Raw genomic sequence first — 125,945 nt, forward strand, 5'->3', positions numbered from 1 at the left:
ACAAATAACACTTTAAAAATCCAATAAGCAACTGTACTTAAATATTTCAGCACAAATAAACCCAAATTTTGATTTATTACAATAACAAACCTAATGAAATGTATCTACCTGTGAGAATGCAAAGTTTGTAGGTTAATGACAGCTACACGGAAAACAAAAATATTCTTTAACATAAACTTTGAAAAAAAAATTAAATGAGTAACTCATCATCACATAGGTTAAAAAAATCCAAAAACAGCAGTTTACGAAAAAACCGCAATTGGATAAACAGACTTTCACTATAATTTCACTATAAAAGGGGCGAATACCAATAATCACCAGAGCTCAAAAAGGGGCGAATCACCCGAGCGCTCAAGCCCCGATAAAAAAGTTTGAAAAATAGGAACTGCCATCATATCGTTCACCCCAGAAATACTCATTTGATGAAGCCACCTACTTCATTTTGATTGGTAAAAATTTTTCAGCTCATTTATTCAAACGGCTTCTTTGTAATGGAAAACAACAAAAATGGTGTAACGAAAACAACCCGGACTATAGTCCCAGAAATTTTCAGGGCTGAATATCTACATTCTCATACTAACTGTAAACTCAGCTCTGAATCAGTCTATTTGCAGTCCCATTTTAGGTTTTTATGAGCATAACAAATTCGGAAAAACTTTTTAAATCATGATTTTGTACTTGACAGATTAAAACTTGGTTTTTATCATGATAGGACGAAATTCAAGTAAAATTGAAACTTTCGATTGTAACAAAAAACAAGAGCTTAATGGAATCGAATTAAAATGCATGAAAACTGGCGTCCGTCCCTGGAAAAATATAACGATACGTCACCAAATTGGGCTCGGGTTAGAGCTGGGGCTGGGGCTGGGGTTGGGGCTGGGCTTGGGCATAGGGCTTCAGAGTATTCATATGCTGAGTTTTTCTCTGAGATTTTATTCAGGCTCATATTTTTTTATGAGCAGTTATAACCAGAGTCTGATTTTGTCATGTAGTTCAGAACAATTTCATCGAAAATAGGTTGTCCTGAAATTTTGCTCTGATCATGGTAATTTTTGACACGATCATGGTACTTGGCAGTCCAAAATTCAGAATAAAAGTTATTATGATTCAGCGTTGAAAAGAATAATTAAGTGTAGTCCGGGAACAGAGAACCAAAAAAGAGGACAATTATCCAAAAACTTTTTGTAAATAATTTTAAAGATCTGCTAGTGAAAAAAGGAAGGCAGATTTATGTTTTTATAAAAGACAAAAAACCATAAACAAAATTGATCAACCAAAAACTCACCAGTTAATTCGTAGCCGAAAGTACAAACTAATTCTAGAAAAGGTCGGTCTCAATCAAATGGCAAGAAGAGGTTTATTGGACACAAGAGCACAGACAGAAACCAATCAAATACAAAAAAGGCCCCAAATCTAGAAAGCCAATCTACAGCTGCATTTAGAATAATGCATACTATCTATCACGGTAGAAGATATGCTATCAATCTAACTAGATTCATGTTCGTTTATATCTTAAATGGAAATTGAAGAAAATACAGTCAAGTCATTAATGCAGGAGACAACCCAAAAAGCAGACAGTTTTTCATGGAATCTCTGGCACCCACCATTTCGACACTTCAGAGAAGATTACGTAGTCATATCCAATTAATTACGCAATCAACCAACCAACCGACATAAATTTGGGGAAAATATCCGACCTTCAAACAACCCACAACACCTCCCCCTCCCCTCCCCGGCAAGGTTACTGCAGACTTGCTTTTTCGAACGCAAAGAAACTGTAGCTGTATATAAGTACAGACGGTCTACCGAAGTTTCAGTTCAATCAGTTTTTGCATTTTTACTATAAACAACTTATAAGTAAAATGACAAACTATACATGTTAACATTCGTGTATGATAGCAACGTATTAGCATTTGCACGATCAAGCCAACTAGTGAGATTTAGACGGCAACGCGTTTGCTCATTTGGCTGTTATCAGTCTATTTTTGATCAAAACCGGTCACACTTCTGTACAAAAACGTGCAAAAAAACGAGAAGTATTTGATAAAAACACGTCTTATTTAATAGGTTTATTGATTATGTTCAATAAAATTATGTTCATTGCAGTTTTTTGAACTTCATAAGTAAGTTGGCACGATTTCTGCGCGTATTTAAATACTCGATTCCCCCAATTGCTTAATATCTTCTCGGTCAATTGTTTTTAATTAGAAGCATCCTCCAGCCAAGAAGATGTTGGAAGATTGAGTAGCAATTTTACAAGCGGGTGGAGCAGCCTTTTGGTGCAAGTGCGCAATACGGCGAAGCGCAAGAGGTTGCCGGAGCCGCAAAAGAACTCAGTGATCCAAGTGGTAAGATAGTAAGGGATTGGTCTCTTCACCTATCCACACTTAGTCACCTGTCTTTCTGTCTTTAGGTGTTGCTCCACTCGACAGGCGTCTGCCACAAAAAAAACGTCCGTTCAGTGCCGGGATGTACATTTTGATTCAACGTGACCAAATAGAATTAACTTACAACTGATAGCAGGCGTAATGCTTACGGTGATTTACGCCAATGATGAAATGGATACTACCTGCTTGGTTACCGAGAAGAAAGTGATTAGATTTAAAGGTGGCCACGTCGGACGGTTTGGCACTTACGATCGTTAAATGACGTGAACTAACTGCATGTTCAACCAAAGGAAAACAGAAGCACAAGCTTGAAACTACGTACCAGCCTCTTCTTGATGCCACCTTGGTTTGTCTCCTTGGGTGGATTGAATTTCCAATTAATGCGTTTGTGGTCAAGTTCAGCTGCAATGTTTTCAAGTTTTCGTTCGTTCGATGTTCTGGTGGAGCTCTTTCTCCGCACCGACAAAACTTTCACCCCTATTTGACCAGATCATGGCAGCAGTATCACATCGGGAGACAAAACCCTTCATTCCCATTACAGATGATTTAACGTCTATTGACGGGACGATTTCCAAGTAAACAGCGAGTAGTCAAACAACTGAGGAGGAATGTCTACCTTTTCTCCTTAGTTCTACGAACGGTGACGCAATGTGGTCCAAATTAAACGACACCGGTAATGGTAAAGGGATGATATTGATTTGCAAGTCTTTCTACTGGGAGGTCAGATGTTACGGATTGACAAATGATAGCGCGGAAAAATTGTACAAAGAACACAATTTTAATTAATTGAACGTAGCGATGATCGTCGTTTGCTGATAGCCTTAACTTTTTCTATTTTTAACGCCTTGGTGACGATTTTTTACGTGGATATGCCAGACACACAGATATACAAAGACTAAGCTTGCATCTAGGATGATACAATTATTTAAAGCAAAATTAATTTCAACCAAGCGTTGGCCAGTTGATCGGTCAGACCATTTAGTCAATCAAAACATAACCCATGAATGAGTTCAAAAAATTTTTTCCATCAATTCAAACAGAAAATCAAGAAACAAAACACACGCAAATGGGCAACTGCCCCAAAAAAACAACCACAGATATAAAAAGCGACCAAAACAATTGAAATCGATGCCTCATGAAAAATAAAGAAAAAGATTTGATTCAGACAGCCTTATGTTATGTAAATTGAAGCCAGAAGTTCATTGAAAACGGTTTGGTCGCAAAATAGAAACCAAACTCACCAAAAGGAGCAATGCTGCTCATGAAAAAACGAAGGTCCGTGTGCATGAATATTATTTGTTGAGGACCGCGGCCGATAACAAAAGGCAGGCATGACTCTCAATCAACATTTGTCATCGATGTCGATGTCTGAGAAACCTACTAGGAAGAATAAAATCAGCTTTGTCTCACTTTACCATTTATTACCTGGTTTGGAATTCTTTCTACTGGGAGGTCAGATATCACGGATTGATAAATGGCAGCGCGGAAAATTTGTACAAAAAACACAATTTTAATTAACTGAACGTAGCGAAGATCGTCGTGTGCTAGTAGCATGATTTTTTTTCTATACCGTTTACGCCTTGGTGACGTTTCTTTACGTGGATATGCCAAAGACACAGATATACCAAGACTAAGCTTGCGTCTAGGATTATACGATAATTTAAATCAAAATTAATTTCAACCAAGCGTTGGCCAGTTGATCGGATCAGACCATTTATTCCGAGTAAGGGAAAAAACAGAGAAATACGGCTATTTTTTTAAAAGTTTTGTTTTCGAAAAGATTTTTGGCAACAGACGGAGTGAGTATGCTCTCACTCGTGGCTACTTTCGATAAGAGCTGAACATTTCGGAGAGATTTAGTTGCCGTATTGTTTCCTTAGTTGGCTTAATTACAGTGCGGTCAGTGATGTGTTAGTTTGGTCATTTTTTGTTGCTATACTTAGATTGATACTGTTAACTAATTCAGGATTTTATTCGAACGGGAACTGCTCGTTTTCTCAAGAATTCTGGGCCCCCTAAATTAGCTACTTGATTGCAAAATCTCAATATATTTACCACTAGAACCGACGTTTGCCGGGTTGTAACCTGAAGCAATGACCTCCATTCGCCAAAGCTTGTGTGTTTTGGAAAAATAGTGGGTGCTTGGTTGTAGAATTAGACCATTGCAAGACAAAAGTGCTCTCAGTTCATTGAAAACGCTGTAGACATTCGCTGTAAGAGCTCGACAGATATTTTGTTTCAATTTAGAAGCCAGTAGCGCTGCCTATATTTTCGGCTTTGGAACTGTGATCACATTCTTAGGAGCTGCGCGAGCTTTATCCAGAACAAAGGCAAGCTCCGTTTGGTCCGAAGTACTTACTCGAGCTCAGAGAAACGCAAAAGCACTGAAAGTTTCTTACAAACTATCACCGAAAACATTTATTTCCAGCTGCTTAAAAGTTCCCAAAAATTAGCTTGCAGTACAGTGATTTTGATAAGCTTAGTTAGTTCCACAATCCATTCGAAAAATCTTTCAACAAGGTCGTTCGGTATTTTTCGTCCCAGTAGTGACTGCTGACACGCCAGATGTCCTTTAGCAGCTATCGAGTAGCAACGGTGAATGGTGCCATCAGAAGAATGGGACCAAATAACTTAGACACTAAGCTCAGTGCCAATGGTGTTAATGACTTAGTGGTGGTACTTGAGGTAGCCCAACCCGCAACTAGAGTATTACTGTTGTGGTCCCACTTCAACTCAGGCACGTGCGAAGATTCTTCCTTAGATGACACAGTTCCTTTGGGTTCGGTAGATTGAGGTGACCCATCAACTTGTGACCCATCATTGTTTGCAAACTTAGTAAACAACAAAAATGGATAGGATCCACCAATTCCTTCGATCTTTTGAAAGCCATCTCAGGGGACCTCACCGAATCCAAGCAATCTTCCGTGTAAAAGTTTTCTGGGACGGTTTTGGTTACTGATTGAGATTTAATGCTCCCGCTTTAATGCTTAGCTAGCGCTTGTGGGCAAGTCTCTAGCCCCGAATATATGACGCGTGTATTGGTGCACTACAACTTTTATTGTGGGGTTCCTCTCGCCACAAAAAATGCAGTGATGATTGGTCACAGTCAGGGACACCAACCTGCAAGAAGATACCCTCGATTTCTGTGGACGCGGCAAATTGATGTTGCGCCGAATTGATGATCTACAGGCCGCAGTTTTTATTAACTTCGCGTCAATCAAAACATAACTCATGTATGAGTTCGAAAACTTTCACCATCAATTCAAACACAAAATCAGGAAACAACACACACGCAAATAGGCAAATGCCCCCAAAAAAACAACCACAGAAATAAAAAGAATCTGACCAAAACAATTGAAATTGATGCCGCATAAAAAATGAAGAAAAAAATTTGATTCAGGCAGCCTTATGTTAAGTAAATTGAACCCAGAAGTTCATTGGAAACAGTTTGGTCGCAAAATAGAAACCAAACTCACCATAAGGAGCAATGCTGCTCATGAAAAAAACGAAGGTCTGTGTGTATGAATATTATTTCTTGAGGGTCACGGCCGAAGAACAAAATGCAGGCATGACTCTCAATCAACATTTGTTATCGATGTCGATGTCTGAGAAACCTACTAGGAAGAATAAAATCAGCTTTGTCTCACTTCAACATTTGTTACCTGTTTCCACTCAACTTGTCCGGGTTGTAGATTTTGGGTGACAACCAATTTGGCACTGAAAGCGCCATTGCTTTCTGCCTGGATTGAAACATCGTAACTTTGTCCAGGGCTTAGACCTGTGAGAGATACGAGAGAAGTGGTCCCTGGATTTGGAAACTGACACCCTCCAGCACAGTTGCCATCCGGGGGATATGGCTTCACGTGTCCCATCTGACAACAAAAATGTTGTATTTGTACATAAATTAAACAACCACAGTATGCAAAAATTGGAGATCGGACAACCGAGTTCATTGTGTTGTTTTCGGAAGTTCGAGAAAAAATTATGACATAATGATAATCAAATTTGAAAATGAGCAAATTCTCTTTAAAATTATTGAACCTACAAGTACACTGCAATATGAAATATGAATGTTATATACATCAGAGTTGTCATTACATAAATTTTATTTAAAAAACTTTACAAATACTTCAACCGCATAAAATAGACTGATTATTTTTCAAAAGATTAAACATTTCTGAAATGGATCCTATATCGATGTGCTTCTCAACAACCCAGCGCAAAAAGGCAATGAGCCACATCAGAATTATCTAGACAATTATCAGTCACGGTCACTGTGTAGCTGTTTTGTCATTTGTGATAATGCCCGGGGCAAGGTGTCACCGCCATTCAACGCAAAACTTTATAAGATACGCGATGAATGCGGTGAAATTACATAAATCAACCGGAGAATGCGGTGAAAAAAACATTATCGCCTGGTAGCGTTGGAATTACATGATTTCACCGCTGAATTTAGCGTTGAACCCGGATCGAGGTTTGGTGGTGAATTTTTGTAAGAAATGCGGTGAAATACGGTGAATATTAATAATTTTTACCGCGTTTTTCTTACATCGTTTTGCGGTGAATCGCGGTGAAATATTTATTTTCACCGCGTTCTCAGTATTCTTACAAAAAGTAAGCTTCGTTACACTGTTTCGAACATCTTACGTTCTGCATGCCGTCAACTTCTTATTACACTGCGCCAACTCTGACAAAGTTATAAGGTATTTCTTGATGTTGACCAAATATAAGAAACTGATTGTCAACATTTCCTGCATTTTGTCGGTAGCATAAACTTTTTCAACTTACTATAAGCATACTCAGTGGAGGTTCTCCCGTGCAAACTGCCTCCATTGACAATCTATTTTATATCTAGTGCTTTAAAGCAGTAATTGAAGCTACATTGCATTATGCAGCAAGTTACGCAAAAAAATTAAATATATATTAAACTATAATTTTAAAATTTTTATAAAAACTTTAAAGACGGTCACTCTTTGTCAGAGAATGAGAGGTAGAAAGCGAGCAAGTCAATAACCCATAACTTAGCAGAGAAAAATAGTTCTCACTATTTCACAATTTTGCATTTTGTGCAACTTAATCCATCTTTGATATCTCTATGACCCCAGACATCTCTGACCTCTGATGCCGTGAAAATAAACAATATTGAGATCTTCCAAAAAATTAAAGATAGGGCATTTTTTGGTGATTATTATCTTTTGAAAGCACTAGCACAAATGAAGTTTTTGGCAACTATCATCTTTAAGTAGTATAAAAAGCTGACTAGAACCTCAACGGGGGGGACACTATGTATTAAGAAAGGGAATGCAGAAGTTGTATCCGTAGGGGACCACTTAGGGGGACATTTACTGCGAATTCGCAGAAAATTTCCCCCTAAGTGGTCCCCTAGGGGACAATTTCTGCACACTTATCTGAACACATAGTGTCCCCCCCCCCCCGTTGAGGTTCTGGTCAGCTCCTATATTTTTTCGAAAAAAAATTGTAATTCACATTTCGTTTGTTTTCAATTTGTTCAATTTATTGTTTTTTGTCCCTATTAGATGTGAACTATTATGAAACCTGTTCTGTGAGTAATAAAAGAGTCGGAAACAATTTTTTCAAGAATCGAAATTTTCTCTAGAGGGACATTAACTCAACTTTTGAAAAAAATATTCTAAAAATAAATTGTCGATTTTTTGTTTCTAATGGATGTAAGACTTTATGAAACATGATTTGTGAATGATATTGAGTATTTTCGAGGCATTTTTCAAAATTCGGAAAATTGTCCCCAGTGGGGGATATTAACTTGTAAAAAATTTTTAAAAATGGTGTCCAAAAGTTTTTGACAATTTTTTGCTTCTCTAATCGATGTAAAACGTCATGAAATATGTTTTGTGAATGATATTGAGTGTTCTTAATGCATTTTCAAATTCAACAGAGTAAGATTGTAGTATGAAAATGAACATATTAAAATATGTTCAGAATGCGTACAAAAAGTTAAAAATGAAAATGAAACCGACTAATCTGTTGATGGTTTCACCGAAAGTTAACTGATATTTTAAAAGAAAAACTAAGTAGGAAATAATGGGTTCGTGTTCAAACATGTTCAGTATCTCCTACATACATACATACCTACAAACATACAAACATACATACATACATACATACATACATACATACATACATAGATACATACATATATACATACATACATACATACATACATACATACATACATACATACATACATACATACATACATACATACATACATACATACATACATACATACATACATACATACATACATACATACATACATACATACATACATACATACATACATACATACATACATACATACATACATACATACATACATACATACATACATACATACATACATACATACCTACATACATACATACATACATACATACATACATACATACATACATACATACATACATACATACATACATACATACATACATACATACATACATACATACATACATACATACATACATACATACATACATACATACATACATACATACATACATACATACATACATACATACATACATACATACATACATACATACATACATACATACATACATACATACATACATACATACATACATACATACATACATACATACATACATACATACATACATACATACATACATACATACATAGATACATACATACATACATACATACCTACATACATACATACATACATACATACATACATACATACATACATACATACATACATACATACATACATATATACATACATACATTCATACATACATACATACATACATACATACATACATACATACATACATACATACATACATACATACATACATACATACATACATACATACATACATACATACATACATACATACATACATACATACATACATACATACATACATACATACATACATACATACATACATACATACATACATACATACATACATACATACATACATACATACATACATACATACATACATACATACATACATACATACATACATACATACATACATACATGCATACACACATTTATACATAAATACATACATAAATATTATCTAGACAATTATCAGTCACGGTCACTGTGTAGCTGTTTTGTCATTTGCGATAATGCCCGGGACGAGGTGTCACCGCCATTCAAAGCAAAACTTTATAAGACACGCGATGAATGCGGTGAAATTACATAAATCAACCGGAGAATGCGGTGAAAAAAAAACTTTATCGCCTGGTAGCGTTGGAATTACATGATTTCACCGCTGAATTTAGCGTTGAACCCGGTTCGAGGTTTTGCGGTGAATTTTTGTAAGAAATGCGTTGAAATACGGTGAACATTAATAATTCTTACCGCGTTTTTCTTACATTGTTTTGCGGTGAATCGCGGTGAAATATTTATTTTCTCCGCGTTCTCAGTATTCTTACAAAAAGTAAGCTTCGTTACACTGTTTCGAACATCTTACGTTCTGCATGCCGTCAACTTCTTATTACACTGCGCCAACTCTGACAAAGTTATAAGGTATTTCTTGATGTTGACCAAATATAAGAAACTGATTGTCAACATTTCCTGCATTTTGTTGGTAGCATAAACTTTTTCATTTTACTATAAGCATACTCAGTGGAGGTTCTCTCGTGCAAACTTCCTCCATTGGCAATCTATTTTATATCTAGTGCTTTAAAGCAGTAATTGAAGCTACATTGCATTATGCAGCAAGTTACGCAAAAAAAATTAAATATATATTAAAATATAATTTTAAAATTTTTATAAAAACTTTAAAGACGGTCACTCTTTGTCAGAGAATGAGAGGTAGAAAGCGAGCAAGTCAATAACCCATAACTTAGCAGAGAAAAATAGTTCTCACTATTTCACAATTTTGCATTTTGTGCAACTTAATCCATCATTGATATCTCTATGACCCCAGACATCTCTGACCTCTGATGCCGTAGAAAAAAACAATATTGAGAACTTCCAAAAAATTAAAGATTGGGCATTTTTTGGTGATTATTATCTTTTGAAAGAACTAGAACAAATGAAATTTTGGCAACTATCATCTTTAAATAGTATAAAAAGCTGACTAGAACCTCAACCGGGGGACACTATGTATTAAGATTAAGAATGCAGAAGTTGTCCCCATAGGGGACCATTTAGGGGGACGTTTACGGCAAATTCGCAGTAAATTTCCCCCTAAGTGGTCCCCTAGGGGGACAATTTCTGCATTCCCTATCTGAATACATAGTGTCCCCCCTCCCCCCGTTGCGGTTCTGGTCAGCTCCTATTTTTTTTTCGAAAAAAAAAATTGTAATTCACCTTTCGTTTGTTTTCAATTTGTTCAATTTATTGTTTTTTATCCCTATTAGATGTGAACTATTATGAAACCTGTTCTGTGAGTAACAAAAGAGTCGGAAACAATTTTTCAAAAATCGAAATTTTAGCACTCTAGAGGGACATTAACTCAACTTTTGAAAAAAATATTCTAAAAATAAATTGTCGATTTTTTGTTTCTAATGGATGTAAGACATTATGAAACATGATTTGTGAATGATATTGAGTGTTTTCGAGGCATTTTTCAAAATTCGGAAAATTGTTCCACAGTGGGGGACATTAACTTGTAAAAAAAAATTTTGAAAAATAAAGTCCAAATATTTTTGACAATTTTTTGCTTCTTATCGATGTAAAACGTCATGAAATATGTTTTGCGAATGATATTGAGTGTTTGTAATGCATTTTGCAAATTCAACAGAGTAAGATTGTAGTATGAAAATGAACATATTAAAATATGTTCATAATGCTTACATAAAATTACAAAATGAAAATGAAACCGACTAATCTGTTGATGGTTTCACCGAAAGTTAACTAATATGTTAAAAGAAAAACTAAGTAGGAAATAATAGGTTCGTGTTCAAACTTGTTCAGTATCTCCTACATACAAACATACCTACAAACATACATACATACATACAAGCATACCTTCATACATACACATATACATACATACTTGCATACATAAATACATACATATATACATACATACATACATAAATACATACAAACAAACAAACAAACATACATACATTCATAGATACTTACATACATACATACATACATACATACATACATACATACATACATACATACATACATACAAACATACATACAAACATACATAGATACATACATACATACATACATACATACATACATACATACATTCATACATACAAACATAAATACATACAAACATACATACATACATACATACATACATACATACATACATACATACATACATACATACATACATACATACATACATACATACATACATACATACATACATACATACATACATACATACATACAAAACACATGCATACTTGCATACCCATATACATACATATACACATACATACCCGTACTCGAGCCCCGGTTTGAAAAAGGAAACAAGTTCTTGTATAGGTTTGTACCCACATGTGTCCATACACAACCATGCTCACAAATGTGTATATATTATTGACAAAAACAAAGATAATTGCACTAACCTGTTTGTGGATGTTAACACTAATAAATGACCAACTCTAAGATTGAGAAAGTAGCGAAAGAAGATATCATGTTCAAACATCTTCTGTGTCAGAAAATTTCAGAAGTTTTTTTGACCAATCAGAACAGAGGATTTATTTCAAACGATATTCAATCATAATTGAAATAAAAACAAAACTTTAAAGCTACGAGGCCACGCGTTGAGTAAACAGTTAATAATGGAAACAATTGGAATAAAAGACATTATGCTCATAAACGAAAAAAGTCTATCACGGAGAGAAAATCTAAATTTCAGTCACATATCACATCGTCAGTTACATTTTGATGCAGCCTGTGCTTTACTAGATCCCGAAATTGACGGAGAAATAGCACTCAAATTCAGTCCATATTGTGGTTTATTAGGAGTTGATAATTCACGAATAGACCATTTACTGAAAAACAGTAAAGCTTTACGACTTCATGCAGCATTACACGACGCAGCTGGATCGTAAAAGATTGTAGGAACAAAGGTACTGGATATGTTTACCCTTTCCGTTACTCACCAATAAATAACTGTCTTTTTGGACATCTGACGGGAATAGTGTTCGTGCTATCAGTGAAAATTTTCCATTCCCAATTATTCCGTGAACTGGAATGCTAAAAAACTTTGGATACAAGTTAGCAAATACTGTTGTTCTCGATCTCGAAGGTTTCAAACTAAAGTCAATTGGATTCATTATCAAAGAACTCAGCTTGTGTTTTTGGTTACTACGATACAATATTTTTCAAACCTCCAATTAGATTTTAAAAATTATCGGTACACGATCAACAAACTGTTATTTGGCTGACACAAAACCTGCACGGCCTCGATTGGGACGACCGCAATACACCTTAAAATGAATTGAAAACAATTTTCTGAGGTTTCAGTGTCCGATTTACTCGGATTTTTTTCACAAAAGGCATCGAAAAGTGTGAGCCCCTCAGCAAGTTGTTATTGAAAACAGTTTACAATCTGGAAAATTTAAATTGTCCCCGATTTCAAAAATACTTCCAGAGGAAACAGTTGCTTCTTGCAGTCTACATTCTAACAATTTTACAGCAAACTGTCAAGTAATCAATCATTTTGCAGAACGTGAAGCCAGAATATTTTCACAGTGGACACAATGTGATGCACAGAGAAAAGACAGCAACACTGACTACCTATCTGTCAGACAATTTGAAGAAATTTACTTGCTTGACTCCTCTTGACGATCAGCCGATAGTAATATTCAACAGAGTTCAAGATCCCTGTGTACCAATACAGAACAATTATTCAGTTGACCAACAAAAGCAAGCAAAATTTTTCAACACCTGACCCGGCGTTGCACAAAAACCCCGATACAACCCGCTGTATAGCACAGCAGCAAAACGTTACTTCGCAACAATTACGCTATCTTCAAAAGAAGTAGACAGCTTCAGAGTTTTCCTCCCTGTGATTGATAACTTCTATCATTTCCATTTGTATGTGAAAAATAAACAGAGAGCTCGCGAACAGCAGAATTAATTCAATTATGGCTACGAACAAAACAACCGAGAAGCCACCGCGGTCACAAAAAAGCAACGAATACCTCCTTGGAAACAATGGGCGGACAAAAAAGTTCCTCCCTTTAGGTTCAAAAATTACTACCGGAACGTGAGCTAACTCTGAAAGAGATGCCAGATGATTTGCGAGTGTATGTCCTGGAGCACCCTGAATTTGAGAAAGTCTTCAGTCAACCATCGTATAAAGAAAATGACTCATATACTGTTTGTTATCAACTAGAAATAAAAAGTTACAAAAAAGGTTTCAATATATGAAACAGTTGCCAGTTGAAAACAGTGAATAAATTACATATCTAATGTTTTGTATTGTTCTTGTTGTAGTTCTTATTACATATATAATATTTTAGATATGTACATATCTTATTACATATCTAATAGTTCTTATTACATATCTGATTACATATCTAATATTTTGTTTTGTTTTTGTTCTTGTTGTAGTTCTTGTTGCTCTTTTGATGCAAAAAAAATTTTCAAATGCATCAAAGAGACGAGGCTGATGCGGGTGTCGGCATTTTAGTGTATGATGTAAACAACAAAGAGAGGCCTCCATGGGGTTGCTGTTCCAACTCATCGGTGCCACGGTCTGAAGTAATATTTTCAGTTCCAGTCAGTATCATAGTTCTAATGATCATCCTTTGCTTTATTATTCTCTTTTTTGGTCAGAAAGTTGCAAAGAAAAATCAATTTGGATTGCATTGTTGTCAATCTCAGTTGGTTATATTTTACCAAATCGAAAACTATGAACAAAGTGATTCTGACATATGACAGGATTTTCATGCCAACTGTTGGACCCAGCTGTTCCGGTAAAAATGAGCTGATGTTTCACATGCTGCAAGAGAACAGTTTTTTTACGCGTTTAGAGAAAATTTTTTTACTTTTACAAGGAGTTCCAACCACTGTTCAGAGAAAAGCATGCTAGTATAGCACGCATTGATTTCATAAAATACTCAGGATTAGAGATAACGAAGAATCTTCCAAACTGTCTTCTGATATTTGACAACTCGTGCGATGAAATTTTTAATGACAAAGCAATTGTAAAAATAACTACGTCTGGACGCCATTGTAAACTTCATGTTATATATGTGAAACATAATTTGTTTCATCAAAGCAAATGGTCGAGAACTATTGACTTGAATACAACACACATTATATTATTCAAGTCTCTGCGCGACATTCAACAAATTGAATACCTTGGGAAGCAATTGAACTGTCTCCAATTACTCAAAGACGCATACAAATTAGCAACAGCTGAGCCATATGGACGTTTGATTATTGATCTCGATCCCAAAACCAGTCAGGCTTTTCAATTTGCATCACAAATTATTGGACCTGATCATCCAATTTTTTACATTCCTTCACAAGAAGCAGTCATTACACCAATTACGAATGAAAAAGAAAAATTTGCTTATGCTCAAGCAGTGGGCAAAAGCACAAACAAGAACTCCATCATTGAATCCAAAGTAATTAGAGACAGCGACTTCATTTCGTTTCTGAGTGATTGTGTGATGAACGTACTGTCTGGGTTTGTACCTGTCAACAAGAAAGAATTGAAAAAATTTGAAAAAACTCTGCGTCAACTTTCGAGCAGAAAAGTCGGGAAAACTGAACGGTTAAAATTGATTCAATCTCCCTCACGTATCAGTCTCATTCAACTCATAGCAATACCATGCATTGATGATCTAGAACAAAAAGCATACTAAAGGGTTTGTGTTAATACCTAAGCAGACGTATGCAAGAGAAAAACCACGTGTCTTTCAATTACTCAGCAACAAAAGTAATAAGAACCCAGCCAAGCAGATATCGCTTTGACAAAAAAACAAGTTACCAACAGCTCCCCTTATCTCCCAAAAGGATACAGACCAACAAATTGGCGCTTCAATGGATGATAGAAGTACAATAAACGATTCTACAGAAAACCATTTATGACAGACAACACAATAACTATCAGACAAGAAAAGTTGAATGATATTAGAATCTTGAAGGGGATAAAGTTTGAAATAGCGAGAAAAATACTGGAGATATTAGAAAAATCAGATCCTTTGTCCTTGGACTTATCAAAAAATTTGCTTATTAATGGTACAAAAACAGAAACTCTTGCTGCTACAATTCTTTACAATCTAAAGAATTGTACAATCTAAAGCCCCGTACACAAAATACAGACAATTCAAGAAAACTTTTCCTCGACTGAAAGCTCTTGCAAATAGAATAAATGAAATCTGGTCTGTCGATGTTGCGTATATAGATAAAGTTGCCCAACACAAGAACGGTGTAAAATATTTGTTAGTGGCTGTGGATGTTTTATCACGTTACTTACGAGTTCAACCAATGGAAATTTTATATGCAAAAGCGTGCAAAAAAACGATCAAGAAGAAACAACCATGGAAAGTATGGACAGACATGGGATCAGAGTTCAAAGGAGATTTCAAAAAACTGTATGAAAATTTTATGTTTTATTTACATACAACAGAAAGCGAAACCAAGTCAGCATTTGCGGAGAGGAACATTCAATGGCTTAAAAACTTCATTTTCAAATCTTTGGATGAAAAGTGGACTTCGACGTATATTAAAGATTTACCCCAGTTTGTAAATACTATAAAAAGTTGTGTTAACCGCGTAACCCAATTAGCACCTAATAAAATTTTCAAAAAATATGAACCATTTATAATATCATTAGCAATCAACACAACAAAGTACAAACCAAAATACAAAAAAGGAGACCTTGTTCGGATTGCAAAGCACGACGAAAAATTCAGAAAAGTTTATACACGAAATTATACAGACGAAGTTTTTACGATATTCGAAATTGCTACCGTGAGTCCACCAACGTACAATCCTATAGATGCGTTATAATTGAAGGTAAGTTTTATGAACCGGAATTAGTCCAAGTAGCCGTGTTAGTTACTGCTGACGAATAAAATGAATCCCGCCAAAGAATTAACAACCGACTCAATATCCAACGCATCAATGGAAGTTTTTGGTGAAAACACAATGGCAAAAATCCTTAACCAGTTAGCTCAACCATTTATTTTGGATGGAGAATGGCAAGTAGCTTTATCTTCAATAGCCTTCCCATCAAACATCAACAACGTCAATTCAAACGTATTAGTTCTTAATAAAAACTCGGGAGCCGAACTCGACGCCTCAAATAATCGCAGTGAACACCTTAGAAAAATTCGCCAAGGCGTTTACAGTAGCTTGGATCAACCAATGGATGAACTAAGGCGACTTGCTCAGCTCAAAGAATTTGATTTTGCTTTTGATAAAATTACTCATAAACTGGTTTTACAATTCGGAGCGAATGAGTGTTTTTCATTTGAAAAGGAAAAATTTCCAAGTATTCTCGGTTTCAAGGGTATAAAAGACAACTCGCATGATGGATACATTCATGTTGGATACAAATCACATAAAACATTCAATAGACACCAAAGTGATTTTCCAGTTGACATAACTTGTGGCTCACAATTGATTTTTGTCTTCATAGACGTTATAGAACATCAGAATATTGGAGACGTGAGAGCTCCTGTAATTAAAGTCATTGAGTCCGAAAGACTTTTAAGAAACGGCAGCATAAACACTGTTACACCCCCCTTCATCACAAAACTTTTACAAATCTGGATTACAAACCAGTACTTTCTAACAATATTCAGAACATTCAAGTTGAGTTGAGGAACGAAGCCGGAAAACTGATTCTATTTAATGGTACAAGAAAAGTGATAGTGAGCTTAAAGATTCAGAAAATCAAGTGAAATGGAAGCTTACTACAGCAACCAAGCATCACAGCCAGTGCCACATTTCTCTGGACATTATCGTCAAAGAGGAAGTGGCTTTAGAGCCCTCGCTGCAGGTATTGGAAGAGTTGCTTTACCATTGGCAAGAAAAATTATATGTCCCGCTGCCAAAAGAATTGGTCGAGAGCTTTTAGTGCAGGGTGCAACAGAGTTGGCTGAAGTAGCAGCGAAACGAAAGTCGGCAAAGCACGCGTTGAAAAGCACGGTTGCTAAAACAGCCCACAAACAAATTGGTGGTTCTTTCCGTTCACACATAACACGAGGCCGGCAAGCTATTAAACGTCGAAAACAACACTATGCTAAACCTCGAACCCCCAAAAAACTTTCCACTATAAAATCATTTCTGGAAAGCTAGAGCCAAGAAGGAGTCGACTGGATTTTTTCTCTCGAGTCAGAAATGCGAATTAATATTGTAACACCTTCCGAAGCGACTCACAGCTCCTTGGAGTTATTTGAAAAACCACCTTTGCTAGTTACCTTTGATCAAGCATTCGAGCAAAAAAACTGGACCACTTCATTCTCCCTCTGGATCATCGCTCGAATTTGACGTTGTAGGTGATCGCAACAATTTCATTGATATGCAGTAAATTTATTTGGAAATCAAATGCCGAATACAAAATGTAGATGGAACTGATTTACGCATTGGGTGATGCTTGCTAAGCGCTACGCATACCCCATATTAAACTTTGCAGATCCGTTAGCGTTACCTCTGACTGCCTGCAAAGATATTTTTCCCGTTTACATCAATGTACTGATTTGCATATGAGGATGGATATTATGGAGAACAGGAGAGATATTCAATCACCCCTGCAATGAGCAGACTCACAACTGTGTGGTTTATTTTGCATCTATATTGCGCAGTATTTTATAGCAGTAAATTTCTTTTTTGTACCAGATGTAATTGAATTGCAATTGCTACCATTTTTAAAACTTATGAAGTAAAATTGAATTAAATTTTTCTACCAAAACACTTTTTTAGACACTAGAATTTTTACAGAATTGGAAGTTCATTAAATAGTCTAAAGTCTCTCGTACAAAACTCCATTGTCCGCTCAACAGAATGTCTTCATAATCTGATAGAGAGAAGATGAATGTTCAACGATCATAAGTTGACAAAATCGTCGTATAGTTACATCAGGAATTGAGGTAGGATAGTTGTTAGAAGTTGTATTAGTAATAGTTGAAAGCACTTTTTCACGAACAGGTGATGGGAGTTGTTTTTTTTATTTTTGTTCATTGAAAGTTGATTTGATTTTGACAAATACTCCACGGCGACTTTTAAGCGGGAAACAATAGCACCGAATGCAATAAAGTTTTTCTCAGTAGGCAAAATACGAAATTTGAAACAAGTCACGAGACAAGGTATCGCGGTAGGAGCATGCGGAGAAAAGCAAAATTTTTTTCTTGACTTGTCTCCTCAAAAATGCTAATGGCTGGAACCAAACGAACAACCATCAATAACAGTCAAAGACGAACGATAACCGTACGCATAATTTTTTATTCCAGATTCTTGTAGTTTTGTTTTTGTCTCGCAAATAGTGTATTTGAATCGTTTTTAAAATTTTTTGAAGTATTCAGGACTGTTTTCGTACATAGCCTCAACCATCGTAAGAGACAAAACTGAGTGAGAAAATAGTGAATTACCTCTATGAATTACTGGATTTGAGTTGAGAACACTGTGTAATCTAAATTTCAAGGTCGGTTTCAATTAAAAAAATTCATTCATTTTTGTTATTTTAACTGATTGTAAACAAATTCTGTCCAGACACTAAGTAAACAGATCAAGGCTGTCTGGTTGTTCCATAGCGCCACAAACAAATAAAGCTGTCGCATTTTCCCGTAGTTTTACAGGCTTTAAGCTGAGGTAAACTTTTGGCTGCTTTCATTGCTTGTGAACAATTCTGTATAGACATTAAGTAAACAAATCAGGGTTGTCGTAAATAGCCGAAGTTTGTACATGAATAATGGCTGTCGCAATTTCCCCAAGTTCTGCAAACTTTGCTGTGATTGGTTGACGACTCACAATAAAATCTATTTTTAGTAACAAAGAAAATTCAACTTCATTGTTCTCATGTAGTAATGAATACACTTTGAATTTCTGCAGAATTTGAGAGACATTTGTTTATTCTTATTTTTCGGCTCAGTTGACATTTTCTTTGGACAAAAATAAAAATCGCTTTGCTCATTCCATAGTTGAACTTACCCAGTTATAACAAAATGCCTGCAAAAGATCAAAACCTATCCGTCAACTCTGAAAAAAGTGGAAAATCTGTTGTAAGGGCCAATATAGCCCGTCACAGTAAGACATGTATGATAGGCACGCTTTACTTTAAGAAAAAGAATTGTAATTTTGCGACAAAAAAATGCTGCAGAATTGTCGAATTGTCATACCATATTGCAAAGGCTCACGGAGAAAAAATTCGTAATACACTGAACAAGTGTGTTGTCTGTCAGAAACAGTTCCCAATTTCTACTCACTTCAACTTCATTGCAAAAAGCACATGATGCTATCACAAAAATTGGGTCCTCCAGCACAAACCTGAGATTATGCAGAATGTTGATAACGATAATGTTTCATTGAAAGAAGAACTGGCTGCGTGTAAGCATTTACTTGGAGATATGCATGTTGAGCATGGCAGACATGATGTTTTCAACTTCAGTTTATTGCATTTCGACGCCAAAGAGATCAATGAAAAACTCGATGAAGTTCTCGCAAACCTCAACTGTGCTGCAAAAATAAACCCAGCGTTGTGGTTTCTGTTGCAAAATTTAGAAACAAACGATTACCGATATTATTATTGCATGAAAGTAACTTACTACTGGAACGAGCTTTTTTGCTAAGCAAAAGAAATGATTTAATAAACCTTCAGAACGAAATTGAGAAACTTGACTTGATTGAAACATGTACACAAGAACGCAAAAACTCAAAATGACGATTCACAGTAATTACAAATATTACCGTCTTTGCAGCGCTTCTTACAAATATACCTATGGTTTGCACTGATTCTCCTCTTCCAGAGCCATTGTTAAGGAATCTTTAAGTAAATTGTCTCGTTTCAAATGGACACGATGAATCGTATAACGATAATTTGTGTTTGTTCCGTGCAATTTCTATTCATTTGTTTGGATCAGTAGATAATGAACTACAAGCAACTAAAAAATGTCACAGTTTTGTTACTGCAAGCGGTTGCGACCCTGAAAACTTCACAGGTGTTTCCTTTGATCAAATTTTGATAATTGAAGAAGTAATCAAACAAAACATTTTCATCTATGATTTTGACTGTGAAGATGGTAAAAATATTCGTGAACTTGTTCGACGCAGCGTTGAACGATATGATGAAAACATTAAACTGCTTCGTTATAACAATCATATATGTTATGTCAATGATATCAACAATTTCTTCAAGAAGTTTCGTTGTCCCAGTTGTGACGTCTTTTTCAACCATTCAGGTCATTTCAACCGGCACTTGAAAACTTGTAAAGAACGAGTGAAAAATATCTATCCGAGAGGTGTTTATTCTTTGAGGGAAACACTATTTGAAAAGCTTGACAACTTCTCAATCCCTTATCCAGAAGATTATACCCTGTTCAGAATTTTTGCGTCTTCGGCTTCGAAGCAATATGTTTTCAACAGTGGAAGTCAATAACACAGCGACAACGTCATGGATTGGTACTCATGTACCTGTATCGGTATCAATTCCTTCAAATTTGTTGGACGAATTAGTTTTCTTATGCAAAAAAGATCCTAATCATCTTATCATATTTTTTGTAGCTCAACTGGAAACACTAGCAGCTAAAAATAAAGCGGACATGAGACCCAAGTTCTTGGCGGTGGAAGCAGAGATCAAATCTAGGAGTTATATTTTCTCTAGACTGCAAATTATTTTTGAAACCCAACCAAATATCAGCAGTGAAACAGAAGATAGTAATGTATCTAAAAACTTTTTACGAATCCAGCAAAAGCAGCTCCTTGATCTCCAGCGTCATTTCCACTATTATGTTGACACTCTACCAGTTTTTGGATTCAATAGTGGAAAATATTACTTAAATTTAATCAAAGCGTATCTCATTCCTCACCTCCTTAACGATAGAACTATTCAACCTACTGTAATCAAAAAGGCAAATCAGTTTATTTCTTTCTAATTCGGTGATATTCAGTTTCTCGATTTTTTGAACTTTCTTGGCGGAGCTGCATCTCGGGATTCTTTTCTGAAAGCATATCAATCTGAGGAGACAAAGGATATTTCCCATATGAATGGTTTGATTCGTCCACGAAACTTGACTCCAATCATCTTCCACCCTACGATTCCTGCTTCAGCAAACTGAAAAATCCGAATCCTTTGGAGAAGGACTTCTGTCAGTTCAAGAAGTTGACGGAGTTTGGGAAAGAGAAATTAGATGTTCTCCGGGAACTGGGTTTGTAAGAGAAGCCTTTATCTGGAAAAGAGAATTATGCTCTCCTGGAAAAATTGTGGAGGATGGAGAAAATGAACAATTTTTGCAATTTCCTTCGCTGGTATAACAACAAAGATGTTGTGCCAACTTTGCAAGCAATGAAGAAAATGATGAGATTCTGTCACGATCAAAAAATTGATATGTTAAAGCTTGGGTGTGCAGTACCCAATTTAGCCATTATCTTTCTTCATAAATCCACTGATAGGAAAATTTACCCTTTCATCGAAAATGAAAAAGACTTGCATGAGAAAATACGAACTGAAATGACTGGTGGTCCATCAATAGTGTTTACAAGGAAAACTGTTGTAGACAAAACATTCATTCGGAGGTCTAACAATATCTGTAAAACAATAGTTGGAATAGATGCTAGCCCACTGGACACTACACTAGATGGGAGTTTGATATCAATCTTCAAAATCTCAAAGCTCGTCAAAACAAAATCAGGAAATTTGAGAACATGGTAATATCATTCTATCAGGCAACCAGACCCGAATGTACTATTGAGAGTCTCTTTACAACTGGAAAACAGAGAAAAATTGATTCTTTTACTGTGGATGGCTTCTGTGGTCATTGCCAAACAATCTTTGAAGTTCTTGGATGCTACTACCATTTCTGTCCTTGTAGGGAAACTCGACCAAATCCTAATGAGGTTGAATTTGAGTTTGGTATCTGGAAACGTGAATCTGATAAGTTAAGAAAGTTTTTCCTGGAAAAGAAAGGATATAAAGTTATAGAGATGAGAGAGTGTGAATGGTGGGATTATGTTCAGGAGAACGCCATGCTGAAGAACCACGTTAGAAAAAATTTCCCCTACAAATTACCCTTGAGCAGTGAAAAACTGTTGACGCGGATACACGAAGAGAAATTATTCGGATATATACAATGCGATTTAGAAGTTCCTGAAGAGCTTCGTGAACGATTTGCAATCTTTCCTCTAATTTTCAAAAACTGTGATGTTGGAACAGAGAATATAGATAAATTCATGCTGGAATATGCTGAACAAAACGCGTTATTGTTAAAACCACAACGAATGTTGATTTCGAGTTACAGATTAAACAATGGAATAGTCATAACAGCATTATTTAAGTTTTATTTGAAGCTGGGTCTACTCTGTACCAAAATCTACAGATTCATTGAGTATGCCCCACAAAAATGTTTCAACGGTTTCGTACAATCAGTTGTTGATGCAAGACGAGAAGGTGATGAAAAGCCGGACTCCAAAGTTTTTGCTGAAACTAAGAAATTACTTGGAAACAGCTCGTATGATTATCAGATTATGGATCGAAGTCAGCACACAGAAACTCTATATCTTAACGATGAAAAGACGCGTAACGCTATTAATAACCGTCTTTTTAGAAGATTGAACAGCGTTTCCACAGATATACATGAGGTTGAGCTTGTAAAAACACTGTTGAGCATCGTGAACCAATAATTGTTGGATTCCTTATCTTCCAGTATGCAAAGCTGAGAATGCTGGAGCCCTACTACAACTTCTTTGACAAGTTCTGTGATGTTCAGAATTTCGAGGAGCTTGAAATGGACACTAATTCTTTGTATCTGGAACTGGATCATGAAAATCTCTATGAGTGCATTAAACCAGAAACGAGAAGTATTTGGAATGAGATGAGAAGTAATGACTGTACAGATGTTTTTCATGCTAATAGTGCAAGTAGTTTTCTGCCAAGATTTTGTTTCAATAAAAGTGTAAAACATGACAAGCGTGAGCCTATATTATTCAAGGAGGAGTTCCGATGTACTGAAATGCTATTTTTATGTAGCAAAGCGTATTGTTGCTATAATTCGGTAACGAACAAAACTAAGTTCAGCAGCAAAGGACTCAACAAGAGTGTTCTGGAAGAAAACAGTGATGGACTTTTACAGAAGTACAGACGAGTCCTCGATGATGCAGTGAATATGGCCTCAACTAACAGAGGAGTCAGAACTATAAACAACCAAATTCTAACCTATGAGCAATCTAAAAAAGGACTCTCATTTTTCTATCCATAACGAATTGTGGATGCAGATGGAATTCATACGAAACCTTTGATGATCTATACTTTCTTATTCTTTTTCAAACATTTTATCCCTTTAAATCAATTGTACGCTTGTGAACATGTGATGTGATTATAACAAAGTGTTGCCAAGATGACGAGTACATTGAAATAATCAGTCTTGATATAAGAAACAACTGTAGTGATATAAGTCTTGATATAAGAAATACCTGGAAAGTTTTGAAGTTCCTTTTGTTCTAGCACTTCTAATTGAGAAACTTTCATGTCATGGCTATCAATAAGAATTTCTTTTTTAGTGTAGACATCCATATAAGGAGACCAAAACGACGTTACTGGCTTCATTAGAGCTCTTTTTTGATTCATTTGTTATTCCAGTTAACTCAGAACTAAGTTGATTATTTAGTTTCGTTTTTATCGTTGTTTGGTATATTCCTTTCAACCTCTGAAAAGCGCAATTAGCAATAGTTTGCTGTGACGTCATTCATGATAAATACGTGATTTATCAATTATAAATTACAACAATTATATATTTGATCGAAAAACGTTTTATAGAAAAATCATTACTTAAAATTAGGTTGTTCTCAACACTGTTGTTATTCAGTATAATTAAAAGTTTATTAGCAGTGTAGAATTTTGTGTCTTGTATTTATTCTTATTTAGCAATGTTTGCTATCAAGTACCTTGAAATATTAGCATCCAAATGATGAATCATCGTGAAGGAAAAAATAACATAGCTGGCAGATTGCCGGAATAGCTGCAAAATAGACTTGCGTGCCGTAAAATAAAGATGGAAACAGATACAGAAGTGAGTTGATAAAAGTTATCGCCGCCGCCTAAAAAAGTTGCAAGTTTAATTCAAAGGAGGATGTCTGTGGGTGCAAAAAGGTTCCACTGCCAAGGTTCAAACCACTGATCTTCTGATTAACAACCCCTTGTTTTAACTACTAGGCTGTCCGGCCGTTTCAGTCTCTCTTCTTACAATCAGCTTTGATTTACCAACAGAGGACTTCTGATTACGCGCAATTTAGGTCAAGCAGAAAACGTGAAATCAAGCGTGAAAAAAACCATCTAAGCAGTGACGAGACAGAAAGTTCTAGAAGAAATGTAAAACGAAAATGGAGCCTCAGACGATGAAACAAAAAACAAAGATCACCGTAATATAGCTACGCTCAGCTTACAGCTTCGCAGCTATAATAACACAGCTTCATTTTCCAATTCGCTATCTGTTAGCTTTTTTCTTATATTGTGATGAAAAATTTTATGAGAAATTTTCTACATAAGACCAAATATCTACCTTAATGCGCTGCTGCTTTAATTCAAATCCTGAAACTTGTAAAATATATTACCTATCTTTATACATTACTGAGATTTTTTAGTGTATCAATGTAGATATCCATATAAGGAGACCAATACAATATTAATAGTTCATCAGGGGTCTAGTTTGATCCAACTTTACTCCAGTTAACCCTTAGTTAAGTTGATTATTTCGTTTCTTTTTTATCAGTTTTTTGAGATAATCCTTTTTACCTGTACAGTCTCTGAAAATCCAAATATTCTGCGGTGACGTCATTCATAAGACCTATTACCTATCTTAATGCGCTGCTGTCTTATTTCAAAACTTAATACGGGTAAAATCTAATACCTATCTTTATAAATTATTGTCAAAAATTAAAATCTTAATACATGTAAATTTTTTTACCCCTATCTTTATACGTTGCTGCAATAACTCAATGATGACCAAAATGATTTGAAATCGCTATAGCCTATCTTAAAACATGTGGGTCATCACCCCCCCCCCCCCGGGGCACCTCGGTCCCTCTATATACTACTCCTTTATCTATTTGCAAAATCTTTCTCAAAAATTGTATAAAGAAATTTGATTAAAACGGAAATTTTTTCGTTTTTTCTGTCTTTTTTATTTCGGTCCTTATCGACCAACTTATGTTTAGCAGGTTCATTCATTTTCAACTTCTTCATTTTCACATAGATAATGATTTAAGATTCCATTATTGAGTTCAATTTCATTTGTAAAGGTCAAGATTTGTGTGCATTGTACGAATTAACCGTTCACATAATGGTAGATTACCAAAGTACAGTTTTGATTGTTGGTTGAAGATAAGTGATGAATTATTAGATACTATACAGGATGGACAAGGGTTAGAAGATCTCATATCGATAAGCTCTAATGCAGATTTTAAATTCTGCATTAAAGCTTATCGATTTTGATTGTTAGCTTCTGTGTACAAATTTTAGGTTTTACAAATGAAATTGAACAAGAGAATAGAATCTTAAATCATTTTCGATGTATTCTATTATTTTGTTTGTTTTATTTGTTTGTATTATTCAAATTTTGTCCCTTGACTCCTAGAAAAAATATAAAAAAGCAAAATCACTAAGTTTTGCATTCAATTTTTTTTTTCAAAGTAGACTTCAATGTTTATTTGGATGAAGTTGAAAATGAGTAGACCTGCTAAACATAAGTTGGTTGATAAGTACCGAAATGAAAAAGACAGAAGTAATGGAAAAATTTCCGAAATCATCACTAATAAAAATTATATCTACGAAATATCTGCTAATGTAACCAAGTCTTTATAAGGTAATTACCTTATAAAGACTTGATTATGTTAGCAGACATTTTGTAGATAAATTATTTATTGGTGATGGTTTTGGTACTGGATTTTCGGTGATAGCTAACTTAGATTTTGAAAAATTTTCTGAAGGATGAACAACCAGTTTCCTTCAATTGTCAGGTACAGGAACGATTGGCAATTACGAGATGAGTAATAAGAAACGTGTCTATTCAGCATCAACTGAGATTTTCATATAAGATCAGAATGATAAATTTGAATACGGAGTACTTAGAGATTGTTATTGTTAATAGTACTTATTTTTATGATCGTAATTAACAATTCACTTCACAGAGCCATTAATCATAAAAAAAATTATTAAATTTAAGTCAACATTGAACATAAAGTTATGATGAGAGCTGAAGCCAGGACTGCCAGTCGGAGAAATTCAGCCAAATTTATCTAAGATCACCGGTAAATAGCGTTGACAAGGCAAAAAATTCACCGCAATTTTCTTACATAATTTTTTGTTGAATGAGCTGAATTTACGTCTTTAAATTCAACGCAAAATTATATAAGAACTATGCGGTAAATTTTTCGAGTTGTCAACGCTAGGTACCGCTTATCTTACATAATTCAATGTTGAATTTAGCGTAGTTCTTACATAATTATGTGTTGAATTTAGCGTTCATCTTACATAAAATCCTCTGGGTATGGGAATTGAACCACTGACCTCCTGCTTCATGATAATCATGATAATGATAAAGACAGTTTTAATTGCTCATATATATCGCAGCTGATTGAAATCGATGGACACCAGACACTTCGTAAGTATGTTTACGTAATCTACATTCAAAGATGTTATTGGATACAAAAGTTATGCTCTGTTTGCGTAATATTAAAACTTTTCAGAAGCTACAGTTCTAGAGTTAAGTAAAAAGGCACCTGCATGAATACTTCATTGAGGTATTTCAGTCCCTCAGTCATCGCTCAAAAAATCAACTGTCGCATTATATGGACACTGACCGTTTTATTCCGAGTCTCAGTTTAGGTGAAATTGATTATATGACGTTTTTTGGTTTAGGTAAGATCGATTTTCCTGATAAGACTAACAAAAAAGTACCAGGTGAGTTGAAACAAGTAAAGTTATATAAGGGTTAACTATTGAAAAATTAAAATAAAGCTTTAGTAACGGTGGTTACAAAGAGAAAAGAACTGACGATACTTGAAAAGTAGAGGTGTAAATAAGGGTCTAAACAAATATGGATGGTTTAATTGATGATATAATGAAATATCATATTGCGTTGATACCTGCTCACTTGATGGTAGACACACCAGTAAATTGTAAGTCATTTTTTATTGAATTGTGCTTAAGTTTTTTCTTTCTTTCTACGGTTCTTTAATGATATCATTATTATATTTCGGAAACTTTATCACACACATTGGTAAAAAGATGCATTTTTAAATGAAGTTATGTGTAAAAAAATGTTGCAAGAATGTCTTGTTGATATATCCTTTCATTGTATTTCAAAAAGAATTCTGTCCGCTGTTCAATAAACTTGCTCTGTCCACTATTTTCGATACCATTTACCGATTTCTCGATTCTACTCTGAGATATTATGACGCGCTCTTGAGTTGAGAAAACGATTATCTAAATGCAGAAAAATGCACCTACACTTGGAATTTATGGCATGTGACCAAACCTGTTTGCACCAAAAGTGTACACACTAAAAAAAGTTCAGGTAAAGTTACCTTAACGCAGTTAAGGTAAACCTCTGTTAAGGTAAAATTAAGGTAAAAGTTACCTTAACTTTACCTTAACTTGAGTTAAGGTAAAAAATTACCTGAACTGTGTTAAGGTAAAATTACCTTAACTTACCTTAACTTTTTTAATAACTTTCTGCAGTACATAATTTTGGGTTCGCTAATAAAAAAACACATTCAATTCCCATTATGTTATTAACAGCAAACAACAAAATGGGCAGTGTAGGTCAAAGTATAAACGAAATAAACAAAATATATTACGGTTTAAATTGAGACAGTGGTACTATGAAAACTTAAAACTTTTCCATGATGTCTTGCCGTACGACGCATTATTCGAGTTTTGCTGATATAAATGAAAGAAAAACATTGTTCAGATGCTTCTTTAGAGCTATTGGTCTTTCATCCATTTCAATTATATATTTAAAAAAACTCACGTTAAAAAATTTATTATGAAGGGTTGAGCCAGTATTCAGGATAGAGTTTTCTAGTGAAGATGAGTTTATTTTGTGACTGAAGCAGTATTTTTTGGTTCGCTGGCTGTAGCGTAGATTTGATGTTGGTAAGTGAAGTTTTTGAAAATCGGAAGCTGGTTACTGGCAAATTTCATAAAATAATTTAGTACTTTGTATATGTTTTAGTTTCAGATCAGAAGAACTGTCGTATTTTTGGCTATTGAAGCACGTCTTTACAGCCCAGCTTAATTATTTCTCCAAAGTAATAAAGCAATTCTTTTTTGAGCTGGCCAGTAAAAGGCCTGAGTAGTGTAAATGACTTATCACTAAGGCGTTCAAAAGTAGCAGTCCTGTCTGTTCAGGGAACGGGCGTGATATAGGTTTTAAGGTTTTATCCCTATAGCCATTTTGCGTAAAACGTGTTTTCATTCTTCATAAAAATTTAATGTGCAATCAAGATATATTCCGAGGTATTTTATGCAATTGACGTTTGGTATTTTGTTTTTACCAATTAACAGATTAATTCTTTTCGTTTCTTCTAGTGTTGATTTTTTGAGAATGTAATAAACTCAGTTTTTGAGTGATTGAGCATTAGACGGCGTTTTTTGTAATATTCACATATATTTCTTAAGGATTGTTCAAGATTATATGTTGATAATTTTAGGTCCGTGTTGTATGTAAGAATGATAGTATCATCGGCGTTTTGAATTAATTCTGTATTAGCAGGTATTTGTTTGTTCAAGTCATTAATGTACAGGTTAAAAAGAAGGGGACCTAATATTTTTCCCTGTGGGACACCTTGATATAACCCAATCAGATCGGATTCCACATGATTCACTATGGTTTTTTGTAGTCTGTCTGATAGATAACTTTCTATTAGGTTTAAGGCTTTTTTGGAAAATCCTAATTCATGCAGTTTATGAAGAAGGATCTTGTGATTTATCGAATCGAAAGCTTTAGACAGATCTAGTAGGGCTGGGGTGATAAAAATTCTTTTTATTCATGTGGTACCTTATGGCTTCAGTACAATAAACGAGGGCGTCAATCGTTGAGACTTTGATACGGAAACCAAATTGAGTATTGGAAAGCAGCTCAAAATTTTCAAGATATTCTAAAGTTTGCTCACAAAGCAAATTCTCAAAAACTTTTGCTAGTAAGCTTGTAATTGATATTGGTCTGTAGTTCTCAGGCAAAGAGTTCTCTTCTTTTTGACAAAAATTGGAGTAACAGTAGCATTTTTAAGATCTTCAGGAGATTTTTCTTCAGCTAAAAATTGGTTAAAAAGCAATTTAATTGCATCAGCTAAAAAGATAAACCCATCTTTAAGAACCCATGATGGGATATCTGAAGGACCTGATGGCTTGTTTGAGTTCAAATTTTTTAGAGTCAGTAAGACTTCTTTTGTGGTTACGAATCTAAAATCGAAACTGTTTTTAGATGTTCTATGGTTGGTGGGAAAAAAAGTTGCAAGCGCTTCCAATGTAATTACCTAATTTAGAAAATTTATGATTGAGCAGTTGCGCTATTTTGTATTTATCAGTAATAATATCGTCGACACAGTTTTGAGGGAGAAGATTTATTGGGAGAACATAGTAGAATTTCTTGAGTTGTTTATAATATTCCATTTTGTCTTTTCCGAATCTGCTATTTTAAAGATGCTCATTATGAAATCATTGCTCTCTAGTTCAATTTTGGATTTTTGAAGACCGTTTTCGAAGTCCGTATGAAGACCGTTTTTAGAGGGGCGTGATAGCGGATTACCTCAATCAAAATTTTCTTAAAGATACGATACATGTCTTCAGCGTCAGATTCCGTGTAAAGAACATCCCAATCAATTTGTTTCAGGTCTTGTAGGTATAAACTTTTACATTATTTAGATTTGTCGAAGATTATATTTCTTCTGGGAGGCTGCTTTTTATTCATAGTTACATTCGTTATCATTGCAATAGCTTTGTGATCCGATGTAAAGGGCGATTCAAAAGCAAAAACCTTAGAATGAGGCAGCTCATCATCTTTGATTACAAAATCTATTCCACTTGTATTGTTAAGCACTGATACACCATAAGGTACAAGAATTGTGTCCATTTTGTTTATTTCGTTGGGGTGAAGGTAATTGAAACTGAAATCGAAAAATAATAAAATTTTTTGACTTTTTGTTATTCCATAATCTGTTTGCAATGTTATTTCTTCGAGAAAGATGTCAGTTTTAGATTTTTCAGGATTAAATGAAAGATGCACAAGCAGTGAAAGAAATTATTTGTAGGGTAGAGTGAGCTCAACCCAAAGTGTTTCGAAATCTTTGCTCATTTTTGGAAAATCATTACGGTTTTTTGGATTGAAAATTTTTGGGATTAGCAGCATTACGCCACCCCCTTTGACTTTTCAGATATCCGGTCACATCTGAAGCAAGAATAGTAATTGCTGTCTATGCACCATAGATTAATATCATCTTCATTAGTCAACCACGTTTCAGTAAAAGCAAATAAAATACAGTATTGTTCGAGCATTCTTTTAACATCTTTTTCAGTTGTTCTCTTTTATTGACTAAACTCCGGCAATTTATTTGAAAGAAGCATAATGGATCCTTAACTTTTTAATTTTGGAGAGATAATTTTCCTAAGTTAGCTTATCTCAACACTATATAGGCATAAAATTTATCCACCCCGGTACATTTAGATATCTTCAAACATTAAAGATTTCCATACGGCAGTCCATAGGTTCTAATTTTGGAGATTAAACAGAACTGTGTATGTTCGTATGTGTGTCTGTGTGTATGTGTTGGGGTGATTGGATTAAGCAAAAAAGAGCCAATTATGAAGAGGTTAAAAAATATTTTTCGAAAATATTCTAAATATTACCCAATATATTTTGGTGACCTTTAATCAGCTTCAAAGTCTCTCAAAGGGATCAAAGATATAATGTATTCATGGAGATCTCATTATGCCATAACTTTATGGTCCGAATTCCCGTTTCTAAAACAACGGCGCAGGTGGAAGAAGATAAATTAGCAACAGAAACAAGTAAATATTATAACTCCAAAAATATGGTGGTCATGTAAGTTACTGTTTTAGATTCACTGGTTACCTCAAAAAACTGTCACATAAAGATTTCTACCCGAAATCAGAAAAATGCAACCGTTGTAAAGTTTTCAACTTTTTAAAAGACGCAATTTGATTCAATTTTTACATAATTAATACAAAAAAAAGACAAGCGGGCTCAGTAATGTGCGTTCGCACATAAATTTCTGACCCTGCTCGTCATCATTTTTCATTTAATTGTCTAACAAATGACGAAGAGATAAACATACTTAGCATATCGTTCAAGAAACTACTCAATGTACAAAACATTCTACCTTAGAGGGCCGATGAGGCCTGTCATTGAAAATACTACAAGAAATGACGGCGATAAAATCTGTTAAATTACATTATAAACAATATGCATCAACTAAAACCATTGAGAGATTCATTTATTCCTCCATAGAGAGTGAGTGAGACATTTCATCATCCAATATATGTCATATGACTACAAAAAGTACGACAAAATGAGCCAAAGAAAATTCAAAACTTGTACAAAAATGTGTCTGAGGAAATGAAACACTAAGCTGTTCACTAAAAACACTAACAACTGTTGATAGCGTTTACATCAAATGGCCAAACGACCCCCCATTTTTGTGTACTGTGAAAAGAAATTTTAAACCTACAAAACTGGGCAAATATGCAAAAGTCACTAAAATTTTATGAAAACTTGTTGTACCAAGAACAAAGAAAATTCGAGAACAGAATTAAGATTGGCACAGCTCAGAAATCCATTGTCTTTTTTAGAAACAAATAATTTCAAAATTCAGGGCCAACATAAGCCTTCGACTAAAAGAACAGACTTTTTTTGCAACCTCTTTCAATTTGCGACTCTTAACAGTGATACTGATTCATAGGACTATAAAATAACATTAAAAAAAGCTTGACTAAAAAACTTCACAAAAATTTTTACGAAACCACAGTGTTGAAGCCGTTAAATTTATAAAACATTAACCACGGGAAAAATAAATCTTCACTTGCGTCGTTTTTGAAAATCGTAGTATTTTTATAAATCTTTAAATGACAACAAAAAGAACCACAAAATTTGAAAAATTTCTAAAGAACAATTTTATTCTGAAACACATTGTCTAATCCCTAAAGACATTATTTAAAACGTTTAACCAACATGAAAACTATTGTTTGCTTCAACAAAAAAACTAACTAGATCTCTCACTAATGACGCTAAATTACGAAATTGATACAAAATTGTAAAATACTAAAACGAGAGAAAAATCAAAACAAAAAGCGATAAGTTGAATAACACCATTACTTAATTTGAAATTCAATAAAACCATTAGGTATGTGCTGATACCAGTTAAATAAAAAAATTTTAAAAGATTAAAAAATTTTCCCAATTCTGCAAGAGACCGGTGTTGCAGCTCTTAAAACCAAAATCTGGAAAAGCAATAAAAATGACAATTAACCAAGAAATGTGACAATTAACCAAGAAACAGAAAGAAGAGCAAAATATAGCAATTATGCAGAAAATCTCAACATTTGTTTAAGAACTCCAAAACCAATGATCTGCCAAAACCAATAAGCCGAATTTTTTTTAAAAAAAACACATAATTTAGGTTGTATCTTATTTGAAAGAAAATTTGACCGGTATTTACTGAGAACACGCTTATAGTTGACAGAAATAAATTATAAAATTATCAATTTCATTAAACTTTCTTAAAACAAATATATTCAATGTCATGAGAGACATTAGATAACAACCGAATGCATTGTCACCTGAACCTCTTGAAGAAGCCATTTAGATCTTTTATTGGTTCGATTTAGCAATCAGACTTCAAAAAAATAACAATTGCATTAAAAAAACAAAAGAGTTCAGTTAAAATTTACTAAAACTTTTCTTCAAAGCCAAAAAAACCATTATATTCTCTGAAAACATGCTATATCTACCTTTGGCCTCATTTTTTCGTAAACGGATGTTGTCATTAAAGAAGCCGTGAATTGAAAATTCTGTCAGTAATCAACCCTAAAAGAACAATAAAGGCAAAATATTTATGAAAAAAGCAGCACCAAAATAAAAATTGTGTCAGTTTCTAGGTCTCCAATTTTGGCAAACATATACAAAGTGGACCAAAAAACGTATTTTGTGCAGTTTTTGATGGAATATGTCTGAATTTTGAAAACGTTATAAAAATTTTTAGCCAAAAAAAACCTCCGATCATACAATTTATCAACGCTCTTCTATCTCTAACGAAAACAATAACACACTTCCGTTAAAAATTTTAATTTACTCTAAATGATACCAGCGAAATTGAGCCAAATTTTAGCAAAAACAACTTTAAACCTCGATAACTCCCTGTGAAAAGCGAAATTCGAAAAACTCTTTTTAGTTTCATATTCTAGGATGTACGTGCTTTTTGTTGATACCACTCAAAAATCTCCACAATGAATTTATCGATCGGCCAAATTTGGCTGAACAAAAAAAATAAATTGGCTGAACAAAAAAATGGCTGAACAAAAAAATTTGAGTATATATTTCCTCCCTCCCCACTAAAGGGGGTCGGAACAAAAATTGATGAGTAGCAATTTTTTGCAAATCAACTGCACGTCATGAGAATATTGTTTACCTGAACATCTCCGAAGTATCCGACTTCAATGTCGATTGTTGTCGAGTCAAATCTCCTGGCTGCTGCATTTTCTACTGGACTTTTTGGATACGTAGACGCTGACAGAAACAGAGATTCGCCCTCTTTTCCATAACTAATTGGAATGACCTCAAAGTCATACTTGGATCCCGCCTCCAAAGAAACCGAAGTGATCTCTTGTGACCATCCGTCTGTTTTCACATCGAATATCTCTTCTGATCCAAAGTTTATCAATTTGACCTTGAACTGGTGAACAATTGGTTGTTGTGCCCACACAATACTGACAGAATTGGACGACAGATCCGTCTGAAATCGAAAACAATTAGATTCCGTTCAATTTTCTTTTGCAACAAGTTCATTCGTTGATATCGTCATTTTGTACCTTTTTTAGCAATTTTTTTCCGAGGGGGCAGGATTCTAGACACTTGAACGGCAAATTACAGTGGAGTGGAAATATAACCAAAATTTGTTCAGCTAGCTTAAAGAGAAGGCCTTAACATAAAGAAGCTAAGCAAACGGAAGAAAAATTTACAATTAATTTCAAATTTTTCTTCCATTTGTCCAAAAACATTGCCCTGAGAGATAATATACCTTTACCTTATTACATCAGTTTTGCGACAGCACGTCTCAGAGTGTTTAAAAGTGGCACAGTTCAATGGTAGTATAAACCTTACTTAATACTGAAGTATTGAATCCTGAACAAGTTTTGTGTTTTTTTAAGGCGCAGTTTGTCAATTATGAGTCAATGAAGGTCATTGAGATTTCGATAATTATGAACTGCCTTGTCCTATTTTTGAAGCATATCCTGTAATTAACAGAGCAGTATACGAGAGAATAATATTTTAACAATTTCATTGATGTAAACAGCAAAAGCTATTTTACCTTTGGCTGCGGCTCATTGCTCAAAGTTCTACTGTCTTTTTTGGTGCTACTAGTTCATGATGTGTTATCCCTGGTGATGGAAAAAGGGAGCAAATAGTGAAAAGTCGTCAGAGGGAGATAAGTTTCTGCTAAAGGTGGCACAAACTTACGTATAATGCTTTAGTTTTACTAAAACTTAGCAAAATCAAATTCTGCTTTCCCAAATATTAAAGACAACCTTTTGTTATCCAAAAACCCAAACCAATGATATCCAAATCTATAATTTTATCCAGCAATGACAGATTAGCAAATTAGTTCATAGTTCAACGATGTTAACTGCTTTCAACAAAACTTTTGTACAATATTGAGTGTATGGTTCTGCCTTCTCCATCAATAATTTTCACTTCTCACTTGAGTGAGTGACAGTCACTCCACTGCTTGCAACCAAGTAAAACTGATATGATATCAACGGACTCAATGAGATACAAAAATTTTCTTTGAACATGTATCAATAATGAAATTAATTGAAGTTTGCTCCTAGAAAATATTTGAATATTGATATCCCTCAGCAAAAATTTATTACATGCAGTTTTGGAATTTGGCCATTTCTTTTGTGCTAAGCAAAGTAGCAGTTCAATATTGAGATTTTAAATATACGGCATCCAGCTAAAATTTTGATCGCTGTGAACATCACTTCATACTTCATAGAGAAGACAATTTATTGAAATACATTTAAATGAGCTTTTTCATGACTGCTCATACAAGTGATCCGCTTCCCAGTCGATTTGAAAATTTTTGAACTAGATAATCTGAAAAATTTGATTGATAATCTAAGCGATAATAAGCTCAACACTAAAAAAAGTAAGAAAAGAAAATATTGTATCTGTGAATATGAGTATTCAGAATGAGGGCATTCTCATTACTATTGTTCTTGTTCAGTTGAGTTGACTTGATGTTTAATTTTCTACAAAGAAAGCTTATTAGGAGGCTTATTGGCAGGCTATGAAAAATGTGAAATTATTCTTGTATTTGCTATTCCATAACCTTTACTAAGTTTGTCCAGTAAAAAATATTTCAATTTGTTTACTGGACATTGTCCCTTGCAGAGAGAGACAAAATATTGGTTCAATAAAAGCCTTTGCAAACAAAATTAGTAATTGAAAAAAATATTGTAATTTTTTCACTTAGTGAGAAAAAGATTGAAAAGTCATTTTTGACGACGTCAAGCACTTCTCTAAACTGTCAAGCAGACTCGATTTCCAGAGTAATTCTGAGTATGCTTCCTTTTTTGACTTTTTATGTATAATCTTTCTGCAGTTGTCGCCTAGGCTTGAGATGCAAATAAAAACTAGAACTCTTGATGGCCAAACAGATACAGTAAATAATAATTTTTTCGCAGCAGCTGGAAAACTAATATTGAAATCTCAAATGTCAATATGAAACCGTGATAATGCAATATGATTGAACGTGTCATTTTGATCAAAATTCTGTGGCTGAAAATAATTTCAAACCTTTTGTATACAGATCATGGAAACAGACACTCTTATAAGTGTTTTAATTGGTATTCGCCTAAACTTCACTAATCTTTAGATCAAGATTTTTGCCTAACGCTTAGAAAAACTTTCATTCGCCTAATCGAATTTTTGCCTAATAACCCATCCCTCCAAACTAGGTAGTAAGAAGATAAAAAAAAATCTTGAAATATTTTAAATTTTTTAAATTGATGTCAGAAACTTACTTAAGGTTGTTGGAAAAAATTCAAACAGCGAATTATTGGTTTGAATATATGAGTGATGTGAGAATGATGGGCCTTTCACTTCTGAAAACAATGCGAGCTATCAGAATTGCAGACCCGTCGAAAGCTTAATTTTTTTTCAGTTTTTCAATGAATAATGAAATAAAAGAAGGAACAGAATGCAGATGTCAACGGAATTCGAAAAGATACGTGGCAAACAACGGGTTGGAACATTATGAGGGAACGCACATAACCGGCCGCCCTTTCCTTCATTTTTGGGCACCTCAAAGATGCTTTTGAACGACTAAAGTCTAGGCGTAGCAGGTAAGTGCACAAAAAGGCTTGGATTACAGACTCACAAAAATCTGCACTACATGATTATCAGGAATGGCGCTGAGAAAAATTTTTATCCCCTCGGAAAAATGGGATATGCCATTTTATTGTTGCTTTTTGGTTTTTAATTGTTGCGTTTTGGTTATTAATTGTTGCGTTTTGCTTACTTATTGTAGCGTTTTGGTTATTAATTAATCCGATTTATTAATTTCATAAACACCTCTCAGTTAATACAAAACTATTTTTTGAAAAAAATATTTCCTGAAGAGCTGTAGCCGCCGATATCAAACGTGTGGAAGAGAGTAACGAGATCGATGGATTGGAATCAATAAGACTTACGCTAGGATTTGCACGCTGCAAAACGCGAAAACTAGCGACCTATATACCAAAACTTAAACGCATCTCACTTTTTCGCGCTCGCTTACTTTCCTGATCCTTGATACATCTGCGTAAAAACGGTGCCCCGCTCTTTGAGCCCTATTCATTTAACACCCTATCTTTTAACCCCGATTTATTCACCCCTGTATCATTTAACCCCTCTTATCATTTCTCCCCGATTTATTATCTTTATTATTAATCTTTCTAAACAATAAGAAATATTAAATTAGCAATTAGCGGCCCGTGGGACTTGATAAGAAACTATCTCAACCGAACTTGGGATTATTTTATCAATTTAATTATGACAAAACATGCTTTTAATGTCGACTACTAATTGGCGGGATGAAAAGATAGAGGGGTGAAATGATAGAGGGGTTAAAGGATGTGGTGTTAAAATATGCGGGGTTAAATGAATTGGGGTGAAAAGAAGTGGAACTGTATCATACATTCGTTAAACAGCTATTTTCTTATTTTATATATATATATATATATATATATATATATATATATATATATATATATATATACTCGAGCAAATGTGCTTTTTACTATGTAATGGTCAATCTGTTATTAAAATTTATATTTGACTTGATGAAGAAACTGCCCGGATAATTTGAATCAATCCAGAAGAATAGCAGTTCAAGCATTTTCACAACTTACGTGTGGCAATTGGCCAATGTCTAGTTGAAAAGTACCATAATCGAATTGAAGAGCTGCCGCCTGTATTAAAGTTAGGGGTTTAGCGGGGCGAGTGGATGAGTTGAATTGGCAATAGTTTCGCAAGAGTGGGTTCGCTCCCAGGCTGGTACCTGTCAAATTCCATTTATAAATTCCTCCGGGCAATAGGTCTTCGAATCTGATAACCATCTGTAACCTGCAAACAAATTCAGCTTGACTCGGAGGATGAAAGATGGACTGTTCTATGACAACGTTATTCAATCATGGTCCTTTATATCGACACTTTTATGAAGAGCGTAAAAAGAGTGAAAAAAAGTGATAGTAAGCATAATGGTGGAAAAAAGAGTTTAATTTCTTATCAATCCACTCTGAATTACACTCTTTGCAAAGAGTGTAAAATGATTGTAGAAAAGAGTGTAAGAACAGTGTAATTTCTTATTATTACACTCTTACACTCTTTTCCCCAATAAGTAGTAGTGGAAAGCGCATTACAACCTAATACCACGCTAATTAGGGGTGGATTATGGGTGAAACCTCGATCCTGGTCAAAATCTTCTTCAACAGGCCTTAAAACTACGGAAGACTTTGTACGTCTGTCAGCAGTACAATCAATGATGTTTTTCTGATATCGGTAACAAAATTCGAAAACATTTGAAACAAAGCAGCGAAATGTAGGAGGAAAAAAATTCCAAAGATATGAAGGAAATTCAAATAAAAATATTTGCAAATATTTAGATGAGAAAATGTAAATATTCAGTAAAAAATAATATATCTTGATAACTTTAAAAACTATAAAAACTATGAGATGCTTGTTATTGAACTAATTCATCCCGTTAATAGTTAGCCATAAACAGACCAATATAAATGATAATCAACCACTGTCAGACTACCGGGTTTTTCATTCATGCGCGTTTTTCTTCGGTTTTTATATAGCCATGATCAGATCCGCTCGGAAGATGACCATCCACAATATCCGCAAGTGATGAGATCTTAGATGGCTGATGTTAAAAATCAATTAAATGATCAGAATCAGGATTGTTCACGGCCAAAGTTTGGCTCACTAATGATCAGATTTAAGGTAAATTTTAACTAGAGAGCTCAAGATTCTAGACCTCAAGAAAACTCAACTAGATCGTCAATACTTTAACATAGAATAAGCAGAACTCGTTTTTTAATGATTATTCCCAAACAATGAATGCTTATTTCATGATTATTAGGTAAATTAATTGGAAAAAAACTTTTAGAGTTATGAGAAAAATAATGATTGGGAATAATGTACACAGCACTTATCAGAGGTATGTGGGGGAAAAACTAAAAACTGTCTCTCAAATTTGTTGAGGTTTAAATAGGTAGAAATCCACCTCTGTTTGAAACATTTGGGTCGCACACCGGGTAGAAAATGATCCAAATTACAGGGTTATGGCGGAAAAAACTATGGTGGCCAGAAAGACTGAACAATGGCCTAGCAAAGTTTGCATCCTAGAGCATCGTTTCAACATAGTTTGATCATAAACAAGACGAAAGTCTGATCACAGAGCAACAAAGGAACCCAGATGAACATTCTCGGTAACACTACAAAGAAAAAGAATGATTCCTTTTTAAACAAACAAAGTTTCGACTAAGATGTTGCAATGATTAGATATCGACAGTAAGAACCATATAAGATCTTTTATATTGAGGATTCGAAGAAATGAACTGACTTGGTTACCATGACAAGGTTTATAAAACAGCAGATCAACAATTTAATAAATCAATTTTCAACAGTTCATTTCCTTTTTCCAGATATGAAATGTATGTTTCTATTCTCCCCACTTTGCTCAGGTAAGAATAAAAACTCATAAATCTAATTAGTTTAATCAAGTCTTTCCACTCACATAACCAAACAATCCCATTTAGTGACAAAATAAATCCTTATTCCCCTCCGGTGGGTGAGAAGGATGCACTAAATGAGAAAACTCTGCGCTAATCAGGTAAAAGCATCTGTTGTCATTAGTTAGGCGGATCGGGTAATTTTCATATTTGCGTTCCCACGCATTAATTGGATTGAAATGAATTGAGTCAACCGGTTGCCCGCAACGCTGGAACCTTACGAGAAAGAATTTCTTCCGTCCCCAGACAAGCTATTCTCTTTATTGTCTTTCGCGAGGTTCCAGACCAAACACGAAGAACTTCAAATGACAGCAGCAAAAAAATTCACTCCAGCTTCTTGGTAGTCAGCGTCATGGGCAGCTAGTTTGCGGTCGTCAACATGTGTTAACGCCTGACCAGGTGTATCCGCCCCAATCGCAACGCTTGTTGATTGCAGGGATGACACCACTGTTACATCGAGCGCCGCTGGTTTTCCATGTGTCGAGGAAAGTAAAAATACATCTGCAGGTCCGGATTGGTTGTTGCTGTTAAAGTTCTTTTTTGTCAAGCGAAGGGCTCAAACTTGCACAGACACAAGAAGAGAAAACTATATCCCTCAGAGGCTCGTGACGATGAATATTATCTCCTCGTCCTCCACATTGAAAGAATGGCCCCTATAAATATCAATGACACCATTTTTACAGTACAAAAATTTTTGAGGAGCATTTTATGAAGGGATACCCAGCCTATATTTGACGCAACCTTGGAATTCTTCCGCTTCCAGATGCAGTCCCAGTGCGGATTTAGGAGGCGTGGTTAACCAAGCGCCTGCCTTGGGATCAAGAAGAGACTGCAACCGAGCTCCTCGAACATTGGTTGCCTGTGTCAAAAGAACATGAATTTTTTTCTGAATTCTTCGATCTACATCTTGCAATCTAACATGACAATTCGCGTTAACTTCATTGTCCAGATTAGTTTTCATACCAATAAAAGCTTCCACTGTAGACGAAACGGACTCCATTGAACTAGTAAAAGCTGCTAGATGTTGATCACTTGAGCATCTCAAACCCAATCCACCCAATTTGATGGGCAAGTTTGACGTTTCCACTTGCTGCACGTAACTTTTCCCTTGATTAATGTTTCTAAGCAATCCCTCTGTACCTTGTCAAAATTAAGTTAGGCTTTAGTAACTGAGAGGGCTTGGTGTAACTGTGCGTTGAGAGTACAACAATTTGGTAGTACCAAAACAAATATTAAGTATGCCATAAGCTGCATGAGGATCGTCAAGTTGATGTAAGCGATCTAAGAGAGGCTCAGTTCTCTCAACCCTATTGGATAAGGCTTTTGCATAATGAGTGTCCGTTCCAATTGGCGCCCCGAGTACTTCAAAACCTTCAGGATCATTACGCTAAACTGTTCATGGTTTGGGGTGACCACAACATACATTTTGAGGTCTCTTCGTTGAAGCCCAAGTCTTTGCCTTCATATTCCAGAACACCTATGCTACGCATTCATTTGGCTTCAGTTCCCGCCAAAATGCCGTCATTAAGGTACCAAGAGTTCTCTAGGAGCATGAGGACTTCCTGCTTAATCTTGTTAATGAGGGGCATGAGAGCCAAGGAAAACAAATGTGACCCATAGGATCACCATTGTGTACCCATTTTCACTCTTTATAGCTTGCCCGATGTAAAACAGTGAACTGTGTTTTGCGTAGCACGAGCTAACAACGGATATATACATTGTATTTGTTTCAGGCATTAAGATAAATTTTCCTGTCGTTTGATGGAATTGAAAGCGTTTTCGAAATCTATCCGGAGGACTACTAAGCCTTCTCTCTTTCCACACTCTTCATATATTAGTTTTGTTGAGTGGATAATTGATTCCGCGCCTCCCTATATGGTAACTCCTAGTTCGTTGGGACAGAATAATTATTTAGTTGATTGGTACAGAATTTTATTTAGTAAAAAAACCATAAATGATTTTTCGATAGTTGCCAAGAATCACAACGATTTTTTTTTCTATTTACATTGTTTTTCCCATATTTGTTGCATCACCAAATACAGAAAAAAAATTAATGTTTTTCAGTGCATCACCAATGGAACACTAAGTAGCACTCTCACGGAACAATCATCCTCAAGGACAAGAGATAACGAAAGTTGGTGTGTTTTCAAGTATATTGCTGAAAAATGTTTTCAATTTTAGTATTTGGTATTTGCATAAAGTAGAAAAATAAACTGTTCAGATGCTTTGATGTGCTTGAGATTGATCTAATGGGGAACAGAGAAAATGAGTTGTTCCTAATATGCTAATTTTCAAAAATCTTCGCTTTTTCCCAGAAAAACAAGTTTTCTGATCTTAATGACTACGTAATACAGACTATTGAGATATTTTGTGTTGGTAATTTTCCATGCATGACTTCTAAGAAAATAAAATGTTATCTCCTTTCTTTGATACCACAAAGGTGTTATGAGAACTTTTATGTCCCTGCGCTTTTTTTGTTTTTTGATTGGCTTAATATCCCGAAGAAACCAATGATCAATTACAAAGATTATTTTATGATGCTAACCAAGGGACTTCTGTCTTTTTTTTGTTCTCACTTTTATTTTTTCTCAAAACCATGTCTAACCTATTAGGGCATTAATTTTCTTCCCAATATTAACGAGATGTGCTATCATATTCAGGAGGTTGAATTACATAAATGCAAAATGAAAACTTTATTCGAAATTCATGTAAACCCAACACGTATTAAAGAACAGTACGAGAGAAAAATCTACAAGAAACATAATCAGAAGGATTATTGATCGCAATTAAGTTCCAAAAAGCGTTTGGCTAGCACAAAAGCTTAGTTTGCTTGAAAATCTGATCGGATGTTGATTTTATCTGGCATCAATTGATCCGAGTCAGCTACGATTGCACAAAGAATGTACTTTTACCCGGAGCACGAAGTTGTTTTCAGAGTTCGTTTCTGTCTTGGTCAGTATGACCAGAGGAAAAAGTTTTTAAATGGTATGATTAGAGCGCTTGAATACTGTACTTCGGACCTTGGTTCCTGTGAAGACTTCAAAAATCAAGTGTTGGTTTTTATTGAATTGTTCAACAGTATAGCTAATTCTTTTAGTGGCAATTTAGGGTTGATTATTCCTTCATTCCTTAGTCCAAAAGACCGAACAAAAACGACGCAAGAATTGTTCTGTATGTTCGGTTTCAAACATAAGAAATTGTCAGTAGATTCGTTCTGGAACGTAAGAAAGCTTCGGTATGTTCGGTTTAGACAGATTTGGTATGTTTGGTTTGGAACGTTTGGTATGTTCTGTTAATATTCACAATAACTTTCACAATAATTAAATTTTCAAGGATAATGCTCGTTGACTGCGTGCTATTCAGTGGACGATTCTTCAAGTGCGTGCAATTCCTTGACTTCACCCTGGTCGAGGTAGCACCGCCATTCAACGCAAAATTATGTAGGATAATAGTGAATGCGGGAGTTTTTGTAAGATAAGCGTTAAATGCGATGAAATTACATAAATCAGGCGTTAAATGCGGTGAAAAAAACTTTATCGCCTGGTAGTGGTGAAATTACATATTTTTACCACTGAACTTAGTGGTGAAGTTACATAAATTCCCCCGCTTCGAAAGAAGTTTTCAACTTATGTGAGATAAGCGATGAATGCGATGAAATTACATATATTCACCGCTTAATTTATTGGCGAACTTAACTTCTCCGCTTAGAAAAAAGTGTCAAAAAGATAAGATTAGGGGGTAAATTTAGGGGGCTAAAACGATGGACGATAGGGGGATAATGGGGAGTAAGTGAAGAATTGTTAGATTTAACCCGACCTAAAACTACCCATGAATCTAACATGTTTTTGACACTTTTTTCTAAGTGGTGAATTTATGTAATTTCATCACTAGAGTAAGCGGTGAACATACAAAAGATCACCACATTTCACCGTTGAAATATGTAATTTCACCGCTAAAAATCGGGAATCTTGCAAAAATTCAATGCGCGTTATAAATTCATTACAGAAAGTAGAATGAAGTTGGAAAACAGCTCACATTTGGGTCAAGCTCAAGTCCAGCGGTAACAATTTGGGTCGAGCTAAACTCGAGCCCAAAAAACTTAGGATTCGTCAAAATCGAGTGACCATAAAGATGGGCACGTCTTTTCATGCCGCCTTATTGTCGAGCTGGCCTTTAGTCAAATCGGTGCCTAGACTAAGGTTTGGCACCTCAACCTCCTTAAGCATGTAAACTCAAGTCGTTCAAGCTCACATAAAAGGAATGGTGGCTCTGCGAGATATACTCGGGTAATCAACACTCTCAAAATCAACGGCAACATATTTGCCAACACCAGATGCAATTTGAACGTGGAACTCAATTGCGTCATCACCAGTGACAGTGCTGTAGTTGATTACGTCATCAGTGTAGAAAGATCTCGTCACATTGAACATGACACTGTGTTTTCCATAGTCACTCGCCGAAAAGACGTGAAATTCGTACTCTCGTCCAGGCATCAAGTCGTCGAGGGTTGTTTCGTTGGGTCTAAACTTAAATTGGGTTAAAAAACACCTCTAGAGCTCATTTTTGCGTGATTAAAAATTGGCGAGACTTTAAAACAGTACATGTGAAATTTGAGATGAAGTTTTAATGGGCCGACAAAAAGCCAACTTTGAATAAACTTCAGGGCTATCGCAGTGTTCATTTTAATATAATTCAAGCACACTTAATAAATCAATCAAGCACACTTAGTCTTAAACTAAATCAAGGACACGTTTGTCAGTGGTGGAAAAATTGAGTTTGATTTGGCGAAAAAACACCACAACTATCCAGGAAACTGGCACAAAATATATTTTTACAATATATTATTTTAGTTCTGTTTTACAGCACCATTTCCACTCCTACCAAATTTGGTTTGTTTCCGCCTCACAAATCCACAAAACGTATCTTAACACATGTGAAAGAGGTCTTAATTAGTAGAAAATGGTGACAAAAAATTATTTGCCTGATTAAGGTCAGCGACCCATCACAGGTATCGGGCAGACCGAATTGGGTCTTGGACAGGGGGGAGGGAGGGGGAGGTCTCGTGCGACCCAGCTCAGTGGTCTGGAAAAAAATTTGATTGCACCTTCTATCTGGTCTATTCCGAAATTTCTGTCTGTTAGGTCTGGCCAATGTCAACATTTTGGTCTACTTGGTCCGACGAATACCCACATTTCTGTCCATTCGGTCTGACCAGTACCACATTTCGGTCTGTTCGACCTAACCAATAACAGTGCTTGGGTCTGTTTCGTCTGGCCAATACCCACATTTTGATTTGTTTGGTCTGGTTAACATCAAATTTTGGGTGTGTTTGGTCTGGCACGTACCCATATCCACAACCCAGAAGTCCGGCCAAAAGAAACAACAATCATCTTCAAAATGTACAAATGTGTCCTGCTATAAGGATTGTTTTTCAAAATAGCAGTCAATCATTGGTAGTCTAGACGATTAGAAACTTCTAATAATTTCTAAAATTCGCAATGGCCTTTTAATCAACGGTTTGTTTCACTGAATATATATATTATTAATTATTTTCACTTCTCGTTCAAGAAACTGAAATGAAAAAATTCATGTAATGCATGTTTAAGGGGTTCTAGACAGAGGTCTGGTTTAGGGTCTGTTCGGTGTCGTCAATAGTCTGCACAAGAGTCTATTCGGTCTGGTAAATGGCTTGGCTCATTGTTTGCACAAACTGGCCTAGGTGTGTTTGCTCTGGACAGCGATCTGGAGATCTGGAGAAGGGTCTGTTCAGTCTGAAACGTTGTGACTAAGGTCTGTTTGACCTGGCCCAGGGTGCCCAAAGTGTGGTCCGTTTTGCCATTACTTTTTTGGTCTGGTCTGGTCGGTCCGACCCTGACTCAATTACCTCTGGCAAATACCTGTCGTCGGTTGCGGACCTCATCCTGGGTTCTTCGACGCTCTGTAGAATCCGGACACAAGCTTTCAAGAACGCTTTCGAAACAACAGAGTGAGCCGACTTTGACAATGATGAACACCAAACAGTATTTATAACTTTTAAATTCCTTATAAATTAACTCTTTGATTTCTTTACTATTGCTCGTTGTTGTGAAAAATCAAAGTATGGAAACATTCTTTTAATGAAAGTCAGTTTCATAAAAAGCAGTTCTCAAGCAGTTTCATCCCATTTGAGCAGCTAGACGCCGTTTTCCGATGCTGGACTTCAACCATATTTATTATTTTTGCAGATATGTTGTCATAATTTTTTAAGTATTATTAGTTCTCTTTTCAGATAGCTGAGCGTTTCAAGCTGCTCTATTTTTACAAATCATAAAGAAGGTCATCTAAGGTCATCGCTCTTTAAATACTTTTGCACCTTACAAACTCATATAGCTCAAATTTTGAAAAAAAAAATTGTTATTTTTGCGTTGATGCCCTCCACTGTTTTTTTCATTTATTTGAATCTACAAAATAAAGTAAGCTGCAGAACTAAAAATTTATTAGCTGCTCAAGTTGCCGCTCCTATCATTTTTATCAAGTAGTCATTTTTGGAAAAAAAATTCGTTTGTGAAAAATTTGTTTTTGAAATTGGTGTTTGCGCACTGTTTTTGCTCAAACATTGCAACGTTAAGCTACTCCCTGAAGAACCCAATTTTGAAGACCACAAAGACCAAGGTATGAACCTGCTCATAAGTTTGGTCTCCAGCTGGATTTTATGATGAAGCATTTTTTAATGATCACCTGTGCTTTTCCTAGTGATCCAAGAAATTGAAACTTTGCAGGGGAAAAAACACCACATCCATTTTGCTTTTAAGATTTTTAAAGATTTGAATCTTCTTTCAAATATCTTGCAGTTTTGTCGAATTCAATTTGTAAATATCTTGCAAAATTCAAAACTCATCTTACAAATTTCTTGCAAGATTATAAATTTTTCGTAACTAGTTTATTGTTGAGCAGAAACAGCTTATCAATTGTAGGCAAATCCACTGAAGTTATATTAAAGGCTATTTTCTTACAGATTTTTTTCAATATGATTTTTGTTTGTTTTCCGTGCTTCTTTCCGGGCTTGCAATTGGCACTGTTGGAGCCCATATCCGTGAGAATTGAGGAGACATTCTGCAAAATTTCAAAAATGTTTTATTGTACAAACTAATTTTGGGTTTTATGCTAACAGTAAATGGTCACGTAATCACGCAAAATGATTTTTGTCAAGCATATTAACAAAAAAAATTTGGCTGACAATCAAATGAGACAAATGGTCTCGGTTATTGATGATCTTTATCACGAGTTCCATCATATTCTCAGAAATCTTTTTGAGAAAGTTTTAATCTGGAAGTTTTTTCGCAAGAGTTCATATTTGGGAGCTTTCTCCTAATTAACTTGATTGGAAAACTTAAGATTCTCAAAAGATAAGATGTTGTTTTGAGATGATTTTCAGTTGTATTTGGACTAAAATACTATACTTTTTTTCAAAAATCAAAATCTTTCAAGAATCCTGCAACATTTTGAATCTGCTAAAAAAAATAGTAAACACACAAAAATCTCCATGCAAACTTGAAATTTAATACGACTCGTAGACTACAAAATATCCGGGAAAACTTGGAATTTGATACGGGCATGTTATTTTTGTTTCGGATTTGCAAAATTTATTCCAGTATACTTTTTTTCTTAAAAATATCGAGAAGAGCGAGATTGGTGAAATAATTTCAATGTTTAATTTAACATAAAGTGAGATAGAGTAAGGGGAGGGATAAGTCCAGAAATCCGCATTTCAAATGTTGCAGAGGTTCGATCTGCACTGCAAAAATAGATCTTAAAAAGATTAACTAATTTAATGTAGAATTACTCTGTTTTATCAAAGACACATGGGCAGCTGTTATCCGCAATGGAAGTTGTAATGACCACTTTCTGAAACAGCAAAAAATTGGTTCAAAATCTGTATTTCACGAATACGGTGATTGCATATATACAATAGATATTGTTTGAGTCCAAAAGTTACGGCATAGATTTTCTGTGATACTGTTTTCTGATCGGCCGATTGCTCTGCAAATTTTGCATGTTTTAAAATAGGATAAGAGTGTTAAGTTAAACTTGATCCGAAATCGCGTTAATTCGAAAGAGAAAAACTATGCATTTTTTGGTGAAAACTGATCACACCCTGGGTCGAAGTTTTTGAGTAATTTTTTGTTAGAAATGCGGTGAATGCGGTGAATTTTTGTGGAAAATGCAGTGATTGTGGTGAATGCAGTGAAAGAAATATTTCACAGCATTTCTTACAAAATTTACCTCAAAATTCACCGAATTTCTTACAAAAATCAACGCATCAACATCTGTGGCAAATGAAGGTAAGAAATGCGCTGAAAGCAGTGAATGTGGTGAAAAAAAATTCACCGCATTTTACCGCACTTCTCACAAAAATTCACCGCAATTCTTACAAAATTTCACCGCATTTGCTTTCCAAAGTTCACTCAATTTGATTTAAGTTCACAAGAACTATCAAAGAACAGCGTGACTGTTGGCGTAGTGGAATAAGAAGTTGATGACATGCAGGATGTCAGATGTTCGAACCCGTCTAAGGAGTACTGAGAACACTGAGAACGCGGTGAATATTTTTTTCAGTATTTCTTGTAAGAATACTGAGAACCGCGATTCACCGCGATTCTCCGCATTCACCGCGAAAAGATGTAAAAAATAAGCGGATTTTTCACCGCATTTCACCGCGTTTCTTACAAAAATTCACCGCCAAATCTCGACTCGGGACATGTGGCCGTGATAGATTCATATCAAGTCCCACCGGCCGCTGAGGTATGGCCAGATGTGGTAAGATATATAATCTAGAATCAGGTTATGTCAAAATTAGGTTAATTGAACGCATAAAGCTACAGTGTTTGATATTTTTCAACCAATCAATTTCGTTGAAAATTATATTTTTTGGTACTTCTAATGGTTAAGACGCCGCCCTATATCTATATCCTAAGTCGTCATATATTATGCAATGATCTTACTATAATCAACATTTTTGATCAGCTATGTGTAATTCAAGACTTGCCAAGTCTTGGCCAAAACTTGTCTCAAGACGTGTCAAGTGATGACAGACTGGACTCGAGATTTTTCAAGTCTTGTCTTGTCCAGGAGTTGACTAAGACTTGGCAAGTCTAGGCAACTCTTTGGACTTGACACAAGACGTAATCAGCACTGATCAGTTAAGCCAATGCGTGCATTTCACTGCAGAAGTATATTGACGCAGTCAGCAGATATCTCACAACGACACACTCTATATCATTCACTTTTGATTCACTGTGAACTCTCATTTTAAATAAACAGAGCCGAATCAGCAAACTAACCTGGTAAAATCTCGGTGGAATCCAGGAGAAATAAAGGGTGTTATTCATTGTGACATTCCCGACTGAAGTAACCACAGGTGGAAGTGGGAAAGTGGAATCGAAGAAAGTGTAATTTCTGTAAACTGGATTCCTGCCTTGGCTCTCTACTGACATTTCAATTGTGTAGAGGTCACCCGGGTCAAGGTCACCAAACAAAAACTGATTGCGGAGCCTAGAAAAACTATATAAAGTTAGTTCAATTGAGCTAACCTATCTGTTGCATAGTTGGCAATGAAGCAATGACTTTTTGTTACCCGGGTCGAGGGTCACCGTCATTCAACGCCAAAAGTATGCAAGATAATCGGTGAATGCGGAAAACTATGCAAGATAAGCGGTGAATGTGGTGAAATAAAATAAATCAGGCGTTGAATGCGCTGCAAAGAAAATTTATCACCTGATAGCGTTGATATTACATAATTCCACTGCTGAATTTAGTGGTGAAATTACATAAATTCACCGCTTGGAAAGAAGTGTACAAAATATGTGAGATAAGCAGTGAATGCGGTGAAACTACATAAATTCTGCTACCTTTAGTATATGGCATTACTTGTATGCCTGACATGCAGGAGTTGAGAAATTCGAACCCGCGTAAGGCCGGTAATTTGTAGTAAGTGTTGAAACGTGGTGAGTTTCTGTAAGTTCACCGCTTAATCGAGCGCTGAAAATACATAATTTCACCGCATTTCAGTTCACCGCAAGATTATGCACGAAATTTGTGGTGAAAAAAACAACTTTTCACCGCTTATCTTACATATCTTTCTGATTATACCTCGACCCGGGAAAATTCAGTTTTCGTACCATGGATTTACATACAATTTTAACAAGTAAATCACGTCGAGGTAGCAGAAAAGAGAAACCAAACCTACTGTTTACACTACCTACCTACCTACAAACCTACCTACCAAATCTATACTGTTTACTAGCTAAAAACCTATTTCTTCTCCGGCAAGATATTATTTAACAATGAATGACATATTTTTGATTAAAAGTAAATTAGACACTCGATTTAGTGAACACTAAACTTAACATAACAATGTTCAGTTGTTCGTTCAAAAGCAGTGAAAGAAGTAACAGTTTTCGTTCAAAAACATTTTCAGAGCAGTAGAAGAAGGGAGAAAAAATTGACTGCAAATTATCATTAGGTATATGTGTTTTAAAGAGCTTTTCTTAGAGAACCTGGCCTCACGTGAAGACGGCGATTAGTTTGTCATTACCAGCCAGGCAGATGTATTGAATTCCGAATTTGCGTGACGAAATTCTGGTATTGTTAATTAACTTTAGTACACTGATTTTGCGGTGTACTCAAAATCGATTTGATTGCAAAATTTAAATCGATTTGATTGCAAAATTTAGCTTGAATAGGCGGAGCGAAATCAAGTGACTACAATTTACAGTAAATTGCGTATCAGTTTACTGACAATTGTTTATCTTGGATTGAGCTCACCTCGCTAATTTGAAGACAATTTGTGATTACCGATTTCTGAAATAAGAATGAACTGAATGAAATTGGATTGAATCAAAAGTAATGAATTCAAGTCAGTTCGCGATGAAGAATAACAAAAGTATCGACGAATTTTAGATTAGATAAAAACGGGACAAATAAAAGAATCTTCGATCATTTCTCGTAGTCGTCGTGTAGTGAGGTTGTAGATTTGTTGATGTGGAAAACATTTCGTCAGGATTCGACTGCCCTCAGTTCCTGTATTCAAACATAGGAGCGAAGCACATTTCTGACCACACATCGTCTGTGGTTGTTCAACAAAAAAAATCTTCTCTGGATCATTTTTCCGCATTTTATATCCCATTGCGATTTGAGTTGACTGATTTTATTTGACGGTCTCATTCAGATTGGTCTGTAGGGTTTTCGATTGGCTCATAATTGGGCTCTTTTGGTAGATTAACTGGTTTGGGTTTCTCTTTCAGAAAGGTGTCAATGCAATTGAGGTCGGCCGCTTCAAGAAAAGCTCAATAGAGAGGAGCGTTTTTCGAGACTCTCTGTGTACTTAATGCGTCATTTCATTACCAACAAGCCCGATGTACTGAATTCCCGTTCCACTCAGCGAAATTCTGGATTTGTTGTTTAACTTTAGTAGACTGATTTAGCGGTCAGAAATCACGTCCTACTTTGTTTCCCAATTTGATTGGGTTTTATTGCAAACTTTAGCTTGAACTGGCTGAGCGAAATCAAGTGACTACAATTACTGTAAATTGCCTAAAAATTTATTGACAATTGTTCAGCTTGGAGCTAAGTTTTTGGCTTCGCTGATACGAAGAGAATTTGAGAATACTGAATTTTGAATTAAAAGTAAACGGTATGAAATGGGATTAAATCAGAAGAAATGAAGTAAAGTCAGTTCATGTTGAAGATGAACGAAAGTGTAACCGAGTTTAGATGAATAAATTAAGGTGTGACTTCCGCAGTAGACAAAGACTCACCAAAACTAGCAAGTAGTTCAGTGTTATAAGAAAATCGGCGTTCTTTTTTTCAAAGTTTCAATAAAAGCTCTCAGATTCTGATGTGTTTTTTGCCCCTCGAGCACTCATTTTAGTTTTCTGATTATTGAGCGAGACATAATATGCAACCAGATAGGGCTGTGTGGGGGAGAACTTTCCCATGGTTAGTTCGATATCAGAAGTTGGTGCATTTTACGGTGCCGTTCTTTGTCTGCTTCCTAAAAAAACTCTTTCTTCTTCTGCTTTTGTTTAATGAATTGTCTCCAAATTTTTCGTGATATTCATTCTGATGACGATATAGATGGTGTTACAGTTGGGGGGTGGGGGCTTTTGGGTTGATTCATTTGATTCCTAAGACTCTGTTATTGAAAGTGATGAACGCTGTCTATTTGACTGTTGTTTATCTGAATCGTGTCTCTGTTTACGTTCCATACTTTTCGGGTGTTCTGGGACTGTTTGGGGAGCATTTTTAGTCATCTGCAGCGCGTGATTTGGCTTTTCTGGCATTGTTTGCTGCATTTTCACCTTCAATGGCTGAATTACGTTTGAGTATACAGATAACACGTAGCTTGCATCATCCTTTTGCTTTGGATTTTGACACAACTCTCTAATTTTATTGGTGATTCATTTGCGGGCGTTTCGATAATTTGCTTCTGTGGACATTGCTGTTAGCGTTGTTAGTATTCGTTGTGCATAAACGACCCCTGCTGTACTTCTTTACTCCTTTGTTCCAAATTTTGCTATATCTTTATCGTTACCTCCACCTTTCCCGCATTTTAATTACTGACAAGTGGTCTTTTGTTTTGACCACTGTGGATACTGCTGCTAACAACACATAGAGTAAATGAAGAACTTTTTTTGACTTTTTGTTTTGACGATTTCTCGCCCAATTTCAGTGCCAGTAAAATTTCTTTTCGTAGAATTGCCATGTCAATTATTAGGTGCTTGATTACACAGGATTTGTATAGCAGATCACTTTCTTTTCGTCCATCTGCAATCTGTGTCTTTTTAGCGAGGTTATGTTCCAGTTCCACGTCGCTTCTTTCTACTATATCGCCTTATCCTCGGATATAAACTTGTTCCAGGTTAGTTTTTCGAGATCTAAATATTTATCCAAAATGTGTTTATAACTTACGTTTTCAAAACCTGGCAATGTACGTATGTTACTTAGGGTTTTATTAAGATTTCTTTCAAAATGATCTCATATTTCGAAGATGTTGATGTTTTTGTGACGGCAAATTTTTAATTGAAACGTTATTGAATTGCCATATGCTTTCAAATGTATGCTTTCAAATGTTTTCTCTGTCTTTCTCTTTAACACTACAAAATATACGGCGTTTTTAAGTTTGCATTAGCCGTTCCACTAGTCCAACAGCTCTGTGATCTTGTATTGGCGCCTCTATTAACTCTATATTATATTCTTACAAAATGTCTCTATCTGCTGGCGATTTGGCGTCTTGCTCTGGTCTAATCTTTTTGAACATTGTACGCCTTGGAAAAGATTATAACTGTGTAGTTTATAAGCTGATGAAAATTTTTAGCGTTGGCACTTTTGAAACATTTTGCAGTAGGATATTTAGAAAACCTATAGTTTTTACTCTTTTACTTGCAGGGATTCCGCTTTGTTGTTTTGGCAACGAAACCGCCGGGCATATATGTCCAAAAATCAAGCACGTCCATATCAGTCATGCCCCAGTTTCCTGTGGGTTTGCGTGAATCAGCTCAACATACGCATCATTGATAGAGTTCGGAATGGCAATTCGATTGTCTACATATCCACAGCCAGATTTGAGATGCAGATCTCTCAAAAAAGCTGCGGATAAAAGCGTGGATCTGCTTGCAACGTTCTTCATTCTGTGTTAGTATGCAATCCCGCATTTTCCTTAAAACAGTGTACTTGTAGGTGAGACTTGTTAACGGGGATTTTGTGAATATTTCTGAGAGGGCAATTTTGAAAGCATCATCATAGAGATCGGTAGTAGATGCTGTATCATTAACGCTGTCGTCATCAATTTCGGTGACTTGATCCCATTGGCAAGACAAAGATCCAGTCTCATTCAAGAAGTGAACTTTACTTGGCCTATTGGATTTTTTTACATCCGTTCTTAGTTTCTTCGTCAGAGTTAGATATTTTCAGCACTGAAAGAAAATGAATTGCCATTTGATTTTTTTGTTGAATAGTGTGCAACTGTTTTAGATGAGCGAATTTGGCAAAAAGCGGTTTGTAAATTTGAGGTTGCCACTATTTTGTGTTGCAAGGGAGTTTGAAGTATTCTCCTTAGGGCTACTAACGTCAGTTGGGTTTTTATTATTTGCCGCTACTTTTTGCGCTGCGAATTTCTCACTAATTGTGTCATAGTTCGGTTTATTTAGATCCGCCTCATCTTGATGGTGATTTTGCGCTGAGAAATCAGGATTACCCTTCTTGCTAAGTAAAAAGCGTTTTGCGCTGCATTTTATTGCACCTAATTGAGATACAATAAATTGCAGATCAAAAATTAAAAATTTGGCAGCGTCTTGTTCTCTGGTTATGTAGTCTACTAATCCCATTTGTGGGATATAATCTTTTGTAAAATTAAATGGCAGCAGTTGATTGATCCAACTTGTTAATCTACTTTTATACGATTAACTTGACCTATGTTCGTGCAACAATGACATATGTTTGCGACCTATGACAAGAATGCTCGATGGTCCGTGATAACCACAAATGGTTATCTGAATAAATAATACATAAATTATTCAACAGACCAATTGACAATTATTAGCTCTAATTCGCTTACACTATAGCGCTCATTAATATCATTGGGTAATTGAATCTGGAGTGGGCCTGCTTGGTAGCATTCGTGAATTTGTTGCTGTAATGCAGCTCCTAATCTATGAGATTGCACGTCCCATTTGATGCCCGATTCCAAATCAGAATTGAAATGTCAATTTTCCGTAGTTTTTGCGATCGTATCTTTTTGTTGGGAATGTTGTTTTTGGTTTTCAGTCCATTCTTATATTACGTTTTTTGTCGTCAGGGGTCTGAGTGGGTGACACACTTCCAACAAATTTGGTATGAAATCTGAAAAATGACGTACTGATCCTAAGAATAATCGTATTTTTTAAAAAAAATTCTTTTGAATTGAGTGTTGAGTTGCTTCTACTTTATTATTAAATGGTATCACGTCAGTTGATGTAAATTTTTGGCCCAAACATTTGGTTTGTTGTTTTGCAAAGTTACATTTTCTCAGTTGGATTCAAAGGTCTTCGTCATCTGATTTTTTTGAGACACTTTTTTTACAAATATCTCAACTTGAAACGTTAAAATTACAATGGCAGGCCGTATCGTGGTGCAAATATAGTTGGCATTATGCGTACTGGAAATCGATCTTATGCATACTGATACTAAAAAATAAGCCGTATCGTTAAGGGCGTTAGATCTAAAAGTCTGAGAGTTTGTCTGCAATAATGGACCAATCTGTGGCATTTGATATTTGTATTTAAGGATTGATTTATTGAAAATTTCCGAATCAACAGCCAATATATCGAATGATATTTTTTAACAGAAATTACGAATGGAGACACAAATTTTGATCCAAACAACTGGAAAGTTTGCTTATATGTCCTTCTGCTAATATTTTTTATAGTTCAACGTTGACGTTGAGTTGGAAATTAATTGATATTTTTGTGTTTTCTAACGATGCGCTCAATGGTTTTTGTGAAATTCCGATTTAAAAACGCAATTTTTCGGTACTATTTTTGAAGCCTGGGAGTTCTTTTGCTAAATTTTTCCTAATTGGACTTTGGTTATTAACACAATTAAAATTACGTTGTGATAATGGTTGTTGTGTGATGCCAATTCTTAGCTTATCAAAAAGGTCTCTTCCGAGAATTTTGCAGCGACCGTCTGTTACTTCGACAAATTTTGCTTTTTCGACAATCCAATCATTTTATTTATGTGGCGTCTTCAAGCATCCGAGCGAATCAACTGTTTCGTATGATAATGTTATTTTTTCAGTGATCAAGTGTTCAGACCATTTTGCATTCAAAAAATTGTATAAAATTTCTTTTGCCATAGGATTTACTTGACCTATGTTTACGCAAATTTGACAAAAATGCTCAGTAATCCGTGACGACCACAGACAATCGTCCGAATAAATCCGAATAAAGTTTAGCCCTCTTCAAAATTATTAGGAAATCAAAACGCGATTTGGCTTGTTTTTCCAGCATTCCTCAATTAGTTGCTCCAATGCCGCTCTTTATTTTTGACGATACGCTTCAAATTTGATGCGCATTTCCAACTCAGAATTGAAATGTCATTTTTTTGTATTCTTTGCGATCTTTTTTTTTATTTACTGAAATTTTTTTCGGTTTTCAGTCCATTCAACTTTTACGTTTTTCGACATAATGGGTCTAAGTGGGTTGCACACTTGCAATGAGTTTGCTAAAATTTCTGTAAGATTGTGTACTGATCTTCAGAATGATCGTATCTTTTTTAAAATTGTTGATGAATGGAGTACTTGTATTGCTTCTACTTTATTATTAAATGGTGCCATACCTGTCGATGGAATTTTTTTGCCAAAAACATTTGATTTTTTGTTTAAATGGCATCCTCTCAGGTGGATTCAAACGTTTTCCTCATCCAATCCTTTAAATCTTTTTTTTACAATTCACATATGATCATTGTGGTTTCCTTTGCCAATTATTAAGATATTGTCCAGAGAACAGAAGGAATGACCCAGTCCATTTAGGGTAAAAACATGAGCTTTATGAAACTCAGCAGGCATGTCTGTTAATCTCTAGAACCCTGTTTTGAACCGCTTTGCCTATCATATCTACGCTTACAACATTGCAGATACAATGGCAGGCTTCATCGGGGTACAAACTTAGTTGGCTGTATGCGTTCTACAAAACTACCGCTATAAAATAGGCACTATTTTTGATGGAGTTAGGGCTACGAGTCAATCCCGCATTTTCCTTAAAACAGTGTACTTGTAGGTGAGACTTGTTAACCGGGATTTTGTGAATATTTCTGAGAGGGCAATTTTGAAAGCATCATCATAGAGATCGGTAGTAGATGCTGTATCATTAACGCTGTCGTCATCAATTTCGGTGACTTGATCCCATTGGCAAGACAAAGATCCAGTCTCATTCAAGAAGTGAACTTTACTTGGCCTATTGGATTTTTTTACATCCGTTCTTAGTTTCTTCGTCAGAGTTAGATATTTTCAGCACAGAAAGAAAACGAATTGCCATTTGATTTTTTCGTTGAATAGTGTGCAACTGTTTTTAGATGAGCGAATTTGGCAAAAAGCGGTTTGTAAATTTGAGGTTGCCGCTATTTTGTGTTGCAAGGGAGTTTGAAGTATTCTCCTTAGGGCTACTAACGTCAGTTGGGTTTTTATTATTTGCCGCTACTTTTTGCGCTGCGAATTTCTCACTAATTGTGTCATAGTTCGGTTTATTTAGATCTGCCTCATCTTGATGGTGATTTTGCGCTGAGAAATCAGGATTACCTTTCTTGCTAAGTAAAAAGCGTTTGGCGCTGCATTTTATTGCACCTAATTGAGATACAATAAATTGCAGATCAAAAATTAAAAATTTGGCAGCGTCTTGTTTTCTGGTTATGTAGTCTACTAATCCCATTTGTGGGATATAATCTTTTGTAAAATTAAATGGCAGCAGTTGATTGATCCAACTTGTTAATCTACTTTTATACGATTAACTTGACCTATGTTCGTGCAACAATGACATATGTTTGCGACCTATGACAAAAATGCTCGATGGTCCGTGATAACCACAAATGGTTATCTGAATAAATAATACATAAATTATTCAACAGACCAATTGACAATTATTAGCTCTAATTCGCTTACACTATAGCGCTCATTAATATTATTGGGTAATTGAATCTGGAGTGGGCCTGCTTGGTAGCATTCGTGAATTGGTTGCTGTAATGCAGCTCCTAATCTATGAGATTGCACGTCCCATTTGATGCCCGATTCCAAATCAGAATTGAAATGTCAATTTTCCGTAGTTTTTGCGATCGTATCTTTTTGTTGGGAATGTTGTTTTTGGTTTTCAGGCCATTCTTATATTACGTTTTTTGTCGTCAGGGGTCTGAGTGGGTGGCACACTTCCAACAAATTTGGTATGAAATCTGAAAAATGACGTACTGGTCCTAAGAATAATCGTATTTTTTTAAAAAATTCTTTTGAATTGAGTGTTGAGTTGCTTCTACTTTATTATTAAATGGTATCACGTCAGTTGATGTAAATTTTTGGCCCAAACGTTTGGTTTGTTGTTTTGCAAAGTCACATTTTCTCAGTTGGATTCGAAGGTCTTCGTCATCTGATTTTTTTGAGACACTTTTTTTACAAATATCTCAACTTGAAACGTTAAAGTTACAATGGCAGGCCGTATCGTAGTGCAAACATAGTTGGCATTATGCGTACTGGAAATCGATCTTATGCATACTGGTACTATAAAATAAGCCGTATCGTTAAGGGCGTTAGATCTAAAAGTCTGAGAGTTTGTCTGCAATAATGGACCGATCTTTGGCATTTGATATTTGTATTTAAGGATTGATTTATTGAAAATTTCCGAATCTACAGCCAATATATCGAATGATATTTTTTAACAGAAATTACGAATGGAGATACAAATTTTGATCCAAACAACTGGAAAGTTTGCTCATATGTCCTTCTGCTAATATTTTTCAAAAAACAACGTTGACGTTGAGTTGGAAATTAATTGATACTTTTTGTGTTTTCGAACGATGCGCTCCATGGTTTTGTAAAATTCCGATTTAAAAACGCAATTTTTTTATTTTTCGGTACTATTTTTGAAGCCTGGGAGTTCTTCTGCTAATTTTTTCCTAATTGGACTTTGGTTATTAACACAATTAAAATGACGTTGTGAAAATGGTTGTTGTGTGATGCCAATTCTTAGCTTATCAAAAAGGTCTCTTCCGAGAATTTTGCAGCGACCGTCTGCTACTTCGACAAATTTTGCTTTTTCGACAATCCAATCATTATATTTATGTGGCGTCTTCAAGCATCCGAGCGAATCAACTGTTTCGTATGATAATGTTGTTTTTTCAGTGATCAATTGTTCAGACCATTTTGCATTCAAAAAATTGTATAAAATTTCTTTTGCCATAGGATTTACTTGACCTCAGTTTACGCAAATTTGACAAAAATGCTCAGTAATCCGTGACGACCACAGACAGTCGTCCGAATAAATCCGAATAAAGTTTAGCCCTCTTCAAAATTATTAGGAAATCAAAACGCGATTTGGCTTGTTTTTCCAGCATTCCTCAATTAGTTGCTCCAATGCCGCTCTTTATTTTTGACGATACGCTTGAAATTTGATGCGCATTTCCAACTCAGAATTGAAATGTCATTTTTTTGTATTCTTTGCGATCTTTTTTTTTATTTACTGAAATTTTTTTCGGTTTTCAGTCCATTCAACTTTTACGTTTTTCGACATAATGGGTCTAAGTGGGTTGCACACTTGCAATGAGTTTGCTAAAATTTCTGTAAGATTGTGTACTGATCTTCAGAATGATCGTATCTTTTTTAAAATTGTTGATGAATGGAGTACTTGTATTGCTTCTACTTTATTATTAAATGGTGCCATACCTGTCGATGGAATTTTTTTGCCAAAAACATTTGATTTTTTGTTTAAATGGCATCCTCTCAGGTGGATTCAAACGTTTTCCTCATCCAATCCTTTAAATCTTTTTTTTTACAATTCACATATGATCATTGTGGTTTCCTTTGCCAATTATTAAGATATTGTCCAGAAAACAGAAGGAATGACCCAGTCCATTTAGGGTAAAAACATGAGCTTTATGAAACTCAGCAGGCATGTCTGTTAATCTCTAGAACCCTGTTTTGAACCGCTTTGCCTATCATATCTACGCTTACAACATTGCAGATACAATGGCAGGCTTCATCGGGGTACAAACTTAGTTGGCTGTATGCGTTCTACAAAACTACCGCTATAAAATAGGCACTATTTTTGATGGAGTTAGGGCTACGAGTCTGAGAGTTTGTCTGAAAAAATGAGTAAATGTTTGGCATTTGATAATTGTTTTATGGATTGATTTATTAAAATTTTCGAATCAACAGCCAATTTTATCGATGGATCTTTTCTAACAGTAACCGCGAATGGAAGTGCAAATTTTTGATGCAAAGAACTGGAAAGTTTGTCTATATGTTTTTTCGCTAATGGTTCAACTTTGAAGTTGGGTTTGAGATGAATTGATCCTTTTCGTCTTTTCTAACGACGCACTCTATGGTTATGGAGGAATTTCAACTTGACAACGTGAATTTTTGATATTCGGTACTGTATGAGTTATGAGGCCTGAGAGTTCTTCTACTATATTTTTTCCTAATCGGACAAAGATCATTAACGCGATTAAAAATTTATTTGGTGATAATGGTTTTTGTAATAACCTCATGCTCATCCATGTCACTTCTGAGAATCGCACAATGGCCGTCTGCTACTTCGACAAAATTCGTTTTTTCGATGGTCCATTATTTATATTCAAGTGGCGCTTACAAGCTTCCGAGCGTACCAACTGTTTCATTTGACAATGTTTTTGATTCAATGATCATTTTCTCAGTCTCCTTTGCATTCTCACATTTGTACATAATTTGTTTTGCCAACGACAAGTTAAATTGGACAACCGATGCCAAATTTAGCAGACGGGAACACTCAGAGTCTCCGATGATCAAATTTAAACCCACAGGAGTAATTACAATTGTATATTCGTCATTGCAACATAATAATTGTTGAATGAATTGTAATTTGACACATAATTCTCATTATAGTTTTTGATGCTATTTACTGTCTGTTATGTTTTATTCTTTCTTTACAATAGTTCTGAGATTATTGGTTGCATTTGTTTTGAGTTCATTAAAACTTTTGCGACATACTTTGGCTAAATGATTCTTCAATCGATAATGATGGTATTTCTTACCAAAAAAATTGTTACCAAGAACAGATTGCATTCCTTCTCGTTTTCGTCCGCGTTAAATTTGTGCAGTACTCGCTCTGCAAAGTTGCGGTTGTTGTTGTATCACGTTTACGCTCTGTTACTTGTTGGCCACAAAGTTTTGTTGGTTTAATTTCATGTTTATTGCAACACTTAAGGCTCGTTCGGACTCCACTGTATCTCTTAAGAGCTCGCGTTGTACATCAGTATCGGACATATTTGTAAAGGAAACATCTCTCGCCTCGTTTACACAGTGGCATTCAAAGTCACAATTTTCAGCCAACTGTATTAGAATTGTAAGGAATTGTTCTTTTGTTTTGCCCCTTTTCTGCTCTCCTGAAACTAAAATATACCTATCGAAAGTTTTGTTCCGGGACCAATGAAGGAATGTTCGATCATAACCCACATTCGCGGGCTTGCGAGGTTGTAAATTTTCTCATGACGAAGATTTTTTTGTTAGGATTTTTCTGCTTTCAGTTCCTATGCTCAAATATAGGAGCGAAACTCATTTCTGGTAACACATAGTCCATGATCGTTTACCAAAAAGAATACCTGCTTAGACATTTTTCGTGATTTTACCGCCCACTGAGATTTAGGTTGACTCTTTCTAATTTACCGGTCTGGTTCAGGTTGCTTTGCAGGGTTTTGGTTTGGTTCTTCAAAAATGGGCTCTTTTGTAGATTAACTTGTATTGGTTTCTCTCCGAGAAGGGTGTCAAGTGCAATCTTTTCGCGCCCTAGGTTGGCCTATTTCAGTTGGATCTTCCTTTTTCCCATCTTGTGGGGGGCCGCTCCAAAAGACTTTCGATAGGGAGGGGCATTTTTCGTGAATCTCTGTGTGCTGACTGCGCCAAGTCATTACCAGCGAGGCCAATTTTTTGTTTCTGAATTTAATTCGGTTTTATTTTGAGTGTTAGCTTGAATTGGCGGGGCGAAACCAAGAAACTACAATTGACTGCAATTTGCATATCAATTTACTGACAATTGTTTAGCTTGGAGCTAAGTTTTTGACATCGCTGATATGAAGAGAATTTGAGAACACTGAACTTTGAATTAAAATTGAACGGTATGAAATTTGATTAAATCAGAAGAAATGAACTGGGGTCAGTTCACTTTGAAGAGGAACAAAAGTGTATCCGAACTTATGTTTAGATGATTAAATTAAGTTGCGACTTCCGCAGTAGACAAGGACTCAACAAAACTAGCAAGTAGTTTTTTTAATTCAGCATCTATTGAGCTAAGCTATTGAGCTGAAATTTGAATTAAAAGTGAATGGCACGAAATAGGATCAAATAAGAAGAATTGAACTACAGTCAGTTCAAATGGAGCGAAGAAGATGAACAAAATTATGAACAAAATTAAGACTAATGAACAAATTAAAGTGCGACTTCCGCAGTTGACAATTACTCAAAAAAAATGAAAAATGCTTGAAAAATTTGATAAAAACACTTTGAAACACTAAATATGATTAACTAAAGGAAACACAAAAGAAGGAAGTTAACATATAAATTTAGTACAAAATTAATATAAAATTGAAGTTCAAATCTATAAAATGAGGAAATGGTTTCACCTGAATATCACATTTGTGTCAAAAAAATTTCTGGAGCCACAATTTTTGGCCGGAACTTTTCAACAACAATGGTTGTTCTCTAAGTCCCTTGAGATGCCAGATTAGTTCATTTTCTGTTGTACCAAGTTAATTTTTCACTGTATTTTAATATCACGCCGCTGAAAAAATTTCTCTGTTTTTGTCCAGACATTTGTTTAAAACTCCCTTCGCTGATCTTCTTTTCTCTTTGTTCATGCATTTATTGATTTTTTCAAACAATTTTGTTTCTTTTTTAAAAAAAAAAACAAAATAATTTGAAAAAATAAAAAATTGCAAGATTAAAGAAAAAAGAAGATCAGCAAAGGGAGTCGTCAGTTTCCTGTTGTTTTCATGAGAAGGATTGGTTTTTAGATGTTATTTATTTATCAATCATTTTATTATTTTTTTCTTTATAATTAGAATTATATCTGCTTTCCTGAATTTCTTCTCATTTGTTCAAATTCATTATTCTCACCACAAATTTGTTTTTCAATCAATTATTTAAAATGGTTCAAAGTCTGTTATGCTTAGTTCAGTTGTTATTGTTACAAAGGATTGGCCTGTGATATACATCTCAATTGCGCTTTAATTATGTTCACGCCGCTGAAAATATAATTTTTGAGTTTTTGTTCAATTATATTACAAAAAAATATCATTTTTTCCATTTTCCAACTCAAGATGTAGTTGTACAGTTAAATCTTGTGTCAAGAAGTTTTCTACTTATACAACATAAAGCCTCAAATAGAGCATTTAACGCAGCTTGCTTCATGTAAAGTGAATTCACTTTTATAAAAAAAATTACTACACTTACTACCAAACATTCAAAGTGGGTATCACAATTCGTAAAACCTTAAGGCAGTTGTCAAGTTACGAAACTCTTGCAAGAGCCCTGCAATAGTCTTCGTTGTACCAATTTTATTACATATATATATATATATATATATATATATATATATATATATATATATATATATATATATATATATATATATAAGTGTAAATTTATATATGCACATGTGTGTGTGTGTGTGTATGTAAGTGTGTATGTGTGTATGTACGTGTGTGCGTGTGTGAGTGTGTTTTTGTGTGTTTGTAGGTGTCTATGTATATATATATATATATATATATATATATATATATATATATATGTGTGTGTGTGTGCGTGTGTGTATGTGTGGGTGTAAGTGTGCATGTGTGTATGTGCGTGTGTGCGTGTGTGTGTGTGTTTATGTGTGTTTGTAGGTGTGTATGTGTGTACGTATATATATATATGTGTGTGTGTGTGTGTGTGTGCGTGTGTGTGTATGTGTGTGTGTGTAAGTATGTATGTGTGTGTATGTATGTGTGTGTGCGTGTGTGTCCGTGTGTGTTTATGTGTGCGTAAGTGTGTATGTGTGTATGTATGTGTGTGTAGGTGTGTGTATTTTTGCGTGTGTGTGTATGTGTGTATGAGTGTGTATGTGTGTATGTGTATGTGTGTGTGATTTAAAATTTTTTCTTGTACTACAAAGATAGTTTCTAAAATTTCAATTGTTCTCGTTTATGAAGCCCATTACAAATCTAACAAAACTTAATTTTTCAAACCCAGCATTCTTTTTCTCGGAACTTGAAATCACCTGAAAAGCCACACAAGATCTTTGCGTGGACTTGGCGTGGATGTCATGCGAGCAAGCTCTGGGTCGAATTTTTCTTATCAAAGAAGATGAAGAAAGATGAAGAAAAAACTCTTACACCTTTTAGGCTGCAGTGGGCAGTCAATGGGGTTAAACTTAAACTTTCAGAGCATCTTGGGAGCGTAATCTAAGCGTCAGGAAAAGAAGACAAGCGCTTACTGAAAATCGTAGAAATATTCTCTTTCGATGAATCCCTGCTCTCCTTTTAGTCCAAATTTGATCATATTTCCCAGCCCAGACTCAAAAGTGATATCCAGTAGTAGGCTGTTCTCTGTGGCGTCGGAAGAATTAGTGACGACGTCATTGAACATGGACTGAACAAATGACGTCACTGCTCCCTTCTTGCCATAAGCAGAAGTCAGTTGCATGTAGTGAGTGTACTCTCTGCCAGCCTCCAGTCCCTCTATCAAGTATGACGTCACTCCAATTGGGTCGAACTGACATGGACAAGATCCCTCATTGGGCACAGTCCAAATATCGATGACCTGTGAAAGTCTTTGACCTATAATGACCCCTCAAAACCGTTTATAACCCCCAGTTATAACTATGAATTGTCATACAGAACGTTATTTTATAAAGTAAACCACACGAGAAGTGGGCTCTGCAACATACCTATTAATCGGGAGAGCGGGGCAGAAGAGGAACTAGATAGGGCACTAACTTACTTTTCTTTATCTAGTCCCAAGAAAACCCTCATTCAGACAAGGTTTTCAAAGTTTGTTTGTTCTCCCTGAGTTTGGTCTTCATGATATTTGACCTATGCTCTCTCGGACCGAGGTTCACTAGAGGGTACACTTGGGCGTAGATCTTACAACATAAACTCAACGCATTCACCGCCCATCTTACCGAACTTTGCGTTCATTTTAGCTTAGATCTTGCATAGTTTTGCAAAAGTATGTGAGCAAAATTATGTAAGATCTACGCCTATAATCGCCAAAATAATGTGCAAAGTGATGTTGAAGCCCGATCTATAGAGTGCGGTTCTCAACAGACGAAAGGTTCTGTGGCACAGTTGTAGAAGAGGCGAGAAGTAAGCATCAGGGCAGTGGATCGACACCCATACATATAGGGCTAAGCGTTAATTTTTTGTAAGATCAACGCTAAATTCAGCTGCAAAATTATCTAAGATCTACTCTAAATTATGTAAGATTAGTGGTAGCTAGCGTTGACTAGTCGGGAAAAACACCGCAGTTTTCTTACACAATTTTGCGCTGAATGCGTTGAATTTATGTCTCTAAATTCGACGCATTCAGCGCAAAATTGTGTAAGAAAATTGCGGTGATTTTCCCGACTAGTCAACGCTAGCTACCGCTTATCTTACATAATTTAGAGTTGATCTTAGATAATTTTGCAGTTGAATTTAGCGTAGATCTTTCTAATTTTGTGTTGAATTTAGCGTTGATCTTAATATAATCTCACATAATTTTGGCGAATTTCCTCGGCCCGGCCTGTCCCATCTGGGCCAAGGTTTTCTTAGTCTGTTCGAGTTGAACCTTAAAACTTTTCCTCGGGTCGTCGGTCTGTACCCCCAGTTAGTGACCCCGAGTCCCCGGTCTTAAAACTTATTCCGGTTGGGTAGTCACAATGACAATAATCTTTGGCCTATGAAAACTACCGAGTGATTTTTCGACCTTTTTGAGCTCTGATATTTTGAAAATTCTAGGAGTGATTGCTAAAAGTAAACCTGAGCTGATCCTTTGAAAGTGAAGGTGAAATTGACTGTGTGCTCTGTGATCACTCTCGATTGTTCTACTTCAGTCACTTCACTTGGATATGTTGACTCAGACGCATTCAAAGGGAACTGAGCAGTCTTGTTGTTGAAATAATGGCTACAATCAATACGTAAAATCTTTATGTAATTGTCCACATGAGGAATATAAATGTTTTTCAAATAATGTGAACAAGATCATGGGGTAAAAGTGAACAAGATCACTGAATCGAAAAACGAAAAAACATTGTATCTTTCAATTGACAAATTGCAGATAAAGAATATCCCGGGTTGCTCATCATACAAAAATCCCGGTAATCATACAAGGTCATATATGATCCCCGGTAATCGCACAAGGTCATATATGATTTGTATGATTTCCTGGTAATCATACAAGTGTCATACAATTTTTTAAAGGATGTTTAAACGGCTCCAATTGTGACGCTTAGTTCGCTTGAAGTAAGATCGATAATCATAACAGCTCATTTTATCCCAGTTATCATATTCTTAATCTGTAAATGAATGTGCCTCACCTAAATCTATCGCTCATTGCAACTAGTGGACTACTTCAAAAAAAACTATAGAAATATTTATATCATTCTCTGATTAGGAGTGCGTTTTGGTTTCCCAGAACCAGCATTTCTTAAGATACGCGATGCAAACTTTCTGTTCTTGGCACAAATCTTTACTTGGCGGAAACATCTATCAATTATGTGCATTAATGTAATACCACTGCCAAAACAGTATTCACATAAACAGCTTAATCTGAGGCTTGAGACCTCAAACTAGCGTGCTAATTGCAACTTTTAGTAATGTTAGTTCAATTTTACTGAAAAAAAAAAAGATTTTCATTTGACCAAAAATCTTCACCGCAAAGCATAAGCGAGAATAAATGTCAACACAAACAATTGTGAGCCGGCAAAATTAAAGAGCAGCACAGTTATTGTGCCAACGTTTTTTCAAAATGGAGAAATAAGTATACCAGGCCGAAATTTTTTCAATATTCAATTTTTCATTTTCACTTTTGGCTTTCGCCTCTTAGAAAAAGAAACATCAATTCGTAGACCTTAGAGAACCCAATCCCCGAGGTATTTCATTTGAAACTTGATTCGATTGATGCTTCACATAGTTGATCAAATATGGGATATTTCAGACGAGCAAAACAAAAAACAAAGTTTGGTGAGACATAAAACGGTTATTCTTTGATTCTTTATTCTCTTGATTGTTCCCGATGCGTCTGGTGACCTTTGAATTTAAGCTTTTGTTTGGATTCCGCTTGGGCATCAGAATCAAAAACGAACAACGTTTTTAAAAAACTGCAGTATAATTTGCTTTTAAATGAAAAACTCCAAACAAGAATATTGTTTAAGAAAGTTGAAAACCCTATCTACTTGAAAATCAATGCTCAAATTTTTGATGTACTTTCTAACAACTCTTCCTTGTAATACGCCAGCATTTTAACAATTTTTATTACTTAAAATAACGGAATTGGACCTTTAAATGACAATCAAAGACATTACCACAGCAAAAGAAACCATTTGGGAAAAGATAATAGAAAGACGTTTTCTTTTTTTAACTAACCGACTTCAGACTTATATTGACTTTGATGCTTGCGCTAATGAAATTCTCTGGTTTTGATCAGCAGCTTGGTTTATTCGAAGTTCAATATGATTTGTTCTTATGTTTTTACTGCATTTAATATGAATAGTAGATAATTTATAAATAAGTAAGCAATTTTTTTAATTGTTTCAAAATCTAGCCAGGATCAACTCCCTAAATTAATAAATAATTCGACAGAAAATCATCAGTCAATTTTATTGCATAATGAATGTTGTAACTGAAGGAAGAACTGAAAACAAAGTCAGTTGAGCACTAAACGAAGAAGTGTTATTTTTATCAACACTTCAGCAGTCTTCTCAGCATTTAATTTTTTTGTTTTTTAAAAAAATTTCCTCCTGTTGACTCATAATTGACTGAACAATCAAACAGAATCAACCAACGTGAAGCATTTAAAAAACAATAATTTTCAGTATTTTAGTGCGAGTAGTGCAGTCACAAGACTGTGAAGAAAAAAATTGTTTCATAATTTCTATCATTATGTCATTTAAATTTTGAGAAAACTGACTTTTTGTTGCCTTTGTTTTGTGTAATCACATTTAGAAAATTACCAAATGAGGAACTTTTGAAAACCACTTGAAAATGAGTTCTTATTTAAAAATCCAAAGCCAGACAATAAGCATTTCATTTCGGAATCCTTTTGTGATGTGATGATTTCTTGATATTCTAAAAAAAATTCTTGAGAAACGTTTTGAACACCATCTTCAGTATAACTAATTGGTTTTGACTTCAATTTCTTACGCCTCGTTTCAAAAAAACAGAAACTAGTTCGGAGAAATCATTCACATATTTGTTTGTTACCTCTAGCATATAAACTTTTTGCAAATTTCCTTTTGCAAATTACTATCTAGGTTGTTTTAGATAAATTTATTTTGCAATTAATTTTTGTTTGTGAAATTCAACATATTGAGAAGCTGTTTTATATTCTACAACAAATGACAATGGCTTTGGTTTAATATCTGTTAAAATCAAAATGCGGGTTGTGATTTTTCAGTTTTCATATTAAGGAATGCTGTAATCAAGTTTGCCCAAGGCAAATAGATTCAAGTTTATTATTTCCAACTGATAGATGAAAAGTTTTATCTTCTCAAAACAAATAAAATTTCTTTGACAATCTTGAGACGTATGTTGGAATATTCTGTGCTGGACACTGTTCCGCACGAGCCGTCTTGTTTTGTTAAGCTGTGTGCAAAAAAAAATTTAACAAGTCAGACAAAAAGTGCGCGTTAAACTGCATACAAGACCAACCAGTAAGCGAATTGGAATATCATTTTTGAAAGGGTGTCTTTCTGCAGATTGAGGAACAAGTTCCAGTTTAATCTGCGTTAGTTCAGAAAAGTTGTCAGATCAAAATATAATCTATTCGTTTTTAGAAGTGCTTTAGCAAGGACAGGAATAATTCGATTAGCTGCTAATTTTTCTGCAGCATTACAGGCATGGGTAAAAAAATTCCCTCAAGAAAAGTTTTCAGATTTATGCAATCGTTTTTCAGCCGTTTTTTCATCTTCTGCTGCAATAATTTATGTCAATTTTTTTCCTCATTGTCTGCCATACATAGTTTCAGATCAGAAACAGTTTCTTTTATACTATATAATTGATTCACCACGTTTTTTATTTATCTAATTTTAAATAATTGATTATGTCAAAATTTTTTTATGTAACTTGATCTCGCCCCTATAGCAACTATCAAAAACAAATTGAACAGCGAAAACAAATTATGTGAAAAAAATTCTTTTTTAAGCTATGTACAAAAGTTTTAGCGTGTATAAGTGGCAAGTGATATTTTTCAGAACAAATGAATCATTTTGAAGCAAGAATGCTTTCAAATCGTTCTAATCTAATTATCAATGCAAAGAACAATTTTTTTGAACCTCCAACCAACAATGAAAATTGATAGAATGACAACGATACGAGACGATTTTGGTGTTGTTTTGTCATTGATACAAATTTTAGATACAAAATATCCTCATTTTCTGAGTAACACGAAAATAACTTAATTTGAAAAATTAAGGAAATTTTAAGGGCAAATCGTATCTACACTAGAAAAATCAGACATAAGAAATAGCGTATTAACCGGAAAACAGTAGATACATGTTCCAAAAAGCTTTGCTGGAAAAAAAACAAAAATTTTATAGGAGATTTTATGCCGCAGAGAGGGTCCTCAATTGAAACTAAATGAACCTCGTTCCGACTACCACCGTTGCATATCTTAGGTCATTATATATGTCGTTGGCGTACTTTTGCTGCTACTAAAAACTTCACTGAGAAGTGGCAGCAACAAACAAAGGCCAAAAATAAGGTCTTAACCCTAAGCAGAGTTTTGCCACCACGGCAATTTTTCAAAGCATTTGTAACGTTTTAGCAATTTATTGTATCCGTAAGTTAAGTAACTTTGGTAATGGCAACGAAAACTGAATAAATATTTTACAGAAAAATTTCTCAATGAGCAAATTGAGGCAGGCTTACGTCCGACAGTTTACGTCCATTAGACTTCTAATTCAATTGACATTTGCTTACCTTGAATTGCAAAAAAGCAGAAAGGTATGAACATCAGATTGCATGTATTTGCGTATTTTAAATTTGAACTTAAAAATATTAATACTGTTTTTAACCAAGATTACTTATCATAATACATTTACTGCTACTCAACGCTTCTCTGAGAAGTGGCAGCAACAAAAAATTTCAAATTATAATCTTAAACATAAGCAGTGTTTTGACCACCACGGCAAAATTTCTTAGCATTTAAAATGTTTTATCAAGTTATTGTATCCATAAGTTAAGCCACTTTAGTATTTGCAACAAGAGTTGCATAAAAATTTCACTGAAAAGATCTATAGGGGTTGCTTCAAAGTTTACTATTTAGACCTTAAATTTAAAAATCGAACTGTAGGAACTGCCAATAAAACAAGTGCCATGAAAAATTGAGAGATTGCCTTGAGTAATTTTTATTTTCACTTTCAAATATAATTTATAGAGATATCCATCTTTTTTATGATTTTTTGCCCTGAAAAAGTTTAAACTTTAGCCTGCTCTGAATTCTAAGGAAAAATCTTGAAAAAGATGAAAGTTAGCGTTCAATTTCGAATGAACCAATTGATGAACGATTTCATTGCTGCTAATGTCCGAAATTTCACGTCCATTTCAACTGCTAATTGAATTGACATTTGCTTATCTCAGCTGAAAAAAAAATAAAGATTTTAGAGCAGTGTGGCAGCCACAGAGAGAGCCTTCAATGAAAACTAGTTGATTCTCGTTCCGAATACCACCGTTGCATATCTTGGGTCATAATGTATGTGGTTAGCGTACTCTTACTGCTACTGAAACTTCATTGAGAAGTGGCAGCAACCAACAGTGTCCAAAGATAAGGTCCTAAATCTAAGATCAATTTTGCCACCACGGTTATTGTTCATAACATTTGTAATGTTATAGCAAGTTATTGTATTAGTAAGTTAAGCAACTTTGGTAACCGCAACGAGAATTGAAAAAAAATTTCACTGAAAAATTTTAATGGGTCACTTCAATTGGTACTAGAAAAAATCTTAAACTTAAAAATGGAACGCCAAGAAATTGCAATGAAATCAGTCACTTAAAAACTTAGAAACCAGAGATTTTTCAAACTTTTAATTTTCATTTTTAAATATAAATTATAAAGATATACAACAGGTGTTTATTACTTCACTTGCATTAAAAATTTACTAAACATACTATGAAATAGATAGGAGTTAGCGTTCACTTTTCAGTGAGCAAATTGAGGAAGGCTTTTATTGCTGACAATGCCAGACAATTTACGTCCATTAAACTTCTAATTCAATTGACATTTGCTTATATTGAATTTTAATTACGAACAAGCAGAAAAATCGAAACGAGTTTCTAAAGTTAGAACGCCAGCAAGCGATTGAAAAATTGTAGACGAACGTATGAACAACAACTTTTCTGTATTTGCGTATTTTGAATTTGAGCTTAATAAAACTGCTTATTAAAACCGCTTTAAACAGTATTACTTATAACAAAACACTTTTACTGCTACTCAACAATTTACGGAGAAGCTGCAGCAACAAAAAGAACTTCAAAATATAGTGTTAAAACGAAGCTGAGTTTCGCTACCACGGCTAACATTCTAAGCAGTTATAATGTTTTATCAATTTACTGTATCCCCAAACTAAGCAAATTTGGTAATTGCAACGAGAGCCGCATAAATTTTAACTGAAAAGAACTATAGGGCCGCTTCAAAGGGTACTAAATAGACCTTAAATTTAAAAATCGAACTCTAGGAACTGTCAACAGATTTTTCACTGAAAAAATTTAATGGGTCACTCCAATGGGTACTAGAAAAAATCTTAAAAATGGAACGCCAAGAAATTGCAATGAAGTCGGTCACTCAAAAGCTTAGAAACAAGAGATTTTTACAAATTTTTAAATTTCATTTTCAAATTTAAATTATAAAGATATACAACAGATGTTTATTACTTCAATTGCATTAAAATTTACTAGACATACTATGAAATAGACAGGAGTTAGCGTTCACTTTTCAGTGAGCAAATTGAGGAGGGCTTTCATTGCTGACAATGTCAGACAGTTTACGTCCATTAAACTTCTAATTCAATTGACATTTGCTTATCTTGAATTTTGATTACAAAAAAGCAGAAAAATTCAAACGAGTTTCTAAAGTTGGAAAGCCAGCAAGCGATTGAAAAATTGTTTATCTTGAATTTTAATTACAAAAAAGCAGAAAAATCCAAACGATTTTCTAAATTTGGAGCGCCAGCAAGCGATTGAAAAATTGTTTATCTTGAATTTTAATTACAAAAAAGCAGAGAAATTCAAACAATTTTCTAAAGTTGGATCGCCAGCAGGCGATTGAAAAATTTTAGACAAACGTATGAACATCAATTTGCCTGTATTTGCGTATTTTGAATTTGAACTTAATAATACTGCTCATAAATACTTTTTTTAAACAATATTACTTATAACAATACTTTTACTGCTACTCAACGCTTCACGGAGAAGTGGCAGCAACAAAAAGAACTTCAAAATATAGTCTTAAAATTAAGCTGAGTTTTGCTACCACGACTAACTTTCTTAGCAATTATAATGTTTTATCAAGTTACTGTATCCAAAAACTAAGCAACTTTGCTAATTGCAACGATAACCGCATAAATTTCAACTGAAAAGAACTATAGGGGTGCTTCAAAGTGTACTAATTAGATCTTAAATTTAAAAATCGAACTGTAGGAACTGTCAATAAAACCAGTGCCATGAAAAATTGAGAGATTGCCTTGAGTAATTTTAATTTTCACTTTCAAATATAATTTATAGAGATATCCATCTTTTATATGATTCTTTGCCCTGAAAAAGTTTAAACTTTAGCTTGCTCTGAATTCTATGGAAAAATCTTGAAAAAGATGAAAGTTAGCGTTCAATTTCGAATGAACCAATTGATGAACGATTTCATTGCCGCCAATGTCCGAAATTTCACGTCCATTTCAACTGCTAATTGAATTGACATTTGCTTATCTCAGCTGAAAAGAAAAACAAAGATTTTAGAGCAGTGTGGCAGCCACAGAGAGAGCCTTCAATGAAAACTAGTTGATTCTCGTTCCGAATACCACCGTTGCATATCTTGGTGGTCATACTTGGAGGGTACTAAATAGATCGTAAATTTAAAAATCGAACTCTAGGAACTGTCAACAGATTAGCGTTCAATTTTGAGTGAGCAAATTGAGGCAAGTTTTCATTGCTGCCAATATCAGACAATTTAGGTTCAGTTCAGCTTCTAATTTAATTGACATTTGTTCATCTTGAATTTTTTTAACTAAAAAGGCAAAAATATCCTTACAAGTTATTAAAATTGAAACTCTAGCACACGTTTGAAGACGAGCGTGTGAACATCAGTTTGCCTGTATTTGCATGTATTGAATTTGAATAATAATTTAAATTTGAAAATAATAATTCGATGAATTTAATCATAATAAATTGTTTCCAGAGATCAAAAAGAGCAAATACCTTAAAAATGTATATTTACATCGCGAAAAAATAGATATCACTCTTGGAGATTGCTATTAGGCCATGAATGCCTGTTTTGAAGTGTCTTGGAGCAGACGAGAAATGACTGTGGTAGTTGCTGATAAGAAAATTTTTGAATTTTGAAACGTTCGCTAGCGCTTCAACTTCAACGGGCAGCATACTAAAGAACTAAAGTTGGCACATCCATACAAATAGAATTACGCTTAAAATGCTTAAAATTTGTTTTCCTAAAAATTTCTCAAATCACACACATTTGACGTTATCGAGACCAAACCCGCCAGTAATGAATGCATTTAATTTTGTAATCTTAATTATTTTTCTGAAAAACGAAGATAACTGCATAATATAGATTTAAATCGCAATTCACTGCTAATTTCAGAAAAATTTGCTTTCCCGGGTTGACCACCATACAAGAAATTTACCATTTATAAAACGCCATGTATGGACTTTATGGAAACTTAAATTATTAAACATACAACGATCATAAAAATTTTTGAGTTTGACTGACATACAGTCCAAGGGGCCACTTGCAATTCCAAAACAACGTTTCTGAGCAGGAATTTCCAAAATTCTGTACTTTACTTTTATGGTGTCGTATTTACCATAAGACGCCTTAAAAATATTTATTTGAATAGATAAATTTAAATATAAATATATAAACGTTTATTTTCTCACACATCTCCTTTTGAAATGGATTAAAGTCGTGTGAAAGTAGATGACTCTGGCCGGATCATACTTGGCTTGAAAGAGGGCCAATTCGGATTAAATCTGGTCTAGCATTAAATTTAAGGAAGAGATTTAGAAATTGAGTTGAAAGATGCAATGTTTTTGCGATGAAAAACAATTTCACATCTTTTTTTATAAATCATACAATTTATTTCTAATTTAAACTGAAGTAATTTCTATTCAGATCAACCGGAAACATAAAAGCATACGTGATATTTCGGAAAGATATGAAGTAAAACCTTACTAACTTCAGTTCAAATGTGTATTTAACTCCTGGCGCGCTTAGTCCGTTGTTAGACACAAAATGGCGAACATCACTATCCAATCTGCGGCTAATCTGATTGGCTGTCAATACTCCCAATTGAGTGGAGTGTTGCTCATTGATGACTGTCATTATCTGGTAGTCAGATCCAAATTGAATGTCATCTCCATTTTCAGCCACAATCCAATCCAAAGAGATCGAGTCTGCAGTTGTAGAAAACTCGTTCAATGTCATTTTAGTACAGTTAACAGCATCCATTGAGTCACATCCTCTCACTAAAGGCACCGTCCAGTAGAAACTGAACCCGGAAGATACGGAAGAGGGCACTGAAAACAAGAACATACTGAACCTTTTAACCTTCAACGAAAACTAAAGCACATCCCATTCTGTCCAGAATGAGGTCACGCATTCAGTACACGTACAAGCTTTGGTTTGGCGAATACAGAACATTTCTTCATCTGCTTTCGCATATTTTACGCTGTCTAATTTACGCACTACGCAAAGCTTGGCCCGATACCATTCTGACGAGTCTGTGCTCCCAGCAATGTCCCAAGTCCAACTGGCTAATACCTGTCCTGGTGGCAGACTTTAACCTAATTGCGCCACCTGACCCAATACAGACCAACTTTGATTTGACCTACAAGGTTTATTGCTCAGAAAAGTAAACCCCGACCCTTACACAAAGCCTTGATTCAAGTGTACGCGATCTGTATGGCCTGATCAGAGGCTGAACTGTCTGATAAATAGCCTACATAGGAAGCGAAAACGGTGTGGGATAATGGGGGTTGCATTATAAGTCCATAAAATTCAAATATTCTGAAATTATCCTGGAAAAATGAACAAAGTTGTCTATTTCATTAGATTGTCATGAAGAATTGAAAGTTCCTCTTTGACATTAAAGATCTTTTAGAGTCACCTCAAAGGACTTTAACTCAAGGGCAAAAAATAGTTTACACTGACAATAAATTAGTTTACGAGAAACTAGTCAATCAGTGCTGTTAAAAATCACCCAGGTCTCGACCTCGACTCATGAAAAGACCTTAAAAGTTTATTGGGGCCAATATTGACTATAATTATACGATCCAGCGAGTAGTTAAAGTCCAGCTAAAGTCTTTTCATGGGTGAAGCTAGAGTCTTTTCGTAACCAATTAGAGTCGAGCAAGATCTTTTCTTGTTGATCCACGATTAGTCTTTTCATAAGTCTGCTTTTTTTGAGAATCCGCACCTTTTATTAACAATTCAAAGAATTTGAATTGTATTGGTGCGATGTCTTTTTTCAAGATCTGTTCACACATTTTCATGATTTCTGAAGTCAAATTGGAGTAGTGATTTTGGTCACGTCGAAACAGGAAGTAGAGCAAAAAGCGCGTGTTTTCAGGTGTGAATTTTTTCAATCTAAATTTAAATTTAGATTGAGAATACGGTGTTTGAACAAAATTTCGCTTTATCGCTAGTGCTTTTTTGCTCACATGCGGCAACTTCACATTGATTTTTACTGTTTTTTTCGACTTTTTGATCGAATTTTTCTCTGAATGGTTTTCCCAATCCATTCATAGTTCATTCTGGGCCTAGATTTTTGTTTGAACCAAATTTTTCATATTTCCTAGTGTTTTTTTATTCACATGCGGCATTATGGCACTGATTTTCAGTTTTTTTTTAATTTTTTTGATCTATTTTTTTAGAAATGGTTTTCGTAATTCACTCATAGTCCGGTCTGGGTCTAGATGTTGTTTAGTCAATGAAAATTCTTTGAATTGTACTTCAGGGCATGTCATTTTTTTCCTGCTTCTCTACATAAAGAAGCAGCATTGGAGCAGGACTATACATCTTTGCACCAGAGCAGTCCAAAAAGAAATTTGTCAACTCTCTGATAGCTGGAGAATATTACCCAATTACTTGATTGAATGAAACCAGGTAGCTTAAGTGCAATGGCGTTATGTTGCGTTATTTAATTTGTTTTCCCTGCAAAAATTATAAACTCTCTTTTTTCAAAACAATGCAGATTTTTGAGGGTTTTGCCGTTTTTCAGAATAATAAAGGATGAAAGAGCATAAACGTTCACTACGTTATAAGCTATAGTTAGCGAAAAGGTTGCACGTAAAATTTTTGGGCAAAAAGTTATTGAGACCTATGAAAAAGACAAATGGTGGACACATGAAAAGACTTTGCTCGACGTTAAATGGTTATGAAAAATTATGAAACAGGCTAATGGTGGACACATGAAAAGACCTTGCTCGTCTTTGACTAGTTATGGAAAGACTAATGGTGGACCCATGAAAAGACCTTGCTAGAATCCAATTGGTTGTGAAAAGACTAATGATAGACCCATGAAGAGACATTACTCGACTTCAATTGGTTAAGAAAAGACTGTAGCTGGACCCTTTTTTGAGACTAACTAAACCCTTTTTCTGCAAACATTGGGTCGAGTTGAAGTCCAGATCTAATTTTTGGTCTTAAAGTCCATCTAAAATCCTTTCATAGTTCAAATGAGTCGAGTATGGTCTTTTCATAAGTCTGTACCTGGACCACGGTAGCCACTCATTGCTGATAGTTATGAAATAGTACGTTGTCCACAAAGAACCAAGCATAAAAAACAGCAAAGTTACTGTTTTGATGTTTGCGACTATATAAGCAATCAGGCAAGACCAAAAATATGAGTGAGAACTAGCTTATAAATGAACTTTGAAAACTAAGCACGAACTTTTGACGAGAAATAATTTTTGCCACTTGAATAAAAATGGGGGATGCAATGACTTTTCCGGTGAAAGGCCACTTGATTTTTTTCTTGTCTGATCAAAACCTTCTCTTAAAAGTGACTTCAAAATCCGCAGGAAGATTGTTATACCGAAAAGTAAGATACCTAACGCTGAATATGAATTGAACATTTTATTTAAACTAAAAGTAAGGGAGTTTCACTTTTCTTGTATATTACTTTTCCTGTCGATTACTATTTTTAAAAAGAAATCCGTATCCAATTGAACATAATTGATTGAAATGGCCTCAAAAGATTGTACGAAACAAGCACTATAGTTGGGCACCGTTCTTTTTCAAATCCCATCAGCTAAAATATCACTTTGATTTTTTTTAAAAAAAAAACATTTTTTCCCGACCGCTCCTCAACAAGCCGTTCAAATACAGCGCAATTCGAATTCATTAATTCTTGAAAAACTAGTCCCACAGCCTTGACGCGATAAAAGGCCTCGTATTGGCGAGCGCTGAAATTGCACCGACACTTCGACCTTGGCTGCGAACTAATTCAGACCTGTTGGTGACGTTCTGTAGTGTTGATTTTTCAAACAGACTCACCTGAGTCAACTCCAAGCAGTCTTGTATCTGTGACGATGAGTTCGCATAGTCTGATTCCTCTGTTGTGATTGTATGCTTTGCACCACCCCTCTCTCAGACAGAAGAGACCACACCTCCTCCCACTCCCCACATTCCCATGTACACCCCCTACCAGTTCCACCATCTCTCGTCTGTCTAGCCATGGCTCCACTTCAAACTGCACCAGAGCGGTCAGCCTGAAATTGGCAGGTATTTTTTTCTGGTTCAAAGACCCCCATTGTGGAATTATTATCGTGTTAGTCTCTCATATATGGGAGAGGCTGAAATGTGAGAGTTTGCCCCCCTATTTACAAAAATTGACGATTTCTTGTCTTGCGTTTGAAACAAGAACATAATGACGACTCTTTTACGGTTTAAAACAGAACAAACCAACGATTTCTTGCTTTTTAAAGCAAACTTATTGTTATTTTCCTTCGCTTGAAATGGACAATTTTGCGATTCGTGAAGAGGGCTATAACGCTTCAATTGTAAATATGTATTTCCTGTCTTTGTATTGACACTAATTCTACAAATGTTTTTGTCTGTGAAAGCATTGTGTTAAAAAAGCTCTTATAATTATCAAAACAAAAACAAAGAGTTGAAAAAACTTCTTTAAAGTCCGCTCTTTTTTATGGCAAGGAAAGTTTTACACAATGCATTTTGTTTCAGCGGCTTCAAACCTGTCGGGGATATTACATTTTTGCACAGTTAGCTTTTGTGATCTGAATAATCCGCTATACAGTAGAGTACAGTTACATTACCTGACACTCAGTTTTCTTTCCAATGATTAATCCTTCAAATTGACTCACTTAAACAACTTGTTTAAGTCTCCTTTAAACAAAGCCAGTTTTGTCAGCCCTTTTCTCATAAAAAAGTCTTACTTTTATAATCAGCAGTGAATTAACAGATCTCTTTGTGACCTTGGGGATATTTGTCGATTGCATAGAGCGTTGAACATGATCGCAGACTGACAATACCTTCGTAGTATTTGAGCACGTTCACAAAACAGGAAGCAGTATATGAGAAACCTGATCAGATCTAATTATTCCTGAAGCTTCATTTGGCTTGAATTGCAAAGCCTTTGCAGCTATGTTTTGACAATGAGACGTGAACCTCCCAAATTTCTTTGCTCAGAACGCTCAGAACAAAAAATTATCTATAATATCCGATTCCCGATATTGCTGAAATTGCCTTGTCAGGAGAAGTTTTAAATGGCTCAATTTCATAGAGTCTCAGATTGGGCGTTTAACCACTGTAGCTATGAACATACTGTACCAATCTGGCCAATTGTTCAGGTTTATATCGTAACCGTTCAACTCCAGCTTTGGTATATTACCTCAAGCTGATAGTTTCATCGTAAGACAGCCCCCTCGGGAAGCGTCTTTGTTTTCAACACTTTCTGAATAATCACCTGATTTTTGATATTTCAAGAAAAGACAGTGTCTGTCCATTTTACGGCTTAATTTGAATCGACTTGGGTTTCCATCTGATGTTGTCAATTTTACTGGTCAGAACTAAGTCTTCTTTGTTTTTTGTGAATGTTTATTTTAACCCTCGTTTTCTTTAGTCAAATGGCTTGTGTTGTTTTGTTCTGCATCCTGTGCAAGTTGCGTTCCTTCGCTTATATAAGCAAAGTGATAAACGTTAAGCTTCCTCTGTACTCCCTTGCTTGCCTTAGTGTTTCGTCGACAAAGTTTTTGGGCAGGTTTCTAGTTTCTTTCGACAATGTAGTTGGTTGGAGATTTTCATTTGAAGAATGTGGGTAATCTGGGATAAAAGATATCTAGCTGCTTGATCTGAATCGTCGATGGTTTTTGGTGTAAAAGTATTTCAATAAATCTTGATACTTCTTTTTCCATTTGTTAGTTGTCGACTGAGTCTATTCTATGTTGATTTTGGTTGAAATGTTTGATTGTTGTTCGTTTTACTTGTTTCTTTTAAATAGGGATCTCACTTCAATCTTTTTATTGAGTTATTTGTTTTTCCTTGCTGATTTGCACTTACGATTCCTCGAATTTTTTGTTTTATTTAGCGCTTGGCAACCTTGGCACTCTCCTCGGTAAAGTAAAATCTGTTGGTTTTTCTTGATAGGAATCAGAGCAACAAATAAAACGGCTATTTTCGGACTAATGACCTGCTTTACGTCACCCCGTTTGTTCAAGATGTGAGTATTTTACTTTTTTGGCATTAAATTTTGGTGAATCTAAATGTAGAACCATTACACTGTAGAGAACTGCTGAATTTATTTATACTCAATTGGTCAAAATTACTCTGAGTGCAGCTTTGCCGATTTGACCAATTTGATCTTCCGCAGAATATTAAATTGGTTACATGTTGAATGAATGAAAACTTTATCAAATATTTGTTAGTTGGTTGAAGTAGAAATAAAAAAAACCATTTTAACTTGATTAGTACTCAACCCTTTTTAATAGGCTGCACTATCAACTAGAATGCAACAAATTGGAGAAGTGGGGTAACAAGTTTTGGCCAGTGAATAAAAACTTTATAATGAATAGTGATAGAATTGATTTTGTCTGCATTCAAGTCTCCTCTTAGCCTCAAAAACACCAATATGAAATTACTCCGTGCTTTGCTAAACCCAAGGCAAAAATTTGATTTTGTTTATTGTTCTTCTTTCTGTTTGTGCAAACTTAGGAAATTTGTTCCTCATAGTCAAAAGATGAACGGGAATATCAAATTTATTTCTTTTTTCAAAAACAAATTTAAGTTAAACTGTACAACCTAGGAGTAAACTGTAAACTTAGTGGATTTACAGAAAGAAGACACAGTATCAAATAAATTTATTGCTCAAAGTACTTTGTTTTAGTATATACTGTATGTCGGTTCAATGAGACGAAAATTGCTATTTTTAACTGGTCTTTGTAAATCAATCTTTAGTTAAACTAATAGGCACGTGGTTTTACATGTCAAAGTTTCAGCTGGGATTGGGCGTAGATAAAGATGTCGACAGCTTTTGAACAGGTTTCTTAATGTTGCTTTGATATCGTAGTTTTGGTTCCAATGAAGGTTTTGTAAATCTGTGGAACATTTGTCGAATATTCTTTACCAACAACATTTCTCCGCCAGAAACAGTAAACTTTTTAATGTTGTTTCTTAATTTTGGCATACGCGGCAATACTGATTTTTTAACCCTGGACGTAGTCGGAATTTGATTTTGAGTTTCACTCAGTGTTTTGATTTTTCCCTACCTATAATAATTACTATCGATACATTCTGAAAAATCGTTAGTGAATCGTTTGGGCTTCGGTTGAGTGTAGCATTAAATTCTGCTGCTCGTTCTTTTTCAATTCAACTGGTATCTTTGGACTAAAACGAGTTAGTTGTCTTTATTTGATAACGTCAACACCGACTTTTCTTGAATCCCTACCCAGCACAGCCATTCTTTTACATCTAAAAATCATTGATTATTGAGAGCAATAAACAGATTAGGTGGCTGGATAAGAAGCTCAGTTGTTCAATAAAATGCTCATTTGATTTGTCTTTTTTTCAGGATCATTAATATAATGAGTTTTGGATGAAATTTTGGCAAATTGATGCAGAAGAGTGCTCAAACAGGTCCTAGAAAAGCAAACTGCTATTATTTGCAGCTAAAGAATGTACAGTGTTTATCCGATTCAGGGAATTTCATGTTGAAAGGATTATGAAAGTGACATGAGTTAGAGGGTTTCACATTAAAAGACATAGACGTTTTTAATACCGAGAACTTCATGCTATAATCATGAATTTTTCCACAATTTTGGTTAGTTCATCGGAAATTTAAGAATGCTTTCATTATTCACTGCGCTTTCTGGAAATTGCCGCCATTCATTCATAGCAATCTGTAGAGCCCAAAACTCGGGTTTTAGAAAAAATTATCTTAAGAAGGCAAATCTAATTGAGCCTAAATAGATTTAAAACTGTGAACGCCAGCTCAAAAAGATGAAGCAGTAGGAAATGCGAGTCGGATGATAAAGAAAGTTTAAATAAAGTTTAACACCAGTAAATTTTTATTGTTTAATAAGTGTTCCAATTGACCAAACATCTTATCAGTTTTAACCAGACACTGATCCCTCACCGGTATAACTGTAGCTTGAAAAATTTCAAAAATTACAATTATTTTGAAAACATTTTTCCGCAAGACTTGGAGGTATTATGCGTATTTATAAGCCATAAAGATGAGAACTGAAACAACCAAAATGAAGAAAATTATTTTACCACTAAGCTTTCGAAACAAATTAGAATTGAGCTGACTTTTCCCTGATGGATATGGTCATGTTGCGGAAACATATTCTATATTATCGCGAATAAAATTCCGACGAGAAGTTAAAAAAGTATCCTTCAGAATTTTGGCCCCAGATTTGTGTAAGAATACATGAATTACGGCCATTAAACGAACCAAAGAGGCTCGGTAATGTGCATTCCCACATGATGTTCCGACCCCGCCCATTCATGTTTTGATTTAATAGTCTACCAAATGAGGAAGAGAAGAAAAGGTTCAAAAAATCACACTTCTTCCGACAAAAAAATAAAAAAATTATGCTGAATTAGAGAGCCGATGAAACTTGAGAGTACTCGACAGGACACACAAAAACAAATAATAGCAAACAATAATTACAACCAGAAGTCGATGACTATATTTAACAGACAGAAAATAACAAAATGAAAAGAAATCCGATAAAACCCACTCTGAACAAATCAACCTTTACTTCGTTAGATGATAATTGGATAAGATATAAGTCCTCTCAATAATGCGAGTCGGTGACAGGCCAACAAAGAAGAGCAAATAGTACAAAGTTCAAAAAAACTTTTCTCTTTTTGGAACCAACCAGTTTCAAACTGATTGAAATCACTTCGTATCAACTCGGCTCAATAGGAAGGCTAAATTATACGTCGTAAAAATCAATTGAGATTTATCGTTATCCGTATTATGTCGGACGACAGTAAAAAAAAGCAAAACCGAAACAAAAAAAAATTGAACAAGAACACGCTGCAGCAACCATTAAAACCACAGGTTTTTCATGGAGAAATATAAACAAGGTTAATTTTTCCCTCTCTTAACGCCAATCTGGTCAACCCATTGTTGTCACAATGTGGAAAAGTGACAAAAACCTCAGTATGAGAATATATTCAAAAATCAAACTTCTCTTATGAAAATGCGTAGAAGCAAACCCAAGAAATCTTTAGTTTAAAATCAAACTATTATAAATGTTGATATTTTATACTGAAAATAAGATGGAATTTGTTGTTACAAAGACCAAGCTACAAAAATGAAATATTTTCCAAGTTCAAACAAACCACGAGCTTTCAAACAAACCAAGAGCAGAAAGTTCATATCCAACAGCAACATTATTGGTTAGAGAAACAGCAGATTGATGACCTCTGTCAATTATAAGACTTATTTACTTGTCGACACGAATGAGAGCGACAAAACTGTTTTCTTTAGAAAAAAATTAATTGAGTCATTGAAACAGTTAGCTAATAATTGAAATCAGGAGACGGATTTGTTGGAACAATTGTAGAAGCAAGGAAGGCTGTTGATTGTCATATATATGCCAAACGTCAACATAAAGGACGACGTTTAGAGACAAAAACAGAAAAAACCCAGTAAATTTTGGATGCGCAACCGTTAAAACTATAGGCTATTCACTGAAGTCGTCAAACACTTTCACTCATTTCTTCATGGCCAGTGGGAAATATCGTTGATGTGATAACTTCAAAGAAAAAAGAACAACAAACAACTCCAAATACATAGAAAAATTTTTTTTTATTTAAGAAAATTGATTGAAAGCTATTAAAACTTTTAGCTCAAATCCATGATCAGTAATTAGATTTGTTTTAACGTCTTTTGAAGTAATTAGGATTTTCGGTTGACATCAATCTGCAGTACAAAAACGAAAAGAATCATAATTACAGGCAAAGACTAAAAAACAATAAGTTTTGTGAAAGAACGGCTTCGCAATTGTTAAAGCTTTCATCTATTCTTGGAAGTTATTAAAAAACTGTATTTTTCGAATTCTTTTAATGCCAAATGGAGCTCTACCTAATACGATTAGTTGAAGAGGGAGTAATTAACAACCTCAAATATAGAAAAATATGCAAAAACTAACAAAACTTTTATGAAATTTCATAGTAAGAGATCCAGAAAAACATTATTTGAATATGATACAACAAAAAAGAGTTTTTTTCCTTCACGTGGAATACATTTTGCCCTGCAAAAATTGAGGATAAGCTACATGTGGACAGAAATAAGATCAAAAAATGACAAATTTAGAAGATTTACTATTATTCTCTTTAATCAAATATATTCAAAATTATAAGAGGCATTAGAGAACATCTGAAAGCATTTTTTAGGCTCACCCTCAGCTCATTAGGAACCCAATGTAATCGTGAATTATTAAAACATAGTCATCAGGCTGCAAAAATTATGAGAAATGAATAAAAACAAAAAGAAGTTATTTAAATTTCACCAAAACACTTTGTCAAGGCCATCATAAATATGAATTTTTCTCTGAAGACATATTTATATTCACATGTCTTTATTTTGGTGTAAATATAATTTTTGGGTGGGCCCGGATTTGAAATAATTATTGTCAGTAATCAACATAAAAAATACAAAACGCAAAAAAAAATGTTGAAAAAGACGCGCCCTACTATTATTACTGATTGTAAGAATCCATGATGAGTTCAAACCTAGCCCTTAGTTTTTCCAGCGTCCAACAAAAACATTTCATTATTCCATATGTTTGCAAAATAGGTCAATTAGCAAATCAAAAATTTGAATAAACCACAAATAAATCATGCACTTCGTATATTTATTAGGTTTAATTTTTGAAAATCTGGCAAATCTTTAATTCAAGAAAACTCCTTTAGGAAGCAAACGTACAGCTATTTTTTGGAGCTTTCAAGAAAGCTTTTGGCAGCAAATGTTACGTCTGTACTTCCCGCAAATTTAAATGAAGTAGGAAACAAAAGCTTATTTGGAGCCATTTTTGATTCGAAAAAAGTATCAAATTCCAAAAACTTAGAAAAAATTTTCGCCAAAAAACTCGGATAAAGCAAACCGTAAAACCAATAACATTTTCTTTAAAAATAATAACAAGAATTAGCAAAATTGACGAAATTTTGGTCAAAAATACCTGAAAATGTGAATAAAAACAACGGAATTCAATCTACTTTTCTCAAAAGTCTAAACCTCGATAACTCCCTGCAAAAAAAATGAAAAAATTTTTTAGCATCATATTTTAACGAGCCTTCTAGTGATACCAATCTCAAGCCAAAATTGTGTGAAAAAAACATTTGAGTGCATAATTCCTCCCCTCACAAGTGGGTCGAAACAAATGGTGGTGAGTTGAATGATCTGAATGAAATGAGTTTTTAATTCATCCTAACTGCAATTTGCCGTTCTTCTGAATTAATATTTGTTTTTTGTTGCATCTTTGCTATTCTTTTATCATTTTTCTCGTTGAAAATTAGTAAAATTGTTCAAACCGTGAAAACTGTTATTTATATCTTGCAGAAAGTCTTACATTTTTTACTAGTTTTCACAATGTAATTGCCCTGAATTTTTATTGACCAAATTCGATAAGTAATTATTTGAGTGCAAATTCAGGGACTTAATTGTTTTAGTTAAGAAGATATGGTTAATTTCAAAACCTCCTTTAATACACAATTAGTAATGAGTGAGACATTTCTGGAATTAATCTAAAATTGAGTTTTCTTTCATTTCGATCTCATTGACACAATCTTAGTTATGAGATATTTTAACTTTTAACAAATGTGACGCTTGGAGAGGAGTTACTTATGGGCATGAAAATTAGTTAAAAAGCATTGTCAGTATTCTCCAGACTAGCTTCAAAAACCCTCGAAAACTATTGTCGTATATCTCCAATCTGTAACCAAATTTGAACTAAATTGCGAACTAACAAATTTTCGTACACACGCTTATAACCCTGCTCTTAAAATAAAATTATGAAAAATAGTTAAAAGATGAAAAATTTTACTCGACAGACCCGAAATTGGTCACGCAACGAATTGTAAATATAGTGAACTCCTAACAAGGATGAGGTCTGTAGCCCACTTGGGACGCACTTTGTTCGAGACACACATGAGTTCAGGACATGCGATCTGGTGCAACTCTGGTTTCAACATTTCGGTTGCGACATTCTGAGTTTCGCCCAAATGTGAGTTTGGTCCAGCACATACCCAAATTCCGGCCCGTTTGGTTTTTTTAGTCTGTTATGTCAAAACGAGACAAATGACCAGTGGAAATCGGTCGCTCGCTTAAACACTCTTTCTTTACCGCTTGCTTTAAATCTTGAACTGTATGTTTTTAGATCAAAATTGATTCTTGAAGAAAGTTTAACTCTGTATCTTTTGTTCTTGAATAACACTATCAATGATTTATATGACAATGAATTCCACAACTTCGATGGAATGTGATGTCAACTTGGAAGTGGACAAAAAATTGCTGAGCTACATAGATGCTGTGCCTTGTGAGGAAAGCAGAAAAGCGTTTCACAAAATGGCGGTATTTTTAAAGAAAAATCAATTGAAGATGACGCCAGGTATGCACACTTGCAAAATTTAATTGCAGATATTAACGAGAAGGTTCGCGAGCAACAAAGATACAGCTCCAAAGATTCACTGATCATAAAGAATCCCACTTCAATACTAGAAAAATGGGAACTGGAGAACTTTTTGAAAACATTAAAAACTTTTACAAAAACTTTTCAAATTGAGATATCGTTGAAAGTAATCTGAAAGCATGTCACGTGCTACCCACGAAACGTGTACTGCCGGGTAATGTTATGCCCCCTGCGATTTTAAAATTCGTGCAGTTTTATGTAAAGGATGAAGTTTACAAACTCAGAAGACTACTCAGAGCAGATTTTAAAAATAAACGCTACTTAGCTAACCTTGTGAATGGTAAACTGATTTATATCATTGAGCGCTTGCCTCCTATTGAAACTATGGTCAATTTTGCAGCTGAAGACATGAGCTTTGTAACTTCAAATTGTGTGCAGTGTCTGTTCTTTGTTCTGATCCCAGCGACCCGAATTGCATCAAAAAAAAAGTTTGTACCTGTAAAAAGCATTGAAGATCTGAATCAACTTCAGTACCTTGTGGTAAAGAAAATTAGAATGATTAAATATTCGGAAGAAATATGACTCGCACCCCCTAATCCTTTCAAGAGGAAATCCATTGCAGTAAATGACGGAAGTGTGGATGAAACCAAAGATATCAAATCACCCTCAGATATGAAACTATTTGAAGTTACAGTGTCTGTTGATAGTGTTCAACCTGTTAAATAACTATACTCAAGTTATTTTTTTAAGATTCTAATTCTCTTGTTACGTTGAAACATTGAATTTGTAAAAAATTCTGTTCTTTTAACTTCATGAAAGACTGATTTATGATTATTGAAGTGAAATAAATTTCAGTCTGTTGCATTGTTATTGATTAATTGACAGCCTAGAATTTGTTCAAGAAATGGCGCAATTCAAAAATGAAATAAAATTTTCAATTTTTCCCCCGATTTATCTCATTTCAATCTTTTTTAATTTTCAATTCTCACATTTTTTCTTCTTTTCTTTTTTTCTTTCAATTTTATCCCTTTTTCTGGTCGCTTATCTTCTCTGTAAGTTCTTGGGCCCTGCATGCAAAATTTAGATTTTCTTAAACCGTTCTTAACTCAGAACTATCAGTCAGAACGTTACATGTTGCAATTTTCTACATTAAGTGATAGTGAATTACACCACAAACAGTCTCTTATCTTAAAAAAACGGTTTAATAGATGAGATTGTCCGCAGACAGTAAACTAAGAACTTGGAAGAAAAACAAAAAAAACCTTTTAAAAGTGTTTGTTTGTCTAAGGTGAAGAGTTTGCAACATGCGATTGTACGCACGAAACAATCTGCACACCTGATTTAACTATGAAGAAAAAGAGTGGAGAACAAGAGGGAGGAAGGGGGAGATGGGTTGAGAGGGTGAAGGTAGGGGAGGGGAGAGGGGGAGCGGGAAGGGAGTGAGAGGATGGGGAAGGGGTTGGGAAGGGGAGGGAAGGAAGGGAGAGTTTCACATAATTGAAATGCTTATAATGACGATTTAAAGAGTTTGCCAGATGCGATTGTCCGCATTCAGCCAAAAAAAACTCCAAAAACAGAAAATTAGATTCCAACGGCTTTGATTGGACTTGGTTTGACCACTTTGCGACATGCGATTGTCCGCACTTTGCAATCTGGGCACATATTACAATTATTTAACCAAATTAAATGACAAACATTGTTTACTGGATGCGATTGTCCGCACAGAGTAAACTTCCTTGTCTTGAGCTATCAGTGTTTATCATTGTTGTTTGCATGTTTTTAGTGTCCACGGACTAGAAATTTTGTGACAAAAGTTAAAAATCAAATTATGATAACACAAGAAGCCATAGGAAAGTATATAAGGTTACAGCAAGCGATAGGGAAACTGCTCATCTAAAATGAAAATTTTACTAATGCTTCAAAATATTCGCTCACTAGGCGCAAATTACGATGAATTTATGATAAATGTCAAGAACACCTTCAAGAAAGTTCCGTCCATTGCTTTGACTGAGACCTGGTTGAAATAAATATATTTTAACATGCAGCCGTCAAAGAGTCAAAGACGGAGTTGTAGCAATTATGTGTCGTGAGAAAACTACTATGCAGACGTTTAGAGAGACCAATATAACTAAACTACAAATTCTAACTGTCAAAACTACTTTTTCTGGTCAAACCATGTTCATAACGGTCGTGAGTAAAGCTCCTAAATTGAGAGATCTTACTTTTCAAGATGAATTGATGACTCATTTAATGGAAACTGGGAACCACAGTACAGCGAACCACGTAGTTTCTGATTGTCCGCACTTTGCAATCCACGATTGTCCGCACTTTGCAATCTGGGCACATATTACCATTATTTAACAAAATTAAATGACAAACGTTGTTTACTGGATGCGATTGTCCGCAGAGAGTAAACTTCCTTGTCTTGAGCTATCAGTGTTTATCATTGTTGTTTGCATGTTTTTAGTGTCCACGGACTAGAAATTTTGTGACAAAAGTAAAAAATCAAATTATGATAACACAAGAAGCCATAGGAAAATATATAAGGTTACAGCAAGCGATAGGGAAACTGCTCATCTAAAATGAAAAATTTACTAATGCTTCAAAATTTTCGCTCACTAGGCGCAAATTACGATGAATTTATGATAAATGCCAAGAACACCTTCAAGGAAGTTCCGTCTTTTGCTTTGACTGAGACCTGGTTGAAACCAATAACTAACCTATGCCAATATTCTGCCAAGACGAGTATAAATATATTTTAACATACAACCGTCAAAGAGGCAAAGACGGAGGTGTAGCAATTATGTGTCGTGAGAAAACTACTATGCAGACGTTTAGAGAGACCAATATAACTAAACTACAAATTCTAACTGTCAAAACTACTTTTTCTGGTCAAACCATGTTCATAACGGTCGTGAGTAAAGCTCCTAAATTGAGAGATCTTACTTTTCAAGATGAATTGATGACTCATTTAATGGAAACTGGGAACCACAGTACAGCGAACCACGTAGTTTCTGATTGTCCGCACTTTGCAATCCACGATTGTCCGCACTTTGCAATCTGGGCACATATTACCATTATTTAACAAAATTAAATGACAAACGTTGTTTACTGGATGCGATTGTCCGCAGAGAGTAAACTTCCTTGTCTTGAGCTATCAGTGTTTATCATTGTTGTTTGCATGTTTTTAGTGTCCACGGACTAGAAATTTTGTGACAAAAGTAAAAAATCAAATTATGATAACACAAGAAGCCATAGGAAAATATATAAGGTTACAGCAAGCGATAGGGAAACTGCTCATCTAAAATGAAAAATTTACTAATGCTTCAAAATTTTCGCTCACTAGGCGCAAATTACGATGAATTTATGATAAATGTCAAGAACACCTTCAAGGAAGTTCCGTTCATTGCTTTGACTGAGACCTGGTTGAAATGAATATATTTTATCATGCAGCCGTCAAAGAGTCAAAGACGGAGTTGTAGCAGTTATGTGTCTTGAGAAAACTACTATGCAGACGTTTAAAGAGACCAATATAACTAAACTACAAATTCTAACTGTCAAAACTACTTTTTCCGGTCAAACCATGTTCATAACAGTCGTGAATAAAGCTCCTAAATTGAGAGATCTAACTTTTCAAGATGAATTGATGACTCATCTAATGGAAATTGGGAACCACAGTACAGCGAACCACGTAATTTCTGATTGTCCGCACTTTGCAATCCACGATTGTCCGCACTTTGCAATCTGGGCACATATTATCATTAATTAACAAAATTAAATGACAAACGTTGTTTACTGGATGCGATTGTCCGCAGAGAGTAAACTTCCTTGTTTTGAGCTATCAGTGTTTATCATTGTTGTTTGCATGTTTTTAGTGTCCACGGACTAGAAATTTTGTTACAAAAGTTAAATATCAAATTATGATAACAGAAGAAGCCATAGAAAAACGTACAATGTTAAAGCAAGCGATAGGGAAACTGCTTATCGAAAAAGAAAAATTTACTAATGCTTCAAAATATTCGCTCACTAGGCGGAAATTACGATGAATTTATGATAAATGTCAAGAACACCTTCAAGGAAGGTCCGTCCATTGCTTTGACTGAGACCTGGTTGAAACCAATAACTAACCTATGCCAATATTCTGCCAAGACGAGTATAAATATATTTTAACATACAACCGTCAAAGAGGCAAAGACGGAGGTGTAGCAATTATGTGTCGTGAGAAAACTACTATGCAGACGTTTAAGGAGACTAATATAACTAAACTACAAATTCTAACTGTCAAAACTACTTTTTCCGGTAAAACCATGTTCATAACAGTCGTGTATAAAGCTCCTAAATTGAGAGATCCAACTTTTCAAGATGAATTGATGACTCATTTAATGGAAATTGGGAACCATAGTACAGCGAGCCACGTAGTTTCTGGTAATTTCAATCCAGATTTCAATAGAAAAAAGTCTATAATAACAACAGAACTTATAGAAGCCTTCTCTAACCTGGGCTTTAATCTAAACTCAACACCGAATGAAACAACGAGAATTACGACATTAATAAAATTTACTATTGATATAGTTTATGCAGATTTTAATTGCGTTTCAAATATTGTTGAAACTACTATAACTTATCACTGTAGTATCACAATACGAACAAAGAAGAACCCCAAAAATAACACAAACCTGAATAGAGTAAAATATGTGGGAAGAAATTGATCAAAACTAAAAGAGCAAAAGCGCAAGCCCTTTTGAATTGTAATCTGACATTTAAATGAAGTAAGAGAGGAAAACCATATTTTGAAACAATGCGCGCACAGGAAGCTTTCCGTAAAATTGAAGAAATTTTGATTGATGCTCTGGACGAAGTGATATCTCCTTAACAACTCTCAAATTAACCAAGACGGAGGTGCTGGATAAACGTCGAGGTGAAGAACTCTTGTGTGCAAAACAAAAATGTTTTCAAGCGTATCTCAAATCAAACACAGAAAAAGACGGAAGTATTTATATAAAACAAAAAAACATCACAAAGAACCTAGTCCGGAAAACTAAATACATTTTTTTGTAAAATCTTTTCAGAAAAGACAACGATTCCAAGAAGAGACTCTTCTACAAATTTGTAAGCAAAATTAAATCGGAACGAAAAGCAACAAAAGATGATATATCCAATCTGTCAACAGCAACCCAGATAAACTCCTATTTCGCCGAAATAGGGCCAAAACTCGCCGCAAAAACAGCCAGTAATACAAATTTAAACCACGTGAGATAAATAGGCAACACAACATATCTGGAACCTACTACGGAAATTGAAGTTCTCAAAGAAACCAAAAAAATTAAAAACGAACTCAGCCTCGATCACATGGGTTTTTCAAGCAATCTTCTTAAAATTGTCACGCCATCCATTTCTCGTGTCTTTGTGATCAATTTAATTAAATGATAGATACTGGCGTCTATCCAGGATGCTTGAAAGTTGGTAGAGTTATTCCTATACATAAAGAAGGTCCTCTATCCGACCCAAATAACTACTGACTAATATCACTCATACCAGTAATCGGGAAAATCTTTGAAAAAGTCTTGCATTCAAGATTGATGTCTTTCCTAATTAAAAACGATGTTTTATCAAAAAAACAACTCGGCTTTATATGTAAACTGTCAACAATAGATGCTCTGGTTGAGGTAGTTGAACGTATTTGTGAACTTAGATATAGAAAACAAGTTTCTCACTGTACTTTACTGGATCTTTCGAAAGCATTTGATACTGTAGATCATAAACTATTAGTCAGAAAGTGTGAGATATATGGACTACGAGGCCAAGCATCGAGTGTCCCAACATCGTATCTGAGTAACCCGAAGCAATTTGTAGATTTTAATGGTGAAACATTGAGCCATCTAGGAGTTACCTGTGGTGTACCACAAGGTTCTGTTTTGGGACCGCTTCTTTTTCTTCTATATGTCAATGACTTGGCATATTTAAAGAATCATGGCGATCTTGTACTTTATGCTGATGATATTATTCAACTCAATCATTAATTTCGACCGACAGACTTTGAGAGATATTATTAGTGTTGAAAACAGCAAATTTAACGATTTTGTTCACAAGTTCAGAGATCTGTAGACTCACAGTATTTCACCAACTTATTTTGCTAAGGGCTTATAGTAAAATGAACTATTTTTCCTTTAAACTGACTTTTTTCGTTTTCCACTAGGCTTTTTTTTTCTTCTGTAATCTTGTAATTGAGCGACCCCTTTTTGAAAATCTTTAACGGCGTGTGAAAACAGGCTTCTAGCCTAATTGACGGACGTGATGCATGGACTGTAACATACTCAAACAAATTTATTATTTATGTTTGGTTCATAAGCCAACTTTTTCCTGTTTGGCTTGTGTCTGGCCAAAAAGTATTATGGTACGTCTAGTTGACCATTTTTGTAAGCGAAGGCTGATTTTTTAGCAACTAGCCACATAGCGTATGCGTTTAAATGAACAGACCAATTTGATTTGTAAAAAATTTCTTATTTAAAACCTTTCAAAATGGTTAGCAAATTTTTGCGCCAAAAATAAAATTCATTAGAAGTAATTTTGTAGATTTCCCTACATGCTCAAATCAGTTGTACCAGGGTCTGTCTTGGGTACGTTTGGTCAGGCTTAGGGTGACCAAATCTGTTCGGTCTAGCCCAGGGTCTGGCTTGAATTTGATGTCTGGATTCCCTGTCCTTTTGGCCAATACCTCTTTTGATTTGGGTTGAGGACGTCATACTGGGTTTAAGATTTCACCTTGTTTTCGATTATTTAACAGCTTTTTTGTCTCAAATTCTTGAACCAAAATTAATGAGAGCAAGATGAAGATTGCTAACCTTTGCATTAAGTGAAGAAACACTACCACGAACATCTATAGCAGTCTGAAGTCAGAAGGAATTGAGTTCATTTAGAACAATCCATCTTTTGATATTGAGCTTTATTTGGCAATCAGTTTGAACTATACTTAAACGTTAAAGATTTCATTATGATAACGAAAAAAAAACTTTTGACGTTCGGCTTCAATTTCTTGCTACATCAAATTTTGTGGCATGCATAATTTGCAGCACAAGCTAATGAAATATTTAGCTCGCTTTGATAGAAAACCAGCTTTTTAATATTTTGAAAACCATATTTTTACACTACTTAATTACAAGAATTCCAGTGTCAAAACAAGAGTCACTTGTTTAACAGGAAATACACCAGCTGCATCAGCTGGCTAAGGCTAGACCACTGACAAAATGAGCACAAAAAAATTTGGTCATCAAAGATAGGTATATTCAAACTGAGCAGCCATAAGTTCAGCTTTTTTGCGAGATTGGATACCGAAGATACAATTAGGGCTTGGAGGTTTCCAAGACAAAGTCGCAGTTCAAATTTAAGCTTTTAAAGAGCGAATAAATTTTCAGGGATGCAGTTACAAACTAGCCAAGGTATGACTAAATCGATCTGCAACGAAACAGAAAACTGTCATATAACTCCCTCGTGACTGAATGAAGATCTGATTATCAGCAAAGCTCAAATTCAAGCAAAAGAAATACCTGAAAATTTTTAAATCCTTCGTAAGATAAGATCTCAGCAAAGCGAAACGTCTGATTCAGTTTTCTAGCAAGCGCTAATCATTTAATTATCAAATAAGTTGTTACATAAGAGAAAAACAATTATGAATGAAAGAAAAAGCATGTCGCTGACACTTTCTATAGAATTACGGAAAACGAGAAAGAATGATTTGGTATGAAATTATTGTCAGCGCAAGTTTCACTGCTTTGTTTGAAAAAGAAAAATCGGAGGAAATATCTAATGGAGTACTTTATAAGCAAAATCGATTTTGAACCATTCCAGGTATAAAAATATGTATATTTACTTTGAACAAACCGAAATAAAGGAAAAAGTAAAACTACATGAGTAACCACAAACGCAAATTCTGTTAAGAAAAACACAAAAAAACACGCCGTGAAGCGCGCAAAGTGATTACAGCAATTGGAAGATAAATGGAGAACTCTTTTGTTTGCTTAGATCCTATTTTGAAAATAACGCGTGAGCAAACTTAGACGGGAACATATGCTTTGGTCAAATTTCATAGAATGGCTGTTAATGCCATGATAAAGTGTAGATATTGTAGTATTCTATGGTTTTCAATATTGCTTTGGTTGTTGGGATGGCTCCCTCTGGAGTAGTTTTGTAACTGAGCCAAATTGTACCTGTTGCGGCAATTCGAATTATTAACATTTTTTTCATTCAAAAAGCTTAACACTTTATCTATGCCAATCGTGTTGTTAAACTGTTCATTTCTTTGTTTTTTGAACAGTTTTTTTGAAAGTTCCAATTCAGCAATTGTGATTTAAGGGTCTGAATCAATTGTACTTTTAGAGCTGGCGGTGGAAAAAAGAAGTCCCTATGAAAAGTCGTCCTCCAATGGGATGAAGCCCATACGGAGGACAAGAGCCTCAAACTAGGCCTCAAACCAGCAAACAATATCCGCCAATAAATCCTCACACAGAAATACATCATATACATGACCTTCTTTACCGTCCGGAATTGATCTCTGATTAGATCATCCCCAGATCGAAAGTGACCTCTGATCAGACCATATGTACCCGGAATTGACCTCTGATCAGACCATCCCCAGATCGATAAATCCTCTTGTCATACTATTGCGTGCTTGAACGAAAGCTCAGAACCTTTAACTTTGGTCTGGAGACATATCGTGTGTGTTGGACTTGGGTTTGATCAAAGGTCACTTCCGTCTGGCACCTCAACCCTGAGTGTGCCGTTAGAACAGCCGACAGAAATATTTAGAAAATTACGTGGACCGATTCCATGTAAATTAAAGACCAAGAGGAAACCATGGAGCCATTCATTTCTAAGATGAAAAAGAAAGCAGCTCTATGCAACTAGAAAGCTCTGAAAGACAGTTTCTTTAACAGAAACGTAGGCAGATATACTGATAAGTATTGGTCATAACGAGCTCATTTATATTTAATTTTAACGCTCAACACACGGTCTGTTCACAACTGTAATTTACATTGTCGGATATATAAGTTAAGACATGCAGGTTTCAATTCTGATCCAAAATCAAAAATTTTGTCTATTCATGTTGAATATCGTAAATGGTTAAAATTATTAGTCTTCTAATCCTTTCAAAAAGCGTTGTCTAGCAGAAAGGCACTTCTACGTAGGCCAACAGAAAACGTGAATTAAAAAAACTCCTTTCCAAAAATTTTTTTATTTGCTTTACCGGTGATGACGTATTCAAAACTACGCTTTTCAGGAGAAAAAAAATTTTATATCATATTGCATGAATCAAGTGTGACTAGTTTAGTAGGCACCAAAAGTGTTATCAAGTGACGCATCTCGCTAAAGTTGGCTGTTAACAAACAATTAATTTTACTTTGCTCTATGAAAGTTTATTACTACGATTTTCTCATCAAATAATGCAAAAAATGTCATCTAGGGCTCAGATTACAGTTGACTGTAGGATAAGCGATTTCTGAAACATCTGGAAATTGTGATCTTTATTTTTTTGGTTGCCAAAGAATGTTTTTTCGCATAGAATTCTATGACTAAAACTTTCAAAATGGTTAGCAAATTTTTGCGCCAAAAATAAAATTCATTAGAAGTAATTTTCTAGATTTCCCTACATGTTCAAATCAGTTGTACCAGGGTCTGTCTTGGGTACCTTTGGTCAGGCATAGGGTGACCAAATCTGTTCGGTCTAGCCCAAGTTCTGGCTTGAAATTGATGTCTGGATTCCCTGTCTTCTTGGCCAATACCTCTTTTGATTTGGGTTGAGGACGTCATACTGGGTTTAAGATTTCACTTCGTTTTCGATTATTTAACAGCTTTTTTTGTCTCAAATTCTTGAATCAAAATTAATGAGAGCAAGATGAAGATTGCTAACTTTTGCAGTAAGTGAAGAAACACTACCACGAACATCTATAGCAGTCTAAAGTCAGAAAGAATTGAGTTCGTTTAGATCAATACATTAACAAATTTTTTTACTCTTTTGATATTGAGCTTTATTTGTTTATCAATTTGAACTATACTTAAACGTTAAAGATTTCATCATGATAACGAAAAAATTTTTTGACGTTTATGGCTTCAATTTCTGGTTACATCAAATTTTGTGGCATGCATAATTTGCAGCACAAGCTAATGAAATATTTAGCTCGCTTTGATAGAAAACCAGCTTTTTAATATTTTGAAAACCATATTTTTACACCACTTAATTACAAGAATTCCAATGTCAAAACTAGAGTCACTTGATTAACAGGAAATAAACCAGCTGCATCAGCTGGCTAAGTCTAGACCACTGACAAATGAGCACAAAATAATTTGGACATCAAAGATAGGTATATTCAAACTGAGCAGCCATAAGTTCAGCTTTTTTGCGAGATTGGATACCGAAGACACAATAAGGGCTTGGTGGTGTCCAAGACAAAGTCGCAGTTCAAATTTAAGCTTTTAAAGAGCGAATATATTTTCAGGGATGCAGTTACAAACTAGCCAAGGTATGACTAAATCGATCTGCAACGAAACAGAAAACTGTCATATAACTCCCTCGTGACTGAATGAAGATCTGATTATCAGCAAAGCTCAAATTCAAGCAAAAGAAATACCTGAAAATTTTTAAATCCTTCGTAAGATAAGATCTCAGCAAAGCGAAACGTCTGATTCAGTTTTCTAGCAAGCGCTAATCATTTAATTATCAAATAAGTTGTTACATAAGAGAAAAACAATTATGAATGAAAGAAAAAGCATGTCGCTGACACTTTCTATAGAATTACGGAAAACGAGAAAAAAAGATTTGTTATGAAATTTTTGTTAGCGCAAGTTGCAGTACTTCGTTTGAAAAAGAAAAATCGGATGAAATTTCTAATGGAGTACTTTATAAGCAAAATCGATTTTGAACTAATCCTGGTAAAAAAAATGTATATTTACTTTGATGAAACCGAAATAAAAGAAAAAGTAGAACTACATGAGTAACCGCAAACGCAAATTCTGTTAGGAAAAGCCGAAAAAAACACGCCGCGAAGCGCGCAAATTGATTACAGCAATTCGAACATAAATGAAAAACTGTTTTTTTTGCTTAGATTCTATTTTAAAAATAACGGGTGCGTAAATTGAGACAGGAACATATGTTTTGGTCAAATTTTATAGAATGGCTGTTTATAGAATGCCATGATAAAGTGTAGATGTTGTAGTATTCTATGGTTTTCTATATTGCTATGGTTGTTGGGATGGCTCCCTCTGGGGTAGTTTTGTAACTGAGCCAAATTGTACCTGTTGCGGCAATTCGAATTATTAACATTTTTTTTCATTCAAAAAGCTTAACACTTTATCTATGCCAATCGTGTTGTTAAACTGTTCATTTCTTTGTTTTTTGAACGGTTTTTTGAAAGTTCCAATTCAGCAATTGTGGTTTAAGGGTCTGACTCAATTGTACTTTTAGAGCTGGCCGTTGAAAAAAGAAGTCCCCATAAAAAGTCGTCCTTCAATGGGATGAAGCCCATACGGAGGAGAAGAGCCTCAAACTAGGCCTCAAACCAGCAAACAATATCCGCCAATAAATCCTCACACAGAAATACATCATATACATGACCTTCTTAACCATCCGGAATTGATCTCTGATTAGATTATCCACAGATCGAAAGTGACCTCTGATCAGACCATATGTACCCGGAATTGATCTCTGATCAGACCATCCCCAGATCGATGCATCCTCATGTCATACTATTGTGTGCTCGAACGAAAGCTCAGAACCTTTAAATTTGTTCTGGAGACATATCGTGTGTGTTGGACTTGGGTTTCATCAGAGGTCACTTCCGTCTGGCACCTCAACCCTGAGTGTACCGTTAGAACAGCCGACAGAAATTTTTTAGAAAATTATGTGGACCAATTCCAAGTAAATTAAAGACCAAGAGGAAACCAAGGAGCCATTCATTTCTAAGATAAAAAAGAAATCAGCTCTATGCAACTAGAAAGCTCTGAAAGGCAGTTTCTTTAACAGAAAATGAGGCAGATATACAAGTATTGGTCATAACGAGCTCATTTATATTTAATTTTAAAGCTCAACACACGTTCTGTTCACAACTGTAATTTACATTGTCGGATATATCATTTAAGACAAGCAGGGTTCAATTCTGATCCAAAATCAAAAATTTTGTCTATTCATGTTGAATATCGTAAATGGTTGAATTTAATAGTCTTCTAATCTTTTCAAAAAGCGTTGTCTAGCAGAAAGGCACTTCTACGGAGGCTAACAGAAAGCGTGAAATAAAAAAACTCCTTTCCAAAAATTTTTTTATTTGCTTTACCGGTGATGACGTATTAAAAACTATGATTTTCAGGAGAAAAAATATTTTATATCATATTGCATGAATCAAGTGTGACTAGTTTAGTAGGCACCAAAAGTGTTATCAAGTGACGCATTTCGCTAAAGTTGGCTGTTAACAAACAATTAAATTTTTTTTGCTCTATGAAAATTTAATACTACGATTTTCTCATCAAATAATGCAAAAAATATCATCTAGGGCTCAGATTACAGTTGACTGCAGGATAAGCGGTTTCCGAAACATCCGGAAATTGTGATCTTTATTTTTTTGGTTGCCAAAGAATATTTTTTGTATACAATTCTGTGACTAAAACTTTTCCATTAGTACGGTATCACTGAAAAATATATTGTCCAACTTCCGTTTTATGAAAATACTTTGATTACAATATTTCATAGACGACAAACTGGAAGTTGTAATTTTTCAACTTTTTCAATTTTTAGGTCAACCCGGGTCTTAATAAAACAAGCGTTTAACTCTAAGATCCGAATGCACCTCCTATCAAAAGAAAGAGATCCATAAGATACACTCAATTATTCAATTATGCACTGTGCCCCAAACGACGCTAATGAAACCTCCCTCAGTCCAAACAATTATTTACCGTCCAGACTATATATCGTCCAATTTGATTGTAGAAAAGAAGAGAAGCAAAATGAAAGACAGAAGTACTCCGAGCTAGCACCATACTGCTCGGAAATTTGGCCAAATTATGCAGATCACAAATGCCATCTAAAGAAAAACCACGCACCACCAAGGACAACTCAAATTTTGAAAGGGCTCGAAACCTCGAAATCAAGCAAAATGAATAACCATGAGGTACACGTCGAGTATAAGACATTACAGATGCCGATGACAAAAAGCAATGATTAGACACGAGCACAAAAGACGCGGAGTCGATACATATGGTACATCACAGAAATGAAGGAAAACTTGCAATAGTCAATTTTAACACTATAGACTGAACTTCACAGCTACAAAAAGACAAATATTAAACAACAACAGTTTGGCTAAAAGAAAAACCGAAGGCTTCAATACAGAAAGCCACCAAAGCCCCAAAATCTGAAACAGTGCTATAAATCTGATCAAAAAGCTTTGACAACGAATTCTAATGCACTGCGGACACGTAATGAAATTGAGTTGCTTCAAGAACAAGTTAATCCAAATACGATACACAATCCAACTAGATCTAAGTGCAAAGAACACCCGGTGGTAAACAGTGACATCTAAGATGTGCGTAATGATACTTTTATATCTCTGTCCGAGATATGCACTCCCATAAGCCGATCAAAGGACCATTTTATGAAATCAACCTTTAAAAAATTCGAACCTTCCCAACACAGAGGACGCTGTGTTTTCCTCCATATAATCAAAAAGCTTGAATACAAAAGGAAAAACTCATAGAAAAAGGGAAAAGTGAACAAATAGATATAATTTTAGATGAAGTTTTCGTTAGCCCTCTTCTAATCAGTTAAATAGGAGAAATCGGTAAAAAAAATTGACCTTTACTCAAAACAGTTATTTGAATTAATCCACTAAAACAAAGAACAAGCATCGAACAACTAATGGTCATCCTAGCACGCAAAATAAAAGGATTCAAAAAAAGAAAATTCACTTCTGCAATATTGACTCAAAATACTTATATAGCCATATATATCTGCGAAAATATATGTTAGGAGGGATCTCTGCAGGATCAAATAGGCTTTTAAAAGACCGACAATTATGACCTCAACATTTCTAAAAGCAAGAGAGTCTGCAATCTCGGACGAAATTTCAGCACATACACAGTCCTAGACGCTATATAGTTATTTTTTACCAAAAGAACCCAATTTGATCATGAAACAAAAAGTGAGCAAGGTCTAACAAAATTTGACAACAAAAGTCTGGCCATAAGCGTACTCAAAAGTGAGTTCGGTAAACAAGATTTGATCTGGCTCGATTATACACGCGGGTCTACCTATATTACAAGAAAATCTAACCGAACTAAAAAAGAATTCCAAAGTCCATATGGATCACCCAAAGATGTTAAAACTGCTAGGAACTTTAGTAGTAGTAGGCGAGCAGATCAGGGGGGGGGGGGGTAAAAGGACGTACCTATGTATAAAGATTACCTATAGCCTATTTTCATCAATTTTCCAAAGACGTACCTAAAAAAGATAGTGAGAACAATAGACCTGTCATCTTATCGTAATTACCCAGGGGTAATTATCTTAATTACCCCAGGGAAATGCATCCGCTCTAATGCACTTCAGCTAATCTTATCTACTTAATAAAATATATCTGCGGAACTTTTACTTTTAAGCATTTTCTCATTTTATTCAGTCGCGCATAGTTATCACAACTATAACTTTCTTTCATTCATCTACATAAGGAGAAAACTATTTTATCATTTTGTCATTGTAATTCACTAGAATTTACACGATTTTGTGCTGATAAAAGTAAATGTTGACAGTTTCACCATTTTTTGCCAAAAAATACCCAATAATTGGTAAAAAATACCCAATTCTTCCCAAAAAATAACCAATTCTGACCAAAAAATACCCAATTCTTATCAAAAAATACCCAATAATTGGTAAAAAATACCCAATTCTTCCCAAAAAATACCCAATTCTGACCACAAAATACCCAATTCTTATCAAAAAATACCCAAATCATACCAGAAATACCCAACTCTTGGCAAAAATACCCAATTCTTCCACAAAAAATAACCAATTCTGACCAAAAAATACCCAATTCTGGCCAAAAATACCCAATTCTGACCAAAAAAATACCCAATTCCTGGCCAAAAATTAACAATTTTGAGTTGAAAATTCCCAGTTTTATCAGCATATTTCAGAAAATTACCCAAAGTTCAAAGAAATTTTCCCAAATTTTCCCTAACTGTTCGAATTTCGTCCCATTATTCCCACAATTTCGCAATTTTAGGACCTTACAAGTTTCAAAATCTTTATTGTAATAACGAAAACACTCACGTGATCGCATTAATTTTGTCTGGAGGTAAATGACCTCTGATTTGTGAATTCTCCTAATAACAAATTTACTGTGTCATCTGTTACTGTGCCTAAAATTCTCACGTGATTAGACAATTAGTCACTATATTATTGTCACAATTACTCGCAAAAGTACGATTACATCATAGAAATCCACAATTACATCAAAGTGTTGTCATAATTAGGTCATAATAACGTCACAATTACGTCATTCTGTCATCACAATTACGTCATTTTGTCGTCATAATTACGTCATATTCAACAAAGAACTTTTCATTTTCGTTTATTTTCATTTTCCTGATTTACAGAATTGAGTGCAGTTGAGTACACTAATCTCTACAACTTCTGACAAAAATATTATTTCATCGCAACTTCCATCTTAACAATTTTTTCTCCTCCTTTTCTCACTTCTAATCTTACAATTTATTTTATTTTCAGAGATGCCTCGAAAGTCGGACCAAAAAGAACTTTCCAAGTCTTGCGATAAATTTATTTTGAAATCCAATATGAGCAGACATCAGAAGCTTCACGCAAAAGCTTGCTCAAATTGCACCCAGTCATTTCCTGACAAAGATAAATTGCAGAAACACATTGCTTCTGTACATGCGCCGTCTCTAGTTGTCAAGAAAAAGTTTTCTTGTAGCAGCTGCAATTTATCGTTCTCCACATATTATCAACTTCTTCATCATAAACGAAACAATCACCAGCATTCTGTTCCACTGGCTTACGATGACGTTGACTTAACTATCTATGGAGACTCTCCCGCTCTTCATAGTGAACTTCGAACGGTTCAACACTTTTTACAAGACTAAGTGCTTGAATTGTCCAGAAAGAAAGTGCATAACTTCAAGTTATTCGAACTCAGTCACGAAACAGTGATCAACAAATTGGATTTCGTTTACAACGACTTACCCAGTTCAGCGAAAATTAACATTTCCTTTGGTTTTGTACTTCAAAGTGTGCATAACTCGGACGAATTTCGATACTTTGACGCGGCAGACAACAAACCCATTTTTTTAAATCCTTTGGTTCTCTCCGATGACTCAGATCTCAATTTTATCAAATCGAAATTGAGAAGTGAAGATTTTCTACCCAATCTAATAAACCAACGTCCAGACACGAAATGGAAATTTTATAGTGTTACAAATGTCACTTTCTTTGTATTTCTCCTCAGTGGTGTTCCTCTAGGCTGTATAACTCAAAGTATTCCATCTATTTTGCTCAAGAACAAGCACGTTAAGTGTTTTGTTTCGGATTGTGAAAAAAAGCCCTATCAAGACAACCTGTGTATGTTCCGTGCTTTAGCTTACGATTTGTACGGTAGTGATGAGCTACAACAAAATACGTTGAAATTGATGCAGATGTTTCTCTCAGCGACAAGGAGAGATGACGAAAGCTTTCCAGGAATACATGAAGACGATATTCCTGTACTTGAAGAGATAACTGACAGAAATATTCAAGTTTATACAATATTTTTTGAGGAACAATTCTAAGGGAATCTAGGATTCTAAGAGGAACTAACTCGTCGCTCCTTGATGAAACTAACTCGTCTCCTCGTCGCACAAAGACAACTTCGTTGCTGAGATTTGAAAATCATATCTGTTGGACAGCGGACATCAACAAATTCCTCAAAAAATTCCGGTGCTACGTATGCAATCAGTTTTTCTACAGATCCTTCAATCTTATGAGGCACCTACAAACTTGCTCCGAAAACACGCAACACAAATATCCAACAGGAGCCTATCAGTTAGCAGAAACCATTTTTGATCGACTGGAAGACGTTAATGTTATGGTTCCGCAAGAACTTAGGCTTTTTTCTCATCTTATTGTATTTGATTTTGAGTCAATAACCGTCCCCGACAATACACTCAGAAACACTGATTTGACTTCGTGGATAGGAAAACATGTTCCCATTAGCGTTTCGATAGCTTCAAACCTACTTAAAGACCCAATATTCATTTGCAACGAAGATCCGTATCAATTAATCCGTGATTTTGTATCCAGCTTGATTAATATAGCAGAAAAAAGCACACTTATAATGAGGGAAAAACTCAATGCTTTCGTGCTGGAATTGGAAGAAAAGTATTGGGCAGTTCGACAATTGGTTCCAGTGAAAGACAAGCAGGTACCCACTGGAGTGGAAGACTTATTTGACAACGATGCTGAACCCGACAAAGAGGAGGATGAAGAACTTGAAATTAGGAGACTGAGGTGCGAGCTCAAGATGTTATCAAACGTGAGACAAGACATAGAGAACTATTACAGCACCATTCCTGTTTTCGGGTTTAATAGCTCTCGGTATGATTTCAACCTGATAAAAGAATATCTTCTGCATCATCTGTTAATCGAGAAAAACGTTGTTCCCAAAGTGATTCGTACGGGGAACAAATATATTGGAATGAACTTTCTTGGCTTGCAATTTCTGGACATTCTTAACTTCCTGGGAGGAGTTACAACTCTGGATAACTTTCTGAAAGCGTATGGAACCAGTGAAGAGAAGAGTTTTTTCCCTTATGAGTGGTTTGACAGTGCTGAAAAGATGAATGAGACCCAACTGCCACCAATTGAAAGTTTCTGGAGTAAGTTGAAAAACCATAACGTCTTGTCAGTCGATTACGATAAGTTCATGGATTGCAAAAAAAGGGGAATTGAAGAAAAGGAAGCTTTAAAGAAGCTGAAATTAAAAACAGTTCCCAAAAATGCAGCGGAAAACTATCGGGAACTTCAAAACATTAGGGAAAAGGAGAACATGAACACATTTCGTGATTTTCTCAAGTGGTATAACAACAAAGACGTCGTGCCCACTCTTGATGCGATGACAAAGATGATTCAATTCTACCACTCAAAACAAATTGATATGTTGAAACTGGGCTATACGCTTCCCAACTTGGCAAACAGATTTCTCCATTCATCAACAGATGCTGCATTTTTCCCATTCTGCGAGCAAGGCAAGGAATATGATAACTATATCAGAAATTGGCTGACGGGAGGACCCTCGATTATCTTCACCAGATATGCAAAAGTCGGCGAAACGAAGATTAGAGAATCCGAAAATGTATGCAAATCTATAGTAGGCATTGATGCAAGTCAACTATACCCATTCTCAATGACCAAGGAAATGCCAACTGGACTCTACACAAAATGGGAGTTCAACGTCGACACTGCAAAGTTTCACCCAAAAAAGAATTGGAGGAGTTTCTTTGAGCAGCAAGTAATCGATTACTTGCAGAGCACTCGTCCAGAATGTTTAATACAGTCACAGTTCAGTCACAAAAAACAGAAAAGAATGGGAACTTATCTCGTCGATGGCTTCTGCTTTCATTGCAACACAGTGTTTGAGGCAATGGGATGCTACTTTCACTTTTGTCCCTGTCAGGAGGAAAAGCCGCTGTTATTTGAAGATATAGAGAACGGATTAAAGACACGGGAACGAGATAGTGATCGAAGAGAGTATCTGCAGGGATTAGGATACACAGTTGTTGAAATTTGGGAGTGTCAGTGGAAAAAGTGGAGGAGGGAAAACATAAATGGAGTAAAAGAGTTCGTCAACAAGAAATATCCATTTCAGCAATCCCTTTCCAAAAATGCTGTTATTGAAAAAATAAAACGAGGAGATTTGTTCGGAGTTGTTGATTGTAGTCTGGAGGTTCCAGAGGAGTTATACCCCTACTTTGAAGATTTTCCTCCCATTTTTAAGAATTGTGAAGTTGGACGAGATGACATTGGGGACCATATGAAAGAATTTGCTGAGCGAAACAAGTTATTATCAAAACCACGAAAAATGCTCATCTCTAGTTTCAAGCTCAACAGAGGACCAATTATTACTCCGCTGTTACTGTTTTACCTTGAAAAAGGATTAGTCTTAAGAGATGTCTTCTGGTTTTTACAGTATACTCCACGAAAATGCTTCCAGTCCTTTGTGCAAAACGTTGTCGACGCACGCCGCGAAGGAGACCGAAACAAAGACTCAACAGTCGTTGCTGAAACGATGAAGTTGATTGGAAACAGTTCATACGGGTATCAGATAATGGATTGTAGCCGGCATACGACCACAAAATATGTCAAGGGACCGCAAGTGGATAAATTAATTAACAACAAATTTTTCAAGACCCTAAATGAGCTACCAGAAGAGATTTATGAAGTGGAGTTAAACAAGACACGTATCATACATAAAGAACCAATAATAGTTGGTTTTTTTATTCTGCAGTACGCTAAACTTACAATGTTGCAACTCAAGTACAATTTCTTCTCCGCTTTCTGCGATCCAAACAAATATGAGTTGATTGAAATGGATACCGACAGTCTGTACATGGCGCTTAGTGAGGAAAGACTTGACAAAATCATTCGACCAGAAATGCAATCATTGTGGTACTGGATGAGACAGAGCGACTGCAGTGATAATTTTGCAGCAAACTCAAGCAGCAACTTTTTCCCACGTGAATGTTGCAACAAGCATGCGAATTTTGACAAGAGAACTCCAGGCTTGTTCAAAGAAGAATTTAGATGCTCAGAAATGATTGCTTTGTGCTCAAAAACTTATTGCTGCTACGATGAGCAATCAGATACTGTAAAATTATCCAGTAAGGGGCTCAACAAAAACAACATCGAGGAACCCTTAGCCAAATACAGAAAAGTATTGTTTGATGAGGAGCGAGTATATTCAACGAACAGGGGATTTCGCGTAGTCAACAATCAGAAAGTATGCACATATGAACTCAAAAAAAGTGGGACTGTCATACTTTTATCCCAAGCGTAAAGTCTGTGAAGACGGAATTCACACTACTCCTTTAGATATATAAGTCATTTTCTTTAGATTTTGTAAATTTTTAGCCTTCTTTCATTTTATATCTTTTTCAATTCACTGTTTACCTCACAAAATTTCTTTTGAAAAAAAATCCTTGTATAATATAACTAAATTAGATACAAATACACATACAAATGATTAAGTACAAAATTTACAAATTTTTTTAAAAAAAGTTTTGAAAACCATTTGCATCATTTTACGGATTAATGTTTAAACAATTAAAGATTTTGGTTGTCAAAACTTACAAAACATCAGCAAAGAACTTCAATATACGAAAATCATTTAAATATTTAGACGAGACATTAGAAAATAACACATGTGCAAAATAAATAGCATATAAACCACACAATTCTGAATCTTGGAGTTTTTCCTGTACTAATGAACCAAAGTTTAATTTCGTCTTGATGCCATATTTTTCCAAAACTTCTCCCATCGAATCACCGTAGAACAACTTTCCATTTTTATTGGCTAGCAAAATCCAGTGGGAGCCCGGTTGAGTAGATGGATCTGTGTTGATTATACAAAACGTGTTTGTAGGTAAATTTTTTGGCCGAAGATCTGCTGGGAAGGAACCGAGATATTTGAACTTTAGGTGTGGGAACCTGTTGACAACATGTAAGAGTTTTTGATTATCCATTTTTGGTGACTAATCCCTCCTTATCAATTGCAATTGAGCTTATACGTTCACCACTAACAAATAATTCTACAGTATTGGTCAAATTGTTAGCAAAGTAGAGCTCCAAACGAATTCCTGCTCCAACTACATCAGGAAAATGCATTTCGACATTGGCCTCCTGTGTTGAAGTAAGATCGAAAAATAAATGAAAATGGTTTTCAAAATCCTTGTATTGAATGTTAGGACCGTCATCATCAAATTTGAGTGCTTTCATCGTTTCAGCATAAGCTCTCACGTAATTTTCTGTTATCAAGTTTACAATAGTTTGATTCCCACGCACAATTTTAACTTGTCGAAGACCAAATTTACGAAAATGGAACGGATTAGTGTTGTATGTTCCACTGAACTCATTATTCAGATTCATAGCAATATCAATCATTCGAATTGGTTTGTTTGAAAATATATTTTCTTGTATAAACTGGTTCTGTCCTGCGGGAATGATAAACGTTTTTGGAAGTTCTTCATTATAGTAAAATATGGCAGGTTTTCGCAGCAGTCTACTTTTAAAACTTCTCATCCAGTTATCTGAGATCGCTACCTGTCTAGTAAAAAGGCAAGCTTCCAAAATTAAGGCCTCCGAGTTCAGCCCACCAGTATCGATCATATAGAACGCTGGAGATGATCGGATCAATTTCAGTCTGAGGTTGACATTTGGGAGAAGTAAAGTTTCACAGGCAAATAGACCTATTGCCAACGGACCGTAAAAAGTAAATTCATCTTTATCTTTTTGAAAAACAGTATCTGTAAATGCTCTTTTTGTAAAATCGTTCGGCTCAATCTCGTATCGACATCCTTGGCATTGGGATAAGCTCTCCTTGGTTCCTTTTGTTCCTGAAAATTCAGCAGAGACAAAAGCTTGGTGAGCATAAAGAGAATTGGCACTGTGAACTTGTTCATTGTTAAGATATACTTCGCAATTAGAGAAAAGAGAATGAAGAGCATTGTTTACCAATAATGTTTCTTCGGCATTATCTAAACGTGTTCGATCTCCTTTAATAACCCTTCCTCTGATGAATAATCGAGTAGAACGCAAGTCAGTAAAAATATTACGATCAGTTTCCAACTGAAATTCGATTGTTGACTCGTTTAAGGAATTTGTTCGAAATATTTGCTGTTCATTGGACCAAAGAATGGGGTCTAAAATTGGAACTTTCCCAAAAAAGTCGAGCATAGAGTGAGACAAGGAATTCATTTTAGCGGACCGTTTTTTATAATGATAATTGAGGAAATGATCAAGATTTTTTCTGGAATAAAAACGTAAGTTGAACTTGACCAATAGGGAAGAAGGGAACAAGGTGCCCAGCAGCGTTTCTTAATTCTACATGGATACTGTGGAAGTTGGATTTGATTACTTTATGGAATCTCAAGTGTTTGAAACTGCGATAACTCAGAACTTGCGATCTCTTAAAAATCTCATCATTATGGAACTCTCGGTGTTTGAACGGAAACGAGCGTAGAAGAGGACATTTCACATCACCGACTGAATTGGGTTCAACTATATCCAAGTAGAGTAAAACTGTATGTGTTCCAGTAATATCAAAAGGGAGATCTGCCGTTGCCCAGGACTTGGTGTTGTATGATCCTTTCGAATCAGGTGGCATAACAGGTTTGTCAGCTTCAACGCCCAAGTTAGCAGCCAAACTTTTGCTGAAGGATACATTTTGAGATCCTCTATTGCAAAAAGTTAGTCTTCGACTTTTTTTGTCGATGTTGATAGAAAATTGAGGATCTAAGTTTTTGGGATGTCGTGCTTTTTTGGGTATATCTGTAAGACTCTTCGCAAATTCGTCCATAGAGTTAAAAACTGCTGGTGGAATAGCGAATACATGCTTAAATTTTTCATCATAGTGAAAAGTCATCTAACCTCCTTCAACGTTATAACATATACCGGGATATGATACTTCGACTAAAGCTACTTCCCAAGATCCATCCAGTTCAATTTTGTCGGGACGAAAATTAGTGAATGAAGCTATTGTATTTTGAGGATAAACTTGAGAGGAAGCGTTGGATACTAATTCAAGATAAAACGAGTTCATGATGTTTGACTGTACTCTGTGACGTTTGTTTGGGAAAATGATTAGTCAAGGTTCTTCAAAAAGTCTTTGCAAATATTTTGTCGAGTAACACTTTGTCTAGTGTTTTTCCTCTTTTTCATACCACCACCAACTTGTTTCTGTATTGTTGATTTTGCAGTCTTCTTTACTGCTTTTTTAATCGAAGTCTGTCCTGATAAAACACCACCAATTTCGGGAATGGCTGACTCGATTACATCTCGTCCAATTTTTTTTGCTGCAGGTAAAACGTATTTCTTGAGAATGGGAAGAGTTGTCCTAGCGACTGTTCTAGCCAAGGCTCCAAAGCCAAGCCCCCTCTGACGAGGAACTCCTTTAAAATAAGGTAGATTGTAACCATCCATTTTCTAGCGCGACTAATTGAAAAATGATTATGCAACTTTTGACAATTCTTGTTCGAAAAAGATTCCATCAATGTTTTCTCCTTTCTGATCAACAACAAAATATGTCGGGAATGGCGCTGAAGTATTTATTTTTCGAACTAGGAAAGTTTCATGTGTATAGTGAGGTTTATATCCTTTCTGAAATTTGCCCTCTGCTAATGCCAACCTAACTTTATCTCCTACTTGAAACTTGGGCTTTGTATTTTTTCGTAGCTTCATTCGCTTGTACATGACAGTCAAAAAGTCAGCATTCACTACATCTTTGGGCGCCAACCCAATATTCCGATTGATTCTTGAGTTAATGACGTCAACAAGCATTTGCAGTTCTTTGATATAGGTTATGTGTCGTTTTCTTCCAGGTAGCGGTAAATTAAAACTTTCAGGGTTCGTATAGCTCTCTCGCCAAACGCTACTTTCGTTTCACTATAAGTGTGATAATATTTGATTCCCACGTCCTCGCAGAAATTGGCCATATCTCCGAAAAACTCTTTTCCCTGATCTAGCCATAATTTTTTTGGGAAATTGAGTTCGTTCTTTTTCGAACACATTTTGATAAAAGCTGCTTTCACGGCCTCTGCTCCTTTTCTCCGTAATGCTTCTACTCGCAGGTATCGAGAAAAAACATCTACAGTAACGAGTAAAAAGTTGATACCTCGATTCCATCGTGATAGTTTATCCATTTGCGCAAGATCCAAGCACCAAATATCATCAATATAGCGAGCATGCGCATTTAGCCGGGGAAATTTTCGTCTGATTCCTTTGTACTTCGTATAAGAGTCTTTTGACTGTAAAAATTCTGTAACTCTGTCGCGACTGATTCCACTTGCTTTTGTTAGGTTATTGATAGAACCGAAAGCTGTTGGTCCCTTCCCTTTATACAACTTCTGCAATTTGATTCTATCTGAAACTGTAATTGAACCAGTCTGAGCCATACTGTGTCCTCAAAATGTTGTTTTTAAACAGATGTGGTCTCAGATTTAGAACTTTAAGAATAAGGAAATAGTTTGGATCAACTGGAGCGTTCTTCAATTTAATTGAATGAAGGAATGTTTTTATGTCAACTCCTGTGTCAACGTTGTCGACAATAATTGTATTGGAAAGTGAAATTTTTAACCGTTTGTTTTCGTATATCTCTTTCAAAGTTTTCAATGTCTCAGGATAGTTCTTATAGTGAAATTCCAGGTCTGTCTTAAGTTCTTTAGGTGGACGATTGGTTTCCTCGGAACGTTCTTCTTTCACTTTTTTGATAACTGGAAAAACAGTTTCTTCCTTTTTATAGATCTCGCAGGAGGGTTCCGGTAACTTCCGTTTTCTGGTCTCCCACAGTTCTTTTGGAACAAGAACAAACTTTTTGATCTCACTCATTGAAGAAAGTTGAAAATTTGTTCATACAAGGTTGATATATGTAATTTAATATTGTTATTCCAGCTTTCGAGCCCAATATAAGTCTTCTGGGATTTAGAGTTGTTGATTTTGAAGTGAGCTTTCTAAGTGGTTTTTGGAAGCGAACAAACTGTTTTTTTCTTACTCCTGTGAGGTTTCCTTTAATCAAGTTTACAATACACTCACAGAGAAATCTGATGAATTCCTTAGGACAATGTAGAAGGAAAGCTGGTTGAAATTTCTTGTTGAGATTCCGAAAGAGCTTCAGAGTATAATAATTCTGTGCGTTTATCATTAATATCACTAATACGAGCACGACTGTTCGGTACGAAGAATTCTGAAGGAAATGAAGTTACATTTGAACAATATCTTAACAAATCAGGTGTAGATGGTCTTAAATCAATCATAAGGTGTCCATATGGTTCTTGTGTAGCGTCATCATACCATCGTTTTAGTTGTTTTCCCAGACCCAGTTGTCTTCCCAATATATCAATTTGCTGCACATCTCTGGGTGATTTGAACAAAACAATGTGAGTAGTCTGAAGCTCGGCATCACGTCCAGTTTTATTTTTGTGGAAGAGATTATGTTTGATATAAACGCAATTTAAATTTCGATGTCTACCGGCTGTCGCAATTTCGTTGAATTTTTCCGACTTGGAAAGAGTTTCTAATGAGTCATCGAATATAAGTAAATATTTTGTGCCGTCAGCTGGTAAGTTCTCAATTAGTTCAAAGTCAACACCCTGAATGAATTCTATGCCCGCAATTGATTGCATCATTGTATCGTAAATTGTCTGAAAGTGCTTATAAAAGTACAAAATTCGATCAAACGAGGGTTGAAAAGTTTTCATTTGTAGCATATCATTAATGAAAACAGTTTTCCCAGATCCGGAAGGACCAACAAGATACATCAGAATGCGTTCCTTTGTTGATATAATCTTGTTCATTTTATGCTCTGGGATAAGGAAGAATGTAACCAACAGCACTTGATAGAATAGCAATCCAAACTGTTCGTTCGTCACAAGTTCTGGCAAAAATAAGGTTGATAATTGAAAAAAGAAGAAGTATTAATACAACTAAGCACTGGAATATTGACAAAAAAGCGGTTCGAGAGCAAGTGCGTCCACAAATTTTCCAAGGCGGTCGCTCCTGATTGTTATTATCGAAAATAAAGTCAGCTGCGTGGTTGTTATGATCTGTCATTAGAGTGCAACTGATTTTTGTTCGTGTTTAGGAAGAAATGATTCACACTTTGATTGAATGGAATCGTGGTGACAATTTCAGAAAACAACAATATGCTAGACCTGTTATATGTCCCAAGAAACAAAAATTAAATTTTGAATTAAGGAATGGAACCATGTAACAGTACCCAGGACCAATATTTAGATTTGTTTTCAGGTATCCCGTTGCATCATGAAATGTGGCATGTAAACGAAAAATTTTCGACCAATTCAAAAGTTTTTCTAACTTTGAATCGCCAACCCCTATTAGTCCTCCAAAGGGAACTTCTCTGTTGATTTTGTCTAGATCTACATTTTTGTCAAAACTTCGACAGACAGCCAAAAAATAATTTTTCCTTTCTGTATTTCCAACAAAAAGTTGACTGATTTCTTTTTCGAACTCTACAATTTCCTCAATATTCATATCAAGCAACTGTTCTGAAAGAATTTAATTCAAAAAGTGAATAAATACAGACATCACATACATTATAAAAATTTACAATTACTTCTATGCTTTTTGCGATTTTGTCTGGTTTTTGACTTTGTTCAGCACTGAAATAATTTCATTGCTCATTCGATTTATTTTCTGCAACTCCCCAATTCTGACAGAAAGGAAGCATTTCCTTCTAAAACTGTCCTTTTCAGTCCCTCGAGTGAAGAGCTTGATGGTGAAATAACATCGATTGGGATCATCTTGGTAAAATGTTCTGGTCACACATACTTTTCGCCTAGCAGTCTCACTCAATTCCCAGAACACATCGAATTTTGCTTTTTCCTCCACATCAGTTGGCTGGAACAAAGTTTCGTCAATCATCAACTTTGCAGTAACTTCTGAGGGTTCAAATTGTAGTGCTTCTTTTATCATCTCAGGTAATTTTTGAATGAAAATTTTCAATTCCCAGACCGACAGCATCAGAAACTGATGTAGAACAAATTCACCTTCGACATTTTCGCGAAAGACTTTCAAGTGGGTCCAATTCCAGCTTGTGTTGATAGTCTCCTCTGGGATGCTGATTTGAAATTTCCGGTTGCTGTATTCTTGGAAAGACCAAAAGTTGTTGTTTCCTTGGTGATCCTCATTTGGTTTGCAAACAGTGTCCTCAACTTTCACGTTGGTATCGGTAAACAAAGAATATATGCTTTCATTATGATAATCAAACTGGGAGGAAGGAATAACTGGTCTTCCCTTATGGTTTCGTTTGCGGAATGGGAAGGCGTAGGGTTTTTTGCTGTCAGCTGAGACTGAACTTTGATCCATCTGTGGCGTGTGAAGTAAGTAAAATATGAGTTTTTAAAGCAAGAAAGGAAGAATTGAATAAATAAGGTAACTGAATATTGAAAACGAAAAGCAACAAATGAATGAATTATCTTCAAAAAAGAGCTTCATAAATCGAACCAATGAAAGCTTAGTAAGAACGAGAATTATTGCGACATCGTAACCAATGAGATCACGTAAAAGCAGTCGTAACCAATGAGATTTGAGTGTTCATCATGACGTAATAGTTATGTCATTTCTAATTTTAGTAACATCACGTGACGTGACAAATGTTGTCACGTGAGGGAGAATTTAGCAAAGAATACAAGCAACTGTTAAGACTTATATTGGAGAGCACCTGTAGTTCGAGAAAGGAACATTTTGATGAAGTGATTGGTTCTCATCATTGTCATTTTCTTGGATAGGAGGAAGAATAAGATCTCGGAAATTGGGAAGATCGAAGGTTTCTGATTTTGTAGAAATTGTATCAGCATGTTTGGAGAACATGTCTTCTACCCACCATACACCGTAGTGATTTATTTCACGAGAGTACGGGAACAAAATACCTTTGCAGTCTTTCATTGGATGAAATCCTTGTTCTTTTCGAATTCTCTCAATGGCCTGGAAATAAGTGGGGAGAGAAAGTACTGAATTGTTGACTTTTTCTTCTGCTAAGTGGAGGTTATGATGTCCAGCAGCCTCTAAAGTTCTCCACAAATCTTTCGGAAGTGTTAAGCTAGTAGTCTGTGTTTTTATTGTTACTCTTGTGCAATCCACCTCAAAGGATAATTCGATGTTGTTATCAGTTACTGTTGTTCTAAATATCGATTCCTTTTTGTTGGGAACGAAATCTAGATCAGAATGAAATGTCGAAAGAAAAGATGTTGAAGGAAGAAAAGGAAGTGTTGGAGTATTTTGCATTTTTTTAAGACCACTGATATTCAACTGAGACAAAACACAAAATGAACAGAGTTTCTCGGTCCTAGCTTATTTTAACATAGATTATACGAATGATATGATTGGTTAAAAAAATTCATTATAGTAAAACATTTTTCAAAAAAAAATTAATGTAAAACTTTTACATAAAAAAACTTCAAAAATTGAAAAATGGAAAAATAGAAAAGTAAAAAACATCAAAATCTGCATTTTTTGTTAAAAACCTTATGTAAAAAATGACATCTTTGAAGGAAATATGTTTTAAGAAAAACGATTTCTTTTTCAAAAAAAATAAAAAAATTTACATAAAAAAAATTCAAAAGCTGAAAAATGGAAATATAGAAAAATAAAAAAACATAAAAATCTGCATTTTTTGTTACAAACCTTAGGTAAAAAACAACTTTTTTTAAATAAAATATATTCTAAAAATATTAACATTTCTATAAACATAATTATTTTTTTAACTTAAACTCAAAAATTCGAAAAAAAAATGAAAACTATTTTTTTCGAAAATCAACATATGGAAAAAAAAAAGAAAATTTCAAATTATGCATTTTTCATCAAAAACCTTACGAAAAAAAAAGACATTTTTCAACCAAAATTGATTTAATTAAATTTAAAAAAAAATAAATTTAAAATAAAAAAATTTACATAAAAAACTTCAAAAATTGAAAAGTGGAAAAATAGAAAAATAAAAAAAAACATAAAAATAATTATTTCCTTTCAAAAAAGGTTAAGTAGATAAGATTAGCTGAAGTGCATTAGAGCGGATGCATTTCCCTGGGGTAATTAAGATAATTACCCCTGGGTAATTACGATAAGATGACAGGTCTATTGTTCTCACTCTCTTTTTTAGGTACGTCTTTGGAAAATTGATGAAAATAGGCTATAGGTAATCTTTATACATAGGTACGTCCTTTTACCCCCCCCCTGATCTGCTCGCCTACTACTACTAACTTTTCATTGAGAATCAGTCAGCACATGATACTGATTTTGAAAAGAAACAGTGACAATTTTAAAACAGTTAAAAGTGAAATCTTAAAAAGTATAAAACTCCAAGTGAAATATTAAAACAGTACAAAACAAATATTTCGACACATATAAACAAGCAAGAGCACGCCGCAAGAATGGAATTGAGGTTTGCCTCAAACAAATGCAAAATTATAACATCTTGCAAGCCGTTGCATGCTTTCGTAGTTTCTGTAGCAAAAATGAACTTTAAAAGAATTAAACCAAATAAAAAATATGGCAGTATTCTGGTCATTGGAACATCTTAAATTCTATCTCCAAGCAGACCAATAAGAAAAAGTCTTCCGTCCTAAGACACAACAGAGGAAAAAAAATATACAAGAAAACTCTAACTAGATAGAGGCATAGAATATTACCATTCAACGTTACAATAAAAATTCCAATAAAAACGTTACAATAGATAGTAGTCAAATTGTTTTTTACAGACAAAAGAAACTAGATTGATCGACATAATGAAATTCATAAAAAAACAGGCAGCGAAAATCTCATCCACTCAATACTCTAGAAAAGCCTCCAAGCAAAAGACATCAGTTGCTGTAAAAAGAACAGTGCAGAGAGAACAAAAACTTTACGGCATTTCATGCTTTCCCAGACTGCGCCAGCATCAAACGCCAATTTCGATTTTGGATAATACACGGCAATCTTTTTCAGCCAATAGGTTAACAAAACTGGGTGCGACCTTTACGATACTTATTTATTATCGTAAAGGATGCACTCAGATTTGTTGAGCAATTAGCGTGAGGTCCATTCCTCTGTCTCGAGCAACTGCGTAAAAAGGGCTAGTTGCATTGAAATCTTAACAGTTAGGCTTGTCAACCTCAATTTTGTTGGGTGCCCGATAAAACTGTGTTATCTCCTAACAAAAAGTGTCTTTGTTGGTTAATTATGTGTGCACAAGACTACGTTTTAAAAATATTGGTCAGAAGAAGTTGAATGACAATTTGTCGAAAAATTATGGATCAAATTAACTGAAAAGATGGCGGCTGCCTAATAGCATGAAATGCCATAAAGTTTTCGTTCTCTACACTGTGCTTGTTACAGCAAATGATGTCTTTTGCTTGGAGTTTTTTTCTAAAGTATTGAGTGAATGAGATTTTCGTTGCCTGTTTTATTGTGCATTTTCCCTGTTTTCGTTGCCTGTCTTACTATGTCGACCAAACTATTTCATTTGGCTGCGAAAACAGTTTGATTGCCGTTTATGGTAAGGTCGTTCCCAGGTTTAGGTTCAGACCCAAATCGAGCTATGATCAGACTATGCAGACCAAAATGATCTCTGATCAGACTTTCCAGACCAAAATGCCCTCTGTTCGGACCGAACCCAGATCACTGTCCAGACTATAGTGCGCTTATGATCAGACCCAAATTCAGTCCATTGTCCAGACTATTAACAGACTATGATCAGACTCAAGTGCGCTCAAAATAGTCTGATATATCGCTCATATAGAGAAAAATTTTAATTATGAACAAATCTGTTAATTTTTCTATGATATATTCATTTCATAGAAACTGATGTTTGCAGTATTGAAATCATCTAAGGAAAAAGCCAATTCTGAAAATATTGCTAGTGAAAACGAAACCTAACTGTTGAGAAAAAAATTTTATTTATCATACCCCTTAGTTCATGTTTCTGACTCAATGGATGAACTTAGACAGCTTTCCACAAGAAACGTCGTGGTCTTCAGTTAATCAAAATTTCCTCTTGAGGGGACCGGAATTTGCTATCAGCTGGACTCCTTGTTTCTGATCAGAGTCATCGGACTTTAGATGAGTCTCTGATCGGAACGCTGCTTTATTGTTGCCTCTTGGCAGAGCCAACATCCCTCAATAAAAAAAAACAAAAAATGAAAAAATAATGCACTCGAAATCAGACCTTCCAGACCGAATTGACCTCTGATCAGACCAAACCCAGACCATGGTCCAGACTATAAAGACTATGATCAGACCGTCCAAACCGAATTGACCTCTGATCAGACCGAAATCAGACCATGGTCCAGACTATTGTGCGCTCGAACCGCTTTCCAGACCCTGTAATTTCGGTCTGGGAGCACAGGGGTGTGCGCTCGATTGGGTCTGATCATAGCTCAAATTGGGTCTGGAACAAAACCTGGGTTATAGTAATTTGTATTGTATTTAAATTTCAATGGTGATATTCTATGTTTCTATCTAAAGAGTAGGCTCTGTAATACCTTAATTCCTCTATGGTGTCTTAGAACGGAAGATTCTTATTGGTCTGGTTGGCGATTAGTTCAATTATGCTACAGAAAAGAAAAGCGCATGCAGCAGCTTGCAAGATGTTATTATTTTGCAATTGTTTGAGACAAAACTCGCAGTGTCCAGTCTAGCAGTGTACTCTTGCTTGTTTATATACGTCGAATTAAACTTTAAATTTCAAAACAAGTAAGATCAAGAAATCTTGAGGTAATCTGTCGCACAAATCATGAACGAACATGTCATAATAGTGCAAATGGAACAGTTTATCTGGTTTCTCGAAGTTATTTGGTACATGGTCCTCCTCGCTCAAAATTACAACTTGTACACAAAAATAGATAAGAAATTTAAACATATAATATCCAAAAGTCAACACTCTGAATTACAGGCATTGAGTGCTTCCAGCGAATAAATCTAATTCAATTTCAGAAGCTGAGACCAAACAACCTTCTTAATACCCACAATCACACAAACACACAAATATATATATATATATATATATATATATATATATATATATATATATATATATGTATATATATGTATATAGATATATATATATATATATATATATATATATATATATATATATATAAATTCAGGTAAATTTACCCTAACGTAGTTAAGGTAAACCTTTGTTAAGGTAAAATTAAGGTAACAATTACCTTAACTTTACCTTAACTTGAGTTAAGGTAAAAAATTACCTGAACTGTATTAAGGTAAAATTGCAGTACATAATTGTATATTTTTAGTAAAATTATCAAACAAAATGTTAAAGTTTACTAAAAGAGCTTTACAATGATCTTTAGATGAAGCAATTTGATCTAATATTTGTCAACCTACACTACATCAAACACCAAAAATACTTTCAGTGATTGCTCAAAAAAATTCAAAAAGGCAGTAACGCACCAATTTTGCAAAAATTGGTATTTTTTGACACGCCTTTGTTTATGTATAAACTGCTCACACACCGATTTCGAGTGGTACCGGTGCATTAAAAGTGGTCAAAAACAACTTTTTTAAAGGAAAACATAACTACTCAATTTTTCACTTTCCATTGATCCTAGAAGAGGTTCACCAAAACGCACCATTGGTATAAGTTAAAATATTAGGCTGAATTACTTTTTTATCAGAGCTTTACAATGAGCTTTATATGAAGGACTTTGAGCTAACATTTGTTTCTATTCTAGCAGAACAAAAATGAATGATTTTTCACTAAATCTAGACTAAAAGCAGTTATAGGCTGTAATGCAGTACGTTTGCACAAATTGGTAATTTCATTGCTTGCTTGTCTTTCCTTGTACCCAAAATGCTCACAAAATTTTGGAGGGCGGTACCAAACCATTAAAAATGGTAAACAACATTTTTTTTACTAGGTCATAGCAACCAGATTTTTCAATTTCAATTGAATCTAAATTAGATACCCTAAAAATCTGCATTAGTATATGTTTATATATATATATATATATGGCTGAATTGCTTTTTTATCAGAGCTTTACAATGAGCTTTACATGAAGTAATTTGGGCCAACATTCAGTTCCTTTTTAGTAGAACAAAAACTACTTAAACGTAAAAAGTACTTTGATGATCGTTTGAATAATTCATTCTGTTATTACCAAGTCTTTTTTGTATAGTAAAATTGTCGAAGATAATTAAATTAGCAGTGGTTGACCGTTTAGGTTGGTAATCATTTCTTTGAAAATTCAGTGACATATTAGCGACAATTCAATAAGTCTATTTTGCCAAAAATGGTACAAATGTTTTATAAAGTTTATTCATATTTATATTTATATATATATATATATATATATATATATATATCGTTTATATATATATATATATATATATAATTATATATATATTTATATGTTATATATTTATATATATATATATATATATATATATATATACTGTAACTTAAATATATATATATATATTAACATATATAATGGGGGATTTAAGAGTATCTGCTTTAGGATCAATTGAAACTGAGAATTCAGTTTACGATCTCATTGATATCTCCTAAATTACTGTATCAAATTGAGGTTGATGGTTAGCAATTTGTTGGAACCCGGCCCTTCTTGCTTGCCTTTTCAGTTGATTTTGTAAATCAACCTGACCAAAAAATTATTTAAGTACAAATTATAAAATTAAATTTTTTTTAGCGTTTTTTTTTTTAACTGATGTTGTTTTGCAACAATTTCTCCTAAAATACTATGCCAAATTGATCTAGGTTGGTCCCATTTGCATAAAACTGACACTGTTTTTTCCTTTTGATCCGTTGTCTGAAACTTTTTGTTAAAAAAAGTTATTTAATGCCAATTATAAAAAAAGTATCTGTCACATATCCTGATATTGATGTTTTAGTTTACGTTTTTATTGATACCATCTTATTTACTGTTTCAAATTGAGCTTGACTGGCAACAATTTGTTAGGTATAAACCCTTCCTGCTTCCCCGATCAGTTGATTTCTTATATCAACCTTACCAAAAAAATTTATACAGTATAAATTGTAAAATTAAAACTTTATAGCGTTTTTTGAACTGATGATGTTTTTCAACAATATCTCCTAAAGGACTATACCAAATTGATCTAATTGGTCGCATTTGCTTTATACTGAAACGCACTTTTTCTCTTCTCTGCCGTTGTCTGAACCGTTTTGGTTAAAAAAAGTTATTTAAGGCCAAATATTTTTAAAAAAATAAGTAGCTGTCTTATATACTGATATCGTTGTTTTATTTTACGTTTTTTTTAACTGTGTTAAGGTAAAATTACCTTAACTTACCTTAACTTTTTTTAAAATTTTTGTGCAGTACATACATTGTAACATAGATTGACAAATATTGCTGAAAAGTTTATTACAAGAGCTTTACAATGGTATTTATATGGAGCAATTTGAGCTATTATTTGTTGACCTACACTACATCAAACACCAAAAATACCTTCAGTGGGTGCTCAAAAAAATTCAAAAGTGCAGTAACGCACCAATTTTCAAAAAATGGCATTTTTCATTTTTCACAAGCCTTTGTTCACGTATAAACTGCTCACAAAACGATGTCGAGTGGTACCGGTGCATTAAAAGTGGTCTAAAACAACTTTTTTAAGAAAACATAACTGCTCAATTTTTCACTTTCCCTTGATCCTAGAAGAAGTTCGCCAAAACGCACCATTGGTATAGGTTAAAATATAAGGCTGAAACGCTTGTTATCAGAGCTTTACAATGAGCTGTATATGCAGGACTTTGAGCTAACATGTGTTTCTATTCTAGTAGAACAAAAATAAATGATTTTTCACTAAATTGTGACTAAAAGCAGTTATAGGCTGTAATGCAGTACTTTTGCACAAATTTGAAATTTCATTGCTTGCTTGTTTAGGCTTGTACCCAAATTGCTCACAAATTTTTGGAGGGCAGCACCGATTCATTAAAAATGGTGTAAAACATTTTTTTACACCAAGTCATAGCAACCAGATTTTTCACTTTCAATTTAACCTAAATTAGATACCCTAAAAATCTCCCATTAGTATATGTTTATATATATATATGTATATATATATATATATATATATATATATATATATATATATATATATATCTATATATATATATATATATATATATATGGCTGAATTGCTTTTTATCTCAGCTTTACAATGAGCTTTAAATGAAGTAATTTGGGCCAACATTCAGTTCCTTTTTAGTAGAACAAAAACTACTTAAACGTAAAAAATACTTTGACGATCGTTTGAATAATTTTTTCGGTTAATACCAAGTCTTTCTTATATAGTAAAATGGTCGAAGATAATAAAACTAGCAGTGTATGGCCGTTTAGGTTGGTAAACGTTTCTTTGAAATTTCAGTGATATAGTAGCGACAAGTCAATAAGTCTATTTTGCCAAAAAGGGAACAAAAATTTCATAATGTTTTTCATATATATATATATATATATATATATAATAATATCGTTCTTATGTTTATTAATTTATATATATTAAATTATATATATATATATATATATATATATATATATATATTAATTTATATAATGGGGGATTTAAGAGTATCTGCTTTAGGATCAATTGAAACTGAAAATCGAGTTTTCAGTTTGCGATTTTATTGATATCTCCTAAATTACTGTATCAAATTGAGCTTGATGGGTAGCAATTTGTTGGAACTAGACCCTTCTTGCTTGCCCTTTCAGTTGATATTCTAAATCAAACCTGACCAAAAAATTATTGAAGTATAAATTAAAAAATTGAAATTTTTTTAGCGTTTTTCCTAACTGATGTTGTTTTTCAACAATATCTCCTATTGTACTATTGCAAATTGATCTAGGTGATTTTTCACTGAATTGTGACTAAAAGCAGTTATAGGCTGTAATGCAGTAATTTTGCACAAATTTGAAATTTCATTGCTTGCTTGTTCATGCTTGCACCCAAATTGCTCACAAATTTTTGGAGGGCTGTACCGATTCATTAAAAATGGTATGAAACATTTTTTTTACACCAAGTCATAGCAACCAGATTTTTCACTTTCAATTTAACCTAAATTAGATACCCTAAAAATCTCCATTAGTATATGTTTATATATATATATATATATAAATATATATATATATATATATATATATATATGGCTGAATTGCTTTTTATCTCAGCTTTACAATGAGCTTTAAATGAAGTAATTTGGGCCAACATTCAGTTCCTTTTTAGTAGAACAAAAACTACTTAAACGTAAAAAATACTTTGACGATCGTTTGAATAATTCTTTCGGTTAATACCAAGTCTTTCTTATATAGTAAAATGGTCGAAGATAATAAAACTAGCAGTGTATGGCCGTTTAGGTTGGTAAACGTGTCTTTGAAATTTCAGTGATACATTAGCGACAAGTCAATAAGTCTATTTTGCCAAAAAGGGAACAAAAATTTTATAAAGTTTTTCATATATATATATATATATATATATATATATATATATATCGTTCTTATGTTTATTAATTTATATATATTAAATTAGATATATATATATATATATATATATATATATATATATATATATAAATTACTTTATATAATGGGAGATTTAAGAGTATCTGCTTTAGGATCAATTGAAACTGAAAATCGAGTTTTCAGTTTGCGATTTCATTGATATCTCCTAATTTACTGCATCAAATTGAACTTGATGGGTAGCAATTTGTTGGAACTAGACCCTTCTTGCTTGCCCTTTCAGTTGATTTTCTAAATCAACCTGACCAAATAATTATTGAAGTATAAATTATAAAATTGAAATTTTTTAGCGTTTTTCTTAACTGATGTTGTTTTTTCAACAATATCTCCTAAAGTACTTTTGCAAATTGATCTAGGTTGGTCCCATTTGGGTGAAACTGACACATTTTTTTCCATTTTGTGCCGTTGTTATTATTTAAGGCCAAATATTAAAAAAAGGTATCTGTCACATATCCTGATATCGATGTTTTAGTTTACGTTTTTATTAATATCAACTTAATTACTGCATCAAATTGAGCTTGACTGGTAACAATTTGTTAGGTATAAACTCTTCTTGCTTGCCCGATCAGTTGATTTCTTAAAAAAAATTTAAAATATAAATTGTAAAATTAATACTTTTTAGCGTTCTTTGAACTGATGTTGTTTTTCAACAATATCTCCTAAAGGACTATACTAAATTGATCTAGGTTGGTCGCATTTGCTTTATACTGAAACGCAATTTTTCTCTTCTCTGCCGCTGTTTGAACCGTTTTGGTAAAAGAAAGTTTTTTAAGGCTAATTATTAAAAAAATATATTTTTCTGTCACGTATCCTGATAGCGTTGTTTTAGTTTACGTTTTTATTGATATCATCTTAATTACTGCAACAAATTGAGCTTGATTGGTAGCATTTTTTGGGTATGAACCGTTCTTGCCTGCCATATCAGTTGATTTCTTAAATCAACCTTACCAAAAAGATTATTAAGAAGTAAATTTGCAAAATATAATTTTTTAAGCGTTTTATGAACTGATGCTTTTGTTCTTGTAACGGGCATTGTTATCAATTGAAATTGTGATGTTCACGCTTCTGTTGCAGCCCTTAACCTATTTCAATCATAGAACATGTCTAAATAGCTTTTGGGGAGATTTTGCTTTGCTTTTCTTTAAATTCGTTTCTTTTCAAAGACTGAAACTCAGGTTTCAGTTCACTATTCTATTTATATCTCCTAAAGTACTCAATCAAATTGAACAAACGAGAAAGCGTTTTGTTTCTATTGATCGTATCCTGTTAGCCCTATTCAATCGATTTTTTGTATCCGCCTGAGCACAAAAAACAATTAATTTGTAAACTTGGAAAAATTATCTTTTTAAGCGTTATTATGAATTTATGTGGTTTTTATTGTACTGAGGGTTGTTGTTGCTTGCAAATTGTGTTATTAACGCTAGTGTCGGGTCCATGAAGCTATCTGAACCAACAGTTTTCAGTAATTCAACAATTTTTCATTTTTTGTGAATTCATGACTTCCTTTTTGGTGTTGTATTTTTGTCAAAACACACAAAACACCCTGTCTTCTACGGCGAGGTGGGAATTTTTTTTCCACTGCGCGGTAGAGGTCATCAATGTCCAGTAGCTACCCAGTAGACTTGGATTGCGTCCAGAATAACGTCCGAGGCGTCGTTGTTAGCCGTTTTGCGCAATTTCTCGTGAAATTTTGGTGTCTTAATAGCCTAAAAATCGGGGTACACTTCATGTTTTTGACGATTTCTCCAAAACTAATATACCAAATTGAACGAGCATAGTCGCAATTGTTTGCAACTAAACCCTTCTCGCTGCCAGTATTTGGTTGTTTCCTTGAATCGAACTAGTCAAATAGTTATTCTTGTGGAAATTTGAAAAATGTTTTATTATCAGGTCATTCTGGGTGACCTAATTTTCGGTCCCAAAAAAAACCCGATTTAACGGACAAATATTAGTGTTTCACAATCCCCAGTTAATGGGGAGTCTCTCTATATAAATTTTGTATGTAGTTTTACGTAGTTCAGGGGCTGAATTTTGGCGCAACGTGACCCGAAGTTGTCCTATTTTGGCATTTGGTACGGTACCTTCATCTTGGAATATCTCCTCGTAGAGTGAACCGGTTTTTGATCTGTTTGATGATTTGAACTCAGCTTGGATCCCTGCAAATGGCGTTTTCTTTTTTTTCAGCCGTTTTCGAGAAATTGGCCAGGACACATACCCCCATTTTGTCATATTCGTGTCCAGTACATTTCGTGTATGAACATGTTAGACCAACAAAATAGTCGAATTGAGCCTCGAGAGTTAGTTGGTTAGACTCCTCTAGTAATGAGGATTCTCCACATATATGTTTTATAGGGTGTTTTCAGTGGTTTAGATGGTCAATTTTGAAGGTCACCTCTCCTCGTTTCTGACGAGATTTGTATGGTACCTTAACTATGCAATATCTCCTCGTAGAATGAACCGATTTGGTTGATATTTTGACACAAAGCCTGTCGCAAGCAGTACTAATTTGGTCCAAGTGTATTTTCGTTTTGTTCGGTCAGTTTTGAAATATTGATCATTAAAGATACCCCAAGTTCGACCATCTGGAACTGGAGAATGGCCATCTGCAGGCTATTCCTGACCGTTGATGTTGTTAGTATTCGGGTTGTTTAGATAGCTGAGTAGACTCAGTGTATCCCAGTAATATTCCCAGCAAAATTTAATTGTTATAATTATATTCGTTGATGAAGATGTTGGGCATTTTGGGTCATCCAAGTCCGTTTTTGGTGCATTTGGAACCACCGACTCAATCGTTAATAACTCTGCCTACATGAATTTTTTTTCCATTGAGCTGCATACTTAGAGAGCTCATTATATGTGCTTTCTTATGATATAAAAAACCTGAAAAAATACTCACAAGAAGTTATAAATTTGTGTACGAACATTGGAAACGTCCCAATTTTCGATGGGACTTGATCGGTTTTCGCTAATAACTCTGTGTAGAGAAAGAATATTTTTCATTTTGTTTTGGTGATTTTAACAGCTTAGTTCAAGACGGTTTCAAAGGTGTCCATGTTATATAGTGTCGTTTGCAAAAAGTTTGAAATTAGCCCTTGAGCTAACCGTAATTTTGGTCATTTTGAGCGTTTCTGACGTCATTAGTGACCTTTACCTTGTATAACCTTAAAATCTCATTGCAAAATGTTTTACGCTCTCTGAGTTCCATGGCATTGTTCCAAAACTCATGCCAAAATTCGGCGGTGGGCGGTGTTTTTTGGGG

General features: G+C 34.8%; 1 protein-coding gene across 1 annotated transcript; it reads right to left on the bottom strand.

Moving 5' to 3' along the window:
- Positions 1-38,180: 38,180 nt before the first annotated feature.
- Positions 38,181-96,199, bottom strand: LOC142345073 (uncharacterized). The gene is made up of 9 exons (XM_075397156.1): positions 96,078-96,199; positions 77,793-78,007; positions 74,473-74,812; positions 65,834-65,978; positions 64,309-64,634; positions 49,411-49,621; positions 47,913-47,974; positions 44,342-44,611; positions 38,181-38,417 (listed from the first exon to the last, which is right to left on the bottom strand). The coding sequence occupies exons 1-9, from the start codon at positions 96,197-96,199 to the stop codon at positions 38,183-38,185; spliced, it is 1,926 nt and encodes a 641-aa protein (XP_075253271.1). The 3' UTR covers positions 38,181-38,182.
- Positions 96,200-125,945: the final 29,746 nt, after the last annotated feature.

Source organism: Convolutriloba macropyga, chromosome 8, assembly GCF_964194025.1.
Source record: "Convolutriloba macropyga chromosome 8, txConMacr16.3, whole genome shotgun sequence".
Lineage (NCBI taxonomy): Eukaryota > Metazoa > Xenacoelomorpha > Acoela > Convolutidae > Convolutriloba > Convolutriloba macropyga.

What these genes read in the sequence shown, in the direction of transcription:
- LOC142345073 (XM_075397156.1), bottom strand. Translation starts at nt 96,199, where the DNA reads ATGACGTCCTCAACCCAAATCAAAAGAGGTATTGGCCAAGAAGACAGG. An exon ending in CACCCTATGCCTGACCAAAG is followed by an intron (nt 78,008 to 96,077) that starts GTACCCAAGACA and finishes TGCCAATTTCAG; the next exon opens with GCTGACCGCTCTGGTGCAGT. An exon ending in AGAGCCACCATTCCTTTTAT is followed by an intron (nt 38,418 to 44,341) that starts GTGAGCTTGAAC and finishes ATTTGTTTGCAG; the next exon opens with GTTACAGATGGTTATCAGAT.